Source organism: Emydura macquarii, unplaced genomic scaffold (genome assembly GCF_026122565.2).
Source record: "Emydura macquarii macquarii isolate MOO-44397 ecotype Brisbane River unplaced genomic scaffold, CSIRO-AGI_Emac_v2 contig_2205, whole genome shotgun sequence".
NCBI classification, from domain to species: domain Eukaryota; kingdom Metazoa; phylum Chordata; order Testudines; family Chelidae; genus Emydura; species Emydura macquarii.
The window spans coordinates 18,669,003-18,797,900 of record NW_027132342.1 but is presented as its reverse complement, the minus strand read 5'-3'; the positions used below and the strand labels follow the sequence as shown (position 1 = coordinate 18,797,900).

Sequence of the window (128,898 nt, the reverse complement as noted above, 5' to 3'; positions counted from 1 at the left end):
AGCTCATGCTGTATTTGAGAGAGCGAGCACTTCACCCTCCCACCTAGCCTTTTAGTTGGGCACCTCTCAGGGGTACTAAAACGATAGTTTGAGCAGTGATCACCTGAATGGGGTGATGCTTGGGATGGGGGTGATAATTGCCTTGAATTTGACCCATGCATGGGCCAGTAACATAGATAGATCCCTAAATGCAACACTCTGGTAACAGTGGGAAGAGCAACAAGATGGGATGTGTCCCCTGAAATCACTGGGTAGTTTCTCCAAAGCAGGGGTGTGGAGTGGTGTTTAGACACTCATCACTGGGGACTCTGTTACTAAAGAGGGAGCTTGCATCTTGAGTCATGGAGAAAAAGGGATCTCACCTGAATGGAGATGACAGCTTCAATAGAAAATGCCAACCTTCCCACTTGTCTTGTTCAGCTGCTGGCAGCAGTAATTTTCTGACATGTCAGGCTGCGGTGGGGGTGGGGAGGAGGAGGAGGAAAGCTGGCTGTCTCTCATGAGTGTGAAAATCAGGCAGTGCTATAGTAGCACTTGGATTTTGTTGTGCATATGAACATAGGGAAGCTGGGTTAGTCTTGCTCTGCAAGCACAGAGCTTATGACTCCTGAACCCTCTCAGTTATTTAGATGATTGGAGTCGAATAACACATACAGCACAGGTGGTGGCAGCAGGCCCTTTCCTAACAACACCCCTTCCCTTGCCAACGTGCTCGAGCCCGAACATGGAAAAACAGAGGAAGCGCCTCAGTCTTTGGCCGCTTTAGCGAGTCCTCTGTGTCTGCCTCACACCACCAGGGAGTGACCTGAGGACACCTGCTCCAAGCTTGTGCATAGATGGTAACTATATTTAGTCATTTCAGTTTGGGGGGTTGGCTTGGAACGGGTCAGTGGGAGGAGAAAGGCTGCATAGCCCAGGTATCCTGGCAAGCCCTGTTCCTCGCCTTAACAGGTTTGAATTCAAAGACTCTCTTCAGTTTGATTCAAATTACCACTTGCCCTCTGAGCTCTTTTCTCACCCCCACTCTCCAAGCACTGCTCTCCATCAACCAAAATATTTGGAGGCCTCCCTACATACTCTGTCCCCACCAGTTCCTTCCTCGCTGCTCAGCCCCCAGTTTGTTTTGCTAAGCTGGCGCACAAACTCAGGAAAGGAGAAAAGGCTTGGCCATACTTAGCGATGTGTAAAAACGTTTGCTGTGTCAGGCCGTGCAACTTTCCCCCAGTCCTTCTGGGCGGGGTCCAACACAAACAGTGCATGGAACATGCTCAGCCTGACCCCTGCGTCTGCCCACTAAAGGGGTCACCCTTTCACTATCCCCTCCCACTCACCCCAGGATGATAATGATTTCACCACAAGAAACTTTTGGTGCTTGTTTAAACTGGTAAATGGACTTTGCCCCCACAATTAAGTTTAGTGCCCTGCTAGAATGAACGCTGCTGCTTAGTAATTGTTATTACTATTGCTGATTGAGCTGGGGCTGTGTGTAACGCAGTGGCAGATTCAGACATGCCTGCAGCCTACAGCAAAGGAGACTTAACGGTGGTGCATTTATGGACTGTGGAGGCAGACATGGATTATGGCCTGACTTTCAAAGGCACTGGGCAGCTGCAGTGCCCTTTGCCTTCGGCAGGCATTGTAAGTCCTCAGACACTCAGGGCTTTGTGGTGAGAGGTCAGTCCTGGATCTGCCACTGAGGGGGAAGGAAGCAAACAGAAGGTGCCCTGTGCGATGCTGGAGTCTATGCAATGCTAATGGCAGGGAAACATGTTTTTCAGTTGAGTGGTTTTATTTATGTTGGCAGCCCCTGACATGGTACTGGCATGGCATTCATGCTGACGGAGGCACCACCACCACCTGCCTCACCAAGCATGCTGTGTGGGGAGTTTACAGCAAGGACAAAGTTTTCAGCTGAAAGGAATCAACAAGTAACAGCCTGGAGAGAACGGGTTGGGCTTTCCTTAAGAAATACAAGCTAATGTGTATTAAAGGCCATAGATAGTATTGATGCAGCTTTCAGATGATGTGGTTGACTGCACCAGCTGCAGGAAATGGTTCCCCCCATAACGTTACCATCTTGCCAGGTTAAATTTTGTAACAGTCTTGCATGGTGTAAATTAAAGTTCCCATGGCAGCATTAACTTTTGCATTTCCTGCCATTCATGTCATCAGCTGTGCAGCTGTATGTTGCATTAGTGCAGGCTTTGGCACGTCGTTGCTGTTTGAGTTAGGAAAGGAAAGGAGGGCTGCGTGAGAATCACAGCAATGCACCATGCCCTGGAAAAGCCTTTGGATCCTTCACTCCAGTAAATTCTACAGTTCATCTGTCCCCACTGTAGCAGACAGCTTTAGAGAAGGGTCTTAGAGCAGCAGCCCCCATTTTCATACAGTGTTCACTCCATGGATGCAGGAGAAACTTAGCTGCCGCACCATGGAGTGATGTTAGCGAGTCTGAAGGTGAATGAGAAAAACAGCAAGTGCTTTATGCAGAGAGATTAATTCAGACACGTAAACAGGAGCACTGAAGTGTTCTGAGTCAGCCTGCTCCGCTCCCTCCCTTGCCCCAGCCGGAGAGTGAGTGACAACACAGTTGGCCTATGAAACACAAGAAAGACGCCTTTCCAGAATACTCTGGGGTTGGAACATACCTTCAGAGGCAGGCATTATTACCTAGCAACTGCTGAGAAGTGGTTGGTCCGCACTTGGGGGAGCACAGTCTCCTGCTGACCAGTGAATTTAGTCCGGGTGAAAGGCTGCAAGGTGTGGAGGCTGCAATGCTCCATGTCTCCATCCCACCGGACAGATATAAAATGACAATGATGCTACTGTGTGCTTTCTGCTGTTTGGAACTCTACCTGTGCTCCCCAAAGCAACCAGTACCAGGCAGCAGGTGCCATCCTTGACCCTTTTTTTCCCCCCCTCATCCTGCTATAGGAGTCTCCTACATGGCTTATCCCAATCAGTGGTGTCCTGGAGAATGGCTGAATGAGCCTCTGTAAGCAAGTCGGAGGGAAAACGTGTTGGAGGGAAGGGGATTGGGGTAGGAGCATGTGCAGGGGAGGTTGAGGAGAAGAGGAAGAGCATGACAAGCACGAGAAGGTAATGTCAGGACAGGGCACTTCTGGGGCATAGACAGAGGAATCCAACCTGCAGAGCAAAACAGCACCATTACAAAAACGATTGCCTTTGACAATACCATTAAAAACTACAGCCCCCCCCCCTTTTACCTCCCCCGCCTTCCTGCCCATGACAGACATATCACAGTACAGGAACTGAAGGTTCCAAAACTCCAACCAGGGAGATCATGTGACCGAAACATTACACGAGATCCTAAAGCACAGCACTGATCATGTCCAGGAAGCACTGCCAAAATGATTCCACCTAATCCTCCAGTTTGGACACTTAGTCATATGGACTGATCAACCTAATATTAGAACTAGTTAGTCAGTTCCCCATTGTGCCTCTGGCGCTTAGGACAGCAATGAACCTCCTCCACTCCTGGTCTGTTTCTGGCAAATCTTTCAATGGTTCCCCAGCTGTGCCCCAGGTTTTTCAGCTCAGCTCCCACAGCTCTAGACTTCGCCATGTTATTTTCTGGCAGCCTCGTTTTCACTTGCCTTCAGGTGCCCATCTTGTTGCTATTCTGGTGATGGAATCAAATTCCATCCGAAACACAAGGCCAATCCATTTCCAGCACCTTCTGGTAATGATAGCATCCCATCCAAAATACAGCAAAATTTCTCCAGAGGCAGTTATTAATCTTTCTGATCCCGTCCATCTTCTCTCACTGATGCCCAGGATGTGTAATCTGTAGCGCCTCATCTCTGTTGTGACCTGAACTAGCTTCCCCGTTTTGTACATTGTCCGTACGTTCCAAAATCCAGGTTTGGATTGTCTTGGTTCTGAGCACTTCAGTCTTCATCCCAGTGGCTTCCTTTCAGCACCACTGGCAGTCGTACAGGTTACTGACTCCTGAAGACCATCACACACAGTAATGGTTAATTTCTCCACTGCTGTTTCTGTAACATACATTTTTTACAAGTCAGGGCTGTTAGCCTTGTGCCTAACCCCCAATTTGGAGGACCAGGGTGTCTGTTTTTGTCTGACCTCTCCCTCACAGACCAATCCGGCATGGTTGAACCTACCAGGAGCAAAAAAGCCCCCTGCCATCTGACACAGACTCTGGGGATCGTTAGGGCACTCAAGCTGTCCTGCCATCACAAGGCAGAGATACCAAAGGATAGCTAATATTAGAGTCTGATAGAAAAAGTCATTTTATCTTCATAGAACACAAAATAAATAAATAAATCGGGTTTTTTATTAACAAATAATTGTTTTTCAAACAACAAACATTTTCCCCATTATTTATTTTTCTCAAGGGAAAATGCCTTTTCCAATAAAGGTTTTGACCAACTCTGCCTAATGTACAGTCGTGGAGATGCCCCCAAACTCAGCAGTTACAGAGGTGTTTGAAAGAACATCAGCCGGCTATTCTGTAGAAAGTTCAGTAAAAGAATAATATTATCTGAACCACATCAAAGTAATCCATGAAAGTCAAACTGGATTCCTCCTTGAGAAACAAACCCCTGACCGCATCTTGATCAGACAGATGCGTGTTAACAAACAAGCAAAAAAAAAACCCAGAGCAGGGAAAGAGCTTTGTCTGCCTCAGAGAATTTCAGAAAAGCTTTTGGCACTCAGATGTGAACCATAAACTGCTATGAAATGGAATTGGTGGAAAAACATATTACCTAATTGTCCATTGAATGTATGATGTAAATAAGCAACATGTGCACAGAGTCCTTCAAGCATGAAGAGAGAGTCAATTAAGGACAAAACCTCAGCTTAACCCTTTCCAATATACACACCCATGACCTGGAAATCTTACTGGAAAAATCTCCAAGCCCAAGACTTCCACTAAAAAAACCTCTGAGATAAAATTGTCTATTGTATGTCAATGAACAGATCACATTACCTACTATGCAAAAGGATCCCCTGAGACTTTACACCTGCTAAAAACATATAGTATTACAAATCATCCTGGAAAAAACTAAATTCATGATGTGTCATAAAATACCCCCATATGACCAAAACCAACTAAAATTTTATTACAGAGACATGGAAATTGAACTCTAAATTACACATACCTGGACCTAATAATACATGCATCAGGGAGCTTTAGACTGGCTATAGAAAGATTACAAGAAAAAAAAATCTGCAGGTCTTCAACACCGTAAAGGAATTGTTAGATGGATACAACCCTCCAAACCACTAAAACTATATGACAATCTAATTCAATTCATTCTGCTCTACAGGAGTGAAGCCTGGGCTCAACTTTAACAGCCAAGAACATAGAATCATAGAAGATTAGGGTTGGAAGGAACCTCAGGAGGTCATCTAGTCCAATGCTCTGCTCAAAGCAGGACTAACCTCAGCTAAATCATCCCAGCCAGGGCTTTGTCAAGCCGCAGCATAAAACCTCTAAAGATGGAGATTCCACCATCTCCCTACGTAACCCATTCCAGTGCTTCACCACCCACCTAGTAAAAAACTTTTTCCTAATATCCAACCTAGACTTCCCCCACTGCAACTTGACACCATTGCTTTTTGTTCTATCATTGAGAACAGCCTAGCTCCATCCTCCCTGGAACCCCCTTTCAGGTAGTTAAAGGCTACTATCAAATCTGCCCTCATTCTTCTCTTTTGCAGACTAAACAAGCCTAATTCCTTCAGCCTCTCCTCATAAGTCTTGTGCTCCAGCCCCCTAATCATTTTTGTTGGCCTCCACTGGACTCTCTCCAACTTGTCCACCTCCTTTTTGTAGTGGGGGGGGCCCCCAAAACTGGACACAATACTCCAAATGCGGCCTCACCAGTGCCGAATAGAGGGGAATAATCACTTCCCTTGATCTGCTGGCAATGCTCTTACTAATGCAGCCCAATATGCTATTAGCCTTCTTGGCAACCAGGGCACACTGCTGATTCATATCCAGCTTCTTATCCACTGTAACCCCCAGGTCCTTTTCTGCAGAACTGCTGCCTAGCCCGTTGGTCCCCAGTCTGTAGCTGTGCATGGGATTCTTACGTCCTAAGTGCAGAGCACTTGTCCTTATTGAACCTCATCAGATTTCCTTTGGCTTAGTCCTCCAATTTGTCTAGATCACTCTGTATCCTATCCCTACCTTCCAGGGTATCTACCACTCCCCCCAGCTTAGTGTCATCTGCAAACTTGCTGAAGGTGCAATCTATCCAATCCTCCAGATCATTAATGAAGATGTTGAACAATACCGGCCCCAGGACCGACCCCTGGAGCACATATGATCAGGACAAAACCCCAGTAGGACCCCTATGTCTCTTGTTCTGCAAACAAATACTCCATGTGTCCAGGAACTCCACCAAGAATAACTACAGAGCAGAACTGAGTCAATCTCCCCTGCTAATCAACATGAAAAAAAGAACGTTCGATTTCTGGGGCCATCTCAGCCAGAGCAGAAAAACGCCCCCTCCACCATAAACCACTACAGAAGCAGAAATTAAATCCAAATGAGAGCATGATCCACTCCTGTATGGCATCATTCCCTTGGCCCAGCAGCTCTAGTCTCCTAACTCATGGAGCAAGCAGCCTCACCCAAAACTGAAAAAATGCTCAGGAAGATAGACCAGGACTTCAATATACCAATATCACTGAGAAGAGCAAATCCAAAGCAGCGAATTACTGCACAGATTCCTGCACAGAACTATCACACCAACAGATTGCCTCACTGTGGTGAAATGTGCAAAGCTAAGGAAGATTCTCCCCAAATACAGAATCAGTGAGATTATGGAACAGCAACCGTGCCACCTATGCGACAGAGGAGACGCTGAGACAAAGAGACACATTCAACTCCAGTGTCCAAAATACAAAAGAGCATCAGAAAGATATTTCCTCAGATGATCAGGACTTCTCGGACTTCTCTTAAAGAAATGGAGAACCCGGGCTAACCCAGGGGGAATAGAAAGAGGGGGCAGAGACGGTGTCATGCTCTGTAGCATTCGGCTATCTGATCAGTGTCGAGGAAAAATAAAGTCACACTGCTACATTTTAGAGTTGGATCGGGTGCAGCTTTAATTGTGACACACACAATCACATAACCATAGCTATGGGGAATACTATAGCCATAGGGAAAACCCAGGTGGCTATAGGGAAATCAAGCAGCATGTCTGGATGCTGGGCAAATGTACTTCACCTGGCTACCAGATACAAAAGACTTATATAGGGGTTGCTTAGGTTCATTTACATGTTGATCGTATAGTGGAATTTGATTAACAGTTTATACTTAACAGGAAAGACAATTATATATACAATGGGGTACGCCAGATGTCTTCACAGGAAAGACCAAAGAGTCACTTGATTATACAATGTGGTTATCAGGTACCCTGGCTATCACCCGAAGATGGGTGGTTACACAATACATGTTAAAATGCTAATTTGTATGGAGTAACTTCCTATGGGGCCAGGAAGACAGGGGGGCATGTACCAATACTTATTAGAACAGGAGATGTAGACATCAAAAGAGCTAGAGTTCACAAAAGGAGTTTGCATTTAGATTGTGGTCCTGAGACATCCTGTGGGATTTTAGCATCTTTATCTCAGTCTCAGTTTGGGGCATCCTGTCAATGATTTAACCTGAGGGCTTCCATCACAGTTCAGGCTACCCAGTTTCAGGCCAGGCCTTCTATAATCAATTCTATGATTAATTCTTTGATTCCACACCAGGAATGGGCATTAAGGACAAATGGAGACCAGGGATCAACCCCAAACACAGAGACCAGGGCAGATGGTATTTTCCTCTGACAAAGACCTGAGGAGTTTATCTCTTCTACATACTGGCACCACTTGCACAGCTTTGCCTAAGGGATGGGGGGGGGGGGGGGTGCACGAACCGAGCAAAGAAGGTTAAATAGGAAAGAGACTGTGTGACCATATGGAGGTGGGGGGTGAGGAGAGGGAGTGTGTGGCCATGGGGGTGGATGGTTAGGGAGGGGAGGGATTGTGTGGCTGTGAGGGGGTAGTTAGGGGAGGGGAGAGAGGGAGGGTGTGGCTGTGGGTGGGTGGTTAGGGGAGGGGAATGGAGGGGAGGGAGTGCGTTGGGGTGAGTGATGAGGGGAGTGTATGGCCTTGGGGGGAGGGGAAGGGCGGGAGTGTGTGGCCATGGGGGAGGGAAAGGGAGGGCTGTGCGGCAGTGGAGGAGGGAGAGGGAGGGGTGTGCAGCCGTGGCGGGGAGGGGAAGGTAGGAGTGTGTGGCGGAGGTGGGGAGTAGTGAGGGGAGTGAGTATTGGGGGGCCAGGGGTGCTGATGCTCTGGCGCTCTGCACTGTTTGTAAGTGACGGGGAAGGGGGAAATCTCTCTCCCAAAATTAGGAGGTGACATCAGCTAGTGGGGCAGCCTTCTAAGCTGTTTAGAAAAGGAAAAAGGCAGCTGCAAGAATGATGAGCACCATCTCTGGCCTGCTTCTCCTGTCCCTGGAACAGGCCTATAAATAGAGCGTTCTATTCTGGCCCCCTTGACGTCAGAGTCCCAGCTCCTTACCTCTGCGCTAGGCTCCAGGAGCCTGCAGGCAGAGCCCTCAGCTGGATCCTGCTGCGCACATTAACCCTTCACCTGCCAGCTGCTCAGTAATGTGCATGGCGCACACATAAATCCTTTGACTTCTGCCCTACTCGCATTTCTTCTTGCTGAATGCATTGACCCTTTGCCCTCCACACTACTCCACCAGTAATAACCCAGGCTGCTGAATAACCACATTTCTTCCCCACAGAGAATTGCTACTCACATCTGACACACCACTTTCAGACTGGAAGCACAGACTGGTTGACTCCACAGCTTTCTGGCTTGCGCCCAGTAACTATAGGGGCCCTCTTAGGTTGAACAGCATTGGGGCAGAGTGCACAGGGGAGATGGTCTGTCCTCTTCTTGATCCCCATCCCAACTGGAACTCCAGTTCACACAGGATACTGCATCCCGGGCCTGGCTAGGAGACCAATTCACCTCTTGGCTGATGAGGTTGGGTTCACTCAGTGGACAAGGCTGTGATAGCCAAGTCTGCATTGTTTTAGCACAGAGTAAAGATCCATGCAGCAAATCCCCAGATTCTGAAGGTCCTTCCAAGCTCTTTAGTTTGTCCTCCCCTGACCACACAAGACTATTGTGTGAGCTCTGGACCATGCTCTGAATAACATACCTTGTCCCTCAGCTGCAAGGTCACAGGACAAGCCAGGCAAGAGTCACATTTGGTAAATACTGTTGCTTCTTTGGCCAAGCTGTTAGCTAAAATTCAGGACCTTGCAGTGTTGTTTCCATTTGCATGAGAAATCAGATATACAAGTAAGGTATAGTCTTACTGTAATCTTGGTTAGTTACAAAAAATGTGCACAAAGTCCTCTTTCCCTGCACCCAGCAAAAACAATCCTCAGCAGGCAGTTTCCTTGCTTAGAAATCCCCTCCCACCGAGCTATGTCTCTGCTTCCTTTCAGGGTCTCGCTTGCACCTCCATCTGGTGGCTTGCCCCCTCTAACAAACATGGCCTGTACAAATACCCATGCATAGATTCATAGAGTTCAAGGCGAGAAGGAAGGGGCCATTGTGATAATCTAGTCTGACCTCCTATATAACCCAGGCCAGAAAACTCCCCCAAAATAATTTCAAGAGCAGATCTTTTAGAAAAACAGTCACTTTTGATTTTAAAATGGTCAGTGATGGAGATTCCACTACAACCCTTGGTAAATTGTTCTAATGGTTAATTTCTCTCACTGGTAAACATTTATGCCTCATTTCCAGCCTGAATTTGTTTAGCTTTAACTTCCAGCCATTGGATCATGTTATACCTTTCTCTGCTAGATTGGTGAGCCCATTATTCAATATTTGTTCTCCCATGTAGCTAGTTAAAGACTGTAATCAAGCCACTCGTTAACCTTCTCTTTGTTAAGCTGAATATATTGAGCTCTTTGAGCCTATCACTATAAAGCATGTTTTCTAATCCTTTAATCATTCTTGTGGCTTTTCTTTGAACTCGCTACAATTTATCAACATCCTTCTTGAATTGTGGGTATCAGAACTGGACACTGTATTCCAGTAACGATCACACCAGTGCCAAATACAGAAATAAAATAACATCTCTACTCCTACTTGAGATTTCCCTGGTTTAAGAACATAAGAATGGCCACACTGGGTTAGACAACTGGTCCATCTAGCCCAGTATCCTGACTTCTGACAGTGGTTAATGCCAGATGCTGCAAAGGGAATGAACAGAACCGGGCAATTTTGAGTGTTCCATCCCAGTCCTAGCTTCTGGCAGTTGGAGATTTAGGGACCCTTGGAGCAGGGAGTTGCCTCCCTGACCATCTTGCCTAATAGCCACTGATGGACCTATCCTCCATGAACATATCTAATTCTTTTTTGAACCCAGTTATACTTTTGGCCTTCACATCTTGCGCTGGCAACAAGTTCCACAGGTTGACTGTGCCTTGTGTGAAGAAATACTTCCTTTTGTTTGTTTTAAATCAGTTGCCTATTAATTTCAGAGGGTGACTCCTGATTCTTGTGTTATGTGAAGGGGTAAACACTTCCCTATTCACTGTCCCCATACTGTTCATGATTTTATAAACCTTTATCATATCCTCCTTTAGTCATCTCTTTTATAAGATGAACAGCCCCAATCATTTTAATCTCTTCTCATATGGAAGCTGTTTCATACCATTTTTGTTGCTCATCTCTGCACCTTTTCCAGTTCTAACATATCTTTTTTGAGATGGGGCAACCAGAACTGTACACACTATTCAACGTGTGGTGTACCATGTATTTATATAGTGGCATTATGATATCTATCCTTTTCCTAATGGTTCCTACCATTCTGTTAGCTTTTTTGACTGCTGCTGCAGATTGAGTTTTCAGAGAACTATCCACAATGACTCCAAGATCTCTTTCTTAAGTGGTAACAGCTAATTTAGATCGCATAATTTTGTATGTATAGTTGGGATTATTTTTTCTACTCTTCATTACTTTGCATTTATCAACACTGAAATTCATCTGACAGTTTGTTACCCAGTCACCCAATTTTGTGAGATCCCTTTATAACTTTTCACAGTCAGCTTTGGATTTTAACTATCTTGAGTAATTTTGTATTGTCTGCCAATTTTACCACCTCACTGTTCACCCCCTTTTCCAGATCATTTATGAATATGTTGAATAACACTGGTCCCAGTACAGATCCTTGTGGGACTCTGATATTTACCTCTCTCCCTTCTGAAAACTGACCATTCATTCCTACCCCTTGTTTCCTATCTTTTAACCAGTTACTGATCCATGAGAGGACCTTCCCTCTTATCCCATGACTACTTAGTTTGCTTAAGAGCCTTTGGTGATGGACCTTGTCAAAGACTTTCTGAAAGGCCAAGTACACTATATCCACTGTATACTATATACACTATATCCACCCTTGATCACCTGCTTGTTGACACTCTCAAAGAATTCTAATAGTTTGGTGAGGCACGATTTCCCTTGACAAAAACTGTGGAGACTTCTCATAAACATATCGTGTTGTGTCTGATCATTCTGTTCTTTACTATAGTTTGAATGAATTTTCCTGTTACTGAAAATAGGTTTACCATCCTGTAATTTCCAGGATTGCCTCTGAGGCCTTTTTTAAAAATCCTGTTACATTAGCCATCTAGTACAGAGGTTGATTTAAGAGATAGGTTACGTACCACAGTTAATAGTTCTGCAGTTTCATATATCAGTTCCTTATACAGCCATTATTAGAAGTGCTCTCTTCTAGAGTCAAAGAACATGTGCCATGAGATGAACCCACTTACAGCGTTAGCTGTTGCCTCAGAGGCAGATAGGTCCTGAAGGGCAATGAGTGTCTGCTTTCCAGTCCTCATTTCCAGGTAAGGCCTTACCCTCTGTTCTTTCCAGCTGGTGCAAACAGCAAAGGAGGACCCGCTCATCTACTTTGGGCTGTGTATTTCTCACTGCCAAACCTTTTCTCTATGTCGCTGCTTTCTGCTGTTGAGGTTGCAGTGATGCTGAGAGATTGTGAAGTTCCAAACATTTATTCCACCATTTCAGGTACTCCCAGAAGATGGTGCTTATCTCACAACAATATGCCACCTTTTGACTGGGCAGTTGTTCTTTAGTTCTCAATCTTTTGCACCTCCATGGCATGTGCTGAGCCTATACATGCATTGGCCCTGCCAAATTGGTGGTCCCTATTGTTGGTATGGAAGATGAGATGTAGCCAGTCTGGCTCAACCAAGCAGAATGAAGAGCTCAGGCCATAACTGTCTCAATGTGATTTTGATCTGGTATTTTGCACATGGTGTGGGTATTTGAGACTAAAGAATTGACTCAGCAGTGCACACATAATGACTGACAAGAACGCTCTCTGCAGCTGGTAGCTGTGCTGTATTTCTGTTATATCTACTCATCCCTGTCCATAGGTAGCTAAGCAGTCTTGGAAGACTGGTTAAACTCATCTTTACAGAGTCAACTGAGGATCACAGCAAGAAACTGCTGTAGCTTGCCATCTAGGGAGACCTGTATAATTAACGATGTGTTGGCTCTCACCTTTCCTTTCTTATATAACTTCATAATCTGGAACCCGGTGGGGTTGGATGTCTCATAGAAAAATGCCTGAGCATCTTGTATCTATACACAAACAGCGGACCACAGAATCTGCTCTATGCACCTGAGATTGAAATGGCCGGTGGCTGCTGCTATTATCAAGATAAATCCATAACATTGAGAAGGATTGGATTAGAATGGGGAGCTGGGTGTAGTTTGACCATTAGGCCTAACTTTGCCATTCCAATAGAAAGATCCTTAGAGGAGTTATCACCCCACTGCTCTGGAGACATTTCAGTGAGTTCACTATACCCGCCCTGGACTGTTTGACTGTGCTGATGTTGCTCCCTCATGATTCAGCTTGGGCCTCTTGGGATCTTTACACTGTCCAGATAGGATTAGGGGCAGAGATCCGGCCATCATGATTTTGCAAACAAAGTAACCAGGCCTTCCCTGACTTTTATTCCACAAGTTCCCCCTCTTAAATGCTGTACTGTTATAAAGTATATTCCTGTACCAATTTTTGGCTCCCATGCTTCTCCTTCGTCTTCCCATCACCTCCCGATGTGGCCCACAAACAGAATATGGTTCCCCCGAAGCCTGTTGCATACAGCTAACCTGCATTTCATGCCACGTATTTAGAGCTGACCAGCCAGCCTTTCTGCTGGGCTGGGCTGTCATCCACTACACTCTGGTCCTTTAGGTTGTCTCCAGAGCTGCAGGATTGAAGTGACTGTCCTCCACACAGCCGCTCTACGGCTGCTGCTTCCACATGGCATGCAGCTCCTCCCTGTTGCTGGCCCTCTGGATGGCTCTGCCTTATCTCCACAGGGGGCCCTCCACTTGCTGATCAGGTTGGATTTCCAAAGCCACTTCCCAATTGCTGGTTTTTTCCATCCAGATGTGGCCTGCTCACTGTCTCCTGCCCCATACTTTGTCATCATGGTTGCCTGGTGCCTGCCAGTTCACCTGGCACCTGTTGTCCCAGGGTGAATGTTGTCTTCACCACAGCCTGACACACAAGGGTGATAGTGCCTCAGACAGGATGTGGCTGGGCATGCACGGATCCAAACCAAACTCTTAGAGCTGTGTGCCCTTAACCTGGACGGGAGGGTGAATGGCTCTATCAGCATTTACAGAATACCTGTCACTGCAGTAACTACGTGCTGTCAGGGATCATCTGGAAACACGGTGAGAACTGCCACGGGGAGATGTGCTTTTCACCTTCCTGCCAGCAAAGACAAAGTGCCAAAGCAAGAGCCAGGATGCACCAGGTGGAGACAAAAGTTCAGCCCCACAAACCTTTCCTCCTCCAGTACCCACACGCTCCACCTTCTTTTCCCTTTTCCAAAACCTTCAGGGGAGACATGGGGGAAGGGAACTGAAACAGGCACAGGGCTGCCCACCCATCAACTCCTCCCCTTCATTCCATATGAGTCCTCCCCACAAACCCACCAGAGGGATCCCCACACTGGCAGCAGAACAGGTAGTATTAGCTTAGAGGGCGGGGGGGGATGCTGCCCACAAAACAAAGCAGCTTAAGTTGTGGGGGATGCTAGCTGGACAAGCAACTGTTAGATTTGGGTCACATCCCCACCCACCTCATTTCTCCCACCAGGGTGTACACTCCATCCCCAATGGTCAGTTTCTCCTGAGCACTGTTGATCTGTTCATAGGAAATAATGGAAACATCTGGCAGATAAGAGGCTGTAGACAAGATGGGATCCTGTCACTTGTTGAGAGCCAGATCCAGCCTGCCTTTCCCACACCCCACAACCACACAAATTAGTTTGTCTCTCTCCTCCTCCCCTCACTTTCCCTACTTGCTTCCCAATGGACACCTTCCCCCTGCTTGCTCCTCTTCTTTCTCCCTTCCTCCATTAAACTCTCATCAATATCATTCCCTTCCTTTTCCTGTGCCTATTGCTGCTCAACTTTCCCAGCTTCCCTCAAAACATTGTTCATTTTCCACAAGAGTCCTCCTTGATGTGCAGCTTCTGTCCCAAAAAGCACTGGCAGCAGAAAACAGTATTTGCAGAATCTCTATGACCCATAGCTATTGGTTCTCACAGACTTTAAATTCAGAAGGGACCATTGTGATCATCTAGTCTGACCTCCTGCACATTGCAGGCCACAGAACCTCACCCACCCACTCCTGTAATAGACCCATAACCTCGGGCTGAGTTACTGAAGTCCTCAAATCATGGTTTAAAGATTTCAAGTTTTACAGCAGTTTAAACCTGCCAGTGACTCAATGCTGCAGAGGAAGGCAAAAACTCCCCATGTTCTCTGCCAATCTGACCCGGGGGAAAATTCCTTCCCAAACCCAAATATGGCAATCATTTAGACCCTGAGCATGTGGACAAGAACTACCAGCCAGATACCTGGGAAAGAATTCTCTGTAGTAACTCAGAGCCCTCCGCATCTAGTGTTGCATCACTGGGCGTTGGAGATACTTGCTGCTAGCAGTCGCAGATCGGCTGCATGGCATTGTAGGCAGTCTCATCATACCATCCCCTCCATAAACTTATCAAACTCAGTCTTGAAGCCAGTTAGGGTTTTTTTTTGACCCCACTGCTCCCCTTGGAAGGCTGTTCCAGAACTTCACTCCTCTGATGGTTAGAAACATTCATCTAATTTCAAGCCTAAACTTGTTGATGGCCAGTTTATATCCATTTGTTCTTGTGTCAACATTGGTGCTTAACTTAAATAACTCTTCTCCCTCCCTGGTATTTATCTCTCTGATGTATTTATAGAGAGCAATCATATCTCCCCTCAGCCTTCTTGTGGTTAGGCTAAACCAGTCAAGCTGTTCAAGTCTCCTCTCATAAGGCAGGTTTTCCATTCCTCAGATCATCCTAGTAGCCCATCTCAGCACCTGTTCCAGTTTGAATTAATCTTTCTTAAACATGGGTGACCAGAATTGCACACAGTATTCCAGATGAGGTTTCACCAGTGCCTTGTATAGTGGTACTAACTTTTCCCTGTCTCTACTGGATATATCTCATGTGATGCATCGTAGGACAACATTAGCCTTCTTTTCACAGCCGCATCGCATTGGTGGCTCATAGTTATCCTGTGATCAACCAATACAGCCAAGTCTCTCTCCTCTGTCACTTCCAACTGATACATCTCCAGCTTATAGCAAAAATTCTTGTTGTTAGTCCCTAAATGCATGACCTTGCAGTTTGCATTATTAAAGTTCATCTGATTTCTATTACTTCTGTTTATAAGATCACCCAGATCTTCTTGTATGATATTCTGGTCCTCCTCCATTATTGACAATACCTCTCAACTTGGTATCATCCACAAATGTTATTAGCGCACTCCCACTTTTTGTGCCAAGGTCAGTAATAAAAATGTTAAATAAGATTGATCCCAAGTCCGATCGCTGAGGAACCCCACTAGTAACCTCCCTCCAGCCTGATAGTTCACCTTGCATTATGACCCATTGTAGTCTCCCCTTTAACCAGTTCCTTATTCACTTTTCCAGACTCATATTAATCCCCATTTTCTCCAATGTAACTAATAATTTCCCATGTGGAACTGTATCAGAAGCCTTACTGAAATCCAGATAGATTAGTTCTACTTCATTTCCTTTGTCTGAAAAATCAGTTATCTTCTCAAAGAAGATCAGAGTGATCTGGCACAATCTACCGTTTGTAAAACCATGGTGTATTTTATCCCAATTATTGTTAACCTCTATATCCTTAACTACTTTCTCTCTCAAAATTTGTTCCAAGACCTTGCATACAATTGAGGTCAACTAACAGGCCTGTAGTTTCCCAAATCACTTTTTCCCCCCTTTCTTAAAAATAGGAACTATATTAGCAATTCTCCAGTCACAGGGTATGACCCCCAAATTTACAGATTCATTAAAAATCCTTGCTATTTGGCATGCACTGAGATTTAGCACAGGGAGCCTGAGTGCAAAGCTGTACATGTCAATGTCCATACAATGGCTTACACTAAGGAAGCAATTGGGTTGGCCAGTGAAGGCTTCCAAGCTGTGTTATTATCTCAACACTAGCTCACTAGGGTCACTTAGATGTTGACATCAACATGTCTTAAGCACAAGTATGGAGCATGCAACAATTATGAGGATCACAGCCTCACTGCTGGGAGAAGAGAACAGTTCATTCTAAATGGTCTTTTCAGTCCTTGGCCTTTGCTGACACTGCTAACAAGGGGGCAGTTAGTGCCAGCTGGGCTGACCGTTTGCGCATGGACTGGTGACCCTCTCTCCCACTGGGAATTGGACTAGGACCAACTTATTTCACATGGGCACTGAACAGCCATTAGACTATGTCATGACTTTTTCAGCTGCTATTAGGCCTATCACCTCCGCCCAGGATTTCTAGGATCATCCTGACTTTGTTGCGGTGACCCCCATGATCACTGGCTTGCGGGCTAGTCATGATTCCTGAATGCGGTTGTGAGACCCAGCTATGAAATAATGGCACGTTGCAACATTGTGTTATCACGCGATGCCTTTGGCTGCAGCATAATGTCATAACATGAATGTCATAGCGTTGTGCCAGATGAGTTTGTCTTCCCAGTTGGTTACTCTAGCTACGACTGTCCTGAAGTAAGAGTGAAACTGCTGACCCAGAAGTGGGGCACTCCATATCCTGTCCCAGTTCTCTGAGTAGTACATTGCCTCTTACACAGCTGAATCTTCTATCTCAATAGTTTCCAATGATTCAATCTGTAGCTTATAGAGTTCTGTCCAGTGGCAAAGTAGGGATCAGGATTCTTGGCTTTTAGTCCCATCCCTGTCACTGTGTGATCTTGGAAGTCACTTAAATTTGTTGTATTTCCATTTTCCTACCTAGAAAATGAGGCCAAGAGAGCATATTTTATCACCTACTGAGCGATCAACACCACTTTCAGCAGCTACTGGCTTTTCCTTGAAGATCTCATCCAAATACTGGGCAGGACCAATTCTTCCCAGCTTGCAAAAATCACCTCTGGTCATAGCTTGAGTTCATATAGATTGAGTTCAAAGCTTGAAGCTGGGTAAAGAAAAACAGCAGGAGGAGACCCTGCCCAAAGACTGCGTGCTATACACAGCCCCCCTCCACCCCACTTCTACATTTCCCAATTCCATTGTAAATGCTATTTTCTAAACCAATTCAGGAAAAACAAACTGAATTTCTAGTGAAAAAGAAGATCAGGGATAGATCTTTTAGCATCCATAGTGTCAGCTGCCGTACTGTCAGGTGCAGTATAACCTACTGTCATTAGAAGACTCCTGCTAGGGCTGGGAATATTCCAGACCTTGGAGGTTCCCATGAGCAGGAGTTTCTACAGCACATGGACTGCAGAGGGAACAAATGCAGAACAGATAACAAAGGCCTCTGTGGGGCTAATTTAGATTAGCCCCCCGTATCCGCAGGAGCAAGGTATGAGACTTCCCACACAGGCTTCTTGCAGCTGCAGTCCCTCCTTTGCTGTTTCTGACCCTGCTTTTACTGCTGCAGCAACAAGTAAAGGGAGGTCTGCTGTGATGGGGTTGAGAGGGCAGGTTTCTGTACTGAGGAAGGTTAGCTGGGAGAGGGAAGGTTCTGAGTCCAAGCTGAGTGAAGGGTCTCAGAAACAGGGGGAAGTGATGTGAGCTGGGATTAGGCTAGCTAGGGACTGGAGAGACTCTAGTACCTACAGCCCTCGCACTTATTTTGGGCACCAGCCACCACTGGGAGTCTCTGAAGAGGAAGTAGATAGGGATTGTGCAGGAAGAAGAGAGAATGAAACAAAGGAAAGGGAGCCAGGCAAAAGAAACACAAGGATGAAAATCTAGCCAAGGAAAGAGTAAAATGAGGCAAGAGAGCAAAAGAAATGGAAGGCTAGAAGGAGAGGAAGCCACAAAGCAGGAAGTGAGGAGAGACGCAGGAGGAGGGAAGGAGAGTCAGCAACTCTCAGCCTCAAATAGGATGGCAGGAAAATGGCGGAAGAGAAGGATACTGTAGGGAGGAGAAAGATGGGGCCAAGGAGGGCCTCTCCCGCAGCATGGCACGGCTCTCGCCTGCCACTTCTTGTCATCACTTCTTGGAAAACACTTGGCTCTTCCTGTAAATGTGTAACGAGCAATTAACACTGATCACATCCTCATACCTCTGTGACTATTTATAATCAAACGAGGCAATGCTATTCAGGAGGGACATAACTCCACGCCACCCACGTCCCTCCTGCGAGTCTGGGGAGGGATCAGCACTCCCTGAAGTAGGCCCTTATAGAGGCAGTGCTTTCGCAGGGCAGGCCTTGTACGCAAGAAGTCAGCTGGGGCCCAGCTCTTTGGGAAGGCCTGTGACCCATTTGAGTGCTGCTGGCAGGCACCTCTCTCTCTCTCTCTCTCTCTCTCTCTGGCAGTGGGAACAATGGAGAGGAAACTCCTGATCAGATCCTCAACTGTGGCAGTTTAAGGCCCTACAGATAGTAATAGTGACCCTGTGTTCATGTCTTGCTGAGCTGGGGAGCTCCCCTGCCTCCACAGACATTTCCCTGTTCTGAGGCTGCTCTTGGGTAGCAAGGCCTTCCTTAGGAACTCTAGCCCGAAAGGATTCTGCCTAGTCTAATTTATCTGCAAAGGATGGTCCTTCATCCTCTGTTCTACACACAGCGCCTCTCTGTTTACAGCTGCTCCTTCCTTTACAGAAAAGCTGTTCGCCCACCTCTCAGTTACGCCTCCTCTTCCTTACTGCAGACTTACCCAGCCTGACAGAGGCCCTCAGGCTGACCTGCAGTGGATGCTGTGATTTCCTCTGGCTCTCAGCAGTGTGAAAGCTCAGGCCACTCCTGAGGGTGTACTGACACTTCTCCAGGGCAGTGGACCTATGTAGGTTGTCATTACCTCTTCTCACACAGGGCAGGACATGAGGTGGGGCAGAAGGGCGTGTTCTAAGGCTAACCACAGAAGGTTCTGTGATCTCCTCTGACTCAAGCCCTTGCGAGCTCTGGGACTGGCCCTGGGACTGAGCAATCCTGTTTATCGCTGATGCTAATGAAAAGTGCTTAGCTCTGCAGCGAGCGAATTAACTTCCCAGCCTGTGATCATTCATAGGATCTAGGCCACCAGCGCCAGTCCTGCAGCGTGCTGCCACGCCAGGGAGTACGTTGCTCTGGGAAGTCAGCTTGAAAGGAAAACAGCAGAGACTGGTTCGGAGATTTCACAGCCATTTATAAACTAAGACAGGAATTTCCCTAGAAAGCCAAAACAGGCATCAGTGCTGATACCTGAGGGCCAGCCCCTGAACCCCCCCTCCAGCAGAAGTGGAATCCCCAGGGGGCACTGAGCCAGCCTGGTGGCTTTATGCCACCCTTGCCCTCCCACCACTGTGGCGCAGTGGGTGTGACCAGGGAAAAGAAAACCAGCTACCAACTAGTCCCAAGCCTGCTTCGTTTGTAAAACACAAGCAGGTAATATTCTGGGAGGAGGCTTGGTTGGTGGGTGTGAGCAGGGAACACTGGCACCAACTGGAAACCGGACTGAACTGCGCTGTGTTTCTAACAGACGGTCAGTGCCCGTGAAATGCAGAGCACCAGCAGTTTCCAGTGACCCACAGGATGCTGGTTAATGCTAAGCAAAGCTCAATATGCCTCAGTGTCTGGCCCTCAGATTGTAACCTCCAGGGACCAACTGGCTCTTCTTCCAAGCCTGTGCAGAGCTGAGCACATAGACAACGCTCAGCAAACACTTGGCAAAACCACATAATAAGGAGTCAGGAATAACCCAAGGCAGGCTGCATGTGTATGGAACAGGAGCTGGTGATCTTTGGAAGAAGAAAGCAGACATATGGCTCTGTTTTGGGGCAGCAGGTGGCTGTGAAAGTGCTTCTAGGCCAAGTTGCGGGATAGTGGGTCTCATTTTTACATTGAAATGGCACCAGGCTCCTTGCTTCTCCACCACTGCCCAGCCAGCCTGCCTCTGGCCCTTTGTCCTCCCTCACAACCTGCTCTGCATGCAGCTGCTACTTGCTCTGGAATTTCACTGAGTCAGCAGTATCCACACACAGCTCCAGGCAGAACTGGGAGGGTGGGAAAGAGGCACATGACAGCAGCGGGCATCCCAGCTCAAGAATGACTGGCATGAGGAGAATGGAATGCCGTTTTTCTCCTTCACACGAAGTAGGAGCATTTGGCCCTTTAGCCCTTTGCACAACCATGATGAATGCACACATTCATGCCCATTGACCCCCCTAGTCTTCTGCTGATGAACTTTGACCTTTTGCCCCCAAATATTGGCCCATCCACTACTCCCCCTGACCCTCTCCAGAATTGCTGAGCCCCCGTCTTCCCCACACGCCTCAGCTTTTGATGTCTAACTCAATCCCCTCTGACTGAGGCTGATTTAGCTGCCCTGACCTTCCCCTCGATTGCCAATACCCCCCTAAACTCTCCCACAAGCGTAGCTTTCTCCTGCTTCTGCCAAGGGACCCCTCCATCCCTCCCACCTAGGCAATGGAGCCTCTCATTACCCCTTGACAAGGAATCCAACACCCACAATGGTTGAACTTCCTGCCCCCACAAAGCAGCCTGACCCCCTGCCAGTCACTCAACTTCCTGCAATGTCACCCCCCAAAACACTTCAACCTTCGCGCCCATGCCCAAAATCCTCCACTACACCCCTCCCCCAACACGCATTGCCACCAACCTTTGCCTCCTCTCTAGCCCCACTCGTGCCACATCCCAGATGCTGGAACCTCTTCCTAATATTCACTGCCCCCATATCCTGCCCCTCCACCCCCCCAAGCCCTTAGCCAGTTTCCAGGTGTCAGGCACCTGGCATCTGCTCAGTACACACAGGCTTTGGCAGGGGCTGGAGGGACAGATCGGGAAACGAGCAGCGTAAATGTCACGTCGTTCCCTGTTCCGAGGCTGAAGTGACGCCTGTGTGTCTCCCATTATGTAACGCACAATATATATAGGTGCTAGGATGCCTCGGGGTGGATTACACATAGCAAGTGACAGCCACAAAAATTGGAAGGGCTTAATTTTAAGGCTTTCCCCTCCCCTGTCTTGTCTTTCTCTTCTAGCCCCCATCATGGTGTGCAGCTGTCCCTACACCCAGTGGAGAAACAAGGTACTGGAGGCCTCTCCCCCCATCCTAATATAATAATTGCTTCTCATTTCCATAGCACCTCTGAGGCCAGGAGTCTTGGCCGCTCCAGAGAGCTTGTCAGCTCAGATTCCTGGTGCCAGGGGTCTAGTCTCCAGCCCTCCTCTCCTCTTTCCTTTCATCCCCTCACCTCCCTGTCTTTCCCCCATCCCTCCACTGTCCCTCCCCACTGATCTCTTTTCTCTGTCCTCCACAACCCGCATCCCTTCACCTCCCCCGTCCCCTTCACCAGCAGTACTGGCAGTTCCTATTCTCTCCTGCTGTAACTCTAGAAAGGTCACTCCTCCCCCCCCAACCTCCTCCACAAGCCACTGGGTTATCGCTGGAGGCAGAGCTGAACGATGGTGCGGGAAAACTGCAGTCTCATGTGGCAACATGATATTCCAGTAGCACCCCGCCAGCCAACCTGAGGTCAAGAGACGGACAGTCGAGAGCAGAGAACACTTGGTGTCTGCCAGGCACATCCAGGCCTCTCTTGAGGCACCACAGGCCTGGCTGAGTACTGTGCTGGGGCCCCTTTAAGCTAGATCCCCCAGCAGATCTGGACCCAGAAAACTCATCATGCGCCCTGGGGGAGATTTCCCAGGTACCACAGAGCCAGTACAACAGCTCTACACCATGCCATAACAGTCCCTGGCATAAGGAATGCCTGCTGGGGGCACTCGCAAGGAACGGGTTCAGAGCCAGAACACTGCTACACGTTGGCTAATCCGGGCTGCTGTTCTAGCTCCCTGGGCCCAGAAACACAAGCTAGGGCAGCTCTGGGGCTAATTTAATCTACAGTCAGGACCCCTGACCAGTCCCCAGAATAGGGGAAGTACAAAGGTCACAAACCCACCTGGCCCCATTCCCCAGCTCTGCTCAGGCACAATGATGACCTGGGCCTCTCTTCCCCTAACGCCTTAGAGCATCAGAAAGGAGTGATGGGCGCAGGTACCACTGTAGTGTACTATGGGAGCACTGTGCTTTCCTTCATGGGGACAGAGATGCTGTCCAGCACCTCGCACAGTGGGGTCCTGGTCCACGACTGCAGATCCAAAGCATGGTGGTAATACAACCAGCAAATAATAATAATGGCTCCTGCGGATCAGCCCCTCTAGCACCCCCTTCAGCTCATCAGCCCCGGGGGTGGGTGGGGGTTTCCTGGAGAGCCAGCACCTCTGCATGACCTCCGGGAGATTGCTGACCCTGCTAGGAAGGTAAAGATGCATCCTCCATGAGCCTCAAATTCCCTTGCCTACCAACTCCTCCTCATGCATTCTCTCATGATGTACACCAGTCCCCACCCCGCCCCATGGCCAGATGCTGGCCTGTAGCTGTCCCCACAATGCTGTGCCCATCCTGCAAACCCTTCAGTGATTCCCCCTCCCAGTCACAAGCTTGTTGCCTTTCCCCCTCACCTCATCTAGCCTCTAAGTTTAACCTAGTCCTGCCTATTCTCCTTCCCTGTAAAACCGGTTGTGCGTCCGTCCGTCCCCAGGTTGTTTTTGGGGGGCACAGACTGAAGAGCAGCCAATGGAGGGGCTGTTGCTTAAGCCCTTGAACATGGGCCACCTGACTTGGGTGTGGCTCTAACACCATTATTTCTGAGACCCTGGAGCAGCCCCTAGGAGCCCCTGGGCTTTTCTGAAAATGCTGTCTGAACAGCCACGCTGCCATCTCGAAACCGGCCCCGTCCCACCCTCTGAAAGCGCTCACCCCACCAGGCTCTCAGGCAACTTGGATGTGCCTGCCACCAGCTTTGAAAAGCCCATAGTGCCTGACTCCCAACTGAAGCTCTGGCCTCGGTCTTAGGAGCGCCACATTCAGTTCCTTGCTCTGACACATATCTTAGGTGACCTTGGGCAATTCATTTAGCCTCGCTATGTCTCAGCTCGCCATCTGTCCAGTGCACTTCCTTACCTCCCAGGAGCATTGTGAGGCTAAATCCATGAAGTAGTGTGAGGCATTAAGATACTACAGTGACAGGGGCCATGCAAGCACCTGACATACATCAATTAAACAGTCAGGGTGCAGAGTCCAAAACACAGAGTCAACATATAGTTCAAAAAAGGGCAGTCCAAAAAAACTAAGCCACTGCCAATTTTGTTATCGCTGCCTGTGTTACAGAATTCAGCTGAAGGCACTGCCCCTACCCACTGGTGCATTAGATAGGATACAAAAGGTTAGAAGGGATAGAAATTCTCTTGCCTCAGGCGGAGAGTCTGTGACAGGGGTTAAAAAGAAACATCTGCGATGGGCAGGTTATTTGATAAGCATCCATCGGAGGTGGGGGTTTCCACTGTCTCCTGAAACATCTGATGCTGGCAAAAAAAAGGATACTGGACTAGATGGCTCTCTGGTCTAATCTGGTATAGCAATTGGTGCATTTCCAGTTCATTTTGCATGTGATATAAAAGGCTTATTTCACTCAGGCGATCACATTCCTTAGGGTTGCCTGCTCATCCGAATAAGATTAATCAGGGGAAGAACTGGACCAGAGTGCATTTGGACTCGTGCCTGGTAATAACCCATCAAGCAGGTCAAAGAACAAGAAGAAAATGAAATCTCTGAAGGGAGCATCCTATGCCTTTAAATACCCATGCAGCCTGCTGACTTTGGCCTGGATTTATGGCTCTAGGCAAAGAGAGTTTTTTTTATTCTCATTTTCACTTTAATCCAATACAAATAATACTGGGATCCTTGTTCAATCCTGAGTTGGAAGGGGTTTTGTTTGTTTATTTTTTTTAAAGAGACAAGGTCACCCCATTTGTTATGCTACCACAGAGCCATCTAGCGCTCGGTCACTGGAAACACAGAGAGACATTCTTTAAAAAGAGACTTAAAACAATAAACTAAAAGCGGTAGGTTCTCTACGGGTTAAGTAGTGGATGCTTGGAAACCAGGAGTGCCAAGCAGTTGGAGGGATAGGAGGGTGCTCGCTGCAGGGGTTGCAAGTAGGTTAGTAGAAGGAGGTTGAGGCACTTGCTGGAGTTTTTGTGAGCTGGGGCTTTTGGGTGAGTAGTTCAGCTCTAGGCAGCTGAGAGGGGATCAGGATAGAGATATAGGGGATATGGGCAGCTTCAGCAGCTAGGGAGGAATTGTGAAGCTAGTCAGAGGGTAGCAGGCAGTTTCAGGGTCTGGAAAGCAGGCACAAGGCAATTGGTGAAAGGCAACACTAGGGTGAGGAAGCTTGAAAGAGGGTAGCAACTGCAAGCAGTTTTGGCAGCTGGTACTGAGGTCTGGCTGCTTGGGGTTACTGCCTGATGTTGCTGGAAGGAAGAGGGTAGAGATCAGGTGTGTATGTGCCTGCACATGGAGCATACGCATTAGTTTACAAGCAAGTGAACTCAGTATTACTGAAGCCTCATGGACTCTGTGTAATCTTTGGCACCCCCCCCCCAGGGGATCCTGCACCCCAGGTTGGGAACTGTTGACTTAAACTGCCTCCATGTATCTGCCTGCTAAATGGGGAGAATAATTTGCCCCTTCAAAAACATTTAATAAAATAATTTGAAATTTACAAATAGAAAAAAATTGTTTCACCAAAATTTTGTCACAAAATCTCTTTTCCACCTGGGCAAGGGGGTGGGGGGTGTTATAATGGAACACTGGTTGCAACCTCCCTGAGGGAGAAATGATCATCACTCAGAAATAAACATTTTACAGATTCAAAGTACTATTTTAGCTAACTAATCCCCACAAAAGCTCAGATGCTGCAAAGTGCTCTGCGCAATGGTGCAAGGGTCTGCCTGTGTACAGCAGTTTGCAGGATCAGGGCCAACAGACCCAGGAGGTTATTTACTGTTATTACTACCTAGATTATAAACTCTTCAAGGCTAGGACTTTTTTTTTTTGGTTGGGGATGGGAGGGAGGGAGGGAGGGAGGAAGGAAGGAAGGATGTATGCACAGGCCCAGATGCTCACAGGTATTAGGTGCCTATCTTCCACTGATTTCAATAGGAATTAGGCACCTAATTATCTTTGAGGATCTGGTCTACAGCAATGGTACTCAACCAGGCATGCATGTACCCTGGGGGTATGCAGAGGTCTTTCAGGGGGTACATCAACTCATCTAGATATTGGCCTGGTTTTACAACAGGCTACATAAAAAGCACTAGTGAAGTCAGTACAAACTAAACTTTCATATAGACAGTGACTTGTTTATACTGCTCTATGTACTATACTGAAATGCAAGTACAACATTTATATTCCAGTTGATTTGTTTTATAATTATATGGGAAAAATGAAAAAGTCAGCAGTTTTTCAGTAATAGCGTGCTGTGACACTTTTATGTTTGATTTTGTAAGCAAGCAGTTTTTAAATGAGGTGGAACTTGGGGATACGCAAGACAAATCAGACTCCTGAAAGGGATAAAGTAGTCTGGAAAGGTTGAGAACCACTGCCCTATAGTACTTAGCACAATAGGACCCTGACCTCTGAGCAAGGCCACTAAGCACTACCATAATACACATAACAGATCAACATTTAAATACAATTTTTTCATATCAACATCATTAATTAATACTAGTATTCCACAATTAATATATTTCCATACACATCTTTTGTCTGTGGAAGCTGGTGAAAGACAATTATAAGTACTGTAGAACTGGTGGTGTATTATGTATGGAAAACTTTTTTTTTCTTTCTATAACTTGTAAGCCGAAATACTATATTTTTTAGAAACTGTCTCTGGGGTCACAGTTCAGGTGCTTATTGTTTAATGTTGATGTTCACATATCAAGATTTTTTCCTAGAGGATATATGAATTCTAAAGAAATTTGACTCTTGATGCACATTAACACAATGTATTTCCATACTTTTTAATGTCAAGGTTGCTTGATACCAACATTCCTGGTATTTATATTTATCTGCTACTTACAGTACCAATCAACTTTACGTTGTAGAGATTTTTATCTGGGAATTATACAGATGTTCAGCAACTTCTGACTAGACTACCGGTAACATTTTCTAAAGCACCTAAGTTACTTAGTTAAAATGTAAAGCCCATTGATTTTCAATTAAACTTAGGCTTCTAAGTCACTTAGACACTTTTGGAAAACGTTACCTTAGATCTCATCCTTGCTGATGGTCTCAATCATATGCACCTTCGTTACCTTTTAACTGGATTATTGTAAATCCAGGTAAACTGCATAGCAATCAAAGTTATGCCACTAAGATACAGTATATCTATCTAAGAACTCTACCATGTTTTAAGCATAAATACTTAAAGTAATACTCTACACTCACATTACTTACCTGGACTTGAAAGCATCAGCCCTGAAAAAATGTTCAACTGGTGCAGAATGCAGCAGCTTTCATTCTCATCAACACAGGTTACCACAAATACATAAGATCTGTACTCTGCTCACTCAATGCACTATCCAGAGAACAAATCCACATTTAAGATTTCAGTCCTTATTAGACTCCAAGGGGAAGGTTACCTGAAGCACTACCTCATCCTCAAAGAGCCCATGGCTCAGAACCAGCAGAGCTGTCTACCTGAAGGGAGAAACTCATATCTTAGGCCTGGAACTCACTGCCAGAGGAACTAAATACAAACATAATCACCACTTTCAGGTTCTAATGCACAGCTCACTTCTTTGATGTGGCTTTAAAAAGCTTCATTTATGATTTTTTTTTAAAACCAAAACCAACCTCCTTGTGTAACTTTTCCCCAGGATAGAACCCTTTATCTGACTGATGGTGGTCACCTGGTTTATTTTTAACTTTGGAGGATGCTCAGAAACTATGGCGATAGACAGGTGTAAGAATCTAGACAGAACTGAATAGATTCATTGTTCATTTAAGTCTTACTCTAATTCACTGTAGGAGACTAAAAAAGTGCTACTTTTGGGTCAAAAAGCTCAGGTCACTGACTCTGCTCTCTCTCTCTCTAAGCGAAGTCCAAGGTTAGAAAATCTGAGTCATCTTTGATCCTGAACTTGCAAATGCGTATGAAAGGGAATAGGTGCGTAAAGCCACCTATTGCCACATCTGGAATTATGCCAGAGTCTTTATCTTTACCCTGTTCGTCCTGCCTATCCACTCATTCAATCCCTCTGTCAGCTCTCTCTGTACTCTCCCCTTTCCATGCCAGAGAGAGGGTGGGTACTGCCTGTTCTTTTACTAACTATTTCCCAGGACGCCCTCTCCATTCCCCTCCTCCTGCTGTAATTCTCTCTTCAAATCAAACCTTCAAACTCTACTGCTTTCTCTAAGTGCTCCTACTGCTTCCATTTCCCCCACTCCCGACATACCCTGGCTGCTTTCTGCCATTCTCCCTTCTCAAATAATCTTGAAACCGCCACACTTAATTGTGATTCTAAAGGTGAATTCAGTGTCACATTGAAGCTGTGACCACATATGTAAGCTAGTTACCTGTTGGTGAAAGGATCTGCAGCTCGAGATCAGAGTGTGTGCTTGGGCATAGACTATCGAAGACCATGCGTGGTGCTTGAAATGTTTTTCACAAGATGTGCTAGCCAGTAAAAAGGGCTAACAGAGTAACAGGAAAGAAGGAAAATGCCTTGTTTTAAATACACAGAAATTTCATTTTTGCATTGCCACACTTTTGATCATCACTGCACTTTTCTGCATGGAACGGGTAATAGAAATTTGCTTATTTAGCAACTTATACGTTTCCCCAGAAGACAGTGACCCTGGAAAGAAAAAAGGAGCATCAATAAGTAGGTCTAATGCTGACAGCAGCCATCTTGCTGGGCACCAATACCCAGTGTTCTCTCTAGGATGTTCATCTTAGAACGATACATACAGACCTCACTGCACCCACGCAGTTCCTCTTAAAATACACTATCGAGACCATGGGCTGGACATGGCCTTAAATATTAAATAGGTCAGGTTCTTATTTCTAGTAATCCCATTGAAAGTTTGTTTAGCTCCTAGCCAGAGTCCTCATGCTGCCTCAGTCATTGGCAATCATGTCATTTCTCAGAGAGGTGACCAGAGAAGTGCAGTAAATAATTTGTAGCAGGAGACAGCTTTAGCCACTCATCTGGTCTATTCTCTCTGCAACACTGTAAGGATTTCCATTATTCCTTAACCTATAGCCAATAGCCTGGCATTTAATTTGACCCCTGAGTATTTCCAGTGCTAGAAATTCCAGTTCAGCCTTCAACAGTTCCTTCCAGTGCCCAAGCAAATGAACTGATTGCTGGTAAAAGGTGCTACAGCAACAGCTCGGGGCACTTCAGTGCTCCACTTATCCCACAGAGACGGTACAACATAATATGAAAACCAGCAGGGCAAGCTTTATCCCTGGAGGCGTGCCTCAGTCACATGCTGCTGGAACACCCTCGGAAGGAGATGTCAGGTCAGTATCCCTGGCCATTTCAGTTCTTCAACTCGCTGTTGAAGCCACTTGATGCCAGTGGCATGCAGGCACCTCATGCAGAGCTAGACTGAGAAACATAACTTCACAGCAGTAATTTTTGGTCATCACAGATGTGCCAGGATTGGAACAAGCAATAGCCCATCACCAAGTCCCTGATGGTCCACGCTGCAAGGCTGTTCTTACAACCCCATGTAGCTTCCAAAGATTTTATTTGAGCAGCAGAATACAGAACCTTCTGCCTCCAAAAATATCCTGTATTTTGTGTTAATTATTCAGTCGCGTCTAACTACGCTTCTCACCACTGCATGAGACCAAGGGAAATTTGATTTAAAGTGTTTCCACAAGACCAAACCTTCTGTACATGAAACTGATAGGCGATGGTGCTGCTATTCAATAAAGGGAGATTTGAGCCCAAAAGAGACAGTTGCTGAGATTTTGCAAAAGCTTTAATCCTGATAAGCACAGCTATAGATTTCTTTGGGGAGTAGGGTGAAGAAAGGGTGTTAGAAGTGGATGACTCCAGGGTCAGGCATGAGAAAAGGAGCTTTATACCTCTAGTTCCTCAGACGGCAATATCACACACTAGAAACCATTGCTACAATTCTATGGCCATTCACTGTGAAAAATGGTTAAGAAGTCTCAATGCATTTCCCAGTGGGCAGCTGTCCACATAATTTTTCTACTTTGTTCTCCATAGAGGTAGCGCTCCCCCAGCCTTCCCTTTTATGGGACTGTAAATTTTGACAGGCTCATCCCAGACAGTAAACTTTTAGTGAGATGGAACAAGTCTTACTTTGTTTTGTAAAGCACCATGTACTTTTACAGCACCTTAATTATTCATACTAAATTCACAAGTGACTCTTTTTGATAGTCGCCCTGGGAATGGCCAAGAATTGAATAGGACCAAAGACACCAAATGCTTCTTTGCCTAGGAATGGACCTTTCCCCTTAAGCCTGAGGCACAGTAAAGGAATAGGGTAGTAAAAAGCATGTACTGTACTATCTCTGCTTTAAGTTTTACCTGATTGCTGGATTATTTATCCCCATTTTTCACCAACACCATTTCTTAAAGCTTGGTTGTGGTTTACAAGGGGGGGGGGGAGAAAGAGGAGGAAAGACCACCATCGTTTTCAACATATTTGTTCCATGGAGTCTTAAATAAATTCTGCTTCATCCACAAGATTGCCAACTAAATCCTAACTGCTTAATTGTGGTACTGACTGAGGCAGAAAGAGCACAGATTGCATTTGCGGCACTTGCAAACTGAAAGTTTGATCTGGAACTCATCAAGGGACACGAAGTATGAAACCCTGTGATATTTCTGAAGTCAGTTGATAACCACAATTTAATAAAGGAAACAAAATGAAAAGCTGTGCATACACTATATATACATACAAGTGGATCAGTAGCAGTTACACATACGACATGCAGAGTATTTCCATTTGGAAGGTGCAGCTCCTTCAGCTCTCACTGACTTCAATGACAATCGAAGGATCAGCATCAGGCACAATGCTGGCAGTGTGTGTGTGTGTGTGCGCATGAACTGTCCAGACAATACGTGACTAGATCTTAATATAGTGGAAGATACACTTTATTTTTTTTAAAAAGGAAAAATACTAACAATTTAATACAGTCAAAACTTTACATTTTAAACCAAAAAGCATTTTTAACCCCCCCCCCCCCCACCCCAAAAAAAACCAAAAACAAAACAAAACAAAAAAAACAGTCAGGAGCAGAAAGGATTTAAACTACCCAGAAATTCCAAGTGATTTTTCAAGATTTGGAAACTTCAGATCCATGGTTTGTTCATTTTAAAATAAAGTGTCAGAAGTGGAAATATTGGAGAATACCAGGTTACAGTGAAATGCCCTTTCCTCATCAGACTGCCGTTCAGGCACCTTTATTTTCACTCATCAGCTGCAAGAGTGTGTACACAAAACTGAGCAGTTTCAGGTAGAGGATTAATAATGAAGCTAGATTATTATGGTAACAGAAAATTTTACCCACCTGTTTCACAAACATGATTTTACATTTCTATAGGGCCTTTCCTCCAGAATGACCCAGAAAGCATTTTGCAGACTGACTTACAAAACTATATACAGCAATTACTTTGTCTTCTGCAAAAACAGAGACACCCAAGAGGTGAAACAGCAATTCTTCAATGACACAAAGCAAAACTATATATTAAAATGATGAATATTTTGCAATTAATAAAATATTCTGCAGTCGGATTTTTCCTTTTGAATAAGTGGGACAGAGTGATGTCATTTGCATGTCCAAATAAAGGATACTTCAAAAAATTCTCTTGCTTTTAGCATAAAAACACAGTGTAAAATGAACACATCAAATGAGATTCTTCCAGAAACACTAATCAGATCAAAACTGACACTCCTCCTCTACAAAAAAGCTTGATAGGAGCAGAATTCTAGTGAATGACTTGCACATAACTTAGCTGCTTCACTGTTACGTCACAGCCTGCAAACATAATACAAAAATGTGCCACCATTTCTGCCCACGATAAAACATGTAATTTTCCATTGTCATTTCAATGGAATGCTACAGCAGCAGATACTGGAGTGGAGGCCACTGCTGTACATCAGTAAATGTCAGTGAGCTGAAGATATGTCAGAGGGAAAGTCTTATCACAGGGCTGTGGGCCCCAGTGTTAGATAACGTTTGAAGGACAAGGACAACTTACTTCCCTAACACATTGACCATGATTCTTAACCATTTATTTGGTTTTCCTCTAGTCAAAAAAAATTTTTTGTATCAATTTGACTGGCTTATGAAAGTTCCATCTGTGTAGTATCCAGTGAAAATACACTCAGTCAAAACTCAAGTCTTTAGTCAATGTATCTCTCCACGCACCAAAGATGTGAGACTAGATGGGATTTATCAGTCATACACACAACAAGACTGATAAAGGTTTTTTCTACTTATGTTATGGATGACTGGCAGTAACACCACAGTCTGGTTACAGGGCACAGGTTTAAGCCACAACCAAGCAATTTAAAAAACAAGTTCATGTTTTTCTGGACTTGCAGAGTACTTTTTATGAAATTGACCAATAGGAGAGCTTTCCAAATATTACCAGCCAAAACAACAAATTGGCTACCCAGAAAATGGGATTGTCTGGGTACAGTGACATATGTCACCTCAGTGACTACTGTAAAAAAAAATTAAAAAAGGTTTTTCTGCTTCGGTGGTTTTTACTTTTTAAACATTTTGTTAATAGGAAACATCACAATTAAACGAAAACTCCACAACATCAATCTCACTTTGATTTCTGTAGTTCTCTAAGAAAAATCCCAAGTCATGCTACATAAAGCACTTTTAACAATTTTCAGATGATACAATGGAAGCACTTATTTATTACTTCATAGGACAGATTTTAAAAGTGAATGTACATGTTCTAAGTTATACAAAATACAATATTCCAATAAATCACATCTTTACATATAGTGAAGAAGATGAATCTTTCCACTATCCTGACCAGCAGCAAACAAACGGACATGTCGTTGCTGCTCTAGAATAAGCAAACCAGCTAACTGCTATTCCATTTAGGTAAGTAAACAAATACTCACCTTACCCTCAACTGCACATATGGATGCAGCTATGTCAAGCAATTCAGGCAACCATATGAGCAAAGTGCAGTATTACTGTGATCTGCAAGTCAGAATCAAGTGCCTTAATTTAATGGACATAAAGTGAGTACATTAATATAACTAGTTAAAAATAATATCAACTTCCTCCATCCTCCACAACCTCCCAAGTTCTTTTCATCTCCATTCTGTATCTTGGGCCATAAGAAATATGACCAGGAAGAGGAGGCTTCCATCACTTAAAAAGTAAACTTCTTGGGTGTAAGTAAGCCCAAGCTGTAAGGTTTGGATCTGAACTGCCCCAAAAAGTTAGAAGCAGGTCAGCTTCAGTTTCAACATTCTAGATCAAGCTAGTATTTTGCCTTAATCTTATCTTCCTGTTTTTCCACTCCTCTTTATCCTCCTTTTACTTTTCTACCTCCCTCAACTCTCCACTCCGTTGTGATAGTCTGAACTTTAAAAGTTTACATTCCAAAAAAGGCGCACAATAAAGAATAATGAACTGCCAGGCTAAACAGAATACACATTCCATATGAAAATAAATGCCTATCATGCATCTGTATCACCAAGTCATCAGTTGCTAACAAAAATATTGAGTATTGCCAAGGAACTTTAATTAGCTTCGTTGTCTCTTCCCCCAGTCTTTAGTTGTGGTTTTGGTAGATGCACAACAGAAGAATTATTGAAGACCAACAAAGCTGCTCAAGATTTTGTATTTCTGTTATGGGAAAAGCCCTTTAAAAAAAAGGTACTAAAAATAAATGTTCTTTCCTCAGTAAAGATTTAGATCTAGGTTACTGTACAATATGAAGTTAATGGGTCAGGTCACCTCTGCATTTCCCCTTTGTCTTGGGCTCAACCACCACAGCCATGAGAACACAATATAGGCATTCCCTGATTTTACATAGCTTTGAGATAACTAAACCCTTTGTAAAATCAGGACTTTTGATAATCAGGAGCTTCAGTTCTGTATAGTTTAGGAACTTTACAGGCCTGAAGCTCCACAGCAGCAATGCTTTTTTGCTGACTACACAAAATATGTTTGCCACAACAATTGTACATTTACAGTATTCCTAAACCCAAGAGCTGCTGGTCCTCCACTGCACCTGCTATCTTTACATGTACCTGGTACAATTAGTAGCAGCTCAGCAGATGATGTTGAAAACAATATTTATAGCTAGAGCACATGGGACTTCCAAACAGCATAGAAAAGAAATCAAATGGACAATTATCAGTAGTAAAGACTTAAAAAACAGTAAAGAACTATATGACGACATCTGGAATTAACACATTTCTTCTCTCAGCATACATTTTATATAATATATATATCTTTTTCTCCCATACCAAACAGCCAATGAATAGATTAATTTAGCAGATTGTCTGAATTTAAAAGTTTACTAATTTGTAAGATAAACAAAAAGTGATAGGAAGACCATATTGCACCTGCAACAACAGATGTCTCCTTCTAGTCCCAATTCAGGGCTTGTCTACCCTACAGCTGCACAGCTACAGTACTGCAGCTGTGCTGCTCTAGCACTGTACTCACACCCTACAGCAATGGAAGGGGTTTTTCCATCAATGTAGTTAATCCGTCTCTGTAAGGGGTGTTAGGTCGACAGAAGAATTCTTCTGTCAATTTAGCTGCAATTCATGGGGGCAGGTAGATCACCCTAACTATGGTGCGTAGGAGCATACATTTATTTATTTACTTATTTTACAGCTCTGAGCAACATAACTAGGTCGATCTAATTTTTAAGCAAGACCAGGGCTTAAGTATGCTCCAGAGGAAAGCAAGGGCATCCACCACTCCCACATTCGATGAAAACTCAAAATCACCACCTTCAGTGAAAACAAGAGTGGGCTCCAAGTGAAAAATTGAATGTAAGGAGGAGTATTTACTGCACAAGTGCATTACTATTAGGATATCTTATGCTAAATTAGATCTATTGGGAATGTAGTGCCCATTATCTCTTGCATCATTTACAGACTTTCTGGTATGGAGTAGAATAGACCCTAATTTTTAAAGCAGACATTCCCCACAGTTAACACTACTAATAGCAGAGATCTTTTGAAAATTAGTACTGTCTGATGGCTGTAGCTAGATTTAAACCACTAGTCATTTCATACAGGCCCCTGAACAAGTATCCACATCAATCTACTCCTTTAATGATAATCTCTGTAGTAAGGCCAAAGCTGTAACTTCCTTTTTTCCTTTAGCGATGGTCCCTTTCAATGAGGAATGGGACACATTGGCATGAGGCAGTGTATGTGAGACACTTGTTTTATTATTACTCATGCTGAACTTCTGCTGTTAGAAAACTTCAGGCTCCAGGACTGTCAGTTCAACACCTTTCAATGCTAAATTCATTTAAAAGAATTTGTCAGTCTTCCACTGCGGACACTATGGTACGGTTACCAAGGGGCAGAGGCTGCAGAGGTAAGATGGCTCTCCTAGTTATAGCACAGTCTATCACCACCTCAATTTATGGTAATTTATTTTAAAAGGAGTGGAAAGCTCTGAAGCAACATGCCTAAACTCCTGAGAGACTGTAAGAAGTGTGACATAATCTCACAACAGAAATCCAGCACAAGACAAAGAGAGGTGTTGGCCCAGCACAAAGGAAGTGGCAGGTAAGAGCTCAGTTCACATGGGAATAAGGGACTAAAGCCATCATTTTAGAGAATTTACAGGATGTTTCACAAACTGAAGATTCTCCAACTATAAAATTAATCCACCCTTTAGAAAACTATGCTTGGCTGAGACAACCTCATACCACTTAAGTACAGCAGCACACAACATAACTTTGCTCACTGATCTGCACAGAAGGCCAACAGGATGCATTATGGACAGTCTTCTCTGAAAGACAAACCTAACGAATATTTCACTGGTTTATGTTATATTGCATAATCTGGAGTGCAAATGGGACTATTCCCATTGCTTGAATATTATGCTGATAACGTAGCATGATTACTGCAAAAGATAATTTTCCATACATGCATTTGTTCTAGAGGATAGCATTAAAGATTACCAGAGTAGACTGCGGTCACCTATTTAAATATCAACTAAGACTGTTGATGAAGTATTTTAGAATTGTTCCTAATGCAGAATGATGGCAGGATCCAAATGAAGCATCATACTTGTCAATTTAGTCAGTTATTGTTTAACTAATGCTTTATAAAAATCCACCTCTTCAAAGAGTAAACATGGTTGTGAAAAACAATAATTCAGAGCTAAGTAATTGGAAATAAATTATAAAACAGGTTAATATATTTACATGCATTCACTTTCTTTAAAATCAATGGTCAAACTAAAAAAGAACCCACCAAAAAAGGCTGTCCAGGTCTGCAGTACAATGTGTAAGCATGCAGCACTTTATACAGGTGGTAATATATTCCTGACATTTTAGAAATTTGGTGCTGGAATATTAATCCATTTGCAGATGTTTGGAAACTTTCAGGGATTATCCTAGTGAATCTTAAGAGTTCCAACTTATAAAACTACTAGTCGTGCTGTTCCGTGGATATAATTGTAAAAGTCCTATGTGCAAAAAAGCCAGAAATGGCTGTGAATTTAAAAATGACAGTAACAGACCACAAATCAGGGACGACCTCACCTTATAGATGTTCAAAACAAAGAGCTCTCAACAATACGTGTCGCTATTTCCATCGCTTCACATTGGCTCTACATTCATAATAGGCTTCAGAGTGACGATCCTAGAATCTTATTCTATAGATATACCTATTACTGGTTAGGAAAAAAGTTAAAGCATGTTCTTAAACACTGAAAACGTGGTCCACTTGCAAGACTAAATCAAGCAGTGCACGTGATGGATAAAGTCCATTCATCTTTGCCAGATTACACTTTGAAAAATTAACTGGCTACTAACTTTGTTTAAAGAAAGTTTGCAACAGTTTGTTTCTCCCCATTGCTCCCTTTTCTTCTTCTTCCTACTAAGAAGTTCTGAGGGGTAGGAATCCCACTGGGGAATGTGAAGATCGAATACTTGTTCAGAATTAAATCCATACTTCATAAGTTTCAGTTGTAACTGATTCTGAGCTTCACATTTAGGGCCTTGTCCTTTCAAAGGCTTTCAAAAACCTTTTATCAACCAGGTGTCTGCCATTATCGGCCTCCTGGCCGAAAGTTTGTCATATAGACACATGCAACACCATCCCTCCACTTCTATGTTATTGGCATTCCCTTGGATAGAAGGGAAGTAAACCATTCCATTTTTTCTTTCACCTACAGATTTGGTTACGATGTCTTGGTTAGGGTTCAAGTTGATTCTTTCATTGTATTGATGGCACCCTTATAAAGGAACTTCCTTCCATGAACATCCTCCCTTTTCCACAATCCCTGGAATGCTCTGTAAACACCTCATCTACCTCTATACATGCCCAGGGTCTTCATTTTTAAAGCTGCTCCATTATGACAATAGGATTGCTAGACGTTTTGGGTTCATGAGACAGATGTACACCATACTCTCAGGTGCTTGGGGAATTACAGGGTGGAGTAGGAAAAAGAGAAAGATGCATAGCATAGTAGTTGCTAGCCATTGTTCCTCTCGGGCTTCAATGCAAATTTGAGTGGTCTGGGCCTGCTGCAAGATACAGGGCTCAGCTGCTCAGAGGTCTACACCTCTCCCCTATTTTGGTGTGGCAGCCAGGAAAATTGATGTAACTTGTTCTAGTGAGATACAAAGAGACCCTTAAAAAGTGAAAGGGGAAGAGGGTGGGCTCCCCACAGTGTACATATCAGGGGAGGACGTAGATAAGGAGCTGTTTGTCAATCACCTGGAGTATTGGACAGGATTTATTTTGTTACTGTTTGTACAGCACAGTCTGTGGTGCTTTTTAGTTTAGTTCAACAAATCTGTTGTATTTTCTTGCGCTCCTACTTTCCATGGATGCCTCTTGTTCAGCACACCCAGTACCTCACAAGATGCTACACTTTGCCAGCTGGATCCAACTGCAGCAATAGTTAAAACCTATTCTGCTGTCTCCCCAATGAGTAAAATAAGCCATTTTAAGTTAGAATCCCCCCTTTCTCCCATCTCATTCAAGTATCAAAACAGAGTCACCATTCACACAAGTCATCAACAGATTGGACTGAAAGACGAGCTGGGAGTGCCATTGACAAATGTGAGTAAGTAACATTACTGCAGTGTGATTACAGAGAGAACAACAACATTAGTACAAAAGAGAGATAAGAAAGCCATATACAGCATTAAGATGACCTTGCACTTTTCATCATGCCCAGCCCCCGTGCAGTTCAGATGGGGTACTTGCAGGCAGGCAGGCAGGGTCACCATCAGTTGTTTGTGTTGGATACCTCACACATCTCACTGTTCTCTCTGAAGACAGATGGTTTCAAGTGTGCTTTTTAGTTTCTTTGTTTTTAGAAGTCTTTAAAGTTGCATCACTCGGAATCAGATAAGTCACTTTAAATAAAGCAAAGCAGTAAATGTGACAATTCATATACAATATACTCCATCTATCGCCATCACACACCACTCTGGGAAAGAAAAACCCTAGTGGTGTGGGATTCTGTTTTCCCACTACAAAGTTCTCCCCCCTCATTGATGCTCAGGAGGAATCAGACTGTTGTTGCTCCATAAAAAGCCAGTTCAGTCCAGACTAGCAAGTGGTAATGCAGGGGCAAAATAGCCCTTGTATAGATTTACTTTAATCATGCTGAATTAGCTGCCTGCCCTACTCCATTATGGAGCGAACATATAATTTAGACAAGCTGTTTTATTCTCACATTAAGCTCATGAAGCTGACCTAGTCAAATCTCCATTACAGAAAAGAACCCCCCAAACTTCTATATGCTCATTAGTTTCTAATTCCTTCACCCAAATCTATCCTAAAACCTTTTGTCTCCCCCATGCCTCTTGCTCCCCAATACAAACACCATCCCCAGACATCTAATTCCAACAGTTCTAACATACTCAATGCTGTGAGTCTGGGGTAAAATACATATGTGACAGTCTACTTTTGTACATCTTACTAAAGCTCTCCATTCTTGCACGTGGAGGAGGCCTCCAACATTACACAAGAACGAATTTTTCTTTTAGCACCATTTACTGTAGGTGCAGTGCTGGGAAGTAATCCATTTTCAAAGAGGGCAAGTCAGGTGCTTGAAGGGGAAAAAAAAACAAAAACAAAAACAAAAAAAAACAGCTGGCATGGAGAGATTACATATGCTGCGACCCAAAGAGATTGTGAGATAAATTCTTCATGTTTAAGAGTGGGTGTATGCTGCTCTCTAGCTTGCTCAATCACTTAGAGGGGTGCAGAAGGAATCCCTCACCAACTCTTTTACAACTGTGAAGATGCATTAGAGTGGTGGTTTGGGTTTGTTTTTTTCCCCTGAAACACAAAGTGCTGGTGATTCCCAAACCAGATGGACCTATGGTTTGATCTTATGAAGCCAAAGTGAATGATTCAAATTTGGGTGTTGCCCTTCTCATCCACTTCTGAATGGAGAGTCACGTGCTGCATAATCAGCAGATCAAGAGAATTCCCCTAACCGTAGTAGAAGAAAGGAGGGAGAGAGTGATGCACTCCCTAAAACCCACTGCTAGAAACTCAAGAAGTGTTACCTCACATTAGTACAGGAGAAGTATGGGGCTCTTTACCCTGCACCTCATCCTATGTTTGTGAGCTAGTCAAAGAAAAATGTTTCTAAACAGTACTTATACCATGTGTTCACTGCATTCTGGTTTACACAAATGCATGTTTCATCTGAATGTTGTTTTCACCTCTGCAGAAGACAGAGAGCTTCCAAGCCTAAGAGGTTTCCTTGTTCCTCCTGAACAGGAGCAGAATTGTCATAAGCCCTGCACAACAGGTGCTGCTCAGCTACATTCCAGTATCTAGGAGCTGGGGAAGTGGGGAGGAACTGATTTCATGATGCTGCCCAGCAGCACCCATTTATATCCCAGATTATAAAACTAAGTTTTAAAAAGAAAGAGAGAAAGAGAGAGAGAAAGAGAGAGAGAAAGGAGGCTTTTGCACTTCAGACAGCAATCTTTTCATTTAAAATGGAGATTAAAACAGAAAGCAAAAGCCTTATCCAACAATCTAGACAGATTCACTTTTATTCCCCTGGATGGATGAATCCATTCTCTTGGATTAATACCACCAACTGCTCTATCTGTGTTAAAACAAAGCTGTAAAGATGGACACAACTTAGATTCTGGCAACACAATGGTCAGGAAAGGACTGACCAAGTTGTGCCATCAGAAGTGGATCTTTGTTATAGATGCACAAGGACAAAGCCTCCACATGTGTTATTTCTGGGAGTCTCTACAGAAGGCAGAGAAGTCCAAGAGCTAAACAAGGAGCCCTAGCAAGAAAAGAGGGTGTGCTTACAAGGGTCCGTATCTGGTCTCATATTTAGAGACAATATTCTTGCATTTCCCCACTTCCTTCCGTAGCTCTGCCACCTCCGTCCTGAGGGCGGTGTTTTCTTTCTCCAAGAAGGCTGCTCGGATTGTGATCTGGTTCTCTTTCAGTCGCCGAGCATCACGGGAGCGCTTCGCTGCCACATTGTTCTTCTTTCGCCTTGTCCAATATTTTTCATCCTACAAGAAAAGAAAGAAAGAAAAAAAAAGAAAAGAAAAAGATGCCAATCTGACAGCTCAGTATTTCATATCCAGTGTCAAACAGCTACCTTCTTACCCTACCACAAGAGCCATCCTAGCCATAAAAGTCACCCTACTTGCTATCTGGCTTCCTCCTGTAGCTCACACAGAAACTTCTTGAGTTGGCTAGGCTTAGACACTAACTGAAGTTTATGCAACACAGTAGTGGAAGATTGTCTCTTCACAAGAGGCCTGTTTAGGACACAACTAAAACTGAGATGAAATTAAACAAAGGGAATATTTCAACTGGACATCAAGAACAATTTCTTAACAGCTTGTGCAACAGTCTCCCAGTGAAAGTGATAAATGTTTAATTGTTTGGGTCATTTAGAACTGGACTAGAAAAAAAACATTGGCAAATAAATACATGACCATGAAGCCTGCATACACTGAAAACTTGCATTAATGAGGAAGGGCAAAGGACGAATGAGCTAGGAGACAACTTAGTTTTTCCATCCTTTTCCGTTTCTACTACCACAAGACATTCCCGTCCAACAATTCACTCTCTATTCCAAGTTAACAAAGCAGTGATTCCTACTCAACTTGAAGGCCTTAGTCTGCCAACCCTCTTCTGAACAACCTTCTCCACTCAAACCTGTAGGTATGGCACACTAGCCTTGCCCCAAATGTACTTCAATATACCAAAAAAGAACCAGCCACCCAACCACCCACCGAGTAAAGCCTTATCAGTCTGATAAGAAGTTTGCTACCTTTTGCTCATCAGGGACGAAAACCTTCTTGGCCTTCTTAATCATGGGCTGTGGTTTCAGGTCCTCTTCAGCAAACTTGTGCTTACGAGGATTGAAGAGCTCACCGCCAGGCACACTGGACAGCACTAAGTCAGCAGGGTCGGGATTAAAGTTCACATCAATCTCAATGCACTCTGGATCAACGGGACTTGGAGTCTCTCTCTCACTCTCTGGGGAGGACTCTAGCAAAAGATAGGAGACATCACAATATGAGATCAGATCAGCGTGATGAAGAAAATTAATCCAGGTACCCATATATGTGCATCTCTGTTCACTGTCCTAGTGTAGGCAACATTTATCACTACTATTTATTAGTGTGATCAGCACTGTATTAAACAGTTCATTCCCTGCAAGAGTTAACATTACAAAGAGATGTTGGATAATGTCCTTGGAAAAAATACAAGCCCTAGATATGCATGCCCAGAATGACAGATACAGGAAGATAAAAATGGCACAAAAATATCAAAGTTTCTCCTTCAGCAAAAATTGTGTGGTCTTGTCCACTTCACTACATATAAGAAATATTTGCTTCAACAGAGGAAATCAGAAATTCAGAGCTCTAGCTCCCTGCCATTTTATGGCTCAGAAATTCCCATAGAAACATGAGCCAGCTTGGAGATTTCTCTCACTCAGTCCACTGAAGATCAGACAAAATTACGTTTTCGAAAGAGAGCATGAAAAATAGAGGTTTGACAAAAACCCACCCACCATGTTCTTCCTTATTTGTTATATGTAAATGGAAGTGTAACAAGAGGGGGCCTGGTGTTGAAGAGATAGATGTGTACTGTGTCGGAAACAGGTTGGTAGCATGACCTTTAAAGATATCTGAGATAAAAATCCTGTTACAGTAACCTTATGTTTACATTGCACCTTTCATACAGATGAACTGCACATTTTAGTGCAACCCAAATAAATTAATCTCTTTTTCCATCAGTGTACACCTGAACAGACTGACCCTGTTCCCTGACTTTACTGCAATATTTTCATAAAGCATACTGGATATGCACTAACTACTAACAGTTTACCTCCATAGACAATCACCAAGGTGTTCAAAGCCTTATCTGAACCTACTATAAGTTCTGCAGACTTGATAACAGGTTCTTTCACAAGAATTCCTGCACTTTAGGTTCTTGCTAGGTTAGAAGCACCAATGAAAAAGGTTAATTTTGTTGGTATTTCAGATTTTCCAATTCCAAATAGAAACAAAACAACACAGAAACAATGTGAAAAATTAAAAAAAAAAAAAAGACATTAAAACCTCAAAAAAAGTTCAGCTTCAGTTGTGGGGAAAAGTTTGGACTGGCTCTTATTTTAGCTTGCCTTCTTCACCCAACTCCAGCATCAACATCCACAAGATATGCAACCAGATATATTGAATATGAAGTGGCAAAGCAGCAGTGGCACCAAGTTATTTTGGGAATAGGAAAAACATCTTCATAAAGATTAGCAGGAATTTACAGATGGATGAAATGCTGTAGGCTAAACACATTTATGCTGTTTAAGCTTCTGCAGCTAATCCCAGCTTGTTACTAGTGTTCCTCTCCAGGTTACGGAGGCCTCTTTACACATCACAACAATATAAACCATCCACATGGCTTCAAAGTATTTCACCTACCTGTGCTGGAGGCAGCTTCAGATGGTTGGAAAACTACAGTGGAAGATGATGAGGGAGGAGAGGCAGCAGATGCACTGGCAGACTCTTTTCCTTCCAGCTCAGCCACAGGCAGGAGTGGGTTCTGATTCAAACCCAGGTGAGCAGGGCTGGAAGGGATTCCATTCTCCAGAAGGAACTCATCCAGATCCATGTACTCCAGGTGGAAAGATTCCCCATCATATGGGATGGTTTTGTCCCAGATAGGAGGCATGAGGGAGGCAGAGACTGCCATAGTGCTGGCAGCTGCTGCTTCATCCTCCTCAAGTTTTTCCTTCTCCTTTTCTTTATCTAAAAAGACACAAACATAAAGGTCACTGTGCAAAATGTGGATTAGAAGATTACAGACTACATTTAAGTAACAGGAAGTCTGATGCAGATTCCATCACAGCAAGGAAATTCAACAGGTTACAACTCTTTGATATGTTCTACCTCAGTTTACTCAGATCAACCTCCATGTATAACCTACACTTAATAGTGTGTCAATCTCCATCTAGTGGCTAGGCCACAGAGATTTACAGGTACACTTACAGTAGATATTTTGTTTCTCCCAGCTTTCCCTGGAAGACAGATGAAGTGGATGTGGAAGGGTAGGGTTACAATGTAAGCTATGAAGACTTTGAAGCAGGGTGGATAAAAATCAATGCTTTTAAAAAAAAAATTAAAAATCAGATTTTTAAAATTTAAATTGGATTTTTTGGATTTTTTTAAAATCAATAAAATACTAAGTTTCTCAATTGTTATTTTTTAAACAGTTACAATTAAATCTCATCACAAACATGCTAAACCTACATTTACAGTCTCATAAAAATGAATTAAAGGCTGGACAGACTAGAGCCAAACTACCAGCTCTTGCTTCTTGAAAGTTCTGGGCTTTCAGTTTCTGTTTCTCAGCCGACTAAAGTCACATGTGCAAAGACAGACACAGGCTGGATAGGACTGTTTGTTCTGTGCTTATGTGGTGTTGGAGCTGGGCAAAGCAAGGCAGAGGTGTTAGTTAAGACACTGTCTTAAAGACTCAAAGGACAGAGGCAGAGTAGAAAGGAACAATGGAGTTGACTGGGAAAAAAAAGGGAAGACATTATTTAGTACACACACAGCTTCCTTCCTATATTCCCCCCACACCTTTGCCACAGAAAAACTATCATGGCTTCTGGGTGTAAGAGGCACCCTATCTGGGAATATTTTGAAGAAATTCCTTCCCTGGGTAAAAAAGGAAAATGTGTCAAGTGTAAGCAGTGCAAGAAGGAGATGCAGAGCCCATCTGCAAGAATGAATCATCATAATGAAAACTGCTTATTGGGAGAAAATGATTTGAATGAAGATGTGGATATGTCTGAAGAACAATGTGGATCAGCTGGTTAGTAGCTTAAATAATTCACTTTGCAATACATCATTCTTCAAGACTCTCTCTATGCCTTTTAACATAAGTGTGATTTAACAAGTAAATTCCCAAGCTGTTTGCTATGTTGGATATTGCAAGAAAAAAAAGTTTAGCTTAGCTAATACTTATGGCTTGTTTAATTAGTTAACTAGGTTTAGAATATATCACCCAAGTATACAGTACAGAAAGCTGCACTGGGCGCCATTTTCTTATTTTATATTACATAATACATGCCCCTTATTTTGGAACATCATGGCCACAGACCATAATGGTGATGCCATAAATCTATTCCCTATTTTACTTCAGCATAACTCAGCTTTCCCAAGGGAACCCCATCCTACACTTGTTTTCTCAAAAAGCAGAAGTGCCAATGAATTCTATGGGGCTTACAAAATTAAGTGCACTCTAAGTGCAGTTAGTCTTAGCTTTTTTGGTAGTTTGGAATCGGATCTGCATCTTTGCTGAAAAAATGTAAATGATTAACAATAATAGAGTGAGAAGAATTGAGAATGATGAATATTCAAAATAATTTTTGAATTTTGTTTCAGGATTCCATTTAAGCATAAGAGACTTTGACTGACTGTCTATCTGCAACAACTTCAGAGTCATCCATTGGTACTTTTAGCAGCAGTCCTGCAACTAAACGTATTTCAGACAAAATATCACAGCAGCAAGCAAAAGATTTCAATCATCCAGTAAAACCCCCGCCATGGATGGGTTTGTAGTAAGGACCAGTGAATACCAACAACACACCAGAGATGAAAAGATTGCTTGGTTCATTTATGCCACAAATTCTCCTTTTCGCATTGTTAACAATAAACACTTCATTGACATGGTTGAGTCCTTACGACCAGGCTACACTCCACCTGGTAGAGCAGACATTGATGGAAGGTTGCTAGGTACAGCCTATGAGAAGGAACTTGAACAGCATGCAAGAAATACTGAGGAGAAATTTGCCAGTTTAAGCCTTGATAGGTGGAGCAATGTTCACAGTGATCCAGGAATATGTGCCTGTGTGACAACAGAAAATGGGGTTGCATATCTTTCAGAACAATAGATACATCGGGAAATGCCCATACAATGAAATATTTAAAAGAAGTGGTAGTGAAAATTGTAATAAACTGTGAACAAAAATTCAATTGTCACGTGCATAGTTCTGTCACAGACAACGCTGCAAACATGGCAAAGATAAGATATTTAGAAGAAGAAACGGAAGGATGCTTTTTAACAACATATGGCTACAGTGCCCACTGAATGTATCTTTTAGCCAAAGACTTAAGTAAGTCTTCTCCAGGAATAAAAGAAAATGTTGGTGAAGTCACAAAGTACTTCCATAACAACCATTTTGCTTCAGCTTCACTGAAGAGAGGAGGAGGATCCAAACTAATTCTCCCTCAAGATGTTTGATGGAATTCTGTGGTTAATTGTTTTGAACTATTTATTAAGAACTAGTCTATTCTCATAAAGCTTTGTGAAGAAAACTTTGATAAAATAGATGGAAGTATCTCATGCAAAGTATCTAACATTGGATTAAAGAGGAATGTAGAAGATATAGGCGTCAGTATACCGAGTATATCCATAGGCTTAAACTTAAGAGAAATTGTTGCTGCATTGTTGATGCTGTCGAAATTTGGAAGGCACTTCAAGAGACACTGAAGAAAGAAATAACTCATCAGAAAGTTAAACTGCAGGCAACAAAGAAGCAAATGGATCAAGCACTAACTCCACCTCATTTGCTTGTGAACATTCTCAACCTCAGATATAAAGGCAGATGCCCAACTTCTGAAGATGCTGTTGCCATGGCATGGGCATCTCAAAATCACTCCTCAGTTATGCCAGTCATAAAATTTCAGAGCTGGAGCGGAACCATTTAAACAGTACATGTTTACTGATGATGTTTTGAACAAAGTCACTCCCCTGAATTGGTGAAAATCATTAGCTAGGCACCTGGAAACAGAGTTCCTTCAGTTGCTAAGCCAACTTTTCACAGTAGCTTCCTATGCAGGGAGAGAGAATATTTTCATCGTTTGGTATTATTCACTCAAAGCTAAGAAATCAACTGGGAGTTGAAAAAGCAGGAAAACTCGTATTTCTGTTTCAGTCTATTAATAAAAATGACAGTGTGAGTGGGGAAGATGAGAGCTAGTTGTAGAAGTTTTAAGGACAGCATCTGTTTAGTGTTGGGATGACTTGTCTGTTAGAGTTAATAAAATTTGAAAATTAAAAAAAAAAAGTTTAAGGACAGCCATCAGCCAGCAACTCAGGAGACTGCTGCAATTGCAAATATTTAAGATTTAGTTTAATAAATGTTTCACGTTACATAAAATATAAGTGACGTGTTTGTGTGTGTGATTTAGTTCTTACCATTCCTGAAGTACTGCTGCTACATCTGCAGTTTGACACAGGTAATGAGCATTATGTACTATTCCCTAAATTAATAAAAATCAAGTTAACTAAAAAATTACACAAAGTATACCCTCCTAGATGTTGTAAAATGCTGTACTGAGTTGTAAATTAACACATTTTAGTGATCAGATTTGCACCATTGTTTGAGAAATATGTGAAAACATATCAGTGGGAAACTTGATACAAATCAATGATTTTCTCTTGATGATTTAAATCGCCTTGATTTAAATCAATCCACCCTGCTTCGAACGTAGCAAGAGAATTTATCCTGAAGTTGGGAGAGAAGTGCAAAGAGGGAAAGATTAGGTACAAGCAAGGAAGAAAAAAAATGGGATTTTCATATTCGATTTGGAAATAAAACAAAGTCCATCTACACTGTATGCTAACTGTAATAGTTCAGCTAAGCATTTATAAAAGCATTTGTGTCCTGAATCAATTCAGTGTTCCCAGATAGTTCTCCGTCCAGCTATTGTTGGACCAGTTAGTCATAGGTCAGGGTACCTATTTGAAAGCTCCCCAGAAGGGGTGATTGTAGGAGAACATCTTAGAATTTTCTCCAGAGACTGATGCAATTTTCTGTATAAACTATATCATAGATCACACACAGGAGAAGCACAATTGTCTCTATACTAAGCAAAGCATATTTCTGACTGAATTCCTCAAAGTGTAGTCAACTGGATGTAGAAGCTCGTAGATAAACTGAGCAGAATCTCAGCAAAGAATGAGGCCCATAAGAATTGGAAGATGCCTTTAAATGACGACACTGCTTTGTTCATGACACCCATACCTCACTTATGCCCAGTTCAGGTGTCTATTTCTGAGTAACATTTTGGGGGCAGACATACATCCACACACTGGTGAAAACGTAACAGTGAACGCTCAAGATGAGGAGCAATGGCAGTAGAGCAAAGAGATCTTTTCAGTTTTTGTGAGGAGCTCGCTGCCATACAAGAGTACCTGGATGACAGCTCCTCTCACTTTAGGCAATACAGTGAAGATGGCTCTGTGGAAGCCAGCACCCCAGACAATTATTGCTTGATGGGATGTTCCTTTGAGGTTTGGAGTCCACACTACAGATTACTGGGTGGGAAGTGTATAGAGCAGTACAAATTCATGCAGCAAGTGTGATCAAAGTGTAAAAGTATACTTGCAAGAACTCTCAGCAATTGTAAACTAGATTTCCTCATGCTGTAATGTGGAAATAGACAGCAGCATCATTCTGATCCTGAATCAAAAAACCCATACACCAGACTGACATACTCCAGAGAGATATAAATCCTGTTGGATAAGAGGTAGGTTCTTCAGTGTTCACATAGGCCAGACTGGTAAAAAGCACAATGCACAAACCTGAAAACACTGGACTGTTCCAAAACGGATGGAACAAATACAGTTAACCCTACTAAACAGACAATGATAGCCTTTTAGCCCCGCTGTGATTTTGGAAGATCCTGCCTACCAATCCTTTGAAAACCCTATCCTGATTACTCTAGCAGACATTACTTCAAACTACAGATACTTCCTTAGCAGGAACAGAATCAAGGTGGAATATGCCTTCTGAAAGCTCAAGGCAAAAACGAGGTTACTCTGTGTAACAGTGCTGTCCCTTTTCAGCAATATCTTCCCGATTTTAAATCAACTTGCACAAAGAGGAAAGGACAGAGAAGGCAGCCCTGGGAGGAATGCTGGGTCCTTCCCCACCTGGGGTTTGGAGGCTGAGGGTGGATTTTGCAGTGAGCTCCCCCCTGCACTCATCCAAGAGTGGAAGCTCCTGTCCGGCAGGGCTAGGGCTGGGCCTGGCTCCGCACTCTGGTCATTGTGACCTGGCACACGAGAAAGCAGCACTGCTCAGGTTTAGCCCAGCTGCCCCTCTATCATCACAGCAAACGGGCAGGTGGGCCAAATTTAAGCAAGCAGTTCTACTGCAGGTACCGGTGCCCATGCCAGGAGCATGCCAGGGTCCCGCTGCTGCGAGAACAGGAGGAGGAAGAGAGGGAGAGTTTTTTATTTATGTCATTTTTCATTTTATTTTGCATTTGCAAAAAGCCAGGAGGCTCCAGCCAGATTCAGTGCCCGGGCGCTCAGACAACTGGGCATCAAGACCATGTCCGTGTGTCCAAAGAAGGGGAAGATCTCGGACGGTATCAAACACCCCCCCACTAAGTCCAGCCGCTCCCGCCCAGGCCCCTGGCTTTGAGTCCCCACCTCGCCCTGACACCAGCCCAAGCCCAGGCCGGGCCCTAAACGCCGCCGGGCCCTGGCCCCTGGAGCCGGCGCTAGGAGGAGCAGCACCGACCAGGCACTCGCAAGTGGTGGTGGTGGAGGAGGCGGCAGGCCCAGTCCAGCCCAGCCCTCTCCCCCCCGACTCAGTCCGGCCACCGGAGGGGGGAAGCTCACTCGCCCCGCCCCGCCCCGCGCGCTCCCGCCCTCACCGAGGCGCGCGTCCCGCGGCGGATTCTCCATCAGCTTCTTCAGCACCAGTGGGAAGGCCCCCGCCAGGCCCCGCTCCGGCTGCGCGGAGGCAACCGCCCCCGCGCTCCCCGCTGCTGCCTCCTGGCGCGCGGCGCGGCCGGGCATGCTCCCCGCCGTCAGACGAGCGGCGGCAACGGCCGAGCCGAGAGACCCCCGCAGCGGCAGGCTATAGAGCTGCGACAGCTCCCGGAAAGACGGCGCAGGCGCAAGCAGCTGACACTCGAGCCCGCGCGCGAGCCACCACGCCCCTCGTTTATTTATTCATGAGCGGGAGCCTCCCTTGGTCTCCCTCCTCCCCCAGCCGCCCTCTGCGATTGGCTGTGTCGCCTCGAGGGGCGCGGTCCCATTGGCCACAGGCGGACACATTTAGTCGGCGCGGGCCATGCAATGCAAGGAAGGGGTGTGACTCATTAGCATATTAGTCCCGCCCATTCCGCGCCCCAAAGCATTCGAGTCACCGCAGCCGCTGTTTCTTCCAAAGAGCGCGGAGAGGGGGGATGAGAGCGGATGCGTGCCCGCGCCCTATTGCCGCGCCGAGCGCAGGGGAGCGCGCGAGCTTGTCAATCACTGGAAGGGAGTAGCCAATGGGGTCGGGGCTGGCAAGCCCCTGGTTCTGCAGCTGTGGTCGGGAAGGGAGTCGCGAGCTATTAGCCGCCCTGCCTGCTCCGCTTAGGAAGGAGAGGGGGCGGGGCTGCGCGGGGCGCTCTAGTCCCCCCCTCGTCGCGCGCAGCGGGTGCCCCGCCCTCGGTTTCCCTCCCCTACGAGGCAGCTTCACCTCATCTGACCCGACCTCATCAGCTCGTCCTCTCAGTGCAGCGGGGCGGGGCTGGCAGGGGTGGAGCTGCAGCGGCTCCGCTCCCGGGCTAGGGGCCAGCGCCTGTCTTGCCCCAAACGCAGAGGAGGTTGGTGGCTGGATTTGGGAGAGATCCCAGGTCCGGCTGCCAGCGCACGGCCACGCGGAGGATTTGCCTGACTCGTGTCCCCGCTGGGCGGTGTGGACATTATAAGCTGCTCCAGGCTGCGACCTGCACCTGTGTTTACTCTGGTTTCAGTCAAACAGCCTCTGGCCACACTAGGGGTCGCGCTACTTCAGCTCCATTCAGCGCTGGCCCCAGCTGGCTGTTAGTGGGTCACCTTACCAGTATAGACAAGGCCTCTTGGGATCAGAGAATCTCAGGCTCTTCTTGTCCGTGGATCAATCTGTGGTCCCCAGGGAGCAGGCTGATCACACTATACTGGCTCTCCTTGGGTTCAGCTGCTAGATGTCAGTAAAAGAAGCTGGAAATGCATTAATTTCTTTAATATGAATACCCTCTTGAGGCAATTGCTGTGGTTGCCACGTTGATGCTATGTGGTCAGAAATGTAAAAAAGAGCTGTTCTTGCACAACTGGGAATCAAAGAGGAGGTGTCCATATTGTGAGATTGTTTAAGAACCCCAGCCTAGTCTCTTTCCTTTTGCCTTCCCCATGTCTGCTTCTCTCCTGCAGTGGTATAATTTTGTGTTTCTGTTTTCTTATCTTTATTATGTTAGTGCTGAGAGGCCAACCGAGAACCCAGCCCTATTGTTGTAGGCTCAGTACAAACATAGAAGATATCCGTCTGTTGCCAAAAAGATCATGTCATCACAGTGAATAAATGTGAAATCATACTCAGTCCTCTTTCTCCCTCATGGATCTGAAGAAGTGATGTGTATGATCATTCTCCTCGTGCAAAAGTCATCTAACATTTGTGCCTGACCAGCACCTGCTCTATTTCTTGGGATACATTTTCAAAAGAACACAAACACCTGCAATCAGGGTCAGAGTTTCAAGAGAGCTCAGCATGCTGGAAGCTGAGCTCTTGAAGTCTGGCTGCCAGAATCACAATAGGACCCGCTGGATGCGGAGTTCTTTTGCATCTGGGGAGACCAAAAACTAACACAACCTCCAGATGGGATACTAGTGTTATTGCCCAGGTCAGCGAGCATAGCATTTAGGAGGATACATGAAAACCATAATTATATGTTCCTCAATGCCCTTATTTGGCTCCAGAGATCACCTACCCCACATGACATGGATTTGATTTCTCCCTGTCCTGCATTATGACAATAGCAGCTACATGTCCTATTGTTATGTTAAACCCCTAGGAGAAAGGAGGAGGTTTGAAATTATTTCCAGCCTTCAAAAAAAACTAGACCCAATACAACTATACTGGTGAAGTTGTTGAGAAATATTCAGAGTTACAATCTGCTATGGCAGGTGTGATTGGGGTGATCTAAGAGTTCTCTTGTTTTTATTATTCTATCTTCTCTTTAGCAATTCAGCACCTCTGTTCCTGCTAACGTTCTGAATGTTTCATGTTTCACTCACATACATACACAACATTTGCCACCTAAATGCATAAGTGAAGGGACTACATTCTGCAATCTTCCATTTTAAAAAGAACAACAAAAAAAACCCATAGATCTCTACCCAGCCAGGTATTAAAGGAACATCTTCAGTAGCTCAATTAGCAGAGTTAATAAACTAATAGACAAGAGTGATATACACTTCAAACGTATGATTCTCTGAACCACAACACTGTTTTTTACTTGTCTGTAAAAGCGCCACACACCCCTACAGTGATGTATGAATAACCAATATGTTCCAATCACTGGAGGATAGTGTGGCACATGTCCAAGGCAGTCCATCCCATATCTAAAGCAGCCACTTTCACAATTCAGCTGGAGAATTGCACTCCTCTGGCACCAGTGCAATTATCTACCACAAAGGTGAAGCTCATTTATTCATTTTCATGGGTCAGCCCAGGACCACAGAACTCACTTCCACAGAATCTAAGAACTACTTCAGACTTCATCACTTTTCATCCCAGTTGCAAGGCACACTTTCTTTGATCTGACCTTCACTAATAAAAACTCATAGTACATCAAAACACAAACAGTTCCCACCCACTCCCCAAGAAGAGAAATGGAGAAGAGAGAACACATGACAGTCATTAGTCATGTTACTCAGTGCATCACTTGAAGATACTGGGATACCATGATGGGCAAGTTGAAAAAAATTAAAAAGAATAGAACTGATACTATATATAGATAATGAACTGATATATGCCCTCTACAGATTCCAAATGGTAAGTAATTACTGAACACTTGCACACATCCAATCTCCCCTAGCTCAGCCAGTAGAAGAAAGAAATACACAGATACAGATTTAATATGGTCTATTCAGCAAGGGGCAATGAAATGCATGCACCAGACTACTCAAGATAAATCTTCCATATGCAGACCACAATGCTGTGTGGGGGGCAACTGGACTGTCAGTGAAGTTTCCACCATGTGCTAACTTCCTCCAGCTAAGAAGAGAACTCAGCCTGGGGAGACTGAAAGGAGCAGGAATCTCTTGGGAAATGAGGAAAAGACTTAGAGGAAGGTCCCTGAGTGCTTGTCATGGGGTTATAGTCCTCATATCTGCTTCCCACCATTTTGTTCAAGGTTGCAGTTCCCCTGGCAAGGCTGGTTTTATGATCTGTGAGGAATCTACACTTCAGTACTGAGGCTGTGAATTGGACCAAAAGTATCTTCCTCACCTCTAGGTCCCAAAAGTGGAATCTGGTCTGGTGGAGAATTTCCATGCTCTTCCAGTCCTGCCAGCTAGGATGATCAAGCCTCTTCACCAAATGTAAATATTCCAAGGTCCCCAAAAGTGCAGGCCCCCAAGCAGTCACTTGCAGTGCTTGTGCCTCGGCTGACCCTGTTCCCTGGCTCACTCCCAGATGAGCTTAGAAAATGATGAACATTAGGATTAGCTTTATACAGAGTCATAGGCATGTGGCTTTGCACAGAGAGTGCTTAATTTACACAAAGATGACCATTTCCATAGGCCTTTGCATAGAGATAGGAGTTTGCAGGGAGCTTCTTGTGGGATCCTTCACACTGCATTCTGGATAGGTGTCAAATGTCTGGCTCTGCCTCAGACAATGATGTGAGAGGCTGGTTTGGGAATGTTTCCTTGGTCTTTTCCTGTGATTAGATACTCAGTCAAGTCACCAGTAGAATAAAATGGATGGATGCAGTAGATCACTGGACACTGCAACCTCAGCTGCACCGTCCTGATTTGGATTTTGCAAATGAAGTTGTCAGTTTCTCTTTACCTCTGGTACTAAGAATTGGGGCATGTGAGATGGGAATCCAGTGGACTTGGCTTTTACACTGGGAAGTTTGTGATGGGGAATTCAGCTCCAAAGGTGGTGAAGGGGAAGCACAGCTCTGATGTGGTGGGAGGATGCATAATAAGGAGCCTAGCGTGAGGTAGGGGTGTGCAATCAGCACCACTAGGAGGTCTGCAGGACAGCACAGTTTGTATAAAAGGAGGACCTCAGCTCTGATGGGGAAGGGTGGATGTAATGACATACCTTATCCTTGAAAAAGGGTTGGGAAGGCTGGCTGTGGCAGAGAGGTGTATGTAATAAGGAACTAAGAACTAAAGGAGATTTAGGTAACAGGTGGGGAGGTCCCCAGGCAAAGGGAGGGAGTTTTCATGGCACCATATCCCCATGCAGCCAAAGAAAGTCACATCCAAGTAAGACTAAATGGTTCCCTCCAATAATCATAGAATTTCCTCTCTAGCCCTACAAATTCTTCCCAGTTCTCTTAGCTTGGATGGATTCCAACCAGTTGCCTCACTCCTCCGAGTCTGAATACCAAGGATCTAAGGAACCTAGCTTAATCCCACCTTGCCTAGAGCAACATCTAGGCCACTTCTACTAGTCATTCTGCTTTCCTATTTCTGCCACAATTGCACCCTCCCCTCCCAGTCAGCTTTTCACCATGGCACTAGAGAGCTCAGAAACACATCCCGGACTAGCTATCCAGCTCCATATTGTATAAACAAGCTGGTTATTTACAAGGTCCCAGCAAGGGAGGGAGCCAATTCATAGGCAACAGAGGGTTTGTGCTATAAGGATCTGACAAAATGAATCCCTTCAGAGCAGCGGGGACCCCTTCATTAATCCCTTTGTCATCATGCGTCTTCCTAATGCCACGGGTACTCTTGTGTCTTATTAAATCTTCATCTGTGTTTATTCTATGCCATAAGCCACTTACTATCAGTGCCCCCCAATCCCCCTATATCCTATTAGCCTCTCTCTTAGCTAAGAGGTTCTCTCATGAATGCCTTTTCTGGTGCACCGCTCCTGTGTCCTGTTAGCCCTTTGCTGCCACAGAACCATATTCGTGTCCTGGCAGCCGTTTCCGGCTGAACATTTAGTTCAGTGAACATCAGTCTCTGTGAGGAAAAGAGGCACATGTCCAAACATGACTGAGGTGTGCCAGGGCATTTGCACGTGGACTCACAGAGCGCTGCTCAGCCACGAAAGAGTAAAAACCACCAAAAAGCAGCCTGGAACATGTCACATCCCCTCTGCAAATGGAAAGGTCCCTGGGTTTAGCGATTCCCCCGGTCCTTGGGGTGTATCAAGCAAGGGTGGCTTGATCACAGACCTAGTGGGTTTTTTGCATCTCTGATTTGCCTGGTGCTAGGAAAACAGCAAGAGGGAAGTAAAGAAAGGAAGAGGTGCCCTGTAGACAGGTGGGACACTCGTCTTGCTCCTTGCCCAGCTTTGCCTTGGTAACCCTCTGCAGCATAAGACACAAGGTTTGTCCCACAAACGCGCAGCTCCACGGGGTGACTGCCCGCCCCCCGGGGGGGGGCCCTGCGCGGAGCGGGCGGGGGGCAGCAACACCTGGCGGCTCGGCCGCTCTTGTGAATCAGGACAAACACGGCAGAGGATCGGTCGGTGCCTGAGATGCTGGGAATTAATGGTGCCTATTTCGGCGCAAGAGCTCTGCGGGCCAGCTCTGCCCTCCGTGCGCGCAAAGCCCGCCAGGCTCGCTCGCCGCGGGGCAGAGCCGCAAACGGCCGTTCCCGGGGCTGGCGATCGGTCTTTCCGGACTCCCCCTCCCCGCGTCCCGCTCGCCCGCTCCACTCGCAACCCAGAGGCGCGGCCGCCCCGGGGGGAGCGCAGCCGGGCAGCTAAGCGCCGCTGGGAGCAGGGCAGGAGCAGGGCAGGGATCGGACCCCTCCTACCTGCCCGCGTGTCGGCCCAGGGTAAGGAGTACTCCAGCAGCGACTTCAGCACTTCGGGGAAGTCCAGGGCAGCCGGGCCGCCGAGGTTGTCGCAGCTGGACATGCCTTGTCGTGGAGAGGCCCGTTGGGTGCAGGCAGCGAGCACAGACCTGGCTCTAATGGGAGTCACGAGAGAGGCGGCGGCCGTGCCCCGAGCGGGATTTGATGGGCTGGGCAGAGGAGAGCGAGCGAGAGAAGCAGCCTGTGCCTGTCCCAAGCGGAGCCCGCCTCCTCCTCGCCCCTGCTCCCCGCCCAGCGGGCCGCTTGTGGAAATGGCCTCCTGGCCTGGCTGGGCTGGGCCCCCTGCCGGGATTGGCGGATAGGACCCGCCGCCGCAGCCAGGCTTCCAAGAACTGGGCCTGTTACCTAACTTGGGAAAGAAAGGAAGTGACCCAGTGCTTAGAAAAATGTTCGGACTAGTGTTACACACACTGAAAGCAAACACACACACACACTGAGAGACAAGTCACACTGAGAGTAAACCCACTCTCGCACACACAGTTAGCCATACTGAGCACAAACACATGCAGCAAACACAAACAAACACACACTGAGAGCATGCAGGTTGTCACACACACTTAGAGCAAACACAAACATACATGGGAAACAGGCACTGATTGCCACTGAGACAGTCATACATACACACAGAGGAAGCACACACACAGAGCAAACAGTGAGAGCAAATGCAAACACAACTCACTGAGAGACTCACATGCACTCAGAGCACTCACATGCTGACAGCAAACACACACAGCACATTCACACACAAAGAGCAAGCAAATACACTGATAGCAAACACACACAAGAGATACAGCAAATACACACTATGATACACACTGAGAACACAAATACACTGACAACAAACAGGTGCAAATACACACTGTCACACACACACACACACAATGAAAGTATACATACACACCGACAGCAAATGCACAGAGTCACACAGTAAATACATATGGTGAGCCACATGCACACTGACATCAGACATGCACACTGACAGTAAATACACATACACACTGAGACCACAGATCCACCAAAAACACACATTTAAACACACACACTGAGAAACACTCCAACACTGATAGCAGACACACATACTCAGTACCATGCAAATTCCCCCCTCCTCCCACATTTTGTGTCTATCTTTTCGTTTGTAGGCTCTTTGAGGGAGGGACTGTCTTTGCTTTTGTAGATTGTACAATGTACTTTGTCTATACTTTATAAGTTATTACTTATAATCATGTAAGACATTTTTCTTAATCTTTCCAAGCTCAATTTTGCCCAAGTTTGCATTCCCCAAAATGTACAATTTGATTTCAAAAGTAACACAAGTTTTATCAGAGATAAAATGGCCACCTGAGCTGCCTCATCCCTGAATGCCAATTTTATGGGAACTAAGGTCCTGATCCTGTGAATATTTACACACGCAAGTAGCCTGCTGACTTCAGTGAAATTTCTAACTTGTGTGAAGTTCAGCATGTGCATGAAAATTTGCCAGCTCAAAGGCTAAGTCCTTCCATCTTATTTGTGTAATGGGACTTTGATCTGGAAAAAAAAACCAGATCTTGTCTTCTCAGGTGATGTCTCCTTCAGCTTTTAGTATCATCCTACAGTCCCTTCTTCTGGACAGGATAATGATAAAAGAACTGCCTTGATTTTCATCCTTTTAAAGTTCATGCCTTTCTACTTCCCTAGGATCATCTTGTATGTATACATTTGAGTTTTTAGGAATTAGATACTAAATAAACGTGGGCAAATCATCAGTTTTTATCATCCAGGAATCCCAGCAACTGGGTATTTCAGGATCTCACCTTGGTAGCAGTCCAGTAAAGCACTTAAGTCCATGCTGAACCTCCCCATTGAAGTCAGTAGAACTACTCACGTTTAAAAATGAAGCAGGAGTTTAAGGGTTTGCTTAATCAGGGTCCAGATTCTTGCAAATTGCTATTTTTTAATTTTTTTATTTTTTTTTTGTTCTCCAGTGATAATGTTTCTTTTCAGAGAGACAATGAACTTGGTTAGATTTATTTAGATTTATAACAAAAGGGGCAGTAGGAAGTGCTTTTCCTGGACTATAGGGTTGAAATTTTGAAAGTAGATTAGGGGTGCTGTGGAGCTAAACCACCTAATCGGCTTTGAAAATCTCAGTGTAGGTGCCTTGGACACAATTCTTAATTAAAATTTAATTATGTAAAATGTTAGCAGCTTCTCTCAAACCAGAAAATAACCAGCCAGACAACCAGTCAAACAACCCCTTGCCAATACACCGCAATAGCTACAAATACTGGCCTCTGTTGTGCCTCTCTGCTGCCAAAAGCCAGGGGAAGGAGAGAGAGATTTTGTAGAATTCCCCGAAGGACAATAGTTTCTGGCTCTTTTGAATCAGGGGAAGCCAGCAGTCCCTTATGGAGAATAACCTGCCAACAGCATCCTCTTTTATGCAGAGGCAGCTCCAGCTCAAGAGCCTCCACTGATCACAGCTGCTGCAGCATGGTACAGGGAGACAGGCAGTCTCTCAAGTAGGATGCCCATGTGCTTTTCTGACACAGCTGTGATTCAACCTTGTCCATCTTGGTTGCTTAAGGCAAGTGGAGTGGCTGTGGGGGCCATTTATTATTGTCAGGCATTATTCATGTCTGTTTAGAGAGGGGAGGATACCTACTATCCTTAAATATGCAGAAGCCTGCCCCTCCTCAAGGACTCATTTATTGACATCAAGTCTAAACCCTTGCTAAGTGATGGAGGCGATAGAGCCTATTCAGTTCCTGGTGCACTGTGACATCCTGGATCAGTTCCACATGGGCTATAACCTTTCTTTGAAGATGAGACTACGCTGGTTAGGAACATGAATGGGCTGTTTTTACTTGTTTTTGATTGGCTATAGCTAGCCATTTGGGGGATAGTTAACTTCTCAGTAATTTGAGGAACAAATGGCTGTGGGTTGTTGCTTCAGCAAAAGAAGGAATTTACTGGTGTCTGCAATTGCTATCCAGTGGTTTGAGCTATTAATAGAAAACGGGGGCCATTCTGTAGTGATGGACATTCATGTGCTATTCACCAAAGATCTAATAAATTATATCCCCCACCATCTGTTCACCATATAAATGAGACCTTTTGCCAAGACTATGTCTCTCATGTCTCATAGAGCCTGAAAATTTAGTCCCTGCTGTGGAGAAATGCTTGGATGATGTCACTAGAAGGATGCATCAGAGCGGTCTTATTTTCAAGGCCTAGGGAATCAAAAATCATGGCTGTGGGTACTCATAGTAATATAGGGAGGTTCTCTCTTCCTTTGTGTCCCTGCTATTGAGGGGGCTTGCTCTGGGATAGTGCATACAGTTTAAAACACTGGCTGTCTCTTTGTCCATTGAAAGCCCTGTGTCAGACATCATAATGAAGTGTTTATTTCAGATGCACAGTTTGTCCTGGTTGCATCTTTATTTATCCTGCAATGACCTTGCAGGCCCTCATGCTCCCATATGGTTTATTATTGTAATTCCAACCAAGTGGAGCTCTCAGCAGGGCTTCTCCATCATTCCCAACTTGTTCAGCTTCTGGAAGCATGTTTGCTCACTGGTTTGAACAACCATGATCAAATTATGTCCGTCATGCATTCTTTATGTTGGCTGTATACAAAGATGCAGCTTAATTTTAAACTGGCACTCTTGGGTTTTAAAGGCCTCAGTGGTGTAGGCTTGAGTTACATGCAAAACCATTCCCCTAAACCTCATCCCAACAGGCGTCTGATCTCACACACCACCTGCTGTGTGGTAATCAGATTGTTAATCTTGTCTTTTAAATTTGTGTGCAATGATGGCTTGCCTATACTGAGCCCGAACATGTGAAATATGCTTTCCCTGACATCTCTCTCAGTACATTTCCCACTTTTACAGCTTTCACCCCAAAGTTGGCTTTTAATATAAAACTAATGTTGAACACACTTTTGTTTCTTTCATACCCCATCTCGACCCTGAGTTTGGCCCTTTTGCCAGTAGCAGACCCCTCAGTTTGCTTTATGAATCCCACATTTTAAGAAGGTATTTTTCTATAGAGTTTAACTGCATCTTGGTATGGTTTAAAGTGTACAACAGAGCGTCCTGAGTGTAGTTATTATTAATTATTCTTCTATCTCTCAGCCTCTATGTGGCCTAGGCAAAACCCTGTTCAAAGTGATTTGGTATCCAGTAGTTTGTCTCCTCTAGTAAACAGATGCTATTTTTTCTTCAGCTGAGACAATTGATTTTTGCAGCATAGCTATTTGCTTTGAAATGTCACAATTGCCCTCACAAAGACTTCGCATCATTCTGCCATGTGTCCTGTGGATCAAGATGACTCATAGCAGCCTCCATCAAGGCTCCAAGCCCTGAGGGTGGAAAAACTCAGTACTGTCAATTGACCCCTCTTTCCCATTAGACCAGTGAAAAGTTTGTGGGACGTCAGGCAATGAACTTTCCACATAACTCATCCACATATTTCTTCTTTTCTTTTTCTAAACTAGAAACTGGGCCAGGTAGTCAACGGGAGTCAATTAGCCATTGAAGTCAATGAGAGTTTTGCCTACTTACTCGAGGACTGAACTTGGCTTCTTTGGGGATTTTTGTAACTTTTGATGGGAGCCAACTTCTCTGCCAATGACCTAAATTTCACCACAACCTTTTGAAAAAGAATATTTGTGCCATAGCGCAGTGCTCCCTTTACTGGTGGACATTATCCAGCACATTGCAGCAGTGGCATTGCAACACTTTTTATAGTGGGGCTGCTGAAAGCCATTGATCAAAACTGTAAACCCTGTATATGATGGAAACCACTTCAAGTCAGCACTCCTAGTTCCAGCATCCTTGCATTGCAGTTGCTCATGAAGTAAGAGAGCTGGATATCAGAAGTGAAGAGCATTTGGCAGAGCTGTATGAGAACCCAGGACTGCAACACCAGGAGCGCTGAAGCTCAGGCTTGAAGTGCATTGGCAGTAGGGTTGTCAGTTTTGTTGGACATATTTCTGGCGGTTTTATCACATCATAATCTTTCATTAAAGATTAATCTTTAATTCCTGGAGACTCCAGGGCAATCCTGGAGGGTTGGCAAATTGTCAGAATGGTGGAGCTCAGTGCTAGTGGGGGGTGATGGGAGAGCTGCCACATAAACCTGAAATGCAGTGACCAAGTTGTGCTGCCCTCCAGTACCTTTGTAGTGACATTCTTTCAGCCTACCCCCTAGCAGCTGACTGTCTCTCATACTAAATGAACTGGGTGAAGATTTTGCTCATGACAGACAAATATCACCATAAATTGGTGGATCTCGCATTCAAATACCATACAGGAAGGGATTAATTTTTTTTTTTAAAAAGGAAAATTATCAAAGCAAAAGATGAATGGCTCAAAGGTCTGAGAAGGGGAAAGGAATTTTTCCACAGTAGACCACTAGTAACCCAGTTCAGTGACACTGAAATGAGTCAATGAAACGGGAGTGGGTTAGTGTACACTAAAGAACTTTCAGCGCATGGTAGCAGGGTCCACACGGAAAGTTGGCACGTGGCACACTAGTATGCTGTGCATTTACACCCCAGCTTGCCACGCACTACCAGTTCATCTAGACAAGCCTTTAGGTATGTGTCCACATGGCAAAAGCCCATGACTACTGGCCCTAATTCTCAGCACAGAAGCCAAGGATTGAACAGGCCTGTAACAGGGGGTCTTTCCCCCAGGGGCTGGAGTGCCTACGGCTAGCCAACCCTGATTATGAAGGAGCCACACCTGGGTTGGATCAGGGGGTTGCGGGTCTCACTATCAGAGCAGCAGGAAGTTACAGTGAGGAGGATGGAAGCTAGTGAGAGAGAAGCCACAGCAGGAGTATTGAGAGTGTTGCAGAGTCTGCCAGAGTAGGAAGCCATGGAAGATATCCAGAGGCCTGAACTCAAGACCAGCAGGGTAACGTTGTTTTCAATTTTTGTTTGCTGTAGTGGCAAAATGAAAGAGGACTAAAAGACTGGCCAGAAGTGCCTGGAGACTGAAGCCTGACCAGAAGCCGGTGAGACTATCCGTTCAAGGTGGAAGTCCTGAAAAGGGGAGAAATTGTTTGCAAGGGTGCCAGGAGGCAGCTGACCCTTCCTCTGAACTTCCTCTTTATTTTTGGGAGCAGTCATGGCAGGGCAGGGCAGGGCAGGGCAGGGCTGTTTGTGGGGGATCTCACGCTGGCAACGTGCCTGCTGCCCCTGTTTTATGGCTAGAGAATTTGATTGCCAGGGACCCCTCAATCTCACCAGCACTAAAGAAATATCTCACCATATTGGGAGCTGTGGGCGGCTCCCACCTCACTGCTTCAGCAAGTGGAAAGGCCTGGCCTAATTAATCACAGTGTTCCTGTCACAGCAGCCATGGGAGGGAGAATTAGAGTTAATCCCCAGTGGCAGGTCTCTGAAGAGAGCCAGGGAGGTGTGCCTGGTGTATGCAGCAGCCTGACTGATTCTCCTTAATCCTTTCCCTGGATTATTGGGCACAGCAAGGTGTGGGTGTTCAATATCAGCTCAGCTCCCTGGAGACAGGGAGGGAAGGGCAACCTAGTTGTGGTTTTCAGGGGGGAGGTGAAAGGGAGAGGCACTCCCTTACTTTATCTAGGAAAGAAGCCAGTATTGTTCCCACTTATGTGAGCAGCATTTTAGCTCCCCTGGCCTGCTTAGCAGCTGCACAGGAAATGCCCCCCTCAGACATCCTACTACAATGATTAGAGCAGCATTTCAGGTGTCCTGCATTGGCATCACTGCTGAGCCAGTATCCTTGTGGGCCCAGCTTGATGCTGCTGTGATCAGTGCTTTGGGCACCCCAGGTTGGCACCCCTGTAATCAAGATCAGTGTTGTGTAGTCTAGGGGCATGTAATCAGCATATGCTGTGAGTTTGCAGCTCTTCATCTAAAACCACAAAGGTTTCCACTGGTTTGGCCTGCTGTCCCATCCCCCAGCCCTGGAACCAAACTGCACAGGAGCAACATTAACAAGCCCTGGCAGTGCCTCCCTGGCCCCTTCTTTCCCTTCCCCCCCACCGTTTAAAGTGAGCAGGCCTTACTAATGGAGCCCCATGTTGGATGAGCAACTGCGCTTGCTGCTCTGGGGCCGGGAGAGGAATCCCCTGCACCTCCTGCCTGAGGCAGAAGAAATTCCTTTCACACCTGTGCGTGCCAAAAACTAATTAGCTTTGCTTCAATCCAAAGTGGTGTCTCCTCCCCCTCCTGGAGAACTCACGTGGCAGCTGGGTTCACCGCAGCTCTGCTCGCACATGTCCGTCCCTTGTGAACTGCCAGCCCCCGGGAAACAAAGAGTGGGCGGGGGAACATGAGCAAGCTTGCTGGGGCCAGAGTGTCACCCAAAGTGCTCTTCCCTGTGAGGCACACGCAGGCAGATGCAGAGCTGCGTCTGTGCATTGCTTCACTTGTTATGAAACAGCTGGTGCCTGAGTGGCAGCAAATTTAGGAAGTGCCAAGAGCAAATTCTCACAAGGAGCCCTTTGCATACAGCACCCCTGCCAGTGGTCAGTGCTTGGAAGCTGCAAGTAGATGCACTAAACCCGTGATACTCAGACTTCAGTGGTTCAGGAGGTAAATTAGCAATCAACATCACCCAAAAGAGCCACGATCCTGTGAATTCATTGTTTCATTTACTACAGTACTACACAGCCATATTTAAACAATATGACAGGGGAAATATTTAGTTTATATTATTCTCATAGCAAAATTACTGACCAAGTATTATTTTATCAACTACAATTGGTTAACACAGTAAAATCATCCTGATTGGTTAATAATTAAATTACAGAGTGTTTTAATATCATATGCTGCAAAGAGCTGCAGGAGACACATTCAAGAGCTACTTTCAGCCTCAGTCTGGGTATCACTGCACTAAACTATTATATTTAAAGGAGAATGGAAGGCGTGAAAGTGATGAAAATCTCACAGGGAGCAGCAGAACCCATTGTGGTGGGGAGGCAAGGAGGGCAGTTGACACTGATGTCTCTCAGGATAGATCCTTGCACTTCCTCTAAAAATAAGTGAGACCAGCAGTGAAATTAATAAGTTAACTTATGTTACAGCAGACACATGGTGGATAAGGTTATATCTTTTTCTGGACCAACCTCTGTTGATGAAAGAGAAGCTTTGGAGCCTCACAGAGCTCTTCTTCATGTCTTATGTTATAGCAGACATTTCTCTAACATCTTTCACCCCTACCCATCCCAAAGCACTTTACAGACTAGATCATTCACCCACCACTGAAATGGAGGGGCCTCTTGGTGATGTGCCACATAGCAATGCAAATGAGACCAGGAAGTGAGGAACACCATCTGATTGAAACTGTGGTGGGTAGGAGGGGGAGAAGGTATGTCAGAAGGAAGTAATTACCCAAACTGGAATGTGGAGGGGGGGGTGACAGTCTGTACCCCTATACTCACCCCTTTGACAAGACTGATAAATTGTGTACAAAGTATGTCTTGGGATATCATTTGAAACTCATAATTTGCTGATCATTATGGTCATAGTAAAGTATGTGTGGCAACATTGTATGTCCAGTTATAAGATTCTACTGTATGACATTAAGACATGTTCCAAGTCTGGGGAGCAGTCACAAATCAGTTCCCCAGAGACGAAAGGCTAGCTGCTGCCTCAGCCAGGTGTCAACAAAATCAAATGAACCATCACTTGGTTCAGTGGCCATTCTTTGGCAGGAAAGAGGACGTGGATGAAAAGTCTACATCTTGACAAACAGCTTGGGGTTCCCGTCAACACAGACTGTCTCCTCAACATCATCTGGAGATGATTCTCGAAGAAGAGAAATCTATAAGAAGGGGGAGCAAATGCTCCAAATTTCTCCCTCTTTCTCTTTACCCATAGCATCGACAACATGTCAAGAACAAGGAAGCAGCATTGGACTGGGGGAGGGATCCTGACAAACAAATTCAGCCAGTAAACAGATGGTAAGAGACTTTGCTTTGAATTCACTTGAATTAGCTTAAGTTAGGAAGTTTTTGCATTTTACTTTGTTCTTGTATCTAATTTTGACTTATGCCTCATTACTGGTAATCACAATTTATCTTTCTTTAGTTAAATCAGTAAAATAAGTTTATTAACTATCTAAACTAGTGTGTTTGGATTTAAATGTTTGGGAAACTCTGTTTGGGTAATCAGATTTGTGCATATCATTTTCTATTAATAAAATGACACTTTATATGAGCTTGTATTGCCCAGGAGAGAGCTGGGCAGTATAAGATGCACACATCTGTGGAACATCTGGGACTATGATTTTGCTGGTGTTGCTCTGCAGTGTAATTTGTGAATGGCTGGCTGAGTGGCACTCATACAATATAACTGGGTGTCTGTAACTTGCATGCTAGAGGCTGAGAGAGAACACACTAGGAGTAGCTGCTCTCACAGCAAAACAATGTAAAAAGCACCCCAGGTTGGAGAACTGAGGGGACACAGCTGTTCATTACAGTCCAGGTTGTACCCTGGATAATGTCACAAGGAGTAACACTTTCCTCTTATGGAAGGAACCTTTTGCTGACCCCAGATGGTCAGGGCCTCCATTTTTAGGTCTCAAAAGAAAAATGGTACCTCTAGCTGAACAGAATCCCTTGCTGTCATTCTGAAATATTGGTTCCTCACAGACTCCAAGAACACCCCTGCATGAGTCACTAACACTGCTTCATGCAGCACCGTGCATTTCGTGGTGGGTCTCCTATTCATATTCATATCAGGCCTGATGCTGGTCAGCTTATGAAAACTAGTGCAGTTGCCCACACACTACATACACTCAGGACTTTCCAGCTCTACTTTTCAAGGTCTGCGGCACAAGCAGTATTGGGTGCAGATTGTTACCAGGTGTTCAGTTCTAGCAACCCATGGTTATTTAACCCTCCAACCGACTGCCTGTAGGGCACCAGCGAGTCTTAAAGTTAACAGTCATTGCAGACAGAGGGAATTGATAGGAATTAAGAGTTACAATTTTTGGGCTGGCCCACAGGTGTAGCATCTTGCAAGACATTTGCATCTTCATGTTGCATCATGGCCCAATGTTGCTCTATAATCAGTGATCATGCAGCTAGGGTAGGAACTCCATTGACGGGTTTTAGACAGTGCAATGGAAACTCCCCCTGCAAGGTCACCTTGTCAGCTCTCCATTCTCCATCAAACATCTTACCTAGCTTGTGATGCACCAGCTGGGTCTCCACCACCTCACCTTGAGAGTCTCTGTCATTGTTTGCTCTCTGTTACTATTAAATTTTCATCATGTCATAGCTTGAACTTCTTCCTTTTTAGTCCTCACTTTTTGTCCTGCTGCTTTCAGAACTCGAGTTCCCTTCCTTCATTGCTCATTTTATATATTTGGGTCATATCTCCAGGGCAATTCTCCTTTCTTGGCGCTGCACATTTTAGCTCCAGCAGTTTTTCTCTTTATATTAACCTATATTTTACTTTTATTTTCTATAGCTTTTTCCTCAAGAGTAGAGACCAAAACTCCATTCAGTATTCCAGGCAAAGTCACACTAACCACAGTTTTTACAGATGATACCTCCATAGACATCTTAACAGCATTGGATTTTTCCCCCCTACAGCTTTGTGCTGCAGGCTCATGTTTAGCTTGGCATTTCTTGTTACCAGTAGGTCGTCGTCTGTGTCTACCTTCCACATAGCCATCTCATTGTTTGTATGCCCCAGCATTCAAGACTGCAATACTGAATCTCAGCTAATTGTTCACTGCATATGGGCCAAAGTTCCAATCAGCAGCTGAGAATTTATATAGTCCCCATCACTGTAGTATCTGAATATCTAAGTTTCTTGTGTTTGCCACATTATTATATTTTGGCATAATCAAGAAATGAAATCTCAGATGAATCTGCAGCTAGGCCATAAGTGAATATTAGCTTCTCCCCCGGCCTGTGGAACTCCACTGGATAGTGTTCTCTATAGGAGGAAGTCTGGGCAGCTACTCTGCATTGCCTCAGCTGTTGGTACCAGGTGCAGAGGATTGTGGGTGTCTCAGGCTGGAATGTCCTCTGACAGTGAAACATGGGAGGTAGGAGAACTGGCTAACCCAGTTAAACAGATTCAGTTGTGCAGACCCATCTAAACAGCAGAACTCTTTGAACAATTACAACACCCTGACATTCAAGTGATAGACCTGCTCTTCAATGGCCTGGAAACACAGGTGCCCTACATATTTAGCAATGTGTTAATGCAGAGTGTGACCGCAAACCTTGTGCAGACTCAATATGGTTGGTAAAAATGTGTCATTCAGATGGACCACTTACACAAAAATTTGCATGGCTGGTGAAGAACTGCACCAAATCCCTACATACACATGCACACTTTTCCATACAAGAAGGGCAGCTCTATATTATGAAAAGTATCAGGTGTGATGTTACCTATGGCTTTTTAAAAAGAAGGATATAAAGAAAAGTAGTATAAATATCAGTCGAGTTTGTATCAAAAGATTTATTATTATGCTGTGTCTATTGGTAGATATTGGGCTCAAAGCCACTGTAACAAGAGATAGCACTTCAGTCTTCTGATGTCATGACTAATAATGGTCACATGTATAGACAAAATTCAGAGACATTTGCAATTGTTACTTACAAGACTAGATTCAGCTGAAAGAAATGATGTAGTACTGCAACAAGAGCAGCAAGAAAATGACATAATTCCGCTAAGTAATAAAAGCAACTTCAATAATACAGCAAATATAGAATTTAGATATTCACTGTGTCAAAAGACAACCTGTTAAGACAATTCTGATATATATGAATACATTTGTACTAAAAAATTAAAAAAGACAGATGTGTTGTGACTGTGGATTTAAGAGACTGAATAGAATTTTTAGCTGATTGCTGGAGAAGGCCAGTGGTTTTAGGTTAGTCTGACCTGAATTCAGATGCTCTGTATATACTTTAATTATGTCTCTAATAAAGACTATTCAGTTACTAGCAATGAATGATTATCAAAACTAGTGGATTATTTGAATATAAAACATACCAAATGTCCTTCAATCCCATGCCACGGGTACCTCCCACTCCTCTCCCACACCACTCTTTCCCTGTAGCAGCAATGTCATTTATCAAGGTGGCCTTGAGGCTCAAATGATACCTTTCACAACTCTTTGCAATATAGACACGCAAGTCATCTGGAGAGGGTTTAAAGTGCACACTTTTATTTTCTATTACAAAGGCTAAAAGAAGCAAGTTTGTTTTAAGAACAAAAACAAAATTGTTAAAACATCTACATTATTATCTTGGTACTAGACCTTATGAAAGGTACTAAGGTTTTTTTTAATAGTAAAGCGTGGTATTCTTAAATTATATTAATACACAGACGTTTTAAAGGACTCCATCTCATTACTATCCAGCTTTGAACTGCAGCACCCCCTTGCTACTTTTCCCTTTCACCTGGTAAGAGCCCATCCATTTCTGACACACTATTCATATGAGCTAAATATTGGGGTTTTTTGCTTCAAACATTTGTTTACCTCTGACATGAACTTCACATAAATCCCTCCCTTCACTTAAAGGATCGGGAGAAGGATTTGTGATGCATCCTTCAGTATTTAAAAAGTTGAACTAAATCAAAGTCTGGTGTATGTGTTGGTGTTTTTTTTTTTTTTTTTTTAAAAGATGATATTTTTCATAACATTTTAAAAACATGTTAATGCCGCTTGTTAATAACCCTCAGTTTTGTTTCCTTGCCAAAAATCCTCCCCATGACCCCCACATTGCACAAATGCACAGGCTGATTGTTAATGTACGGGGTCTTTGAGTGCTGGGCTGAGTGTACTGGTTTGTTGTAGGGTTGCTTTAGAACACTGGAGTTTATGGTTTAATTCTGTAGAGCTGCTAGTGCTGAATATTTTTGATGAGATGAAATAACACCCTGAAAAAAATTCCATGGACTTTATAAAGAGCTATGCTCAAAATAAAACCAGGGGTCAAATCTGGAACCTCCTGCCCTTTACATGAATATAAGCAAAGCTTTTAATCATAAACTTTACTCATTAGCTAAGCACTTTAATGCTCTTTCAGTGGGGTGGGGTAGGAAGGACATCACCAGAGGGTTTTCAGAGGCGTGATCAGGAAAACCTGTCTCATCTTGAACTTTATACCTTTCTATTAACTCCTTCCTTCTTTCTGCCACCCCAACCAAAAAAAAAAAAAAGCCTTCACATTTAAAAAGGAGATGCTGCATTTCCTGGACTGAGTCCTTTTCCTTTATTCTCATTAAAAAAGATACCTTCGATACCACACACATATATAATATTATATAGAGCGATATATTTAATACCTGTGTATATATGCTTCATGGGGATCACATATATACACACTAAAACAAGTCTGTGACAAAATACTGCAACACCACAGATCAGGTTATCATATCTGGGAAAACAAAGATAGATACGATGCCCAGGAGCATCCCCGCCCCTGTTGCCCCCATAACAATAGCCCCGCCCCCCTCCCGGTAACACACTCAGTCTGGAGAAGAGTGGGTGCAGAGCAGTTATTTTGATTAACGAGAAGGGGGGACATCACCCCACTCCATAATCTGAACAAATTATCAACTCTCAAGTCACGGCACAGCAAATGCTACAATTACACTGTAAATGCAGATTTGTTTTTAAAAAAAAAACCAAGCATTTCTCCCCCCTTGATTCATTTTTCCTCTCTTCTCCTCCTGCACACGCACCCTCCACCCACTCCCAAAGTGGTACCATCTTATGAACTGGACATAATATTACTTTTTTTGGTAAATTCTGCAGAGGGAGTGACTAGCTGAACATGCATTTGTAAAGCAGGGATTAGACAACTACAAACAGGTGTGTGTGACGGGAAGGCTGGATTAGCTCATTTAGCAGCAGCTGGGTTCCGGTTACTTTGCTTAATCCAGTGTCACAGCAATTCTATACATTAGGACTATACTTGGCTAAATAGAAGATGAGCATCCCTCCCCTTTCCATACAGCCCTTACAATTTCAGTGCCAGAGACAATGAAATGTATGTACTAAGTGATGAGGTACCCGGTTTCAAATCTGAACAAAAAAAATCACACCCGGCCCCCAATCAGAGGAAACAAATACTGTCTCAGCCTGCTCAAACTGTGGGCACCCAATAAAACAAAGGGATGAGGTGGGTCATCACTGGAATAAGGATCTTTCCAGCTGCTCTACCATCTCCCGGGGACATGGGTGGGTAAAAGCATCATCCCTCTCTATCATAAAGAACAAATACATGATCTTTGCGCTTCTAGTGTCACTTCCATGCATGGATCTCAAAGCGTTGTACAGACATTAATGAATTAAGCTTCGTATCGTTATTGCAATTTGGCAGATAGGAAAACAAACCCAGAGGGGTTAGCGGCCTGTCCAGGGGACCCGGTGAGTTAGCAGCAGTCACTGGAAAGACCAGAAACCAGGTCTCCTCATTAATATTCCCAGCCTCAGCAAGAGCTGAGCCAGCTGCCTATGAATTGTGTACCTCCCAGAGTTATGTCTGTAAATAAAGATGCCAGCTGCCAATTCAGTATCTCCCACATATTGCTCCCTACCTAATTTCTCTTAGCTGGGGACACGCAGGTTATTAGGGGCAGGGGTGAAGAAAAGAGGACCCAATGCAGCTGAACCACCCTGCCAAATACAGCCATGGTTTATTTCTTATATGTACGGCACTGGAGGGCTCTGACTTCACACAGGCAAAATAATCTCATGAGACCTGATAAAAAACAAACACTAAACACATTTCTCAAGAAGGTGGGAGTGTTTGTGCTTGGGCCAGTGGTGCTGTACTGAACTACGTACACACACACCTACTTCGGACTGTAATAAGAATGAGGGATAGGGAGGCTCAAATCAAAGGAGGCAGATGCCAGTGCACCCACTCTCTGGTTGCAGGTGGACTAGGATGAGGCACAAAGTTGACTCCCAGAGAAACTCTGGTGTGCTGGCAGAAGCTCATTATTGTCCATTATAAACACTGAGGCCCCACTCAGTGGAGTTACACACAAGACTCTACACCACACCCCAATTGAGCCAATCCGGTTCCTCCATTTGAGCTGGCCTGGCCTATTTTATAACAATTTATAGGCTACCGATATGTGAGAGAAAAAAATCCAGTGAGATATTCCATCATCACTCCTCAAACTAACAAGGCAAGAGCGCAGGCGGTACAGCAGGCACTACTGACGGGTTCTGCCCTCTTCTTAACATATCCCTGAAAGAATCCCACCCCACCCAAATGATGTGGGGTCATTCCTCTAACTTGCTGACAGACGGCACGTGTTCCCACATCACGGATCTTCCCTCTGGAGCCATGATACACACGGCTGCCACATGCACTAATGAATCCCTTCAGCTGGGCTCCAAGGAGAACAGTAGCAGCTCTGACAGTAACAGCATTCAGCTGGGCCACTTCGTTTGGCAATACTGGCTTCACTTACAATTGATACAGTCTAAAGGCTGGCCCACATTGGGAACTCACAGCAGCATAGCTATGAAAATTCCACAACAGTGAGAAACACAGCTATGCTGACCTAACTCCCAATTCAGACAGCGCTAGGTCGACAGAAGAATTCTTCCATCCACCTAGCTACCCCCTCTCGGGAAGGTGGATTACACACACTGATGGGAGAACTCCTCCTATCGGCATAGGTAGTATCTACACTGAAGCGCTACAGCGGCGAAGCTGCAGTGCAGCAGCTGTGACCTCGGTAGTATTTTCAGTGTAGATGTACCTATGAGTGTCAACTGCTCCCCCTAGAGCTGACCTAATTCTAAATGCAAGACATCACAATACCAGAAACAGCCCCAACAGCTGTTCCCTCTCTTGCTCCATGTGGTGAGGTGATTCTATCAAAGGTTCCCATCACCTGGGTATCTGAATGTTCCTATGGCAAAGAGGCACCTCTTTATTCTTCCTGAAGGCAGGGGTCAGCTGGCTGAAAAAATGACATTATTTGCAGCACCGGCAGTCTAGCAATGGGAGGGAAGTGTAAAAGACTGGAAGCCAGTTTAAATCCAATGGTTGTAATGATTTAAAAAAACCCAAAAATCCAAACACACCAAAAAAACCCCAAACACATGTTTCCCACTTCTGAACATTCCCACCAAAAAAAGCAATGTGTAACCTGATGGGGAAGCTGGGCCTGAGAGGTTGTGTGTTTCTGTTTACCCAGAGGGAGTCTCATATTACAAATAGGATCTTCCCCTTCTATTCCAGACCACTGAAGGGATACAGGGAGAGTTCATTTTTTTTCTTTTGGTGGGGGGGCAGACTGCAAGAGGACACACAGTCAAAGCAAAATCACATTTTAAGAAAAACAAACAAACAAACATTCTCCTTACTTGTGTTAATAGCTGGCTTCAGTTTATTAAACTGAAAGAATCTTTAAAATTGGTCTCTTCAGCATGCTATTGGTTTGTTTTTCGCACTTTACTCAACTCCAAACTATCCTGGTTAGTTTTGTCTTCTATTTCTAGTTGGCTTTGTTTTCTGGTTCCAATGCACTAATCAAATGCTATTGAGTTTGGTTTTCCAACACTGCAAGAGAAGATTTCAACCCCCTCCAGCAACCACACTGTATACATTATTTTTTATTTCAATCAGGAAATCATTTCCAAATGTATTCTTTGCCAAACTCTGAATTTTGGCCTATGCTACTTGATAGTATCCCTTTAATTGACTTCTGCCCACTTCCTCTGACAGTGCCTTCAGCCTCTGCAGACAAAACCGGTATCCAAGTAACCAAGTATATAGACTATTTAAAGAGGAATCCCCAAGGCAGAAGCTGACTGACTTTCCACTGCTGACAAATAAAAATGCAGGATCCTTCTCTATTACTTCCTTTTTTCTGGCTCAACCCAAGGCCCAGAGCATACAGATGACAACAGCACCATCTTATTAGCTATACCCTGTGGACAGACTCAGTCTTATTCACATAATCATACCAGTTTAAAAAAATCTGCACTCTATTCTGTCTATGAGAATGACATCAAATGATCCATTACTAGTTTGCTTTTCAGATACAATTACTAGTTTGCTTTTCAGATACAATCAATAGTAATAGTCATCTATGATCACTCTCAAATTGCCTCTACTGCAAAGAGCACCGTAGTTGTTTTCTCAACTATCTTTTCAGATATGCGCCTTGCACCCATGTACACAGGGGGCTAGTCAGCTGTTACCCTCCTCAGTTGTTAGGTGTCTCAGGGGAAGACTTGGGATGTAATTTTGCTTCTTTGCTATCATTCACAGCAGCTAAAAGGCCAAGAGTTTTAAAGCAGATGGACAAACATTTTCCTCAACTGCAGCTCAACTACAATTGTTTTTCATATTGTTCTTTTAGGACAGTGTGCAAGAGAAGTGGGGAGTTGGGAGTCTGCTCCATAATACTGAGGAGGAGCACAGAGGACTGCAGAGACCTGTGCTCCAATAACCCTTCCCCCTTCTCAGCTGCATTCGTGACACTGCAATGTCCCAAAAAATTTCCCAGCCACACTTAGAATCTAGAGGCAGGGGAATTAACAGGAAAAAACTCTCTCTCTCACACGCCAGACTGTGTTCATTCCTTAAAACAAAGGTGGGGAAAGAAGAAGAAAAGAAAAGAAGATAGAAAACAAACTTTAGAAGCACAGCATTTGCTGGCCAAGGAGGAATCAGGTCACAATTTCATTCATCACCAGAAAATCATATTGGTAATCTTAAAACAAAAGGGGAAAAAAAAGTTATCCTTGTGAGACATGTAACTCAGCCACCCTGCCATAGCCTCATCCTTTGAAAACTTGCCTCTGTTTCTCCAGTCAATGGGTTCCTTCTCCCCCACCACTATACGCCGTCCCGCAATAGGAAGTTGTATTTGCCGAAGTCGTCATCCCGGGGGCACAAAAGCATGTCTTTGCGAGCTTTGGCCAGTTTCTGCTTCAGCACCTCCCTCCGGTCCAGCCACTCGGTCAGCTCATCTTGGCCATGAGCATAGTGACATTTCTCCCCCTCGGGGCAGGCTTTGGTCTTCTGGAACCTGCCAGGAGAGTAACACAGCTCACTGGACTGTTATTTTTAAGGAGCAGGGCTCCATTTCTCTGGCACTGACATCATGCTGGATCTTAAAGCACTTTCCAGACTCTCTCTCTCTCTCTCTATAGGGCTCCCTCTCCTACTGCAGAAATGTAGCCACCACCTCTGGGCTGAAGCAGGGAGGCTGTTTAACAGAGCATAGCAATAGCCGTTTTGGCCAAGAAATGATGTACCCATACTCAGCTGAGACTAGAAAGGGATTTAGGGCTGCAGAATGAAATGACAAGTTACAACTTGTCTAGCATTTGGAATTGGACATCCCTCTTCTTGGAAAAAAAAATTGCCATCGGATCTTTAAACAGGCACAAGCAACCACGGCCTCAGCTCTCTCTCTCCCTGACATGGCACAATGCCTCCTACTTGAGGCATCTTGAGGCATGGACAAAAGGAGAGAGGGGCACCCTAGTGAGACACTCAACCCCCTTACTGAAGCAGCTGGCTTTCCCAGAGAGGTGCCTCAGCCAAGTACTGACCTCGCCAGGCTCTGCTTAGCTTGTGAGATCTGACATCATCACAGTCAGGGCTGGCATGGCTGTTGGGTTAAAAGGGTCTTTCATTTCCCCAAATATAAATGGACAGTGTTAGACTGGAGAAGCCTCACTTGTGCCTTTGAGTTTTGTAGTTTATCACTTTTAGGTGTGTACATGGGGGGGATGCGAGCTCGATTCTGAAGCATTATCGTAGTGGGTGTTCCCAGTAGCATTTCCATTTGTCCTGCTTTTCGACCTCCCCCATAACTCCCCCAAGCTACGGTCCCTTGGGACTCCCCGTTGGGAACGGAGTGACTCAGCACCAGATCTGCTCTCCTTTTATTGGCAGGGGGCCCGGTGTGGAAGGGAGGAGTGGCGCACGCAGTACCTTTCACAGAGCCGGAACTCGCCCATGGGGAAGCGGTAGTTCCAGCAACTAGCATCACTGTCAGAGGTGAAGACCTTCTCCTTATGCTTCTCTGACTGGATGTGCTGCTGCCATTGCTTCTTGCTGTTACTGTTCTTCCCACACAGCCAGCAATGGTATCCCATCTACGCAGCACAGACAGAGCAGCCCTTTAAGCAGTGCCCATGTTGACCTTCCCAGCACTGGGGAGTGGAGAGGCAGGGATGTCCCCTCTCCATCTCTGCCAGAGCATCTCGGGTGCTCCCCACCCCAGCCACCACCTCTCTCATTCTCCTCATACATCAGCCTTAAGAACATCAAACTGTTGGCCTGGGACAGGACTGGATTCTTTGTCTGAGCCCACCAGTATCACTTCTTATAAACAGCCATTGGAGGGATTGTTGAGCAAATTAGACATGGTTTTCCAGACCCTAGTGGTCTGCCCATATGCCTTCCCCACACCCCTCCCCTCCCACACATTAGTAGGCTGCCTATACAGTCTCCCTCTACTTCTTTTCCCACCCATGGGTGGGCCATTTACACTCCCGCCCCCACAGATCTCCCATCTCCAACCCCATTCTTTTCAAAATGCTTTGCTATTCCAGGGCTCCAGGACGGGCAGGAGCTCAGGTGGAAGGTTGGGGCCAAGGACGCAGAAGTTCATGTGTAAGATACAATTTCATCTGACTCTTGCATAAAACATATTTAACTGTCAGAAAAGCCCTGGAGCAGTCTTGCTGATTTGTGCCTAGGCCCTCCCACCTCATCACGCCTACCCTGGCTGCCCTCCTCCCAGCTGACAAAGTTTAACCTTCATCAGCACAAGATCCCAGGCTCTTTCCCAAGACAGCATTTCAACCCCAATGGATTTCCAGGCAACACAGCCTCCTCCCAAGAGGACTCCTGCAGGGAAGCACAGGAGAGAGAGGGTGTTGTCAGAATGAGGAAAGGGAAGATGGAGGAGAGATATTACCATGATGTCAGCATAGTCGGTGGGCATCTGGATCTGCTTTTCTCCTTCCCGTGATGTTAGCGGTGTCCCCTCTCCTGGCTTCCCAGGGTTGTGTTTCTTTAGCCACATGTCATAGGTCTGCTGCATATCTAATACTGTAGGGAGGGAATCAGCCAGGTTAACCAGACAACTCGCTTATCCACCCACTATGGACACACTCAGAAAAAGAGACCACTGGATAGATCCACTGTGCAGCTTTTGCCAAATATTAAAAGAGAGAGAAGGAAGTAGGGCGCAGAGGTGGCGATCCCTCTGGACTTCACACCCCAAAGGAGGTGCTGGATCAGATCTGAGCCTGGTCTCTCTCATTGGGTAGTTCACCTCTTGCTGCAACAAAGGAGGAGACTAAACAACAAAATGTGTTTGGGTTGAACAACATGTTTCAAATGTCAAGATTTTCTAAACAAAATATTGATTCAAATGGACATTTTCTTCAGAAATGAAGTATCCAAAAGTTGACGTTTGGGGGAAAAATATGTTTTTTGGCCAAAGCTATTCACCACATTTGACCCAAATTTGTGAATTGTTTTGGAACCCCCCCCCAAAAAAACCCACATTTTTTAGCAAAACTGTCATTAGCCAAAACATTTTGGCCAGCTCTACAACTCATGATGCTGGTGGGAGAATGAGGTGGCAAGGACAGAAGGAGAAATTTTGGCCAAGACCACTGGGTGTGGCAACCACCTATGTTTCCAAGAACTATTATCAACTCAGGACAAGCTTGTGTGTAAGGGGCACAGCCCAATGGCGTCGTCAGTCAGGGTCCAAAATTCACACAACTGTGCATGACTTTTCACACAATCCTCAGGGAGTGCTGCAGCCTGGGAGCAAGGGACATTAGCAGAACCAGGAGAGAGGCCAGGACAGGCACAGAGGTCAGGAGTGAGGTACTTTGACAGAGCTCTGCATGGAGTCAGGACTAGAATAGCAGAGGAAGAGCAGAGCTGTGGAGTGGGTGGGCGAGAATGGAATAGCACCATGCAGGATGCAGGTATGCTGGCAAAAGGAGGACTGCACAGCTGGGCATGGCTTTCATTTGAACAGCTCTAGCTCACTCTCTGAGTCTCATTTTTCAGAGTAATTTCACCCTCTTGCTGCAAAGGCTGGGGGCTCGACAGGATGTCGGGGAGAAGAGAGCACCCCCCGTGCTCTTCAGCCTCCCTGCTCCTGCCCCACCTGACATGCCCACATCTCTCCACTTACTTTTATTTTCTTTCATGAAGGTCCACATGTCTCTCTCCTCAGGGCTGTGGGCAAAGGAGCAGTTCCCAACATACTGGCACTTCCTGCCATTTTGTGCATGGATACACAGCTATCAAGAGACAGAAAACACAGCCCCGCCCAGACCCATCTGGTTAGGGAGGCGGAAGAGAGGGGCAGACCAACCAGCAGAGGCACTGAGTCAAAAAGAGGAGAGGGAATGAGCAGGTGATGGGTCCTTGGGTCCCCTATGATTTGGGGGATGAGATCTCCAGATAAATGGACAGGAGGCTTGAATTCAGTGACTGTTCTCTCCCTACCTAATCACCAAGACCATGGCTGCCCTGCTCACAGGTAAGATTACTCCTGGAGCCAGGTGAGCTGGTGGAAAGCAACTTATGCTAACCCAGCAGTGGTGTCTGAAGGGGACTCTCATCCATGTCCTCTGGATGGCGGTCTTTCGGAGGTGCAGGGGCTTTCAGAAGGAAGTGGAGAGATGCCCAGGATGGGTTTAGCGTCAGAGAAAAAGTCTCAATGACAAGACTCTACTAGAAACAGCAAGGAGCTTTCCCAGCATATTTCCAGCCCAACCGTTGCTAGTTACACACTCTCCTCTTTCCCTGCCGTAAACAGTCCTACAGCGGGGAGTCTGGAAGGCTCAGCGAACAGAGGGTGGCATGCGGAGCCTCTCCTCTCCATCCAGGGCTGCCCTTATGCACAGGCAAAGCAGGCAGCTGACAGGTGCCCTGCTTCCTCTGTAATGCACCAGCTGACCTTATCCCCTGCTTCAGCACCAGGGAACAGTTGCCTCCCAGATCCCCACTCCTCTTCCAGCAACTGGACTGGGAGTGGAGAAAACGTATGGGTGGGTTTCCCCCATTTCAGCAGCTTAGGCCCCGCAAACTGTCAAGGCAACCCTGACTCAACTGATGGCTGGAATCCAGCCCAGATTAGCAGCAACCCCAAATTGTTACAACCAGGAAGCTGCACCGTGGCTGCACCTGAAATGAGCATGGCATGGTATGAAGAAGGGAAACTGCATCCATCTGAAACTCCTTCACGCCAAGGTTTTTGACACTGCAGCCCCTGGCGGGGGGAGCATCTACCTTGCAAAATGCCCCCCCACCACTGACACACACTGACCCCCTTGTTGCAGCCTCAGCAGAAGGGCCAAGGCCTGAAGGCTTCATTGGAGGCTTAACTATTCTCTCACCCACTGGAAGTGAGAGACACTGCAGCAGGGTAATGGTGGGAAGCTTGCACTCTTGCTGCCCAGGCACTGCCTATTCTGGGAATAAACAGAAGGCTTCCCTCTCCAACAGCAGCTGACGTGGCTCCTTTTCCACAAACGCTAACTACACGTATGCACCAACATAAGACAGAAAGGAAAAGCTCTGCAGATACTCTAGTAACACTCGTGCCAGCGGCAGCATTTGGGGCCATACCTCCCTCACCAGCGAAGGAAGAATTCAGATCTACACCCAAGGCGCTCGTCAGGCCCTTTCCTGGGGACACAGTTTACCGACAAACTCACAAAACAAAAGCTATCGCCCTAGAGCACATCTGCTGCCCCAGCCCAAGGGCCCCTCGGCAGCTCCCCCCACTGGGTGCACACCCCTTCCTCTTAAAACTCCACTGAGTCATGCCACCAGCTCTTTAATGGAGGCCCAGTGGAGAAAACAAAGGGCTACTTCTCCTTCTGCCAGACGCTGGATCCCATTTCCTGTAGTACTCATGCCTCCTTTTGCACTAAGGGGATCTTAAAAATAAACAAAACAAAATCTGTTAGGTTGTGAGCCAACACCCTGCTACAGCTGCTCTTTCCCTGCTCCCCACCTCAGAGCTGGAATCTCGCCTGTGTGACATCACAGTCATCTCAGCAGCAACTGATTCTGACCTGTTGCTCCCTCCCGCCGCCAACTCACACACGATCTTGGCTTTGGGTTGAGACGAGACACACACAAAACCTGATTAGAAACAGATTTAAAAAACCAAGCTAGATTAGTTTCCCAGAAATCAACTGACACTCTTGGAAGAAACTCCCATTCCTCTGTGCACCGACAGTGACAACAGCGCTGCCTGTTACTGCCACGCCAGCATAGGGCAATCTTTCACTCAGAGGCCATGGAGCACACTCAAGCAGTCGAGTGATCAGATTGACGGAGAGGGCGTAGGTGCTTTACAGCTAACCTGTTTGTGAGCAGGAGAAGAGGACCCAAGCATTTTCCCTTAAGACATGGATTAAGACATGGCAGACACGTCTTTGTTTAGGGGAGGTCTCCATTAACCAAGGCTGGGGCCTGTCCCAATATCCTTCTCCTCCCCGAGGCAGGAAGGAGATGAGAGCTACAGAAAGTACTGACCATCACACGCTGAGCTGGGATGGGGCTTCAGAGCTTTTCCCATAGCTCTTGGGTTTTCATTTAGGGTTGTTTTGGGTTTTTTTAAACATCTGTTTTCAAGTCACCTTTTAAGTGAGCTGTTGAGCTGTAAAAACTGGAGGAAGTGGGTGGATTGGAAGCCTCAGAGACCAGTGCTCTCTGTACAGCAAAGGCAGGGACAACACAAGCTTCTCCTGCACATACTGCCCTATCTATGACCTGGACCTAAGGTGAACGGCTAGATCCCCTCCCCATCCTCTGAGCCATCCAGTCCTGTAGGTGGGGATGGTGTTAACCACAGTGTCAAAAACCTGTCTGCGGCAGTACTTTAAACAGGCACGGCTTCCTTTCATACCATGCCATGGCACTGGCTGTTTGAGATGGAACTGATCTCTCTTGGCCTTCAGTTGGTCTTTGCTTCCCGCCTAAGGCAAAGTGTACCTACCCACCCGTCTATTTACAAAGCCCCTGCCACCTCAGCATTGACGCATGGGCTCCACGCTCGGTGCATGCAGTGCTCCAATAGATAGGGAGAGGTTTCTGGAGCCACGAAGGGGTGCAGTGCTTACATCATATTGCTGTGGGAAGTTGCGGATGGAAGGCAGTGGTCGGACGGACACCCACTTCCTTTTTGCTTTGGACATCACCAGCAGGACGCGACGCTCCTTTGTCCAGCTATGAAATGGGGAGAGGGGAAATTAAAACAAAGGCAGAAGGAGGGGAAGAAAAGCGGGGTTTCAAATATCCCATCACCACACCAGAATCTTCTGAGCTGATTAAGTCCTTAGCACAGTCTGCCCCTCGTACCGGCTGGTAGCTGGACTGGCACGTGTGCGACACGTAACTACAGCAGAGATGCTGAAGGAACAGATTTTCCAAGGGTCTGTAGCTCTACAAGGTGAGCCAAAAAAGACCCTTTCCTCCCTCCAGCCACTCTGGTGAGGTGTGGCCATGAGTTGCTAACCACCTGCAGCATTCCATCCCCAGCAGAGGCTGGACCGGCCCTTATCTATACAATCTGTAAAAAACACTTAGGGATCCTTCAGGATGAGGGGTGTTGTGAAATTGCGAGTAATTATACACAGACATTATACTGTGAACAAAATCTTACATTTAGGCAGATCACCCCTCCACATGGTCCTACAAAAGGATCTGAAGAGGGTATTGTGGCAAAAAAAAAAAAAAAAAAAAAAATCCAGGCCAATGCAGCAGGTGCAGAGAGAGAGATAGGACATCCTGGGAAGGGAAGGGAAGGGGACAGTCCCTCTCTGTTGGCACTGAGGAGATCTCTCCTAGAACACCTCATTCACAGAACAAGGCAGACAAATTGGATGCATTTCAGAGACATGCAACAAAAAATGCTCAAAGGGCTGGAGGGGCTCATTTAAAAGGATGTAAAGTATATACCGTGAATAAATTGACAACCAATAGTAATATGATAACCATCTACTAACAGCTGAAGGGTGTAAACAAGTTTGGAGAAGAATTGTTCTGGGCGGTCCACCTGAGTATAGCTAGGAAAGATGGGATGAACTGAACAAATGGACAATGTAAATTGTAAATGTAAATTGTCTGTAAACTCCTAGTGAGGGGACTGTATCTATGTTCTCTCTGCAAAGTGCCATGGCCAAAGATGGCACTGCATACAAATGCTAAATAAGAGAACCTGACAGCAGAAAATGTTTGCTAACGGTGATGGAGGAGTCTCCCCAAGGGAATAGTCTGCCAAGATGGAAGCCCTCACAGACTTTTCAAAGTAGCCTGCACAAAGCACTGGAGAATGAATACATGGCAGGGGGAAATCCTGCATTGGGGCAAGGGGGAGACAGAAGAAAGGGCAAGAACACTCACCAGTGGCGGGCTTTGGCACTACAGTACTTGAGGTCCTTGTCTGGCTCCACCACCTGCCCGTTCCTCCAGCATTGGCCACAAACAAATTTCATCTGGAGGTCAAAGCTGCTTGACGCTGGAGCCCGGGTGGCAGCCTGTGAAGGGTCACATGAAGGACGACGACTCAGGCAAATGGATCTAAACACCTTGCCCCAGACAGTACTGTGTACAGGCACAGAGTCAGGCACAGAGCCCTGGGGTAGATATGCTTCCCTGTAGGCACTTGAATACTACAGCAAAGTAAAAACCAAGACACAGAGGCAGACTGAGCTCTCATTTGCCAGTATCAGCCACTGATCTATCAAGATACCAGATTAGATCAAACCACTGGTCATTTTAGTCTGATTTCCTACCTCTTGCCACACGATATATGGCCATTGATCCGTCCAGTCTGGTAGCCTCGCTCTAACAGTGGCTAAATCCAGGTCTTCAGAGGAAGACACAATAACCTCACAATGCATATAAACAGGCAACACACACCACTAGTCTGACTGAGGGCTTAATCCATGCCCACTTGTGCAGTGGGCAGCTGTATACCAGGGGTGGGGATTCACTCGCAGGGAGGGTGGGTGGGCTGCCCTGAACTTCCTGGGGATGCTGTCTAACAGTCAGGATACAGCAGTTTAAAGTCACAGTTGGGTCCCTTAAGAGCTGTGATAGCAGAGGAGGCCCCCAGGGCTGCACTGAATCAACATGTCTGCTGGCCACCCTACATCCAGCCTGTGCCACCTATTTTTGGGTCACAGCTGGATGATCCAGCCCCACCTTGTGCCCCCAAACTCCGTTCTGGGCAGACTTTCCACCTGCAAGGTTCCTGTGCCCTGACTTACACAGCCAGACTCAACCCTCCAGCCTATTAACCAGCGTGTGACTCGAAGCTTGAGCATTCACGGCCCTTACATCACTATCCCAGCTCGAAGAGTCACAACATGTCAGCAGCCCGTTCATCTGCTCTAGAGGAAGGAAGGACGGTCACATGATTAAGACACATGATTTGGAGTCAAGAGGCCTGAACTCTGTACCTGCCTCTTCCACGCACTTACAGCCGTGTTACATTTTGAGTTTGCACCACGAACTCAGGCACTTCTACCTGCAACAACAGGGAAGGCATGAGGTTTGAGCCTATGGCTCCTTTCCCAAGGAAGAAGCAAATGCAGATGAAAATAGCTGCACACCACAGCAAAGCGTGTGGGGTGAAGTCAAGATCCCACAGCCAAGGTGGAATTTCCAAAGAAGCGCACCTATGGGCAAGTTGGCTGGGGAGCCCAAAGATTTTGTGCCGGTACATGCGACTGTCTGCCTGCGCCAGCTAACCAGCTTGCGCCAGCTGTCCCGCACTGACTTCTTATCCTGGGCATTTAACAGAGAACACACAATCTCCACGAGCAGCGGGTTTCAGTCAGTTTGCTCAGCAGTAACATGGATCCTAGCCACATCTGGGCCAACATCTGGCAGGTGGTGACAGCAGGCCACTGGTCCAATGGACACTGCAGAGCCTAACTGTACCTCAGTAAGGGACCTACAGGCTACCCGTTAGCAGACTCAGTTCTGCTGATTGAGGCAGATCTGGTGGTACATTTAGTTCTACCAGCCATGCAAGGTTTGCTGTATTATCCTGCCATGTGATATATTTCACAACATGACCGTGAGATGCAGGTTAGATCTACCCGACAGGCCAGACTGATAGATCAGGTCCAGAGGATGACAATGTTCAGGGACCCGAGAGGAACTTTTCAGCTAATCATAACAGCCTCCAGCTGCTATTCCAAGAACTTCAGGCAGGAAGTAACCAAACCTGTTTTCTGATGTGAGCAATGCAAAGACCTTGCATATTTACTGAGACAATCAGGGTCCAGACACCCGAAGGGGAAAACAGGAGGTTTAAATCCCAGAAATGAGCTGTTAAACCAACTGATATAACACAGTATGCAAAATATATTGAGTAAGGTCTTTTATGAAAGCTTATCATGTGCCAAACTCAATGGTCAGCATGAGATATGTATACAGAACTTGGTTATGAATCTATGTATATAGAAAACTATGCTCAGAATCTGTACTCCAACTCCAACACACAGCAGGGCAGTGAGCCATCAAGCAGGTAGAGGAACCACCCAAGCCATTACATGAAACCGGCTTCAAATAACAATCCATTTTCCAGCCCAGGAAAAGGCAATAATGTATCATTAGAATTATTGACATTAGACATTGAGACAGTCCAGCTATCAAACCAAAAAGGAATTTCCTCACTCTGGCTAAACAGGAGTCACCATGGACGGAGAAGGGGGAGAAAAAAAAAAAAAAAAAAAGGGAGAAGGGGAAAAGCTTTTTGAAAAACAAGCTTGAGACTGAGGGCTTGTCTACACTTAAAATGCTACAACGACACAGCTGCACCGCTGCAGCATAGACACTGCCTACGCCGAGAGGAATGGTTCTACTGTCGGCAAGGTGGTTGCTAGGTCGACAGAAGAATTCTTTCGCCAACCTAGCACCATCTACACAGGGATCCATGTCAGCTTAACTACGCTGCTCAGGAATGTGGATTTTTCACACCCCTGAGCGATGTAGTTAAACCGACCTAATTTTCCAGTGTAGACCAGGCCTAAGGATTTTTATCCAGAACCTGAGGGACAGCCTTGAGGCGGGACGCTCTCCATGAATGCTGGATTCCTCTTATAGCTAGGGGGTATGATGAGAAACTGTTTTAAAGTAACAGGTAACTTGTATTTGAAAAGGGATTTTATCTAATACTGAAGTGTAAAGTCTGAGGTTGTGTCTATGTTAATTTACTACGTAACTTGTATATGTTTGTTCTCCTTTACGATTGCATCTTTGAATCTGTGGTTTTTCTATTAAACAGAACCTTTTGTTTATTTTTCTTCTTCCCTTGTTCTCCCTCAGTGCTTAGCCCCTAACTCTGATGCCCACTCAGATGCTGTTCAGAAGCTGGCCACTGTGATGTGGCATAGTAACCTCTGGAGTCACAAAGACCTCCTGGTAAGTCCACTGCAGATTCCGCAAACCTCCTCCTCTTCCATCCACGTCCACCAGCGGACGTGGTGACCAGAAACTCCTCTGACCAGCTCTGGGTGCATGGCCAGAGAGCCCCAGATCCTCTTGGGACTGAGCTGAGCTCTGTCACTAGTCTGCAGAGCAGTCCTTTGGTGTGTGGCAGCTCATGTGAACCTCCCTCTTCTGTACAGCATTTAAAGTCAGCACAGCATTGTGGCCTTCACTGTTTTTCTTCTCCAGCCAGAGGGACCTAGCTGTTCACTGGGCTCACTTAGTTGCTGTGACACTTCTAGTTGCTCCTATCCCTCTAGGAGATGCCTTGTTCCTGCTGTCTGAAGGACACTCTGAGAAACTGGCCTTGGAGCTGTTTAAGTGAAGGGTGTCGGCTGATCACGCAGCATGGTGGGAGGAAGGGTTTGCCCAGCACTCCTGGGAAGTTGTCTTTGCCATGCGGCTGAGCTTTGAAGCTCTAGGAATGGCTGAGTGGATATTATGCCAGATTAACCTGCTCTGACTGGAGAAAAATAAAGGCAAAAAACAAACTTCTCCTTGCTGAGTGGGCGAGCCCGGCCCTGCGGTCTGCAGCACCAAATTGCTGACTCTTCTGAGAGCCTATTGCGTGAGCGCTCACGGGTGCCAGGTACGCAGGTGGCTTTAACTGACTGCAGAAGAGCTTCTCTCTTTTCTTAAAGACACTCATGATGCAGTGCATCGCCGTCAGGCTAGGGCGCCGACCAGTTCGACACTCGTGACAAGGGAGGGCGTGATAAGCAAGCACGGACAAGGCCTCCCACGTGTCCCACGACCAACGCAGCGACATTGGCCTTGCTGCGCCATTCCAAGGCAGCTGCTTGCGGAACAACACAGAACTCAGTGCCTTGCTATCGTGTAGCTTTATGAGAACGTTGTTGCAGGGTCGGTTGAAGAGAGAGATTGAGCTGGGTGGAGTGATAAGGAGCGTTTATTCGGTTACAGCTTCTAGTCCACTTGTTCCCCTTTGCCTTGCAACCATCAAAGTGAGCCTCGAGTTCACTACTTTACAACTTTTTATCTAAAATAATATGTAAACACACACTTCTACAACACCCCATGAAATCCCTATTTGATGATAGAAATGGTTATAAAATGAATATTAATGGCTATGGGAGGCATATAATTATACCCGCCCCTGTTTGTTATTTACCACTTAACCTGCGTAGCACATGCATTTTTACTATAAATTTAACAAACTAGCAACAAGGGAAGAACCAGAGGTCTGGGAAAGAAGAGATAACACTCTTCTTCCTACATTCTTTGTCCAGGTGGCGGGGGAGGAATGAAAGGGAGAACATAGCTTACTCATATTACGCCCTTGTTACTATGGTACCTATCTGGCAGGTCTGCCCAATTGAAGACACTGCTAGAAAGTTGCCCTGATATGCTCCCTCCGTCCCTAACTTCAAGGCTAGAAAAGTGCTGTGATCAGCACATGATTATTGCTTGTGTAGTACATGGCCTTTTTAGCCCATCACGGGTCCCGTGGAGGACAATTTGTGTCCAAAGCCTGGGCCCAATTCCCAGCCCCCCAGGAATGTGGCCCTGCACTGACATCCTTTGTCCCTGCGCCCATAAACATTACTAAAGGGATCTTGAGATTGTCCGCTCAGTCCTCAGTCCCCACAGGCTGAGGTTGCAGGCACTGATGTATTCCTGATCCTGGTGCTGCACATGCCCCTGCTATAGTCCTTTAGCAATAAGGGGAACATGCATATTCCTCCACACCAGCTCCTTGTCGAGTGTCATTTCCTACCCCCAGCCTGTTCCTTTGTCTTTACTGTTTGTACATTGTCCATTTTAAGGCCTGATCTCTCTGTTCGGTTAAGACACCTCAATTCCCAATGATTCTGGCAGAAGCTAAGAACGGTCAGTGTCTCAAAGAACCGGACTCTAGCTTTTTAGCTCTGCAAGGAGGAAACTAGCTTCTCTAGTCTCTACCCTGTCAACAAAGTATTGTTGTTCTGTCACCCAGGCAGGGCCCCTATGTTCTGGGTGAGCCACTCAATTCCTCAGTATGTAGCAGATGGAAACAAAGACCCCTGATGGCAGGAGGGTTTAACAAGGCTTTCCCCAACCCTCAGTGGGGTCTCTACGCCAAAGCCTTGCTTGGAGGCATAAAAGACTCTGTCAGCTGCACCTTCAGGAAGTAATTAAAGAACAGAGAACTTTGTGTTCTAATGTGAGAGCAGCTTTAATCTAACCCCAGGGCTGGGCTGGGCTCCCCGGGTTACTCACCAGCTGGGCTCTGTTCCATGATGAAAACAACCCTCTCACCTCCCCAATGGAGAAAGAGGGCAAGTGGGAAGGGCTGCGGCTGACTGACACCACCCAGACCCTCAAGGAGAAGGCAAAAGTGGAGAGGCGCCCTCAGCTTCAACACTCCTCTCCAGGGTCATCACTGCCTCAAAAGCTTGGGGGAGGAGGAGTACGACCAGAGGGACAGGCAACGCCTTCTATCTGCTCTGCACCCCCAGCCTCCTGGTTGATGGGCAATATCAGCCCCACCAGAGCCTGAGCTCGCATGTCCCCTCCAGTTGCTTTTAAACAGATTCCTCCACGCTAAAGGTATGTTTCCCCAAAGGGCAGCAAAAACCTATGGAATCCAGCACCAGTGTGACAGTTATTGCTCCCACTGGGATCTGGCATTCATTAGCGGGATGTTCCCCTCTCCCCCATCACAACAGGCACCCTTCATTTTGCTCCACCCCACGCGCACAGCAAGGGGGAAGGCAGCCCTCACCATGACTGAGAATGCTGGAAGTGATGCCTCAAGCTAAAGAAGGAGCCGTCTCTTCCATGGCTGCGCAGACAGCCATTGCTGCTGGTCTGTGGAAACAGCAGGGCTTCACCCTTCCCTGTGGGTGTGCCTCAGGTCCAGCTCAGGTCGCTGACCCTGCTCACTATGGCACACTGGAGGCAAAGGGGCCCAGCCGTATTTTCTCTCTGATTGGTGGGGAGTGGCAACAGGAGGGGAAGGGACAGAACTAGCTAGAGGAATCGGGAGCAAGAGCCGAAGAAACACAAACCAATCCCAGGTCCCTGTGGCTTCTTACCGTGCTGTTGGTGGCTTTGCTGGCATGTGCTTCCATCAGCTGCCAGTACTTTTTAGACTCCTGGACAATATCTTCATGGGTCATCCCTGAGGACAACAAAGCAGAGACATGACTGAGTGTCCCTACACCAGTCCGCTGACCCAGGAACCCAAGTGTCAAAGGCACAGAGGAGGGAGGGAGGGTTGTGTGGCTCCTTTCACACCTCTGGTCCAAGACTCCACTTCCAGTAATGACGCAATAAATGCCTGTATCACATGGATCTTTAGTTTACAGACTCAAAAAGTGCTGGATTCACATCCCTGAAAACTCCGACCTTTTACTTATCAACAGAACAGGTTCAGCACAGGCCAAGCAAGTTCAAATTTCCTCCACACACACACTTGCCTTTGCCAGTGTGAGTCAAAACCCCAGAGGAGAGAAAAGAATTCAGTCTCCATGATTCAGCCTTCCTTCTGAGACAGCCATTGGCTCCTTTGCTGGCAATTTCTGAGATGTGAACACTTGTCCTACAAAAACTTGACCAAGACCCACCAAATGATTTCACGCTGGGCACTGACCAGCCAGGAGAGGTCAATTATATTACTACCAACCTGGGGTTGGCTTGCAGCTGGTGCCCTAAGGATGAAAGGCTGCATATATCACATTCCCCTCAGTCAACTAGTCTCTGATAGATCTTCAAAGTCTAAGCTAATTACTGGCTCCCAGATTCAGTTTGTCTGTTTATGGAAAGTCATCCAGTTTTGATCAGGGACTTCACAAATCCACTTAAAGACAAAAAAACTAACACCAAAAATCCCACATACCACACAAACAGAAGGCCTTACATTTCATTGGATTCCAACTATGACTCCTCCCATTAACAAGGCATTCACAGATTTGGCTGAAGATAAATGTCTACAGTTTTATATTGGTTAGGGGTATGAGGGTTTATTAGTTTAGCTATACTGATGTAACCCATAGTGTGGAAAGTTATATCGGTATAAAGATTCCTTCAACCAGCATAGCTTACTCCTCTTCCCAGATAGGAAGAGGAATAAACACATGTATACCAGTAAAACTGCAGCACTTTAACTATACTGGTGTAGTAAATCAATACAACTTGTGTATTGCGTAGACAAGCCCCAAGAGCTGATCTACAGATGAACTGTCACCAAAATAACTAAATCAGGTGTCATTCACACCTTGTGGTACTCTGCTGCAAGTCTGTGTGCAGACACTCTTGTTTCAAAATAAATGTCCTGTTTCAATTTTGCTGAAGTTGGTAAGAAAAAGACTATTACAGAAACATTGCCTTGGTCACAACTTATCTCAGGAGTTAACTCCTTGATGGGTTCATGTGTCTGAACCAAAGCCTTTGCCAACATAACCAGTGTGGAGACAACCAAACAGCATTCAGATTCTCAGAGCACTGAACAGTGAGAACTTGTTAATTTTCTAGCAGGCATATAAGCAGGTAGTCAGTGGAGCAGTATGTGGTGAGACATCTTAAACTAGCTGGGTTACTGCCAAGCCTAATTATCTCATTGCTGTGCAGTTTAGAGATGGCGTATGAAGGGTTTTAAGATGTCTGACCAACTTCCAGCTCACCGAAACCAAAAACACTAGAGGGTCACTTTAATAAAGCGCCACCGATGCAGAGTGGCAGCAAAGCTGTATATATTACTGACACTGAAAGCTGTTATTATGTTAGCTCGGTTATCCCAGAGTACCACATGGACACTCTCGCGGCTCTGAGAGCCTGTGTACGTTAGGCGGGCCAGAAGCCAGGAAACTCTGTACTTCTTATTCTGCCTCTGCCACTGAGCAGCTGTGTGGCCTTGGACAACTCAGAACCTTCTGTACCTCAGTTTCACCATCTGTAAAATAAGAATACTGTCGGGCTCCTTTTCAGTCACGTTGGGGCATTCATTTTGTTTCAGTCTGTGCAGAGCATTGAGGAAATGCAAAGCACTAAGGTAAACATTTTTATTATTTGAGCACACCCAGAAATGCCTCTGAAACAGCAGCTGCTATGTGTTTGGTACTTAAAGCCTCCCAGAACAGCAGTGTTTTTGCCGGTGATCTCCTTGTTGATCCAATGTGGTGTTACCCCAGGAAAGGCTGCATAATGTCATTCTGGGTCCACATATCCAGGCATTCTGCAATTCCAGAATTTATGGTAAAATCAACCTCTTATCAGAGGATCCTGCTCAAAAATCTTTTTTTTCAAATTACACTTCTGGACCTTAGGGTTGTGTAAAAACCCTTCCAAGTGCAAACAGAGCTGTCTTCTTGAGTCTGCAGACAGCCTGAAACAATGGCTCTGAGAGGTGTGAACTGCCCAAGCATTTCAATGGGATCGGAATGCCGAAAACCTAAAGCGGACTGTTTACATTTCAACATTGCCAACTATTTCACCAGCCTCTGTCACATCTCCCACTATGGAGGGCAACTGCCTGAGGAGTCCAAAAAAAGCCCAAGTGTTGTTGGATGGTATCAAAAGAATGCCCACTACCATCTGCTACTTGCCAGAAGACTGCACCTCTCTGGCCGTGATGACCCAAGCACGTGTCCCCTCCAGGCTTGACTAGTGCAATTCATCAGCCCTAGGGACAAAACGACACCCTCCGAGAAAGCTCAAGTGGCTACAAAATGCAGCAGCCCACCTGCTTAGCAACCCAGCCAGCGTGAACACATCACCTCCTGTACGCCACCTTTGCATTGGCTCACCAGTGAATAGAGTCCAAGTCAAGCGTTCTGCCCTGATGGTCAAAGCTCTCCATGGCATTGATTCTAGGTCCCCAAGAGATCATCTGTCCCTCCGCCACCATGAACTGCCATGGCAGCTACATTTCATTGGGATACGATACTGTCAGCCACAGAGGGAGGCTCTTGAGTGAGCTGGAGACAAAACTTTCCCAGGGGCTGCCCCTGGACAATGGCATTCACTCCTGCAAATAGATGGGAATGGGCATGGAGCGAGATCTCTGCACAACTAAATGCAAAACCCACGTCCTCACCTCAGCGATTGAACCACACAGACACACACTCATTTCACAGCCAGGCTGGGGAGGAAGAGAAGGAAGATTATATTAGCTATTCCTATTTTTAAATACTTCGAAGGTGCTGAAATACTATAGAGCCCATCAGTACTATAGGCCATACAAGCACCGAGAGAGGCAGACAGACATTTCTGTGCTTTCCCCACTGGACGGGTGCCAAGTGGAATTGCCACAGTTTTAGAAGCCTGCCTAAATGGTCTTTGCGTGCCTAAACGCGTCTTCTCATTTCAGCTGAACTGCTCCGAGCATACTGCTGGGTTTTACAGGAACTGTTACAACACAGGAAAAAGAGCTGAGCTGGGCTTCATCATGGGACAGGTCAGTGAAAATCTCTGCTCAGTGTGCAGTGAGTCAGAGAATCAGACAAAGCACTTGGAGGCGATTGAAAATCATACTGGAGAGATGTCAATGCCATTATGTAAGTGACCTGAATTGAAGATCGTACTCCAAGGGAGGATGGTCAGACTCTTGCCAAGTACTTAGTTTCCACAACAGCCTCTTGGGAGTGGCTTTATCAGAGGTTTTTTGAAAGTCCAAATAAATCCCATTGGTTACCACTATTTTGTGAACATTCTCCAAGAAGTGAAACATCAGAGGGGCCTGATTTCCCATCACAGCACCTGGGCTGGCTTGTCCCTGCCATGTCCCAATTTCCTAGATGGTCTATGATTCTGCTTCTAATAACCATTTCTTCCAACATATGTGGTCCTGAGGTAAAGACTCACTGGGCTATAATTCTCAGGATTGCCCCTAGAAAGACAAACCTGGCATTTGCACTGGAAGGGAGACCTCCCAGTCGGAGCATTTCATGGTCCCACCTCTGTCTCCTTGTGGGGGTAAAAAGCAGAGAGAGAAGGACGGAAGGAGCGTGTGCATGTGTGAGAGAGAGAACATATACATTTCCTGAACTCTGCCAGTCCCCCCAGCCAGGCCCTCTCTCTGACCCCAGTGGCACAGCACCTGGGCTGGAGAAAGCCTGAGCATACGCTCCCTCCTTTTCTTCCCTCCCCATCCCGAAACCACATCCAGCAGCATGCTTACCCGAGTACTGCTGCAGCAGCCAGACCTTGAGCTCGATGAAGCTGTGAGCGAAGTGGCAGCTGTCCTCGCGCAAGCAGCCGTAGCGCACCTCGTGCCGGCACACGTCGAACTGGAAGTGCTCCTGGAACTGGCGGATCTTCGAGTATTTCAGGGAGGTGGAACGCACAATATGAACCAAACACCTGCAGTGGGGAAACGGCCAGGCCAGAGAAACACAAGGGATCAACTCTTCACCCCTCCTCCTCCCATTCATTGAGACATCTGACTGTGGACTGTGGCACAGGTGAGTATCCTAGGAATCATTAACAATCTGACAGTGCAATGAGCAGCCATTTGCACGGGCAGATCCAAGTCCTGGGTCATACCTTGTCCCCAGCCCCAGAGCACTGCAGGCAGACGTCTTGCACTACTTTGTTAAAAATATCTGACCTTTGAACCCCTGTGCAGAATAGGCCAGATCCAAGCTCCCTGGAGTCAACTGCAGTCTTTCCACTGACATCAATGGGCTTGGATCAGACTCCAAATCCCCTAGCACAAAGTGTCAGACATGGAGGCCAGCATATTGCACCTTGTGCTTTCCCATGCAGGGGACAAAAGGAAGAAATCGACAAGTGTCATGAGCTAGCTGGCTGGGCACGAGCGGGGTTACCATGGGCTCACTCACTCACTTGTTGTCGTAGAAGCTGTGTTTGGCAGCAAGGTTGGAGCAGACAGCTGGAGAGTCCTTGGTCCCTTTGCTGATTATCCGGGGTTTGCTATCAAAGCATATCTGAGAAGAGAAGAATCAGCACACTAGGAAACCTCAGAGAGCAGGAAAACTGAGTGATCCTGCCTGAGATCTCACCCAGGCGGGGATCATTCACTTGGAAAGGAGAAAAGCCAGAGGGAACTTACTCAAGAGGTTCAAAATTAGAACAAGCCTGGTGGAAACTTCGCAGCAGAGCTGCTTGGAAACCAGTAAACACATCTTGCAAAAATTTCAAAACAAAATTTTTGGCCTTTTTTGGCATTCCAAGAGTTTTTTCATTACAGTTGGAAAAATTTCAACCAGGTCAATTTATAATTAATCCCCCTCTTTTCATCCTGACCAACAATTCAAGAACAAGGGGAAGTGATAGGGAAAACTAAAGAACAGTAAGTTCAAAACAAGAGTCACGTTCCTTTACACATACAGTCAGCCTGTGGAACTCGCTGCTGCAGAACGTCAAGACAGATAGGGCCAGATCCTCAGTTGATGTAAATCAAGGTAGTTCTACAGGCGTCAACAGCTTGCATTGTGCAGGAGGACAAACTAGATAATCACAATGGTCCTTTCTGGCCTTAGAATCTCTGAATGAAGTGACACTAAATTTACTTCAGCCCGGGATCTTGCCCATCGGGTGGCTATGGTTTTTAAAACAACTGGGACAAAGCTAGGATTATTAACTGCATTGCTAGCTATAAAAGCCCCAGGGTAGTCAAACTGCATGCTTCAGGGTGTGAGCTGACCACCTGCAGGGAGGAGTTACCCCCTCCCACACTTACAGCAAGATACAATTGCTAAGGTGCATCACGGATTGTTTTGTTTTGTCACCTTCCTCTGAAGCAACAGGTATTATAGGCTACTTCTGGAAGCAGGATGCTGGCAGGGATGGACCAATGGTCCCCCTGAACACGGAGAGCTGATCTAGGGTGGGATGCAGTGGAGGGGAGCCTGCCCCTTCCATGCACTTACAGCAGAGCTACGGTTTGGGTTTGTACCATTAACTCAGGCACTTATATCTGCAACAACAGGAAACACGTGAGGTTTGTGCCTACAGCTCATTTCCAAATGAAATGGTGCTCCCCCCTCCCCTTCCTCCTGGTACCTCGCAGAGGAAGGTGAAGATGCCCTGGTGTTCCTTCAGGAGCTTGGCAATGGTCAGGTTGCCCCGCTTAATCCCTCCCAGCGGGTCAAAGAGGAGGTCACGATTGAGGGTTCCCTTCCTTTCCTCCGTCCACACGTCGATCTCCTCCTGGTGGTACGCGAAGGTGCAGTTATCCCCGTACTTACAGTCCTGCTTGTTAATCATATCTACAAAGCAAAGAGCAGACCACCACACACAGAGGGAGGGCCAGGTCAGAAACTAAGTTCTCCCTCATCACCTCGCCCTGCTCCCCACACCTCACAAGCTAAAGGCAGGAAACCAAAGGGTTAAAAAAAGACACCAAGCCTCAGCTTTTGGCCCCTCCCCACTCTCCTTAGATACTTTACAATTACACCACCTGAGAGACCAGCCTGGTTACATCTCATACATGGAGCCGGGCTGGGGGCCTGGGCGGTTCTAAGATGGGGAACTTCTTGGGAAAACCCCAGTGCTTTGCAGCAGGGCTGGTTACTCAGCAGGGAGGGCTCTGGACAGAACTGAAGTCCCAGCATGTGCTGGTGGGAGCCGTGTTAGTAACTCCATGTCCATGGGAGACAATCTCTCTGCCTCAGCCTGCAATGGCGTAGGTAAAGCCAGCTGCTTTGAGAGAAGCTGGCTGCAGCCCTGCCATTTACACCATCCTGCAAAGTCTCCATTGGCCAGTCGCATTGCTCCTTCCAAGCTGTCTTATACCCAGAGTGATGGGACCAGCTGCTGCTCCACTGTGCAAAGTTCCTGTTTTCTACAATGTTTTATGGGCTCATCTGTCTCCTCTCTTGTTCACACCCCACCCACCAACCCCTGACACTCAGTGATTGTTTCACAAAGGAGCGGGAAGGCTCCAGAGGGAGCATGCGATCCCCACTGAAAGCTCCCCTGCTACCACAGGCCTTACAGCTCCTTCCCTGCCTGCAGCAGTCCCACCCCCTCCAGCTCACCTTTGCACAGGTAATAGGATCCCACAAAGTTGGTTTTGGTGGGGCGTGGCCGGATCCTCTTCCAGGTCTTGTCTTCAGAGTTCCGCAATCTCCCCAACAATATGTCCCTCTTGCACTTGTGCTCCAGGCCTTCCCGGTAGGTGTAGTCACCGGCCTTGGGACCTACAGGAAAGGAGGACCCGATCAGCAAGAGGGAAAACTATCCAGAAGCGTTATGAACTTGCCTTGCATGTCACGAGCACGTCACCTGTTTTGGGGTAGCAGAGGTGGCAGGCTTGTTTGAAGATGTGAGTGGACGCAAGGGGGTTCTTCACGAGCAGGGCTGTGTTGGGCATCACCGACTCTGGCTGAGATGGCAGGAGCTCTGCTCCCTTAGGTATGGTAGGGTGACTCACCCCACTGAGGCTGACCTGAAAAACAAACATACACGTCCCTCTTCTAAACTTCACAGCCAATGGGTAGAAACTGGCCCCCAAACTCTAACTCTGGGCTACTGCATTCCCTCCCTCACCACCCCAAACACAAGACTAAGCTCGTGTCTCAGCAAGATGGCCACTGCCAGCTGCAGGCGGCTCAGAAAGGGCAATAGGAATAACAGAGCTTTGTTTTCCAATGCACCCGATGGGCAATTTTTCTGCAGCAGAGAAGGACCTCTTCCTCCTCAGGGAAGGGCCAGCAACTCATCCAAGGGGACAACAGCTCTCTCTCCATCAACGGATAAAGGGTTTCTCTCCCACACCTTCCATCACAATGAGCTGTGCATTTCATGGCACTTGAACAAAAGAACTACCCCTGCTGTGCACAGAAAGGGAATCAACCCCTGTGTTAAGCAGAATGAAAACAGGAAGCACACAGGTACGTAGATGCCCCAATCCCACTCGATCTAATTGAGGAGAAAGCAGATCATCCCATCCATGGAGCTCTTGAGAGGAAAAGTGTCAGCCCACCCTCAGACTGGTGAGAACAATGTATAATCCCAAGCATGATGGAAAACAGAGTTGAGCATTAAATTCCATTTACACCTCAGCAATACAGCAAGGGAGGGGACAAAGGAGGAATGGGGAAATGCTGTGTTACCACATATGGAGAAAGGTCTGTACAGCCCTGCCACCATCCCGGGGGAGCAGGAAGAAGGTTACGCACACAGGCAAGAGTACCTGAAGGCATCAGATTTTGGAATGATTAAGAATGGGCCCAGAGTGCAAGAATAGCCCTGTGCCCTCCCTAGGCACCCGGGCACCTCGGTACATCCGTCTCAGGTAGCTGCTCACTCACCACAGGAGATGGTTTCTGGCTGCCAGCAGTGTGCCGCAGTTCCTGAGAACCAGCTTCTACTGGGCAAAGGAACAAAAATCCCCAAAACACACGTCACTTTTGGAAGCTGCTCTGATCCCCGAGAGACAAAGTTATGCTTGTTCAAAGAGCTTTTTAATTACTTTTATCTTCCAGGGACATCCAATGCCCAGGTCAGAGACTTGAAAACCTCGGCAAGAGCCTTTCCTTCTCTGAAATCCCCACAGGCAAGAGAACTCAACAGCCAGCTGCCTGTCACGTGCTTTGCACAAACAGCAAGGGACAGAGGGAACCTAAATTCCACCACAGTCCTCACTGTCTTCTCCACTTGTGATGCTCCAGCACTCAATCTGCTGTGACATCCTTGTGTTTACATAGTCCCCCCTGGAGCCTACCTGTATCCCAAGGGGATAAAATGCTTCTTACCCGATCTCCTTCCATAGCCCGACTCCACAGAACATTACTGCAGTGCACTTAGGGATATGCCACTCACAGCTCGCAGAGATCAGAGGAGGCAAAGACTGACTAAACCATCTAATCCACCACACCTTGCCCAATACAAAATCCTGCCCTACAGTAGATTCGCCAAGACTTTGCCAAAGTCTGTTTTAAATGACTCAGAGCGAAAGGGCTCCCACCACTTCCCTTAGGAGACTTCTCTTGGAGATCTCAGTGTCAGGCAAAGTTTCTTTGATATTGAGCCTGAATGTCGCCTCATTACTCTAGTTATACCTCCTGGGATAACCCTGAACAACAGCTCTTCCTCCTTGGTGTTTACATCCTGCAGATACTTGTCATCAGCGATCATACCCTCACTACACACCCTGCCCCCATTATCCATCAGCCAAGCTGTGTATATATTTAGTTCTTTTAATCTTTCCTCCAACTCAATCAGCTCTCTAAAGACTTAATGGTTTGTCTCTCTCTTCTCCAGCACTGACATGTGCCTGCTGTGGAGACACCCAGAATTAAACACAGTGTTCTAGGGGCACTTTCATGGCTCCGGCAGCCCAAAAGCTGCAATCCCCCACTCCTCCGTGCACTGCACCTACCTACGGCAAAGGAATCCAGGGCATCCAGTGAGCCCCTGCTAGTCCCAAAGGCATCCAGAGTGTCAAGCCGCGACTCTGTGTATGGGAGCAAGTCCAGTGAATCCAGTGAGTCCAAGGGGGAGCCACTGCCGGCATCCAGGATGGAGGAGGAGAGCTGCTTGGTGGGATCCATCACCAGGCCGAAGGAGGCAGGTGGAAGTGGTGTGGAAATCGGGATGTTGGCTGTCACCACAGGGGGCAGCAGAGGGGTCCCACCCGGAAACACAGGGATCAGCTGGGGCATCTCAGTAGGTAAGTTGGTGGGAATGGTTCCCTGGACCAGAGACTGGGAGTTGGGAGGAAAAGGAGGCGTAGACAGCATGTTAGAGAAAGGACTGGAGGAAGCATGTGACAGAGAGACAGGTGGATGGACAGAGAGTGCTGCAGCAGCGTGTATCCCACTCCAGAGTGCACAGCTATCCTCTGCCCTCCAGGCCCATTTCAATCCCCAAGCAGTGAAAAGCAGGAGATGGAAGGGGGAAAGGTGTTATCTTCATGCCCATAGGAACTAGCCATTTCTTCTGGTTTTATGTATTCCACTCAGGAAATCTATTGAGCCAAAATCTAAGATGGGCTCCTTAGATACATGCAAGCCAATGATGAGCAGAAAGCAAGGGACCGAGCATAAGCTGCCAGAGGAAAGCACGACAATGAGAAGAGGAAGGAAAAATGCTCTAACGGATGGATTCAGAACAAGGACAGAGGGATGTGTGGTCCAAGCTCTTACTAGAGAGTACTGCGACCCATCAGCAAGGGAATCCAGGAGAGAGTCCAGTTCTTCCCCAATAACCTCCCCGTCTGTGAAGTCCTCTACACTCTCAGGCACTGGCAGGGATACGCAATCCGGAGAAGGGAGCAGGGTGGTGCCCGGGAGAGAGGTGGGGAGACTCTTTGTGTCCATGTCAGAGGGTGAAAGAGCTGAGCCCTCGCTCACAGGGATGGAGGTGGCAAGGGGAGCAGGGATGCACTGCAGGTCCATGGAGAAGTCTGCAAGGGGAGACAGAGCCAGTCACATAGTGCCTGGGGGTGAGCTGAGAGCAGCTTGGCAAAAGAACACAGGAGCTACAACTTAGTTGAACCTCCCACACTGAGCAGGTGAAACCTGCAGAAACTGGCAGCTCCAATTTCTTGGCCTTTGCTTTTTGTCTCGAACCTCCCAAAGACCTTCACAGAATGTCTTGTGAATAGCCAAACAATGCCCTCAGACTCACTTGCCATGATAATGCCTGGGGAGTGTCTGCGAGTCAAATCTTAATCTCATGGAAATCAACGGCAAAGCTGCTATTGAATTCAATGGTGTGCAATCCTGGCCCCATGAGCTCAGAGTCCAGTTACTCTATACCCCATTGTCTGGTGGTTTTTAACACTTCTCCACTGCCTCCTCCTGTAGAGCTCAGTTGTCCTCCCAGCCCTCTCTGCTTCTTGGAGTCCCTGTGCCCCCCATTAAAACCCACTTCCCCACATGATCTCTTTAAGTTCTGAGGTTTCCTGTGGGAGAAGGGAGGGACACACACAAAGCCTGATTGGGGAGAGGAGCTGGGGTAAGGAAGTCCAGACAAGCGTCCCAAAGATCATACAGAATATTGGTTCCCCAACAAACATTATAAGACTCACCAGATGCCCTTGCCAGAATGGTGCCTCAATCTTGAGTACCCCTCCCCTCCATGTCTCCAGGAGACAGGCTTCCTGCCTTAAAGATCTTTACTGCTTTATTGAGGCTTCCCTCGGTAGTTTTGGGAGGGGGGGAAGGGGAGACAATTTTTCCCTATAGCCTCCTTCACCCTCTGGTCCAGTGTTAGGACTAGAACCCTGCACAGACACAAAATTTGTATCTGTGTCCGATCCGCCACCCGCAAACGTGGTCCGCGGATATAAAGTGGATATCCGCAGATTTGCAGGGCTCTAGTTATGACTATTTGAAAGCAAGGAAATTCCCCCCGCACACACACACACAAAAATACTTTGTTACGGTGAAGTTAAGGTGGCAAGCACACAGTTGTCACCTGAGTGCGCTCTATCCTTCAAAACTGTTAGAATTTAAAAAGAAACAGTCCAAACGTTAGAATCCCAGGAGATGCAGAGTTACATGTGTAAGTCTCAAACCAGGCACCCACACTACCTTAATTCTGCCCCCGTAGCGATGCCCTGAAAAAAACAATCAGACAAATAATACTGCCTTATCCATCCACTACAAAGAGTTCCATGGCCAGAAGGGACTACTGTGATCACCTAGTCTGAACTCCTGTGTAACACAGGCCAGAGAACGCCCCCAAAATGTTATCAGCAACCCCAAAACTAGAATGCCTTCATCTCAGCTGAATAGTGCTGGTGCTGCTTTACTGTCATACACATGCAGTACATATGCCAAAGCCTGATCAGACAAACAGCACAGCCAAAGCAATCATTCCTCACCCTGCATTCACAGTCAATTCTGCTAGGTAGTGAAGGCTCATAAGAGATGCTCATCGCCTCACAGGTCTGGGCCTTATGATTCCAGGTGATAGTCAATTATTCAAGAGTCATTAAGCACAGAGCTAAAGTGTTTCCACATACAGGCTTCATACATCCAGATCATGAAATAGAGCTCCTTAATGGGGCCCAGCAATAGTTAGTGCAGTGACAAATCTTCACACTTAGTATTGCAGACAAGGAACAAATAAAAGCTGATGTGCTGTGGAGTATGTTTTCAATACTCTATTAACAAGGGTAGGTGTTGGGATGGCATTTCTTCTGGGGCACAGTTAAGGTAATTTAGTCCCTGGCAGGAGGAGTGCAACCTTGTAACTTTCACTCTGCATTTTCTGGGTTTCTAAACATGTAAGGCTCCCCCTCTCCAACTCTAATGTCCTTGGAGAGTAGTGTGCATTCAAAGCACAGATGTGTGACAACAACCTTAACTTTACTTTAACTTGTTTTGTTTGGGAATCACCTGTGTTCAAACCCTGCTTTAAAGAAGCACAGCTGAAAATGCTTTATGTCCCCCGCTGTTTGTTATTTGCATTCACTAGTCCCCATTAGCCAAAAATACAACATGCCTCTTTTTCTTCTTGGATAACTAGGGCTCTATTGTACAAGGTTCTTCTAGTAAGTGCCTTCTTAACCTGATTTTCCCCTCTTAATAGTTCACTGTGGATTCTGATGAAGCGAAGAGAAACCAATTTAGTGAACACCACCTCCATACACTCTTGCTCCACACCTTCCCCTACCCACACCCCTACTAGGTAGGTCTCTTCCAGTCTCCAAAGCCAGGAAATGCAAAAGGGATCCATATGAAGACAAAGCAACTATTAAACCAGACAGCCTGGGCAGGTGCTTTATGCTGCCACGAGAAACAGAAAAGAGAAAGCTTTACCTGTTTCAATATCATCTATGGAGCCCAAACCATTGGACGTTGTCTGCAAGGCAGGGAGGGGAAAGAGAAGAAGAGATAGTCACTACAAAAACATCTTTTGAAAGGTATTCGTGCTTCACAGCTCCAAATCCCTCCTCTCAAATACCTTCAGTGCAGTCTGTGCTGCTGTTGCTGCTCCCCCCCACCCCATTCCAGGCCACCTTTCAGTGTGGGAACAATTAAACTGACGTACTCCCAGACCACTGTTCCACCTAGCCCGGTATTTTACCTTCAGCAGTGACCAAATCCTGCATTCCTCTGAAGTAACAAACCCTCATAATAACTGGCCTTCTTAGTAATTCTGCACATGGGATTGCACGTGTTTGAGAATATTCCTTCCTGATTCCCAGAGCCAATCAGATAGCCCACAAAGCGTGAGATCTGATTAGCCATATCTTACATAACTAGCCTTTCTTAGCTTACATAGTTTTTCCATTTAATAACCACTAATTTTTACAGTAAAGCAAAAAACAGGAAAAGGTCCCTCTCAAAACAACTGCTGACTGTGAGCCCTAGGCAAGGAATAAATGGGCAACTTCACTGAAGTATGAACGGTGCTGCTGGAAACAATTTTCCTAATAATTTTATTAAGGCCTACCATGACTCCCGTTTCCACACAAACATTCCTGTGTTAGTCCAAAGGACACATGGTATTGGTTATATCCAAAATACAAATATAAGCAAATACAGCTATATTCTATACCCCAGCAACAATACAGTGGTAAGTATTTGGCCAAACAGGTTCCAGCTCAGGAGACACCCTCCCATCACAGCATGACTCCATAGGACTAAGGAAAAGCTCTGACAAAGAACCACCAGAAAACCTTGCCTTTTATGCACTATAACAAACAAGTGATGTAATTGCTGGTTACCAGACCTTGGCTAAGGACAGATGAAGCAGCTTAAAGCCAAGTTCTATCCTCTGCCCTGGTTGAGATAAGATTAGTGACTGGGCCTCTGTCTTCAAGAATTTCTTCTTACCTCATTTTGCCATACTTCTCTCTTATTACTATACTAAGCATTTCTGCATAATAAACTAAATTATTTACTGTACCTGGTAACCAATTAACCATATTTTTTTTTAATTCTATTACCTCAGTCCAAACCTTAAACAAGATAACACTGGTATTTTAAGAGTCACCACAAGTTTAACACAAAACAACTCTTCCTTCTCATAATGCCACTCTTTAAATCACAGGCTTTGGGCCTCTTCCTCATGCTAAGATCCAAACTCAATTTAAAACCACACTTCACCCTGGTCTAATGTGGGCCAATATTCCAAACCCTCGCAAATTTATCGCAAGAGATGCGATTTCTAAGTAAAATGTTCTGAAGAAGAAAAAAAATCCTGACATTTGAGCGTTGTATCACAGGATCATGAGTGAAGCTTACTTCTACTTAGAAATTGCTGTCAGCCCCGGGCACGGCCTGGCTCCAGCTGTCAGCCTGGGAAGTGGAAGCCCCCAGGCCTGGGGAGGGTGAAGAACCCTAAGAGGAGCGGAGGTGAGGCTGGGTGGGCTGAACTATGGCTGGGGGACTGCAAGGGGGGGAGAAGGTTGAAGTGAGGTCAGTAGGGGCTGATGGGGTGGGGGGCTGTATTGATAGTGGGTTCTGAGCAGATGAGGTAAGTGCTGGAAGGATGAACTGAGGGCAGTGTGGGGAGGTTAATGGGGTGGCTGAACAGATGGGGTGATGATGATGGGAGCTGGGGGACTGAACTGAAGGGGGGCTGAAATGAGGGAGGTTGGGTGGGGACAGAGCTGATGGGGGATAGAATTAATAGCTGGGCAGGAGACGGGCAGTTGTGGGAGTGAAAGCTGCAGTAGGGGCCAAAATCATCTTATCTAGTTCATGTAGGAGAGTTGGGCAACACTAATTGTCACATGCACACACCCTGGGGATGGGCAGGGGGAGGTCAAAAATCAAGAGACTGACCTAAAAAACCCCACAATATAATTTTTTTTTAAATGCCATGATTTTCTGGGGGCAATCTCATGATTTTGGGGAGTCTGACTCGTGATTTTTGATCTCTTGAAGTTGGCAATATTGGTGCAAACACATTTTTCTTCCTGCTTTCAGTTTAAAATGACAGACATCAGCAAGACAAATATTTGAGATTCCATATTTACAGCTTCATCCGTTAGTTACAGTTTTTGCAGTGTTCTAGTTTTTCATAAAAGGGAAAATTTTCAATGGAAAAGATTACGGATGGCTACAAGAAATGATCGAAGGCTGATTCTCATTGACAGAAAGATATTAAGGCAAATCACCCATGAATGTAAACTTCAAATTATGCTTCTCTAGAATCTTTTTATTTTAAGGGTTTTTTTGGTTCATTTAAAAAGGGACAATGTCAAACCAGTGCTAGTGTAGGCCCCAAATTTAGGAGCCTAAAATTGTCAACTAATTTTTAAAAAATGAAATGTTTTAATTAAATCTCTTTAAAAAACTGCAATGAAATCAGTGATTGGATTATTTTTCATTCTGTGTTTGTATTTCGCCTAACATAATCGGGTCCTGGTCCATGACTGGAGCTCCTTGGTGCTATGGTCATACAAACAGTAAATAAAGAATGAAGCAATGTTTAAATCTATACACTTCACTCAGCCTGGGCAGTGAAATCCTGCAGTCTAGTTTCATTGTATATGTTTCTTCATGTTTCACTTCCTAGTTCTTACATATTATAATTGTACCAGAACCAGAAAGAAACGGAAACAGAAAGTGAAGTCATCCTGTCTAGATGAGTGAAATGTAAGAAATAAACACCACCACTAACAGTGAAAAGCAACTTAGATTAAACATGTATTCAGCTTTAATAATGTTATCAGCACCACAGCAATGAAAATATTTAAAAAATAAATGATTTTCTTGACATTGCTCCTTGAAAAGGGAAAAAAGAGATAAACACTGTTTTTTAATCCTAAAAGATAGTAATAAACTTGCATGAAATAAAATACAGAAACTCTCATATAACAAAACATACGGACATTGAGAATGTGACAGGAACTATACCTGATTTTCTAAGCTGGTTGATGTGCCATTACTGAGTAGGGAGAAAGTTTCCAATTCCTGCTGCAAGGAAGAGAGAGATTTCATGACACAGGGATTCTTTGAGCTCTTGCAACGTAGGTAGTAACTGATTGTATTGTCAGCCACTGCTATTCATCAGCACACTTCCCTATCAGGCATTCTCTACAAGCACAAACCGTAAGGAGAGAAATTAGGACCTCCTGCTTTCCCTTAGTGCACACCAACCATCCCAAAATTCAGGTGATTGCCCCAGAAGACTGGAGTTTGCAGTATTCAGTCCAGCCATTTTGGTGCAAAAAGCACATTTGATACAATATCATGGTGTGAAAACACCCTATTGCAATGGTGCATCATGAGAATATAAGTTTGAACCTACCTCAGTGCAGACACATTCAGCCTTGTGATTTAAAAAATTAATTGTGGAGTGCATGAAATACTGGAATGAAAAACAGAAGCTAGAACAAGCTGCAGCAAAGTGCTACTGAATTACTAATCGCTATGTTTCAATTAATTAAAAAGAGGGAATCTTTTTGTTTTGCTTGCATAGACAGTGTTTAGACTCATCTCTGTGGAGCAACAAGGTAGAGGGAAAGGTGCAAAGAGCCAATGAAGTGAGTAAGTGTGAAAAGTATTTCAGGGAAAGTTTTTCTTCTCTCAAGATTCAATAATTACAACATTTTTAGAGATCTAGAAAGTGGAGGATTTTCCTTTAATCCAACACCACTTATTATTCTGCATTACAAAGCACTCCGAACTTACATTTATATAGCATCATTTACCCAAAAGTTCTTCACCAACTACTACTTCATTTGGCACTGAAATACAGCCACTTCTGAGCTGGAATATGCTAGCTGCTTAGCGCTGCACAGCAACGTTGCACAAGAGTGAGAAACAGGCACCAAAGAAGAATGTTGCATCTAAATGAAACTGTAGAGAGGAATTTGAGGGACACAGAATGTCAATCACTCAAGTTGGAATTCAGCCAGGACATTGGGGCTAACATTCCTATTCTGGAGAAAAAGGTCATACACGCTTCAGTAACCAGAAGTGGTTTTGCCTTATCTGACAGTCCCAGCAGTAGCTCAGCACCCTCTAGCACAATCCTGAGGCGTATATTTAATACTGACAGAGAGGAATGCTTCATATTGAACCATCATATCCATTTATTGCAGCACTTGGGTTTTCCTTAGAGATATCCCCTCAAACAACATCCTGGTTCCATTCTGTTTAGCTTGGGAGATACGAGATTGTGCACCAAATCAAGATGCTTATGGCTGCAAGCCACAAATACACCTGTGGGGGTGCTGCAGGTCAGGACTGAAGAAGGACTGGCAGATCTGGGAGTGGGGGCATTCCCAGTAGTGAAATAGAGGAGGTGCTGAAGGCTATACCAGTGGGAATGCAGCTGGTCAGAATAAGTAGCCTTTACAGAAACTCTGTGAAATCCAAGGGACAGACTAGAAAGAATCATACCTGAGGCCTCTTATATGCTTTCCGAACCCTTAAACCCAGCTTCTGCGCGAGCTCCTGACCAAGCTGAGTAACGCTCTCATCCTAGAGAAAATGTAATTCATAGGACATTGTCATTTTAAAGCATGTGGTTTTATTTTCCTGCAGATACACAAACCAACCAGAAACAAACAGACCATTAGTTACAGCTACACAGACTGAATTACATGGTAGTATTCTTATCGGTATGTGAAATGGAAGGTAGCCAATTGCTCGACTCCATTCCAGAGGAGGCCGTGCAGATCTAAGACATCAGTAATTCAGCCCTGCAGAGATATAAAGCTGCAGAAATGGACAGACATCATCCTCTCTCCAGTAAAGCATCAAGTCTCCAAACGCGGGGCTAATGATCCTCATTGGCACAATGGCCCTTAGGGGGTCACCGCCAGCTGGTGCAGTCTAACTTGCGCCAGGGCCCATTCAACTCCCAGGATCTGGGTGGGAACACTGGCTCAGAACCACCTTTGACTGTCCCATTCTCAGCTGCACTGAAGGTATGTCTACATTGATGGAGGCACGGTTGGCACCACCAAATCGATTCGGTGGAATGGATTGAGCAGCAGTGGAGCCCCGCTCAACTGATCCGGAAGTCAACGGCACGAATCCACCCCCGCAAAAAGATTAACACTGCATCGATGGGAGGGCATTTCCCATCAGCGCAGCGTAGTGAGGACGCTGCGCTACACAGAAATTTGGAAGTGTATCTCCCATCGACTGCCACCGAATTTCACCAGCAGTGTACACCAAGCCTGAGTTCTGCTAATGATTTCGCCCACCACGTCCAGTCCGCGTTCACTTTCTCAGTTCCTGTCTTTAAAAAAAGTTTCCAACTTACACAACACATAGACACTACTTCCTGGAACTACACAATCAACAACAAACTCAGCCAACCACTGCCCCCCTTCCCCATTAAAGTCCACCCCATTAACTCACAGCACTAGTTCACTCCCAGCATCCACGCCTGCTCCCATGTCACTTGGCACCTTTGAAGGAAGGCCCATGATCACACTGCATCCCCCACTACAGTTTTGTTCTTTCCTCCTTCAGCTCTGCCATCTCCCTGGCCAAACAAAACCAGGTTTCCTCCCTCACCGAGTCCCACAACCACAATCCCCATCACTTATTTGCACCCTCTGACTCCCTCCTTCAGCCTACTGCTGCCCATCCTTTCTTCCCTCCTTGCAAAGTATTTTGTTAACTTCTTCAAAGGGAAAATCAACTAAATCCTCTATGATTTGCCCCCTGCCTTATTCCCTTCAAACACCTTTTCCCTCAACAACTTTGAAGTCTGCCGACTTCTCTCCACCACTAACCCCTCCACCTGCCTCAGTGATTCTACTGCTGCCTGGCTCTTTGTATATGTTGTCCACCCGTGCTCACCCGTTCCCTCCCAACTTCTCCCTGGCCTCTGGCTGCTCCCCCGCCCCAATATTAGCATGCCCTGGTTTCCCCTCTCTTTAGAACACCATCCTTCAACCTGACCTGCCTCTCCAACTACGGCCTTGTCGCCATCCTTGCTTTCTCTGAACTCACTGAATACAATCTGAAACCCAATGCAATTACTTCCTCTCCTCTAGCTCCGTCTTGGATCCCTTCCAAACTGGCCCCCACCTTTCCTCTCTACCGAAAGAGCTCTCGCTAGCATCTCCAACGCCCTCTTCTGGGCCAAACCTCAGGGCCTCCACTCCACTCTTCCAACTCTATGCCACTTTTGATACTGTTGATTACTCTTCCCTTCATGAATTTTTATCTTCTCTGGGTTTTCGAGACACTATTATCTCCTGGTTCTCCTTCTACATCTCTGTCCATTCTCTCAGCTTCTCTTTTGGTGGGTCCACCTCCCCCCCTCCCACTCCCAATGGGGGTTCCTCAGGTCTCTGTCCATGGCCCAGAGGCAGGATGTAAAGTAAGGAGAGCAAAGGACCATCTTGTCTGGTTACTGGCCTGTTTCCTTCTGTCCAACTCCGCTTCCCAGTCTGTCTGTGACATCTCCTCTTGGATGTCTCGTCATCAGTTAAATTTATGTAGACAAAACTGAACCTCTCTCTCCTCCCAAGCCTCCTCTACTTTCCCCTCCTTATTTCTGTCAACCACACCACCTCTACCAACACTATCACTCAGGCCTGCAATTTGGGGTATCTTTTGTACCCTCCCTCTCTATTGCCACAAACACTCAAGCCATAGCCAAATCTTGCTGTTGCTTCCTCCTCAACAGCTCCAAGATCCATCTTTTGTTTTCCATTTTCTATAGTAAAAACCTCCATTCAGGCCCTCATTACATCCCACCTTGACTACTGCCACATGCCCCTCTCTGATGTTTTAAACACACGCACTGCCCCCTTCAGTCCATAAATACCGCTGCGGAAATTATCTCCTCTAGTCATCAATCTGTTTATGTCTCTTCCCTCTTCAGATTCCTTTACCAGCTGCCCATCAGCTATTATATCAAATTCAATCTTCAGATCATTGCCTTCAAAACTCTAGGCAATTATCCTCCCTTCTTGAACTTTGTGTTTCCCCTGTCATCCTCATTTGTCAGTCTATCCCATAGATGACTCCAGGGCCCCCTGCCCATGGCCCCAACTCCCTGACCATAGCACAAGGCCCCTACTCTGTCCACATTTAAGTCTCTCTTAACAACCCATTTCTGCCATGCTGCCTAGAGTGAATCTAATGATTTATTTAAACAATTTAAAGAATACCCATTCCAAATTCCCTAACAGTTCCTTAATATTACAACAACGAGGACCACCCAGCAGCATTAAATGCTATACAACACAGCACAATGGTATTATTTAGATGTTAAGATCTTTGGGGGATGGATCATCTTTTCATTAAGTAGGTGCATAGGACCTAGCACAATAGTGCCCTGATCCATGATGCTACAGTGATACAAATAATATCAATATATTCATCATACTGGTAACGTATTAACCCCACAAGCCAGCAGCAGTAAATAGCAGAACCAGGTACCAAATCCACTCAGCCAGTCACTTGAAGTCTTCAGATATTCTATAGCTCACATAGAAGTTATGTAATGCAGGAATTCCTGGGTGAAGTTCCCTGGCCTGTGTTATACAGAAGGTCAGACTAGATGATCATAATGGTTCCTTTCTAGTCTTAAAATCTATGAAATCAAAGCAACATTACAGAATCACAGAAATGTAGGACTGAAAGGGACTTCAAGAGATCTAGTCCAGCCCCCTGCACCGAGGCAGGGCCAAGTAAACCTAGACCATCCTGGACAGATTTTTGTCCAACCTGTTCTTAAAAATCACCAGTGATAGGCTTCCAAGGGATGGAATCCCCACTCCAGAGCTTTACAATCCTTATAGTTAGGAAAAATTTTATATCTAACCTAAATCTCCCTTGCTGCAGATGAAGTCCATTACATCCTGTCCTACCTTCAGAGGACATCAAGAACAATTGATCACCATCCTCTTTATAACAGCCCTCTTAACATATTTGAAGATTGTTATCAGGTTCCCACTCAGTCTCCTTTTCTCAAGACTAAACATGTCCAGTTTTTTAACCTTTTCTCATAGGTCAGGTTTTCTACAACTTTTATCATTTCTGTTGCTCTCCTTTGGACTTTCTCCAGTTTGTCCGCATCTTTCTTAAAGTCTGGTACCCAGAACTGGACACAATACTCCAGCTGTGGCCTCACCACTGCCACATAAAGCAGAGCAGTTACTGTCAGATATGGCACTTCTGTTAATACACCCATGTTAAAGCCCCTTTCAAACACTGACATCACTCCCACACAAGAAGCACTGACCCTGAAGGACTGATCTCAGCTCTTAGTAGGTAAAAAGATTGGCATTTATCATTTAAAACATACTTATGGGGCACTACTGGGGCTCCGGGCATCAGGAATAGGGCACAGTTTCTCTCTTCCATATCTCCTGTTACCATCTGTCCTAGATTGGTAGAGACTGAAAGCCTGACAGCTGTTCCAATATCTGCATGAAGCGAGTTGATCTCAGCTCAGTTCCACCTGGGGCAGGCTTCCGCATCACAATTGGAATAAGGTGGCCCTTTTATTGGCAGGCTCAGCAGAGATGACTTGGACTGACAAGGACATGGAGTCTGCACTCCCCAAGAGATGTGATTACTGGGAATGGGAATATCATACAAAACAGCCAGCTTCTCTCTTCCACGATCACCAACATTCACATCACACTAGATTATGGAGGAGGAAAGACAGAAAAGTGCCTCAGAGGTTGGGTGGACTTACATGCGGGAGGGACAGCAGGCAGCGGCTATTACACTCATATGCTTCCTTGTGCCTGCCCAGCTCATTTAAGGAGCGGGCTTTGCGGAAGAGGGCACGGATGTTCTCCTTGTCAAGCACCAAAGCCTTCTCACTGTCTTCTAGTGCCTTCTCGTACAAGCCCTGCATGAGAGGAAAGAGACCACCTGAGAAGTCAATAGTGCCTGTGACATCCTGGAATCCCCCTTCTCTCCCTGCTTGAAAGATCTCTCCAACCATTTACTGCAGTTCACTGGGGACACACTATGTCACCAAAACCCACAAATATAAAAGCATTTGGAGATTATATATAATTACACACATAGCAAGCTACATTTTGATCATCATAAAGGTTGCAGAGTCAAGCACTCAAAAGTTAGGAAATGCCAGAATTAAGGATGTGTGTGTGATCTTAATTCTGCCCCTTCTGTGTATGCATTAATCTTTAATTACATGATCATGTGCTACTTTTTCCACAGGACCCATGCATCATTCAGTGCACAGGATGGCCCTGCTCTAAGGATGAATCAGGGTTGTGTAGTGAAGGGACCTATTGTTTCCAGGATCCCTGCCTTATGTGTTGCAGAAGTTGGAAGTTGTGTAGTAAAAAAGGCAGGCGATTGCAGGAAGGGAAAGGATGGTCTCATGGTTAAGGCATGTGAATGCTGCCCTGGATAATGGGATTCTATTCCCGCCTCTGCCACAGAGTTTCTATGTGACACTGGTCAAGTCACGTAAACCAAAAATCTTTCACAGGTGATCACTACTTATTTGTTTTTCATTTTCTGGTGCCCAACTTGAGACCCTGGAGTCTGTTTTGGAAATGTGCTGAGCGGCAACTGAAGTCAGTGGGAGCCCTGATCTGAACATTTAAAGAGCTATATAATGCTGACTATTCTGAAAAAATCAGGTTTTAGGTATCTCAAACTGGGCACCCAAAATTAGTGGATACTTTTGATGTTAGTCACTGGGCCTGTTCCATTCCGCATCTGTAAAACTGGGATAACACCCCCTCATCTTACATGGGGATGTTGTGAGAATAAATTCATTAATGGTTGTGAAGCACTCAGATGCTGTACTTATGAGTGACATAGTAAAGCCTCTGAGGAAAGTAATAACTGTCTTCAAAGCAGGGTTTGAATAGCGTGCATTCAATAAAATCTGGAGAGACACCCTGACCAATGAGGAGAAAACAAAATATTGAATAGCCACTCATTCAGCAAACACTGCCTGTTCTGTGCTGCGCACCATCCACACTGAATGAGGCAGGGGTTCTTGGAAAAAAAATAGCATGTGAACATGTAACTAGAGACTGCACCGTAATACTACAAGGGGGCCAAATTAAGGTCACACAAACAACCATAATTCAGGCATTTCTTAACTTTTGAATGCTTGATTTTACAGCCTTAATAACATTCTTTTAATGTGTGTGTGTATGTAATTTTCTAGGTTTAAAAAAGGCAAATCAAGACAATATCATGTGGCATCATATTGACAGAATACATTTTTAACGGTGAGAGTAATTACTATCTGAACAATTTACCAAAGATCATGGATTCTCCATCACTGACAATTTTTAAATCATAATTTGATATTTTTTTAAACAGACATGCTCTAATTCAGACAGTTATTTTGGGGAATTTTTATGGCCTATGTTATTCAGGAGGGCAGACTGGATGATCACTGGGGACCCTTCTGGTCTTGGCATCTAAGAGTCATCAGCAGGGTTAGAACCTTTAGATTTACCACAGTGACCTCTGCCACTTAAGCTAGTGGAGTAACTGATAGCAGAAGTAGGCTATCAGCCTCTTGGTGGACCAGAACTCCAGGGAGATGAGACACACAGTCAGTGGGTTTCACAGATATTTGCCGACAGCAGAGGAACACTGAAACTCAGGAATCCTAGGTTCCATTTCAGGCTCTGGAGGAGGGTATGATCTAGCAAGCACAGACTCTTCTGCCCATTTCCTTCAAGCTTAACCCCTTCTGCCCCTGGGCCCTCCAGCCAATCCCTGCCCCAGTCCTGTCTCTTTCCCACCCCTGGTTCCTCATCCCAGTCCCACTCTCCACACACCTCTCCAGTCCCAGTCTCCACTCCTAGAGCTTCTCATACCAATCTCCTTGCCCAGCCAGTACTAGTCTTTCCCTCCAGACTCCCTGCCTGAGTACCTCCAATTCCCAATCTCCCTCCACCCCTGCTCAACCAATCTCAGATCCACCCCTGTCCCTAGTCTCTTTGCCAAGGCAGCAGCAGTTCCTCCTCCAAGCTCATTTGATCTGTCTTGCCCCGACTTTTGCCTCCAGTCATCCCCATTCGTGTTCTTCATCCTCACCAGCCCCTAGCTCCAATCCCCCTCCCCAGGTTCCTAGTCTAATCACAGCATTATCCCCACTAGCTTCTTGTGCCAGTCTCTTTACCCAGCCAGTCCCAGTTCTCCCATTGCACTTCAGCTCCTTGTCAAATCTGTCTCCTTTCCTCCCCCACACCTATTTCCCCCCACCCCATTAATTCACAGTTCCATTCTACTTGCACAGTCAGTACCAGTCTCCCTCTATCCCAATTTCCACTCCCAGTTTCTTTCTCCCACCCCACCTCAGCCACCTGCAGTCCCAGTCTCCCTCCCACCAGACTCCTTGTCCCAATCTACTCTCCCTTCCCCACCCCAGGTCTGGCTCTTATCCCTCCTGTATTCAAATCAGTCAGCTGCTTCTGCCACACTGCATGGGCCCAGCAGGAGTGGGTCACTGAGAGCAGCACATGGGAGAGATGCTCTCTGCTTCAGTGCCTGGCTCCAGACTGGCCCATAGCATCAGGGAGCAGCAACTGCAGATAAAATACTGCTCAGTCCCAGGCTGGACCATGCTCAGTGCAGACAGAATCTTGGGGAATTTTGCTACAAATATTTAGCAAGTCTTGGTTGGACATGTACAAACGTCGAATTTTTCAAAGGCTTAAAAACTGGGCCAAACTGGAGTGGATTTCCTAGGAATGGCAAAGACACCGCCCTGTCACGAAGGCCACCTCAGAGCCAAATTTAAGTCGCCTCTACAAAGCATGGAGGAGCAAGAGCATCTCAAAGAAAAGTTTGACAGAAATTTTTAACATGGGCAAAACATCATTTTCCCCCTCACCTTGTTCTTGGAAACAACTGAACTGTTTTGGCTGAAATTTTCTCAAAACATTCAGCCTGAGGCAGATGCCCAGTGTGGAGAATTTCAGCCTAAATGGTTAAAGTTTGGCAAAATTATAAGCAACTGAAAACAGGATATTATAATGGGATGTGTCAAGCAACCATAATAATAGGTGGAGCCTACCAGCCCCACCTATAACAACTTTGAAACGGGCATATGAAAGGAAGAAATCCTACTGGCTGACTGAAGCCTCTGGAAAGTATCTGGTATGACCACATGGGGATTCTGGGAGGGAAAAGTTTAAAAACAGCGAGACTGCAATATAGAATATACTACCATGCCAAGTAATAGCTCTGGTCCATCTAGTACAATATCCTGCCATACCAGCTCAAACAAATAGTTCACCCAATCCATCATCCTTTCTCTTACCATACCAGCTTTGACCACTGGCCTATTTAGTTCAAGATCTTATCTCCAACAGTGGCTGATGCTTCAAAAGAAGACGGCCCCATAGCCAGAGGATGAGAAGGGAAAATTTCCCCACAACTGCCATCATTTTTCAGCTTATCTCCAGATACACTGCAGTTGATAACCCTTCTCTTGACATGTAATGTTTTATTAAATCTGTCTTTAGGAGGAGGAGTTACAATGGACGCCAGCAGTTTCACCAGGATGGGACCTAGGTCTCACTTTGCTCAGAGACTTATGAAATTATGGTTAGAAAATTCATCATCAGAATTTTGGGTGTGTGTGTGTGTGTGTGTGTGTGTGTGTGTGTGTGTGTGTGTGTGTGTGTGTGTGTGTGTGTGTGTGTGTGTGTGTGTGTGTGTGTGTGTGTGTGTGTGTGTGTGGATGTTGACAGAATATTAGGTTTTCACTAAACAGAACTTTTGTAAAATATCCTATTTCCACAGAAAATTCTAATTTTTTCCCATTGAAAATATGAACATTTGAAAACCAATATATTTTTGTTTTTCATACAAAAAATGAAATATTTTGATTCTGAAATGACTCATGGAAGTTGTGGTTTGGGTGCCTCATTCTCCTATATTCCTCTATAGGCTGTGCTTCCCAGCCAGACTTCATCTTTCATGATACACTGTGGTCCCGAGATCACCATGATGCACCACCTCCACTTACCATGGGGGGAGACTGTGGTGCATCATAGGAGATGTAGTCTGACCAGGAAACCTGGCGTACAGAGAATTAGGCCCCTGAACTACAGCTCCCATGAGGCACTACAGCAGCATTTCAGATTCAACATATTTCAGTTTTTGCTTGAAATATTTCAAATTCAAAATTTTCCATGGAACTCCCCACCCCACCTTCATTCCAGATCTAGATTAAAGGTATTTTCTCAACCACAGGGGAAAGAGGATAATTTACAGAGCAATGCTCACAAGACTGCATTATCATCTTGGGATATATGGAGGAACTGGCCCTTTATAGCTCAGAACTCCACAGAACATGAACTTCTTCCCCAGCACTTTGCCTGTATGAGTGCATTCTCAAGACCTGCAGCCCTTCCATTCCTCACATCTTCTGTCTGTATCTTGTGAGACCAGTGTTTTCTGCATTCCTCATCCCATGCTGGAGAGAGGAAGGAGTGGACAAGATCAGTACAACACCCCCCCCCCCCCACGCATGGCCATCCATCTGATTTCCCCACTTCTTGATGTTTTTTGCCTAGCTTTTGGGAATGGCTCCGGTAGGTGCTCACCATTGCAAAGTAGCAAGCAGCCTGGTTGACATGCAGCTTGCATAATAGCTCCACTGGGATGGTCACCTCATCTGAGGCTGCATAATCTGCCACATTCAGCCCTTCTACGTACTGCACCAATGCCAGCTTGAAGTCCTTTTCCCGGAACAGGTCATTCCCCTCTGCAAAAAGGTTCCGCACCAGCTTCTGCAAAAAGGCCTGGGGAGAAAGAGAATATAAACAGAGTGGAGTGGAGATTCATAGATTCCATGGCCAAACAGGTCACTGTGATCATCTACTCTGACCTCCTGTATAACATGTCCATAAATTATGAGGGGTTTCCCAACCTCCTATTCATCCTCATGTGTCCCCTCAAGTAAAGTCCTCCTGACGAGAAATTAATTCCCCATCCTAAAACTCCATCCCTGTCTCCTGGGTGGGGTTGGGGGCTAATTCAGCCAAATCTCCTTCCCTCCTAAGGCTAAGTGCCTTCATCCCAAATTCCCCATCTCATAGAGGTTAACTCCTCCCAGTATTCTTCCCATTAAAGACCTTCTACTGTAGACAAATGGCACTAGACCACCCTCCCACATAACTAGCTCCTCTTTGCTCTCAACCACAAGGAAACTAATTTATAACATCTGTGCAAGAGGGCAAGATGTGTTGACCAAAAGCCATCATTATGTGGTTTCAAATGCCTTCAAAAATTACCTCATAATCTTCTTGTCTTAGGGGTAATGTGGACCTGAGGAGAGAAAAGGAAGGTTTCATGAAACATGGGTGTGTACAAGCATCTGCAACTCTCTCAGCTAAACATGCAGTCTTTCTGGCTGTTATGGATCTCATTATGCATTTTACTCCACATTTACTATTGATTTATTTACGCATTTTATTCCACATTTACTATTGATTACTTGTATTGCTGTTGTGCCAACAGGTCCCAATTAGAAATCAGTGCCCCACCGAGCCAGGCACTGGACACACACAATAAAGGATGGTCACAGCCACAAAGAGCTTACAATCTGACTAATTTAAGAGACTGGTGGAATCCTGCATTTTCATGGTAATTCCCTGTGCAAACCAGCTGCTCTGGGAGTTGCATTCAGGCAACTAGGTTTCAATCTGTGATCAGAACAGATATTGTCATGATAAAATGTTTTTCATAAAACAAGATCAATTTTTAAGAAAATTTAGCACCAGTGAAAGATGTTGGATTGGCAGTGCCAGAACACAAAATTCCACTATTTAGCCTCAGAACAAGTAAGGCCCAGAGCACAGCAAGCTTCTTTCAAACTTTCCCCTGCCAAAAGGTTTAAAGCCTCCCCTGGAGGGAGCACTTCTCAGAAAAGAGAGGAGTTCAGGCTCCATAGGCCATCAAATCCTTGCCTCTTCTGCTGAAATCACCAACCAGGGGGCCAGTAGTGCTGGTGGCTATTATGGTGAGAACACATGTCCCACAACAGGAATGAGACCATGCCATTTCGTAAGACCACCAAAGAACAGTCTGATAGTAATGACTTTTGGTCACTTTCAAGATGGGGCCAGACTAGAACAAGTGATCCAGAGGTGAAAGACTCCATATCCCAAACCCAATCCCTTAGGTTGTCCAGTCACCTTCAATAAAATGTCTTTTGTGTAACCACCACAAGACACACCATTTTCCCTCCCCTTGATTAATGCACCAAAGCCCAGATCCACAAAGTGTTTCTTTCCTTCAGGGAAGAGAATGCCAAGCCCCCAAGAAAGCCCTTTATTTTTCCATAACTTTCTAGACCCTGCCCACCCTTGGAACACTACATCACAAACATCTCATTGGCCAGATACTTCGGATTCTCTTCTAGATCTCATCAGCATTGCTTCTTAAAAATCACCTAGAAGAATTTTCATGGACTTCATAAGTAAAGTGGGGGGGGGAGGAGAGAAAGGAGGGGGGATCATCAGGCCGCTAAAATTTGAAAGACCTCCTCCACAGAGACCCCTCAAACCAAGCCACTAAATGAAACCAATACTGCTCCAATGTGCAGGACATGCTATACATGAATACTACTTCTCATTTCTACAGTACTTTCCACATGAGGATCTCAATGCACTTTAGAAATATGAACAAATTAAGCCTCACTACTTCCCCTGTGAAGTAGGTAAGTATTATTAGTCCCACATACTCAGTCTTGGACTTATGCCAAAATAGCACTGTGAGGCCAAGGAACGAGCAATGGTTTTAAAGTCCTATATCTCACAAATTGATCCATCAGAGGTACAAATACATGTTATATGCTATTGGAGAACAAGCCTTCTCAGCTTTCTATTAACCTACTACGTTCTGCTGTAGCCATTCTAGGTCACAAAACTGGTCTTTTTAAAAAAATCACAATTCTCATTACCACCTTGCTTCTGTCACACACACACTGGATTTCTGACCTGAGTTTACAGCATTTGCTAACTCAATTGTTGGAGAAAGAAAACAAAGCTGTATTCCATGTGAAAGCAGCTTAGACGCCTAGCTTCCAAACTCTATACAAACACTCATAACAACTTTAGCAGTCCACACTTTCACAGAAGGATGGTCTGGAAATTAAATTACAGGACTGGCAGTTAGAGGACCTGGGTTCTGTTTGGCAGTTACTTCACCTCTTGTGCCTTGGTTTCCCCCTCTCTCAAATGGAGATAATTCTACTTACCTACCTCACAGAGGTAGTGAAAGGCTTAAATTATCAATGCTTGTCCAGTACTTTGAAATCTTCAGATGGAAGGCACTGAAGAAGTGTCGACTTTTACTGTTATTATTACTACTACACTGGCTATTAAGATCTCATTGGAATGAAGTAGTGGGCAAAAACAAGAAGGCAATTGGAATGATGTGATTTTAAGTTTGGATCTTGCAGGGCTAGCAACTCTTGGAAGGATCAGAACAAATGTTCTCAAGTCCTTTCCAAGCATCAGCCCTGGACCAGTGAATAGAATGACAAGAAATGTCAATCCTTGCAACCAATGGTATAAGTAGAAATAACTATCTTCAAAGTCAAAAGAAAATAGCAGTGAACCCACTCACTTACTGAATGAATTGAAGTCCCTTCTCAATTTCCTCTTTCCTTTTCTGCCTCTCCATTATAGCCTCTGCAGAGAGAAAAATACAAAGCCAGTTATTACAGATCTTACTATCGAAGTAGCAGTGAAGTATTTATTTTAGTGAATATAGCACTAGCAAAATGTTCCAGATTGACTGCCCTAGACACCAAAATATTTTATTTACCAACAGCAGTGCGAACCCGCTACCTGTGCATCGTCCCCTTCCAACATGCCACAATGCTGATTTTAGGGGACTACCCAATGGGATAAAGAGGAATTCATTTGTGCTGGCCCATTCAGCCCAAGCTCTCTGCTTAGATTGCCAACAACAATAGCATGCCATCTGTGTATGCAATGCATGCACTGCATGCTCTATGACCAGCTGTACCTGTGAGATGATTCCGTCCAGTGTCCAAACACACAGGGAGGATGCCATTCCGAACAACAAAATGCCATCCTCTGCACAGCATGACCACAGCATGCGAGGTCATGCCACAGCAAGGATGCAATTTTGCATGCAAGTGTAGAAATGCATGCCTGACAAATGTCACAGTATGCCAGTGGCCAGCAAGAAAGCCAATTGTGGTACGGTGTGTTGGCCACTGGTGTTTATCAGTGTAGGCTGTGTGCGTGTGTCCCTGTGCAGATGCTGTCCCAGCTCTGATTAGGAATCCGAGATGGCTCTCATGATCGAATGAATCGACATGACCACAGATTAGCTGAGCAAAGAAGGCACCCAGGCCAAGTTTATTGCGTGCGGCACAAAGAGAAGTGACCTACAGAGTATCTCTGGGTCAGTTTCTTATAGGCGGCGTTACAATGGCCACGGACCAACGGCGGGACTTTCCGTTATCCCCTAGACTGGACTATGCTGTTCCCTCTGACACCCTCTTTTATATATTGTTACATATAATTTAGTTCTGCCCCCTTTAACATAGGTAGTTGCCACCCTCTTGACGTAGTCTAATACCACCTTTTTCCATTAATTGGCTGATTTGGGCAAAACAACTCCATTTATCACCTTTTAGTCATTTCTATTCATCAAAGTGTCATTTTAGGGAGTTAGTTCTGTTTGGTATCTTGGTGCCTCCTGCACCTGCTACATAATTTGCATTTTAGTAATATTTTGGCAATGTATATGCTTGCGATATCAGCACTTTCCTGTGCCAGTTTCAGTTAACTTGTTTTTTTCCCCTTATACTCCTGTTCACTCGGCTTTTTCCACTTAGGCTTTAGCCTGTTTTACAGGCCTTATGACTACATCACTTAGGTCTTATACTTACTACACCAATTAGTGACAATTGTGATGGTAGTTGTTCACTAGAAAATTAACTGAGACCTTTCCCCCCACTAACTGATTTAATGTAGGCTACCAAGCAGCCATCAGATGGTAAGTAACTTTGATCACTACTTACCTGGGTGAGATTTGAACCTGGTGTAAGATATGAGGGTCTGATACCATGGGGATATAGGTAAATTGTCTACAAGTCTTTGAGAGATGTAAGCACCACGGAAGGTGAGGAATTAATTAGTGTGATACAAGTAAGATTACTGGGATGAAACTGGGCAAAGATAATTTCAAGCTGACTATCAGAAAATATTTTCTAACAGAGAGACCTGTTAGACTATGGAATATTCTCCTAAGGAAAGTGGTGAAAGCCCCATCACTTAATATGGAATGGGCAGAAGCTATTGTAGAGAACAATCCTGCATTGGCCAGGGATGGAAAAAGATCAGGTAGGTCATCCATACTGCTTCACCTCTATTTTCCATGACTCTATGACTGCAAACAAGTTAACCTTACAAAGGGGCCAATTTTCCCCCCACCTTAGATTTGTGGAGAGTGAGATCTAGAAGGCACTGTTCTCAACTGAAATGGATTAGATTCAAACAGTTACATTTGTGTTGTTCATCTGCTGCAGCTTTGGTGCAAAACCGGGAATAGCCCATTGTCCACACCTGCACTGCTATCTTAGCAAGAGCACAGGAATAGCAGCAAGAGATGGCAAGCTCCCTGGAATTCTGAGACCACATTCTGTGGCAGGAGAAACCTGTTGAAACCAACAGATCCACAGTGACATAGAGAAGCCATGTTCATGAAAGATGTTTAACCTGGGGGTGGGGCAGATAAACAGAATGAGAGCAGAAACAGGGAAGTAAGGTGGAATTCAAGCCACTATATTCTTCATGGCATTATTTATGCTCCCAGGCTAAGATTGCCACTAAAAAAGTTGTGGAAAAAAATCAATCACCCTCCGACTCCACATCAAAACATCCAAGAGATATGGCCTAGTTCTTATTTACATAATTTCCACCCATTTAAAAAGTGTTCTTTATATTAAAGCCAGAACAGGTTAAAGCCCTTGATGTCTAGGCAGGAAATGGCAGCAGAATCCAAACATTATCATTTATTGTAGCCCCCTCACCATGCTCTGCATTGTACAAAATTTAGAGAAAGTCACGGCCCCTACTCCAAGGAGCTTTTCCATGTAAAACCAGATAGACACTAGCGCTCAGATACACAACACACCAGAGATCAGAGGGTAAAGTGGGGCAGATAATTTAAATCTCTTTGGATTCTCTTTAATAGGGTCTGTGGAAGAAGGACAGCTTTATAAGGGATCTGGATGAGGAGAGAGAATAGGCCTGATGCAAATGAGAAGTCTTTTCCAGGGGAAAGTGGAAGAAGGTATGAAAGTTAGAGTTGGAGATGGCTACAAAGGGAGCAGTGAAACAGGAGGTTTGGGCAGAATAAAAGGAGCCAGAGGGAGAGTAGGAAGAAATGCAGGCAGGTGCAGAGCTGGACAACAACCCTGAATATGAGGTTGGGAAGCCTTTACCTTCCTCAGGTGATGGGAAGCCACAGGACGCATTCAAAGGGTGGCATGGCCTGAGCAACAGGTGGAAAAGACTATTTTAGCAGCGGCATTTTGGATGGAATGGAGGAAAAAACCAAGGATGGCAGAGAGGAGGATGCTGCAATAAATGAGGCAAGAGATTACCAATGTACAGACAAGTGCTTTTAGCAGAAGGGATGGAGGAGAATGGACTGATATCAGAAATGCTGTAATAGAAGAACCAGTAGGATATATCAACAACCTGGATGTAGGGCAAGAGAGAGAGGGGAGATAAATGTAAATGAAATTGTGAGGCTGAGACTGCAATGATCAATAGTGATAGAGAATGGAAGGCTTGGAGTGGGGAGGATATGGACTTGAGTTGTGACCAAAGAGTTTGATTTGATGTTAGGACATCTAGGATGAAATACTGGAGAGGCAGTCAGAGGTGAGACAGAACAAAGGTGGGGGAAAGGTAGATTTAGGAATGGTCAGCATAGAGATGGTAGTTGAAGCAATGAGAAAGAATAAGGTCAGTCACCCAAGGATGAAGTAAAGAAGGACCTAAGGACAGAACCTTCAGGGACATGACAAAAAGAGGGAGGGTAGGTGGAGAAGCCACCACCAAAGACACTGAAGTAGCAATGAGAGAGGCTGGAAAGGCAAGAGAACACAGAATCAAAAAATCCAAAGAGGACAGAATGTAGATGAAGAGAGAGTTACTGGCCATATCAGATAAAAGAGAGGATATGAAAATAAAGCAGGGGTCCATAGACTTGGGTAGAAGGAGGTCACCGGGGCCATGGTGAGAGCAATCAAACATTGGCAGGTCATTGCAAAACTAGTGGCAACAAGTCAAAAACAAATCTTTACCCTTAGTTATTACTGACCAGAGGCCTGGTTGGAGCCACTGACTTTGTGGGGAAAAGTTTCCATAACTCTTCTCTGATCCCCCAGACTCATCCAGCTCCCCTTATACCCTGGAGCTCATTTCAGATTTCTCCCCCTTTTCACCAATCCTGCTTCCCCCACTGGTCTAACCAGCCCCCTATGCTCTTGCCATACCCCACCATGCCTTCCCTCCAGAGCTCCCCACTTCGATGACTCACCCACCTAATATACCCGTGTGACCCTTGTAGCTGACCATTGATCCTTACTGCATCACCCCACATAAAAGGCCACTATCTCCTGCTGAACCCTGCATACTGTTTACACTCCTCTGCATCACCCTCTGTGCCTGAGAGCTCCTCTTGCTTCTCTGCACCCCAGGCATAGCCAGCCCTTTCATTGGCCCTTCTGTGCTCCTCATGCCTAATTACACCCCTCCTGCCCTGCATGGCTAACCAACCTCCTCCACCGCTAACTCTGACCACTTTCCTTTGCCGTTAAGCCCACCCACTCCTTTTCATCATCCTCCACCTCTGCTTTATATAACCCCGCATTCAAGACCAGTCCATGTTCCACTATCCTGCAATCCTACCCACTCCTTTGTATATCTCAGACATGCCATCTTCCTCTACTGAATGAGGATCCCCATCACCTTCCACTGTGCTGTGCCCCACAAGGCAGACTACTCTCCTATTCTCTCTCCACAATTGTTGTGACCTGCCTGCCTGACCACTCCCCTCCTCTCTTTATCCCCTATTCCACATTTGACTACTCCCCCATCCCTCTCTGCCAAACCCCACTCTGCAAATCTGACCACTTCCCCATCTCTGTCATTATTTATCTTGTGAGCCTGACAACTCCGCAGTCCTCCTCTCCCATGTCCCATCCTATACCTCATAAACTTCAAACCTGCTAATGTGGAACTCCAGCAATCCAAATGTGTGGAGCACTTGGATTTTGTGGCATGTCATACCATAAGTGACAGATAACTGTTTTTAATTATAAAACCTGTTTTAAAGATTGTGTTCTCACCATCTTAAATTAAATAAGCTAATTTTTTTAAAAGAAAAATTGAAAACACATGCAACAATACAATATCCACCCCCAATAAGTCATCAGCAAGGTTTGAACCCTAGGCCTTCACATGGCTTGCACAGAGCTCTACCACTTGAGTCAGAGGTTAACTATCACCATCTGTATGGACTAACCACTAGAGGGGATTTTACATATATTTTGCCAAAGGGTTACAAACTATTATATTTACCTGACTTCTGGCTCTGGGAGGCAATTGTGGTCTTGTGGTTAGACAGGACAACCAAAGCACATAGATTTTGGCCCATTCAGTCTGAAAGGCAGTATTGCTCAGTGAAAAAGACTTCAGTCTGCCATATTAGAGACCTTGTTTTTATTCCCAACTCTGTCTGTGCAAAGTTTCTGTTAATTTATTTGAAAAATGGGGATTGAGAAGGCTAATACTTGAGTGTATTCCAGGGTTTGGTTACAATGCTTTGCTCACTAATATGGGATATAAATGTATTGAAATATAAATGGTAGTCAATAGAGGTGAGACCAGAACTCATGGGCTTCTCACTCCAAGCTTTCAGTAGGCACAAGGTATTTAGATAAGGAGTCACTAATCTGCAGAACTGTACCTGATTCGGTGCAGCAAAACAGATATCCTACTTCAATTCAAATGCAGAACATTTTGCATAATCCAGTACACCTAAGAGCTCTGACCTGCCCTGCACATTTGATCATCCTCCACTTCATGTGCTTGAATTCTTCCCCATTCCCCCTCCACAACAGCCCATGCTTGATAACTCCCCACATCCACCCTGTAAACCTAACCACCTGATCCCATGCCCCACTCTCCATGTCTGACTAACTCCCATCCCTTCTAACACGCCCCATCCTATATGCCTGGCCACCCTCTCACCCTACCACCCCTCCAACCCCCTTCCCTCCCTCACACCATGCCCACTAGAAATGCCACAAACTACTGAGGTCATCAGTAGCATCCAGCAAAATAGCATCATTGTTACAACCTCTTTGAAATAAATATGGGGTACTTATATGGCCACTCCTGGCCGCAGAATACCTGAGCATCCTCCCGCCCGTATTTAAAAGCACAAACAATGATACCATTTAGACACACTACTGGACAGCCAGTGCTCAAAGCCTTGGGGATCCCCATGGCCCAGGCCACCCCATTGCCCACACCCTCATGCTCAGGCCTTGCCACACGTTATAGCAGGTTCCCATCTGCTCTGGGCTGCCTGCGTTTCTCCCAGTCGGTGGGTCTGTGCATCTCTTGAGTGGGTGGCATTTCAATGCAACTGGCACCCAAAAGGGCAGAGTTTTTTTTCCCCAGACACGTCTTTGTATTCCAGGCTCTCCGGCCCTTCTCCCCGCGCCTCAGGGCGGTGTCGCTCTCCTGCCTCACTGAGGGCCCTAGCAGCAAAATATCCTGATTTGATCTCCCAGGAACGAAGTCATCTCCTCCTCCACCCGCATCTCGGGCTCCCTCCCCTCCCCCACCAGCCACAGGCCTCCGATCCCCGAGCTCGCTTGGCGGAAGCAGCGGGCGGCAGAAGCATCTCGGGCGGGAACATGCGATAAGGCAGCGCCGCCTTCCTTTGGCAGCTACAAACGTCTCCCGCCTAGTCTTCTGGATGTTGATCACCCCAAAGTCAGCTCTCTCTATAGCGGGGAGGTTTCTCTCACTGCAAATATTAATTACCAAGCCCCCTCCCTAAAAAATAACACCCTGAAAAATTCTACAAAAATCACATATTTCCAAGTTTTGGGAGACTACTTTAAAAAAAAACAAAAAAAGCTTAAAAATCTTCACCCAGAAATCACAAAAAGAATCAAAACAATCTTTCTTATTTGATGAACTTTCCAACCCTCTGAGGAATGTACATCTGAAAAGCTATTTAACAAGGATTTATTTGCTGTTTCATGGGGTTTATACCCACAAAAGGGAAAAATGCAGGCAAAACACACAGCAGGATAGAGCTTTGAAATCTTAAAACCACACAGACATGAAAACAATTAATGCCCAGTGTTCACATTAACCCTAGGGGCTTTTTTAGCTTGCTAGTAACTTTTAAATTCCTATTTCATTTTTTCAAGGGATAGGATTAGGATTTTTCACAATTATTTCAAGCAAGCCCCAAATTTTTGGTGGGAGATGGCCTCGAAAACAAATCATTTTCTCTACTTGTTTTTTGCTACTGCAAAACATTTCCTCTATTCAGCTACTATTAGAAAAGGGGGCTTTTGCTAGTGTAAACAATATTTAGCTTTTCTTCCTGTTTCTCAGACCTGTCCCTTTTATATCTAGACTTAGTAGGAAAAAATCCAAAAAAATAATAAAGGACTCACCTCTGTTTGGGTTTTCCCCCACTCACACTATGTATAACTTTCCTTGATAAATGATATTATATTACTAGAGATATTATTAGAATATTATTACTATTAGTAATAATAATAGTAAATGCTATTTAATTACAGAGGGAAGCATTCTGCTTCCGGATCTGCTGCCCCTGCAGCTCCCTCCATGTGCCTCCTGGTCTCTTTACTTTCATTTCCAGGTCTCTGTCTCCTCTCCCTCATACACCAGCAGCTTCCCTGAGCTTCCTCTAGGTCCTAGAGGCAACCGGTTCCTCCGAAATAGATTCTACTCTCATGTCGTTGAAAATCGGTTATTTTATTACCAAAATAATTGTCTTGCTGCCAAATTGTCACAGTGTTTGTTATGGCTGATATTATTTTGATCAATGATTTCAGTAGTTTTTACTGATCTCTTTAGTAAATACATGTATAACAACAGGCCTGGAACCTGCACTACACACTTGAGTAACTTCATGCAAATAAGGTGTCACATTGAATTAATCAGTGGGACTATGCCACCTAAAAGGACCATCATCATCTATCAATGTGCATTGGAACTCTCACATGCATGAAGTTAAGATACTGCAGGTGCATAAATGGTTTTCAGGACTGGAGGCATGGAAATTAGAGATGACAATTACCTAGTCCATCCCACACTGCTGTGGGATTGTTCTTTACACTACACTCTTAAACTCTTTATTTTAGTACAAAAGACACAAGCAACATATCCAATTTCAGTTATTTTCAAACTTCCAGCTGGCTTCTGGCAGGGAGTGATTGTCTGTTGCTAGAAATATCAGCTGTGAAATAATTTTTGCTGCTTTTTCAAATCCACACATATTTCCAGTTTAGGCCCTGTTCTCACATAAATCTCCATGCAGGCTGAACCTTGCATCCACGATGACCATCACTTTTTTCAGTGGGACTCCATTTGGATCCAGTTCCAGGATGGGGGCTTAATCTAACATCACTGAGTTTTCCCCCCTCAATGATATTGTTTAGCGGCAGTTGATTCTTTTCTGACCAATTCAGAAAAGACAAGATATAACAGAAGGATGAGAGAACAAGAGGGACAGGGTGGGAGTTAAGGAGGCAGGGTGACAACACTAATAGGCTGTGCACAGTTCTTAGCCAGTCAGGAGTAGTAATCCCAACTCATCACCTGCTTCTCGGGAGACTGATGTTGAATCTAAGACAGTGGCCACAACCTTCCATCTGAACAATTGCCTGGCTAATCAATCCCTTACAGTCTGTGTTGTGGACGGTCCACTCATTTTCCAGCCAGTTTTCACTTATTTAGGAGGCAAACTGGACCACGTTCTCTAATACCTTTTCTACCTAGAACACAATGATCTACACTGTCTTGACCCAGAAGCTAGCAGGAACTCCTGGGGAGCAGAAGCAAATATTTTATGAACCTCAGTCTTGGTGCTGGTATTTGCTCCAGCGGAATATTGTGCAGCAGTTTGGGGCAGAAGTCAGCATACATATCTTGTTGATTCGGAGCTGAACACAGCCACCTATAGCATTAGTGGTTGCCTTAGCCACACATTCATATCTAATTTATATGTTGGCTAATATAGCTCCCCCAAAACTTTGACAAGATGCCATCGCCCTTAAAATTGCACAGAGGGCTATGGATGAAAACAACCTACTGCATGCAAGGCTGAAAATTGTTTTAATAGGTGCAAATAAGCAACAAATACTTCCTACTCTGCCCACCTCCAGAAGAAAACACCCACACCTGCAGTTCCTGCTGACTTGCCACAACTGATTTTGCAACATCCTTTTGCAGCAGCCATCCATGCACTCATGTCCGGTGCTGCCAACCAGTGCCAATCTCAGATGAACAGCAGCATATCAAGGCCAACAGCTGTGTCCTCACAGAGTGGCAGCAGCTCTGGGTTAGGCATGCTGATGAATTTCGGAAGCCCCAATTTACATTCACCTGTTTGCAACCTGGGGTGCAAATCTTGGACTAGGCGTAACGGACTGCTGGCTGGAACAGCCAGAGAGGCTGCCACAATACAGAAATTTGACTTAGTCCAATCTTCACAGTGTGACTGTGGGGCAGCGATGCATGTGGTAAAGGAATGCATAATTAGAAGATTGGTGGGTGGACTGCAAAACCTTGCTACCCTTGATGATGTAGCAGTAAGATGGCTAAACAAACTAGATATCGACTTGTGAAGCATATGAAAGAAAAGGAATACCTGTCTAATCATTAATCTAGTTTAGTCTCATCCTCCAGCTGCCCATTCACTAAATTTTTCATACAAGAATGTTCAGTTTCAAGATGGAAATACCCCAGGGCAATCTATATGAGTCCTGATTTGCTCCCCATAACAACCCTGGCCTGTAACAGCAAGGTATGTCCAGCAGGGACACGTCCTAATGTGTTCTGCTCCATCTTAATCAAATCATGTCTTTCCCCATCGGTTAACAACAAGATTCTACCACCAGCAGCCAGTTGGGAAGGCTATTCAGGCTTTATCTATACACAGAAAAGTTGTACTGCTTTATCTATAACAGTACAGTTAAAGTGGTACAGCCCCCTACCCCCACCCCTAGTGTAGACACAGTTATATTGGTAAGAAGGTGCCTTAAACTGGTATAGCTATTCCTATAGGGAGGGGGAATAAGCTATACCAGCATAAGGCACCTTTATATCGATATACTTTGTCCACCAAGGGCTTAGCCAATATTCAGGGCCTTGCCAGATTGTTTCTATTAAGAGGAGAAATTGTTGCTGAAGTCAGGTATTTCTTTGATGCAATCTTGTTTATTTACAAACAATATTCACAAAATCTTGTTTCCCTCAACACAGTAAGATCAAAAAACAAGAGGCAGTTTCCTTGCTCGTACTTTCTAAGTCTCCTTTTCCAACCAGCATTCTGTCTCTCTCTCCTGGCTTCCTCTTTGGGCCTCACTACTAATACTTCTCTTGCTATATGATCCTGACTTTCTGGCTGCTTTATGATTCTCATTCAAATGACTAAAATCCAGTCAATGACCCCTTGGGACAATCTGCAGACAATCCCAGAATTGTGAGTTCTTCTTCGAGTGATTGCACATGTCCATTCCACTGTAGGTGTGTGCATACTTCATGCACAGTTGTTATAGATTTTTCCCTCAGCAGTACCTGTTGGGGCAGCATGAGTGCCCTGGGGTACCTCATGCCACTGCATGAGGTATAAAGGGCTGTGCTGCCCCAGACCCCCTAAATTCCTTGTTTTGTTGGAGCTCCAATCTTTGGATCTGCAAGTCTTCCTTCTTTAAGTGCATATAGTACTTGTAGAGTTACTTTTTAATCTAGCATTGTGTGTTTGTACTTATTTAGATATAAGAATACATTTAGAATAATATCTTCTAAAGTGGAGTTATCAGTTAGCAACTGGTACCAGACTAATGCGTTCTTTTCCTGGCTTCCAGGCCTGTCGCTCATGAAACAAGTCTATGTCAGTGAGCAACCAACACCTCAGCTGCCTTAAGTGTCTGGGAGAAGCACATGAGAATGACAGATGTCACGTTTATAGAGGGTTCAAACCCTGATTGAAAAAGGATAGGGCTGGCAGACTCAATCATCTGCTCATGGTGTCTGTACTTTGCCTGCCATAGGAACCTGCTCGGAACAGGTACTAAGCATGTCCAAATCATCTAGGAGTGCTTCCCCCATTCTGACTGAGTCCAGAGGCAAATCCTCATCACGGCTACCTAAAATAAGACAACATAAGTCTCAGTAAAGACTCAGTACTGGGGGCTTTGAAGTCTCTAATATGGCAGACTCAAGTCTACAGTGAAGACACCAAGCGGAGGCAAGGACTTGGAGGTGCACCCAAAGTCGATGGCACCCCCAGACACAGTCCGTAAGCCAGAAGGGACTGCTAACTTGGGAGCCCAGGAAGTGTCCACGGAGACCAATCCCTGAAGGACCAGTGCACCTTTTGATACTACAGACTCAAGAGCCCTTTCTGGTGCTGTCTACACCTGAAGCTTTTGAGGCAGCTGGAGAGTTGCTTAATCTGTCAGTGCCAGCTTTCCCTGCTGTTCAGAAATCTGGCCTGGTACTGGGACTGGAAGTGCATGTCTCCACGGTCCCAGTTCCAGCCCCAGAGCACCATTTGGTACCGATGGCTTCTACATTTGCGGCTCCTCTCCCTAGGGTTCCATCTAGAGGGAAGCCAGTGATGATCTCGCTGGAACCACCATCTCCAAACTCAGAGCCAGTCTCCCCAGTACCAACGGGGTCAGCTCCACTTCAATCTGAGGAAGCAGACTCCTCATCAGACTCCATGGTCGGATCATAAGTGTCTTGACCCAAGCATGCCCAGCAGCCCCAGTGGGGTGCCTACCCATTGTGGTACTGGCCACAGCCTCAGCACTCTAAGGACTAAACCCTGCTCATAGTTGGATCCCCCTCCATATCAATGGCCCTTTTGGACCCTTTTGGGCTTCTCTTCACATTCTAGAGCCTCTCCACTCCCTTTCTGCCCTTCTACATTGGCTAGGTGCTAGGAGCATCTGCAGCAATGTCACCGTCTTCTCTCCCCCAGTCTGGGACTAGAACCATGGAGGGGGAACTGCATGCCGAGGACTCTCCTGTGACCTCCTCATCAACCTGTCACCTCTTCTTCTTCATTGCCTGATGAGGCAGTAGTGACTGAGTCTACTTCTCCCCCTCCTGCTCACTTTATTTTAATAGCCCTGACATAGCACTGGCAACACTGGATTTTGACTCTACTAGTTCTATAAGTCAGACTTCCACTGTCACTCCTGAGAGATGTGGATGTGACCTCCCAGGACAATTGCCTCCTTCATCTCAACCTTCAGGCCCTCCACCTGACAGCATGGATGATTCATAGCTGACAACCTCAGAATGAATTTGCTCTAAGAGGGTGCAGAAAGTTCTGCTAAATTGTAGGAAGCCTTCAACTACATCTATTTACCTTGCTAGATGGAAGAGGTTCTCTGTTTGGGCCGTACAAAGGTGTGGTCCCCCAGCTCGAGTTCTGATCTGCCATATCTTGGACTGTCTTTAAACAACAAGGGTTAGCTCTTCATCCCAACAAAGTCCATTTGGCAGCTATCTCAGCTTTCCACCCTCCCATGGATAACAAATTAGTTTTTTTCAAACTCTATATCCATCAGATTTCTAAAGAGTTTGCCAAGATTATATCCACAGGTTTACAGCCCAGTTCCACAGTGAAATTTAAATTTATTTTTAACAAAGTTGATGTGTCCCCCTTCTGAGCTGCTAGCGACTTATTCTCTGTTACATCTGTCTATGAAGGTGATTTTCTTGGTTACCATAACCTCAGTTAGGACAGTAGAAGAGCTGTGAGCTTTAGTTTTAGAGCCTCCCTATACAATTTTCTTTAGGGACAAGGTTTTTCTTCAATATCACCCAAAATTCCTGTCTAAAGTAGTTTACAATTTTCACTTTAATCAAGTAATTTATTTACCAACTTTCTTTCCAAAGCCTCATTTGAGTAAAGGGAAAGAAAAATTTCATACTCTAGATGTTAGAAGAGCTTTGGCTTTTTACCTGGATCAGACTAGGCCTTTCAGGTCTTCAGCTCTGCTCTTCGTTGCAGTTTCAGACAGAGTAAAGGGCCACCCAATATTCACTCAGAGGCCACAGTTAATGGAAAGGTAGGTAACTTTTTTTTACTGTCTTATCCCTCTCAGCCTCAGCAAATGGAGTTTTGCTACAGCTAAGTTGTGTGTCAACGTCCTGACACCCTAGCTTGCCTGCCTTCCCAGCAAACTCTGCCAGTCTAACCTTTGCCTAGCAGATAAAA

General features: G+C 45.4%; 2 protein-coding genes across 8 annotated transcripts; both read right to left on the bottom strand.

Annotated features, from left to right (window-relative positions):
- Positions 1 to 37,681: 37,681 nt before the first annotated feature.
- On the bottom strand, positions 37,682 to 55,131 carry TEF (TEF transcription factor, PAR bZIP family member). 4 transcript variants are annotated; one of them, XM_067559576.1, is made up of 5 exons: positions 55,022 to 55,131; positions 42,664 to 42,990; positions 41,010 to 41,230; positions 40,028 to 40,239; positions 37,682 to 38,091 (listed from the first exon to the last, which is right to left on the bottom strand). In XM_067559576.1, the coding sequence occupies exons 1-5, from the start codon at positions 55,122 to 55,124 to the stop codon at positions 38,070 to 38,072; spliced, it is 885 nt and encodes a 294-aa protein (XP_067415677.1). In that variant the 5' UTR covers positions 55,125 to 55,131; the 3' UTR covers positions 37,682 to 38,069. The 4 variants fall into 4 exon arrangements, with proteins under 4 accessions (XP_067415677.1, XP_067415675.1, XP_067415678.1 ...); XM_067559574.1 differs by lacking the exon at positions 55,022 to 55,131 and adding an exon at positions 48,919 to 49,611; XM_067559577.1 differs by lacking the exon at positions 37,682 to 38,091 and having other exon boundaries at positions 39,738 to 40,239.
- A 12,095-nt stretch (positions 55,132 to 67,226) lies between these two features.
- Positions 67,227 to 123,260, bottom strand: ZC3H7B (zinc finger CCCH-type containing 7B). 4 transcript variants are annotated; one of them, XM_067559570.1, is made up of 23 exons: positions 123,089 to 123,260; positions 115,964 to 116,024; positions 113,622 to 113,655; positions 112,932 to 113,129; positions 108,065 to 108,223; positions 103,792 to 103,872; positions 102,301 to 102,360; positions 99,250 to 99,292; positions 96,625 to 96,884; positions 95,859 to 96,183; positions 94,789 to 94,847; positions 93,761 to 93,923; positions 93,514 to 93,675; positions 92,537 to 92,742; positions 91,358 to 91,458; positions 90,690 to 90,871; positions 86,608 to 86,693; positions 80,471 to 80,604; positions 79,189 to 79,294; positions 76,242 to 76,350; positions 75,000 to 75,133; positions 74,009 to 74,172; positions 67,227 to 73,094 (listed from the first exon to the last, which is right to left on the bottom strand). In XM_067559570.1, the coding sequence occupies exons 2-23, from the start codon at positions 116,014 to 116,016 to the stop codon at positions 72,902 to 72,904; spliced, it is 3,012 nt and encodes a 1,003-aa protein (XP_067415671.1). In that variant the 5' UTR covers positions 116,017 to 116,024; positions 123,089 to 123,260; the 3' UTR covers positions 67,227 to 72,901. The 4 variants fall into 4 exon arrangements, with proteins under 4 accessions (XP_067415671.1, XP_067415673.1, XP_067415672.1 ...); XM_067559572.1 differs by having other exon boundaries at positions 94,789 to 94,844; XM_067559571.1 differs by having other exon boundaries at positions 102,301 to 102,357.
- Between the last annotated feature and the right edge of the window lie 5,638 nt (positions 123,261 to 128,898).

Bases quoted from the DNA above. Each gene is read 5' to 3' on its own strand.
- TEF (XM_067559574.1), bottom strand. From the start codon at position 49,063: ATGCCCGGCCGCGCCGCGCGCCAGGAGGCAGCAGCGGGGAGCGCGGGG. The intron at 42,991-48,918 runs GTGAGGGCGGGA...GTGTCTTTTTAG, and splicing joins GCCGCGGGACGCGCGCCTCG to ATAAAGAAAAGGAGAAGGAA. The intron at 40,240-41,009 runs GTAGCAAACTTC...CTTTTCTTGTAG, and splicing joins TCGTCCCTGATGAGCAAAAG to GATGAAAAATATTGGACAAG.
- ZC3H7B (XM_067559570.1), bottom strand. From the start codon at position 116,016: ATGGAGAGGCAGAAAAGGAAAGAGGAAATTGAGAAGGGACTTCAATTC. The intron at 113,656-115,963 runs GTAAGTGAGTGG...TTCTCTCCTCAG, and splicing joins AAGGGACTTCAATTCATTCA to GTCCACATTACCCCTAAGAC. The intron at 92,743-93,513 runs GTGAGCTGGAGG...TTTGCTTTGTAG, and splicing joins ATCCTATTACCTGTGCAAAG to ATATGATTAACAAGCAGGAC.